This window comes from Anas acuta, chromosome 3, assembly GCF_963932015.1.
Source record: "Anas acuta chromosome 3, bAnaAcu1.1, whole genome shotgun sequence".
NCBI lineage: Eukaryota > Metazoa > Chordata > Aves > Anseriformes > Anatidae > Anas > Anas acuta.
Window position 1 is genome coordinate 54,671,460 of NC_088981.1, and position 120,401 is coordinate 54,791,860.

The 120,401-nt window shown below is 38.1% G+C and overlaps 1 protein-coding gene and 1 long non-coding RNA gene across 6 annotated transcripts; both read left to right on the top strand.

The window, feature by feature from the left end:
• Nucleotides 1–612: 612 nt before the first annotated feature.
• LOC137854129 (uncharacterized) lies at nucleotides 613–6,581 on the top strand. The gene is made up of 3 exons (XR_011094972.1): nucleotides 613–1,085; nucleotides 2,720–2,849; nucleotides 3,996–6,581. It is a non-coding gene; the product is annotated as an uncharacterized lncRNA (long non-coding RNA).
• Nucleotides 6,582–7,924: 1,343 nt separating this feature from the next.
• On the top strand, nucleotides 7,925–115,260 carry ZDHHC14 (zinc finger DHHC-type palmitoyltransferase 14). Of its 5 annotated transcripts, XR_011094973.1 has the most exons (10): nucleotides 7,925–9,042; nucleotides 64,847–65,019; nucleotides 78,737–78,895; nucleotides 91,394–91,531; nucleotides 95,089–95,137; nucleotides 99,614–99,716; nucleotides 101,381–101,490; nucleotides 104,825–104,927; nucleotides 110,775–110,871; nucleotides 114,046–114,183. XR_011094973.1 is itself a non-coding variant. In XM_068677182.1 (9 exons), exons 1-9 carry the CDS (start codon nucleotides 8,792–8,794, stop codon nucleotides 114,400–114,402), a joined length of 1,488 nt encoding a protein of 495 aa, XP_068533283.1. In that variant the 5' UTR covers nucleotides 7,928–8,791; the 3' UTR covers nucleotides 114,403–115,260. The 5 variants fall into 5 exon arrangements, 4 of the variants coding, with proteins under 4 accessions (XP_068533283.1, XP_068533285.1, XP_068533284.1 ...); XM_068677182.1 differs by lacking the exon at nucleotides 110,775–110,871 and having other exon boundaries at nucleotides 7,928–9,042; nucleotides 114,001–115,260; XM_068677184.1 differs by lacking the exon at nucleotides 110,775–110,871 and having other exon boundaries at nucleotides 7,931–9,042; nucleotides 114,046–115,260.
• The last annotated feature ends 5,141 nt before the right edge of the window (nucleotides 115,261–120,401 follow it).

The following is a 120,401-nucleotide window of genomic DNA, read 5'->3' on the forward strand; positions in this document are numbered from 1 at the left end:
AAGCTGTGGTAGGTAGAGAAAAAGCTGGTCTGTACCAGTTGGCCTGGATGAGAATCACAAAAAACAGGGGCTAAAGCAGGTTCTCATGAACACCTTGAGCTACCTCTTCATGCCACTGGTAATTTGTTCCTTGACAGCATTCATGTGGACAACTCCTTCTGGTGCAGTTACTTCTGAAAGTGGAGAAATGCAGTTTTTTTACAGATGATACACCTCCAAGATTTTCTTCTATGTAATTTATTCCTAACAATCCACCTGCAACTTATCCCACGGGCTCCAGGTGCTTAATATTTCCTGTCTTGATATCATCGGCCCCTACTCCTCAGCTCTGAGCAGCCACCTGAAGCTTCAGCCATTGGCTTTACCACCTCAGAGGCACACAGGGCTGACATTGTTTGCCTGAAGGACTCGGGCTTCTCATTACGTGTGTTTGGAAACTTCCTTCTTCTATGCATGCACACAGTTTATAAATTTCTACATGTAAATATCTATTGAAGTTATCTCAAAGTTAAAAGGGGAGCCTATTTACTAGTAAATGAAGCTCTCCAAACTCAGACATTCACACAAGCAACCCCCTCCTGCAGTGTCATCCGTCCGTTCCCCCCCTCCCCCTCCCCCCGATATTGATGGTCACTTGAGGTTCTGTGGCTGAGAGACAACTGACGTAGGGTCAGTTGTCTCTCAGCCACAGTTCCACCCAGTTCCACCCCCCTGCCATGGGCAGGGACACCTCCCACCAGACCAGGTTGCCCAAAGCCCCTATCCAGACTGGCCTTGAGCACCTTCAGGGATGGGGCATCCACAGCTTCTCTGAGCAGCCTCTGCTAATGCTCTCATCATGAAGAATTTGTTCCCTATATCTAATCTAAATCTACCTTCTTTTAGATTAAAACCATTACTCTTGGCCTATCACTACACTTTATCATAGAGTACCCCCTCATCTTTCTTGTTAGCTGCCTTTAATTAATAGAAGGCTTTTATAAGTTCTTCACAGAAAGTATAAAGATTTCTCCAGTTTCTGCTTACAAACACTTGTGCTACAAATGAATATGTGGATTTCACAGAGGGAGGGACTCTGGTTACTGGTAAGCAATTTCATTGCCTTTACATCAAATCTGAGTTTAAATTGTTCTCCCAACTTTATTTTTTTCTGAAGCTAATGTTTCTGTTTTCATTTTGTTTTGTTTTGTTTTGTTTCTGTTTTATTCCTGTTAGTATTATAAAGCTTTCAAGTGTAATCTTTGCATATTATTTATTGCATGAATAATTTTCTTTAGAATTCTGAACGGATTTCTTGGATTTGATGCTTACAGTTTTATTGGTTTAAGATGTGATTATGTTACAGGCTGCCATTTGCTCATCAGAATTAATTTATATGAATGCTACTAGATTAGTATAAACTAATTATACAAAAAAAAATAATTATAAACTCATTCTCCTATTTTGGTGTGAAAAGCAGATGTTCTAAAGCCTTTACAAGTCATTCTCAAAATCTTGGTCAAAACTTTGTGTTAACCATATATGTAATCCCATGCCTCTTCCGTTCCACTAAGTTCGAAAAAAGAATTAATGGATAATAGTCTTACAGGAAAAAATAGAAATATGTCTTATGAGGCCAACTTGGGCATATCTGAAGAATGCAAGCTTCTGAGAACACTTAAAAGTGAGCCACTGTACTCATTGTGGTATGAAATAAACGTCTATGAATTGAAAAGGACATTTCCATCTGAAAAAGTTGCATTCAGTACTAGTATAAGTAATTGCTAAATTTCTGATGTCACAAGCTTCTGAGAAGAGCAAAGCCCATCCATTTATGTGTTCGCAGAAATACGTGAATGAACAATGTAGTAAATAAATGAACAAAGACACAGGGAAAATGTGTTTGTTTTATGTCTCTGACCACACTTGTATATCATCTGTGTCACATTTCTGTTAATTGTCAGACTTCCTTTCTCTACTGCAGTGTTGTCAGCCGTATGATTCATGAGTCATGTCTAGCCCTTTGTTGACAGAGCTCATTGAATATTCATATTTGAGAGTATAAAGTATAAGTTTCTTATTCCTTTGGGGGTGGGGGAAAGGAGGTAGGCCTTCCAAATTCAACATTAATTTGGTCCTTACTGCACCCCTGTGTCTGTCATGGCTTATTGTCCTGAAAACAATAGCTTTCTGAGGTGTAAAATGACCTGTTCTCCCTTTTTATTTTTGCTCATTGTTTTATGGCAGAAGGTGGGGAAGAGAGATGGGTACAAAACCCAAGACTTTGCTGTTTGCTGGAGGAAAGTATATGTGGTGGGGGAAGGCAGGTGTAGAAGAGACATAAAGCCAAGTTGAAGGCAGGGAAAGGAATACGGGAAAGAAAAGAAGGGACTGAGAGAAAAGCAATGATACAATGCTGAATCTTCCCAGTTAATGACGTTGAATTGTGACAATGAGGCATTAAAGAGATTTTCAAAAGCAGTTAGCTCCATTTTCAGATGGCCTAGTTAAGCATTCAATGATGCAGATAGCCCCCCTCTGGGATTTTCAGAAGTCTCTAATGGCCTAATTCCTCCAAGGAAAACTGTTATGCACTCTGTGTTACTCTGCATCAACGCATTACGGATGTGTTCCACTGACAGCCATGGCTGCTTGAAGCGTGGAGTTCAAAACAGCGAAGCAGCCCACGACTGTAATTACAACGGAGGCTTTTCTCTAAATGAGCGGCATGCTCCTGCAGGAGCTGGGTGACAGCGCTTTCCTGCTCTCCACTGCAGAACACGAGCTGCCTTTCCACAGCACTGCAAGAGGCTCTTCGCTGGGGCAGCAGAGAAGAGAAAGGAAGCAGCAGCCAGGAAGCATGCACAGAGGTGGGGAGAAAAGGTCATAGATGAGATAAACTTGAGTATCTTTGTGGTTATGCTTTGATCTGCTAAGAGTCTCGTCCCTTCTATAACCCACGGTAAGAAACAGGAGTTTAAAAAAAAAACAAAACAAAACACCTGTAAAAGGGATATTATTTTAAGCAAGAGATATTATTTAAAGAACTCCAACCCAAAACATTTTTACTATTTTTACTGTTTTGGTTACTTAAAACATTTGAAGTGGACAGCACCACATTAATTACAGGAGCATTTGCAGGTGTGTACTGGTGGTGGTGGTGGTGGCTTTTGTTGGTTTCCTTTCTCAATGGACTCACACAACGGTTTAAAGCATTGGTGAGACTTCCTTGCTCTCTCTAAAGACACTGTAACTTGCTCAAGTAAATAGGAAAAAGGGTAGAAGTTTCAGGTATAATTAAATTTTTAAAAGTTTCCTAAAAATCGATGAGAGAGAGAGAAAGACAAATTAATGCCAATGCTGTGGGGAGAACTTGGTCACTATATATTGCAGCAAGTCTTAATGATAAGCCTGAGCTTATCTAACAGTTCACCACCACCCAGCAGGGGAAGGTCGTGCTCTCCCTTCCTTTCCTGCTTTTAAGCTGTGTGTTGTCTCCTCTCACTTTTTGCCAGGACCTAGGGGATGCCTCTATGAGCAGGTCTGGCTAAGCCTGAAGTCCAGGGGCAGCCTAGCCCTATCCAACTGCTGGCTGCAGTCCTGCTCCCTGCCCCTTTGTTCTCCTCTTTCCTCTTTCACTTCCCTTTTGCAGGGCAATGTGTTCCTCCTGCCCCTCCCTTGTGACAGTCCTGGATGCTTTGTCATGTCCTCCGATGAGTAGTTCCAACATGATAAGGTGGCAGAAAATTAAGGGGAATTGAAAAAGAGAAAAAAAAAAAAAGGGTATTTTTTCTGCTGATACCTCTGTGCCAAGACAGTTCAGCAAAAAAACTGATAAGCAGTGGAGAGACTGCAAGCGAGAGGGTGGAAATACACGAGTGGGTGGAAGGGTCAGAGGAGAGGACAGGACAACTGCCACTCTTCACCATCAGTTTCGGAGAGTGTTATTCTCCTCATCACAAGGTTATTGTGATGGGAAAGGAAATCTAGCTTCCTTGCATCCGTTCCTCCCACAGGCACTTGTTTCAATATTGAATGTGCTGCACAGGAGAAGTGAGGCCTATCTCCAATACAAGGAATTTCCAGTCCGTGGAGGAGTCACCGAGAAAACAGAAAGCATATGTGCTGTGAGGAGTATACAGATGGGCATGACCCATGATCAAATGCTGACTTCTCTGAAAACTAAGCTCATTTCCTGTACGTATTGTGAAAAAGAAAAAAAAAAGTGTGGTTTTAAAGAGGAAGTTTACAGTACAAACGGTAACGGTTTGGTGACCTGGGATTAGGATAGAGCTGTACAAACCCTGTTATTCGAGAATCAGTAAAATATCCTTATTACAGACCTTTGGGGGAGTGTATAGAAATTTCTGTATAGCACCGACCGATAAAACAGAGCTGCTCTGCTTCAAGCAATGAGGAATGCAAGGCTCTTCACATGGCAGCAAAACTACAAACAAAATATAATTCACTCCACTACACTAATGCAGGACTTAAGATTTAAGGATTTAAGTAGGAAAATTATTTTCCTGGCTCATCATTTTATGTGCTCCAACACTGATAACGGTGGAAATAGATTTTCCTCATGTAACTTCACTCTCTTGCTCCTTTCTTTTTCTTTACTTGCATGTTATGTGAACTTCCCAGAATGAACAAATTTTTTGTCTTTCTTTTGCTCAAATTAGTGCAAGAAGGACTCTTAAATAGGGTTAAAATACCACAGCAATGACCTCACACAACACTTGTGTTTGTTTTTTCAGTTGGAATTGTAAGATTTTGAGGCTGTATCTCCTGAACTTTGGAAGCAGTTATTGATTGTGGAAGCATGCCCAATTCTGAAAACTTTTGGATTTTAATTGCATTTTAAAGGAGAATTTTGATCATCTTCTGCTGGAATAAATGAAAATATCCATAGATTCTGAATTCTATCCAAAGCAGTGAAGCCATATGCTAAGAAGCCAAAGTTGTAAGTTGAAAAACTGTAGAAATATTCCAGATTCTCTATGATTAAGCCGTTTCAGACATTCAAGTTATAAATAAGTATTTTTCCAGTGCTTCAAAAGAGAAATTGACACATTGCTCTTTCAATAGCAAGACTTAAGAGACACTTGTAAGCTTTTTGAACCTGTTGAAGCTGATCTTGTCATAGAAATAACAACCTCTGTTTACTTTTTTGATTCCTTAGATAGTGATTCTGATGTTCAGTGTCTCACTCTCACTTCTTTTTTTTTTTTTTTTTAATGTTCATCGTGCCGAATATCTAGTCTCTTAAGACTTACTGCACTGACAATTTTAAATTCAATGGTCATGAGTTGGACAGTTTTCTCTGGGGATGTGGCCTATCTGAAAAACAAATCTGTCATTTCAAAGAAAGTTAGTGCTGTTGGTACTGAAGTTGTGTACGTAATTTCATTTTCAGTTTTCTTGACCAAAAAACACAAAAAGTTATTTTATACTTTGCAAAATATTTAGCTTACATTGTTTAGAGAAATATAATGATTTTAACAAAATTAAGCATTTTATTTTTTTAAAAAATAGATAATATTAAAAGTAGAAAACTGATCTATTTAGCTTCTCAGAGGAGTAATGGGAAAACAAAAACAAAATAACTTTTCCTCCAAAGCTGTTTGGCAACTTTTATGAAATTTAGTAATATTTCCAGTCTTACCCCAAACATTTTTAAGGAAAAGAAGTACTTTCACAAAAGGAATGGTTGGTATTGGTAAGAAGCTAAAATGATGGCTTGTTGGCCAAGCAGTGGTAGAGAGTTACTTTTGAAAAACATCAGTGAAAAATGAGAAAAAATGTTTGTTGAGGGAAAAAGAAGAAAACTCTTAGTATTTCCAAAAACTAATTGTGAAAGATTTGAAAAATGTCCCTAGAAACCATGGCTGTGGCAGTGCCTTGATGTCTTTCCACCTGTGAGAATATTGGATCTTTCAGTTCAATACCTGCTATTTCCTCCTCTTTTTTCATTAGAAGTATTGGTTTGGCAATGTAGGATGTATGGAGTACAGGCATCTTATGTTCAAAATTCTAAAATTTTTAATTTTGTGATTATTTAATCATTTAAATACCTGTTCTGATTATGTTTACACCATTGTCAAGCTAATTCTGTCATGAAGCATGGCAACATTCTATACACATAAGGATGATTTTTCTCAGCAAATTAGCTGATGTTTTAAGACTTGCCCTTGTGACACCTCCACACAGAAGACAGGGTAAGAGAGAGGAAGTTTCAGTGGTAACAACTCTTTCATTGTCATTTTCTCAACAAAAAGATGTTTTTTTTTTTTCTCTTCACTAAGTATCTGTTGCTGCACCATATTCTTCCATTGCATGAGATCAACCTCGGTCACAGATAAGAAATCAGAAAAGTACATACCAGAACACGTGAGCCTACAAAGTTTTATGAATAGAGAACCTATCCGTTTTACCTACTGTGTTTATGATTTAATCCGTTTGGTGCCTCAAAACAAGTTTCATTAATATTGTAAATGAACTATAATAAATGCTTTGAAAAATACCATCAAATGGTAACTATTAGTTGTATAAAAGACCTTTGTACAGGAGTTTTCAAGTGATATTAAAAGCAATTTTAAAAAGGTGTTGATACTGTCTTCACGTTATTTGCAAAAGGATCATACTCTGAATTCCTAGGCAGGACTGGTACTGATTAGGGACTGGTACGGGCTTTCTGTGTAAAAAGTACCATGGGTAGTACTAATAGAGTCAAAATACATTGCCTATTGAAAGTTGTAGAAGTTGGACTTCCACTCTTGAGTTTTACTTTTCAAATTATCTGTTTGGGCACTCCTCAGATTCTTTTACATATTTCTCTCAATTAACATGACTGAAATTCACTTCACAACCACAGTGTCTTAAACAAAACCCAAGTGAAATGCCATGGAGTAGATAGCAGCTTGAATGAGGTGCTGGTATTGTTTGCAAATGTTTTGTTTCTGAAGAGTGTTTCTGAAATTAGCCGCGTGCTACCAGTGAAGATAAGCCAACAATGACATTTTTACATAAACTGTTTGCTCTGTTTTCTGAATGCCTGAAATATTTCATAACCTCAGGAGAGAACAGAGCCGTTTCACATCATACAATCATTAATGTTGTCAGAGTACAGATCTCCAGCAATGCGCTAATAAAAACCCGATGAAGACTGAAACACTTGTCAGTGAATCACGTTTCTATCAGCAGCCTTCTGCTGGCATGTATTGGTGCTGTATTCATGAAGACAAGAAGAAAGCTCACCAGTTATTCATAAAGAACATGTCAAAGAACGAAAATTGTCTGTATATGTAAGTTAGGAGGTAGCAGGCAAACTGCTGGCAGTAAGCGCTGGGGGGAGGAGGAGGGTATGGAAAGGAGTAGTGCAGCAGCACCTACTAGAAACAAATAAAATAAATAAAAAAGAAGGGGATGTCATCAGTCATTCTTTACGGATAAATAATCAGTTTATTGAATTAAAGGGATAAATATCTGCGAAATTAGACGTGGAATTAGGAAACCGTTGCCCCCACACACCGCTGGCTTTTCGGTGTCTCCCCTGGGGCCAGCCCTCAGCCACGTGGGGCTGCAACAGAGCCCAATTTATTTGGAAATGTGACGGGCACGCCTTGTGCCTGCTGGGGCTGCCGCGGCCGTGCCCAGGGCAGGGCAAGGCAGGGCTGCCCCGACCCGACCCGGGGGGATTTGGGGTCGGGCGGAGCCGCCTCAGCGCCCCCACCGCTCCGCCCCGCCCCCCGCAGGGCTCGCGGGGCACGCCGGGAGTTGTAGTCCCCGCCGCCGCCCTCCCCTCCTTGGGGGCCGCCGGGCGGAGGGGGGCAGCCGAACTACAACTCCCAGCGGGCGGGGGGAGGGTGGTCCCGCTCGGCCGGGCCGCGCCGGCGGGGCCTCTCCGCGCCCAGCGCTCCCCCCCGCACACCTCGCCCTGCCGCGGCCGGGGCCGAGGGGAGGCTCCGCGTGCCCGTGCGCGCGCGCGCGGGGGCGGCCGGTTGCGAGGGGGGCGGCCAGGGCGGCGCAGTCGGGCGGGCGGTCGGGCAGCAGGACGGGGGGGGCTCCGCCCGCCGCTCCGCTTCCCCTCCGCGGTCGGGATGAAGAGGCGGCTGGCGGCGGGGGATGAGCCCGGGTAGAGGGCGGGGAGGATGGTAAGGGGCCGGCGGGGTCCCGGCGCAGCTCTCCTGGCAGCGGCGGCGGCGGCGCCCTCCGCCCCTCTGCCCGCTCCGCCCTCGCTGCGAGGAGCCGCGCCGCGGGGGGAGGCGGGGGCTCGGGCAGCCGGCGCCGCCCGGGGCGCGGGGCGTGAGGCGGGGACGCGGCGGGGCGGGGGGATGAGGAGCCGGCGGGCAGCCGCCGCCTGCCGGGCCCCGGCCCGGCCCCAGCCCCAGCTCCAGCCCCGGCCCCGGCCCTGAGGCTCGGCGGGGCTCCCCGGGGAGCGGTGCCCGCGGAGGCTGTGCTGGCGGAGCAGCGTGCGGGCAGGAAGGAGCAGCCCTGCGGCTCCGCGATCAGCCCGGACAGCCCCTCACCGCTTCATAAACCTCCTTTTTTCGTTATTATTATTATTATTATTTTTTATTTTTTTTTCCTCTCGCCCTTCCGAGCCTGGCGGCGGGCGGGGGAGGGCCGGCTGCCTCCTGCCCGGCGCTGCCAGCATGCCGGCTGCGGGCTGCGAGGAGCCCGGCGGGCTCTGCCCGGCGCTGCCCCTGCCCGCCTGCTAGCGGGGCTGCCGCGGCCCGCAGCGGCTCTGCCCGCCCTGCAGACACCGCAGCTCCTCTCCGGTGGGGCTCGCCCCACGGTTGACTTTCTCTTGATGACTCCTGGAGGTGGCAGCGGGCCCATGAAAGACTGCGAGTACAGCCAGATCAGCACGCACAGCTCCTCGTCTCCCATGGAGTCTCCCCACAAGAAAAAGAAAACAGCTCCCAGGAGGAAATGGGAGGTTTTCCCTGGAAGGAACAAGTTCTTCTGCAATGGGAGGATCATGATGGCTCGGCAGACCGGAGTCTTCTACCTGACTCTTGTGCTCATCCTGGTCACCAGTGGACTCTTCTTTGCGTTTGAGTAAGTGACGCTCGCGCCTGTCGTGTCCCCGCTCTCTTCCTGTAGCTATTTACTTGCTGACCGAAAGCAACATAAACACACTTAGCCAGATGTCACAGGGGGTGCTGGCTGACATCGGCCGCCGTCGGTTTATGTAACTGGGAGCGTGCTCTGGTGAGGTGCTGAGGGGCACGCGGTCCTGCTTTCCTCACTCAGCTCCGCGGAAAACTCAGCTCGGAGGATGGAGGTGGTACGGCTTTTATATTGCAGGTTTCCAGCCCTTGCTGCAAGAGGAGCGTAAAACAACAGGTTTGGGACGGTCAGGAAATGAGGTAGCTGCTTGTCCGTCGGTAACTGATCAGAATCAAAACTGGCAGGTGCAAAAATACTGACCTTTTGCCACAGAACCGCACGGAGTGCGAGGAAAGCAATGCCTTTTGTTAGTTCATAAATCAGGCTTTTTTTTTTTCCCCCCCATCTTTTCCTCCTTGAAGTCATTTAATAGCTTGTGGACAAGATTTCCAGGTTAGTTAAATAAAGAAAAGGCAGAGCTATACAATTTTGTATGTACCTAGCTTTTCACCACTAGGTAACAGCATTACTTTGTTTGTGATGGTAACTTGTTGTATGTCAGGTTGGTCTTATTGTAAGCAATGTTTGCCTTACAGTTTTGGATTCATTTTTTAAGGAGGTTTCTGGCATCCTCCTAGGGCCTTTTTCTCTGTTGCTGTGAGTCTTCAGGAATCTTTTTCATCTCCATCAAGTGAAGACACAGTGCCAGCAAATCTAAAGTACTGATTTTTCGCAATTATACTGGAGCAGCTAAATTAAGTATGCATGCTAATAAAGAATTAGGTACTTGATATGTAAAATGCAATTCACCTTTTATTTAGTTATTTAAAGCACTGAGTTACAACGGTGCTCAGACTGCAAAATACTTGCTATTATAAGAACTACTGAGTTCTTTTTAAAGATATCATCCTGCTTCACCTGTTTTAAAACTATCCTAGCTTGATTTGTGGTTTGTGGCAGGAAAATAAAGATACAGTTGAACATAGATTACTGCTTGATGCCTTTAAAGAGAGAGAGAGCAACGTTAGCAAACTCTGACTTGTGCCAGTTGGATGTAGAAGACAATTGTTACATACTGGTAGCATTTAAGGAGGTAGAAATGCTCGGCAGGTGATCAGAGTCTAAAGCTGTGTGACTGGAAAAGGTGTCTGTGAATTCCTCAGGTGAACTGTCTTCAATGGGCTCCTGGTGATGGTAGAGGAGTGATTCATTGTACATCTTCTGCAGGCATTATGAAACTTCTTGAGCATCCTTTGAGTAATTGCAATGGCACAGCGGATGATGGTATCCATTTACTGCACGTGCACTTTCCTGTTTTTAAATGGGTTTCAAAGGTGTCTGCTGGTAGTATTGCATCAGGACTGGCTGCTACTCTGTTCTGGTTGGCATGATTAGGCCTAATTTTGGAAAGGTTTTCCATGTGGGCTGACACTCGTATCTGTGTGTGGTCTCATCACCTTCACTAGAGCCTCCAAAGGCAAGTGCTGGACTTCCCATAAGCACCAGAATGTAAATGTAGGATCGGAAGTGTAATGTTTTATAGTCACGGTTGTAAAACCTATTTGCCAAACCACCGTGTACGGCTTATTTATGTGTTTTAACAATTCGATCCTTCAGAGAGAAATATTCTCTGCAGTTGCGTGATTCAGAACTGCTAGGGCAGGGTGAGCCGCTCGCTCTCTGTCACCTGATTTCATTACCTCTGTGAGTTATGTGCTCTGTGAGACTCGAATGCTCCAACTGGTGCTGTGGCTTTGAGCTTATCTGCAGTGTAACTGTATGTGATGGACCATGTTTGGAGTCAAGGTACAGCATTTTGATACCAAACTGGTGCTTTTTCTAACCAGAAGTCTGAAGCAAGGAGAAATCTCAGGCTTTATGTAACTATGAGCAAAAGCATGTGTACTGTTCTTGAGTCATTCTTGTATCACTCGCACTCTTCTTTCAAGGAAATTAAAAATAGAGGGCAGCAATGGTATTTAATTTGTACAACAATGATAAGGTAGGTGTGGTGTTTAAAAAGCACTTATGCTGGAATTACTGTGCATCCTCTGAAGGCAAAATAAAACAAAAAAAAAAACCAACACCAAATCCCTCAAACTCTGAGACTGGGAATGGTGCTCAGCATGTTTGCAGTGTTTGAACTACAAAAGCTTGGTAAGGTTATAAAGGAAAAAGGGGATGTTCCTTGCTTAAAAAGTGTTATTCCGAAGCAGTTTCTCATTGTATCTCTTGTTAGTGGTCTGAAGTTGGTACTTACTGATCAGCTGAGAAGGTCTCCAGTTGTTCGAATGTCACTTCTGTTATTTAACTGATTGGTTAGGAAGCTGCTCCTCAACCAGCCACTTCCAGAATGTGAGAGCAAAGTGCTTCAGTCCTTTCTGTACACGTGGGCCCAAGTGATTTTTAAATGGGTGTTTGCCTTGTGTGTCTGAACTGTAAGGTGAAGCTCTCAGTGAAGAGGAAGATACCATGTGTGTTCTTCAAATTGTTCTTGCTACCGTTGGAAGGAAAAACTTTGTGCACATGGCTTTTGGAAGCTGGAAAATGGGTACTGACATCCCAAGTCATTCCCCAGTTGCAGGCAGTGAAGAGGGGGACTGGGAAAGAGATGAACCTGGCAGCTGATCTCTGAGGGAGTTGTGCTAACAAACACTTGTTCTGTATCCTTTTGGCTTCTTTTGTTCCTCTAACGTCATCTCTTCCTGTACCTCATATTTTGCTCTGACACCCATTCATCCAGAGCTATTTCATGTGCTTTCGACTCATCTCCAGGGTAGAAATGCATTTTACTGAATCAACAAATTGTAGCTCTCCAAAAGCAAACACATCTTGACCTGCATAGCTTTTGACTTTGAATCATGCCTTTGTAATCTTCATGTTTTTTCATATTTATGCTTCTGTGCTTTTTCCTGCCTACTTTTTTTTCCACTTCCTGCTTTCTGCTGTTTTTATTCCTTTCTCTCTGTTGGTGTTTTTCTCCCCAATATTCCAGGTGCATCACCACTTCTTTTTGTCATTTCACTATTATTTTTCATTTGCAAAGAGGTAAAAGAAATTTTGCTTTAAAAACCAACCACCGCCACCACCAACAAAAAAAAAAAAAAAAAAAACACAAAACAACTCCTTAAGCTTCCAAGCAGTTGCAATCTAATTGCTGCATCTTCCCTTGCTTCTGAAGGAAGGAAATGCAAATAAGCAGTTTTATTTCTGTAACCTGTCTATTAAATATAACGTGATGTATTGCAAGTACTTTGGGGACCCAACAGAGATGTTGTGCTTGAGGTACTCTTAAAAATTCCATCTATTTCAAAATGCTCAGGATTAAGCACCACAATTTACTTCAGTCTGTCTTTAAAATTTGGGGATGTTACTTTGTCTTGGAAATGCAGTTCCTGACTAACCTTATAATGATTTTCTTTTTTTTCTTGCAAATTTGGCTCAATGATGGACTTTGCTTTGCCTTGCCCCCTTACGCAGAGACACAGTTTTTTTTTTTTAAAAATAATTATTCAGTGCTCATGTTTAAGTATCTACATGACAAGTTTGGAAAACAAATTCCTTTCCCCAGAGCAAAGATGGCATCAGTAGCTGAAGGGCAGGTATTGCTGCTGTGCCTAGTCCATTCAACCACTGTATTTGCATGTATGTAAAGCCCTTTATTGGTGCAATAAAGACAGGAAAAATTAAGGCACTTCATACTTACTGCTTTTATTCAGCTAGGTATGCATCCTTGAAAGAGAGGCGAACCCTTCATGCTTAGGGTCATTTGGGCTACTGTAGGTTACAGAAAAGCAATGAGGAGGCTGGATGGCATATTTAACACAGGAGGATGTGTAAAACAGGCATCTTGTTAAATGGCAAGTCTCATATGGATGCAGAAGCCTCGCTAGTTCGGAGCTGTGATGGATGGGCTATGAGCTCTGCTGTGAGTTGCCCCTGGCTGCCGGCACAGCTCCTCCTTGGAGCAGGCACAGAGGGAACATGTCTGCACTGGACCTGTTTCGGTTCAGGCTTCTGATGAAAGGTGGATGTGAGCGGGGATGCCGATGGAACAGAACCGGCTCGGGCACAGTCAGGTTTTCTTCTGTCAGCTCTGTTGCAGGGTCAGTAACTCGGAGAAGGTTGGAGCAGATGGCTGGGTGCCGGCAGGGCTGAAGCAGTGCAGCTCTTTTCTCTGTAACTGAGTCACAGCACTATCACTCCTAATATAATTTGACGCTTGCACTGATTCAACCAACTAGAGAGTTTTTTCTGAGCTAGTTAAAATGTGATTTTGGTGGGCATTTGTCTAATTGCACCCTTTTCCCAAAGGTGGATGTTGGAAAATCGTTTAAACTGAGATTGTGCATGCGCATGTGTGTGTACAAATCACTGCTTCCTATCTGCTCTTATGGCTGCTGGCAACCTCTTCCAGCCCTCCTGCTTTGAAAACCAGTGTGACTGGAGGACATTCGTGAGTCACCCTTTCTGATGCGGTGTAGGTGGTTCAATATTGAGCTCCTCCAGCACACGCGGCGGTGAAGTGGTGCTGCTCGCTGTGACGAGCCTCCGTGTGTAAACACCCATGTCAGCAAGCTGAGTGTTTTCTCCGTGGCATCAACAGGCGTCTTCGTCTCATGGCTCGTGCTTCCTGCTCTTACGAGATGCGGATTCTCAGTGTGAGGCTGAATTCCAAGTAGGTGGCACGTGCTCCATCTATCAACCTCCTTCTTCTTTCTTCGGCTGCTTTTATGATGTGTAGGTGAAGGACGTGGTCATTGCAGGATGTAAGTACACGGCACGTTGCTTAGAAGGAAGCACTACCAGTTCTGACTTCAGCTGTTGGAGGCTACTGTAAGCTTGCACTTCCTGCAGAAGATGTCAAGATGGCCTTTAAAGTGAAAATTACGACCTAGAAACTAGAGTGATTGCTCAACGGAGAACTGCATCCCTTCCTATATGGAAGGCTGCTCAGTAGTGCTTAACGGCGTAGGCAAAAGCAATGATGAATAGGCATTTTTTCCCCCCAGTGTTTGTTGTTCAAAAAAATGTAATTAAAATGAAAACAGAGCAATATTTCCATTTCTCGTTTTGCCACGTTAGTGAAAAAGACATGGAATGCAATAAGCCTAATCCTTCGGGTTTACTTTTTGTACGTAGTTTATATAGATCTACCAAGTGATATGGCAAATTGCTAATGCATTCTGACCAGGTGTTGTTTATTCTTTGCATTTAATTTACCCTGAAAATATTAACTGTCAGAATCAAATATCTTTCAGGGGCAAAGTCTATTTAATGCTGTTTTCCTTGACAGGTGATTTTTCCTTTCCTTAATCGCAAAAAGCTTGCTTGCTTCATATATTCTTAGTTTTTCAGGGTTCTGTGGGAGTATTTCACCTGTAGTTTCTCTCTGGCCAAAAGAGAGCAGTTTTGGTTTAGCCTGTTTCAATGTAGCACTTCACTGAGCAGGTAAGCTTGTTTAAGCTTTTAAACCTGCTTTGAATGAATTATATGATACAAAATGAAATCCTTTTAACCTGGAAATATACCAGGAGCATGTGATACTAGGCCATGCACTTCTGTGTTTCAAGGCTAGGTCTTTTTATCTGGAAATGGATAATTATTAAATTCTTCATTTTTTTTCCCAGAGTAAAATTCTATGAGGATAACAGAAGGATAACCTCTCCTATTTTTGGAAGTCATGCATTCTCTAGTTCCTCTGAAACTGCAGAGGCATTTTATGGTTTTGTAACATTTTAACTCCTTTTTCAAAAGACGGTGAAATGTTGAGCAGCTTTTTATTATTATGTGTTTTTTTGATGGCCTTATATTACTCCATAGAGAAATCATCTTTTAAACATGATTTTTGATCTTTTAATTTACTCCTTTCTCACTTAGTGTTCTACTTACATTTCAGCTTCAGCTTCTCCACTTTTTTTTTCCCCCTTTTCTTTGTGGGGGTGGAGGGACATGAAAATAGAGAATATAGCTGTGTGTGGGAAGTAATGTTGGCTCCTCAGATACCGTGTCCTCTCAGGACCTCGAGGAACTTACTGTATGGCTTTTGATCGTTGATGCATGCGCATCTGTGGAGCGAAATGTGAAGGTCTGTGGTCCTCTTTGCTTGATGTCCCTTTCTCCTAAAGGAAGAGTGAAAATGCCACAGCAGTCTGACGGGGGACAGTTTGCTGCTTTTGTTGTCGCTCAGCGTGGTTGCCGTAGGTAGGTGTAAATTCTCAGCTTCATATCCTGATATCCATTTCAGAGTGAGAAACAGGTCATTTTGGAAGTTTGGTTGCTCTTCTTACCCTTATATCTTCAAGTATCCATTGCTCGTGCATAATACTTCTGTACATCTTCAGCCTCCAAACTGTGAGATTAGACTTGTAATTTTATGGAAGTTTGATTAAAAATCTATTTCAATTCATCACTCAGAAGCTGGAGGTTTATATCCACGTAATCTGTATAGTGTGTCTGTTTTGGTTTGGATTTCTCTGAGTAGGTACTGCTGCTCCTTTATGTTAACAAGTGGGTAGTGAGCGTGTCTTCTAGAGACTAGTATGGGGACAATCACGTTAGATTTACGTTACTGGAAAAACTAAGTTCTGTTACTGTTTCTTAGAAGGCTAGCATTCCCGTGTGACGTGATCTGGGACTCCTAAAGTCCACCCCTCAGTAATTTTCATACTTTGTTTGAAGGAAATTTGTTGTTTATTTTTTTTCCATTTTTTTTTAAGTCAGTTTCTCAGGGACCATATTACATTTTTAGCTTCCTGGAAAGTGTTCCTTTTACTCATTTTAAAATTCGGGTTCATAGTGGAAAAAATACCTGTGTTGTTACATGATTTATTTTTTGTAATAGCTGTGTTGCATTACTGTTTTGTAAATGGAATTTCATACAAAATATAAAGTATACAGATGATGAGCTGGCCTTTGGATGGCTGAGAAGTTGTCGTCCTTTTAGAGTGAAAAGATAAATTATTAGTCTGTGTAAGACTTGAACAAAAGTAGTCTTTTCACTCCTTTTTTGGGCAGGAAAAATAGTTAAAAATGTTTAGACTCATTTATAGATTCAGTAGGAACTGATACGCTGAAATTTGAGCTGGACATTTCAAAACTTAAATTCCTTTTTAACAGATAAGTTATACCTCTTAGGTACTTAAAACAACATCAAAACAAAGCCTTTTATACTGTCTTTCTGCTGGAAAGGGGCTCTGTGCTAGTGCAGATTTAAACTGCTAGTCTGAACATTAAAATGTGAACGAAGTAATGAGAAATTGAAGATGACTGCAGAAGAAGAGAAAGCTGTGAGAATATTTTTAACTTTCTAAGCTGCGTGGTTGTTTCAAAATAGCCTGGTTTAAAAGAAAAATTGTCTTGAAATACTGGGACATTAATGGTAATAATGATAATTTTAAAATGCTTAAACTGTTATATCAACACTATCTAGGAAATTTTTGTTAGCCTGACTGGTGATTCTCATAGTGAAGTGAAGCTGATGATCACTAAAGTTCCAGGCTCCCGACAAAGGTTTGTGGATGACGCCTCTGCTCATCTTTCTTTTGGTGAAAACAGGGAAAAATTCGCTGAAGTCAGCTGGGAATAGCAAAATTTATTAAACTCTGTATAATTATAGTATGTTTTTTTAGAACTTAATACAAAAATATGTACAGCGGTTAAAACTGTTTACAAACCAAAAAAACAGACCAAAATCAAGATAAAGTCAATGTGTAATAGCCAAAAATAAATTTTTCTTTGTTTTTCTCATGTTGTGGACATACTAAATGCTACTCATATTGAAAACTTACTTAAGGACCTCTTAGGCCAAATTATCAGAAGGAAAGCTGAAGCATTTTGGAGTTTCAGCTTTGTTTTAGACCCCCTCTTGCTTACTCAGTTGTACGTCCTCGTCCTGGAAGAGGCTTTGATGCACCCAGAGCTCCTGTTTGTGCTGCTGGCATGAGGAGAGGGATGCTCTGTGCCTGAGAAGCCTGACCGTGGGATTTCAGCTGTGTGCCTCGCTGAGCATCGTGCCCAATTTCATTCCAGCACTTGAACTGCTTGGTTGACAGTGGGCTGCAGCGCTATATGATTATTTGGCTTTTGGTCCGTGATTGCTTCCTTTTCATTAGTGTCTGCAGGGTTTATGCACATTATTGTGGGATGGTGGCTAATGAGGTCTTACCTAATGAGCTTGGCTAATGAGATCACAGCTGTTTTTGTTTTGTTTTTCCACTCCTGCCCTCCCCTGAAGGTGGTTACTGCAGTGAATACTGGCAGAATGCATTTATTGTGGTGAACGTGCGGTAGCTCTGCTCTTTTAATGAAAACACTTGCAGGAGATTCAGTATAACGTGGAGAATTAAACTGAAAACTGAGACTCTGAACTTGGAGGTTAACACGTGCAAAATCTGCAGTTTGGGAATTTCACGTTAGAGTTTAAATGCAAGATAACTGTTACATTGTTTGTATTGAGTGAATGTATGAAATCACTGTATTTTTATTATATGCTTGTTATACGTATCAATACATCTTGGTTCCTAAGAAACTAAGAGTATGGAACAGATATGCTAGAATTTATTATTGTGGTATGATCACTCAGTACATTACTAGGAGTTATGGATGTAGGTTAAACGTCATTGGCAAGGGGCTGAAGTTTTTGTTTTTGTTTTCCCATCGAAAAAGGAATAGAAATGAGACCCTATACAAAACTTTTGTTCCTGATAGCAATACATTTTGTGTACCCTCCCCATTGTCTGGATGTCAGGGAACAGCAGTCCTGCTTGTGAATGTCCAGTACACTTGTCACATACCCCACTGGTTATGGATGCCAGGTTTGAGGGGAAAAAACAAGTGTAAGAGCAGCCCATACTTAAATTTCACTGGTGTGCTTGTTTGCATTCATGGTGTGGGTTTTCATGGCATAGCTATCTATGCAGATGTTCCACTGTCTTATTTGGTAAAAAGGGCTTCCTAGTGTTGTAATGGAATGTGGAGGAATTATATATTTTTTTTTCCTCAGGTGGAGCTATGCAAAACAGCTAAAAGCAAGTAGAAGAAGAGTAAAAGCTGGTATTGATTTCTCCTGCATCAGTATTGTTATTCTGCAATAAACTTTCTTCATGTGTACATGGTTTATTCAGGGCTGCTACTCTTAATGCTTCTATATGGTGACAAGATACCACTTTTAAGATACTTTTAGCATCAAACAAGATTTGAACTCTCTCCGGGGCTAGGCAGGCACTGGGTGGGGAAACAAAGTAAACTTGGATCATTGCTCTGAGTAGACTGGTGCATAAAACGTGTTGTATGGTATGCTATAAAGATTGGAGTATGCTGTGTAAAAAGCATATTCACTTCTGGTTTGCCTTGCTGGATAACCCTGGGGAAGAGAAGACTTGGAGGGATATTATTAAAGTGTGTGTAAGTATCTGACTGCAGGATGGGAAGTTAAAATAACAAAAACAAAACAAAATGTAACACCACTCAGTGGTGACCAATGACAAGACGAGAGGCAATGAACACAAAATGAAGTAACATTTAAACATGAGAAACAGGTGTTTTGTTGTTTGTTTGTTTTTGTTTGCCCAGAGAGCACAGGTTGCCTAGAGAGGCTGTGGAGATGCTGAAATGTGACCAGCTACAGAGCTGAGCAGTCTCATCTAGCTGCTCCTGCTTTGAGTGGAGGGGTTGGAGTAAATGATAGCCAGAGGTCCCTTCCTGCCTCAGCCATTCTGTATTATCCCTGGTAATTCTGAGAGCTTCTCCCTGTAAGACAGAAAAAGGTAGGGAGATAATTTTAATCTTGTTTTAGTTCCTAAGAACTAAGAACCCGATTACTACATGCATATTTCATGAGAACTTAGTTCAGCATCATCTAGTCATAGGATTTGAATTTTAGCCTCAGTCCAATAAAACTTAAAACTTTAGAAGTGAAATGTCATAGTTCTTCTTTCTACCCCCTTTTTTTTAAAAAAAAAAAAAAAAAAAAAGCTTTCTCAGTTCAAAGCACATTTTCCAAGAATTCTGGTGTGTGTTTTTTCCTGCTTTCTTTGACTTACCTACCATTCCCCATCAAGTTTTGTCTTCTGCTATCCATCTGGTTTATGCTGAATTGTATTGGTGTTTTACCAAGTAAACAGCAGCAGCAATTTTAAATAAAATCAATTTCACTCTTGAAGAGCGTCCCTGAATGCAATTGTTGCAATGGCATGTTGTGTTCATCAGTTTGTCTGTATCTCACTTAAACTTTGTGAACTTTTCTTTCCTACCATCTAAATTCCCTAGCCACTTGTTTGCTTTTAATAGCCCAATAGTGCTGTTGTTGTGGAAGAGGGAGGGAGGGAGTAAAGGTGAAGGCAAAAGACTTTTTTTTTTTTTTTCCCTTTGTCATGTGGAAGGGATGAACACATGCTTTTTCCCATGAGTATTTGTGATTTATGTTGCATTTGCCTCTATCATTGTGCAGCTGTGTAAAATCAGGGCGTCTTTCTCCCAGTGCTTGAGCCAGTGCAAACAGTTGTTCACATTCTGCAGGTTCAGCATCCTCCTCCAGCCTGCTCTTGGACATCTCCAGCTTCAGACTGAGTCCTGCACTGTAATCGATCGCACATTCAGCTTCTGGGCTCTCAGACGTAAATGATGAAATGGTTTGTCTGAAAAGCTGCTAGGGCTGAATTTGTTATCTTTGGGACAGGGTACCACATGGGATGTCAGATTAATCCAAACTCCTTTAGAACATTGATTTGCTTAAAAAAAAAAAAAAAGTAAATAATTCTACTAAGACAGGTGTCCAGTTCTGTATTAAAAACTATTACAAATAAAATTAAAAGCAGAGAAAGTATAAGGGAAGCAGAATGTATTTTATTTGTGTGAAATACACTGAACTTCTACATGCTGTGACAGCACTGTTAAGTTTCTCTGGGGCTGGTGCAAGCCAAAGGCACATCTCTCTGTACCACATACTTAAAGCACTGTTTTTCAGGGTGATCTTCATACCTGTAGACCCTCTGCCCTTTCTTTTTTTTTTTCTATTTTCTAATGGGGACAGGGACCCCATTCTTACTGTTCATGAATTAAAGCAAAATTTTGGAGCAGTTCATAGAAACATCCTCTCTGTTTGGCAGATTCAGTTGCAGCGAGACCAATCTAATGGCCGTGGGCTGCTGAGAAGGATGGAGCCACCTCTTCCACTTTTCCACGCCTTAAATGTTACTTCCCTTGCCTGGCTCTGCTCTTACCCCACCCAAGGGTGAACCAGTTCAGGAAGCTCCCTTCCTACAGAAAGCCAATCCACCCCTTCTGTCCACACAGATTAAAATTGTCTGCTTGTTTTTGTTTGACTGAAGTTTGACTACTTCACTGTAGTCCATTCCTGAAGGAAAATGAATTGTAGCATCTTTTAAATAACACATTAAGTGCTTTTTAGTTGTTTGTGTCTTGCTCTTTGCATTTTATTATTTTTTTTGTTGTTTGTTAAAAACACTATACCCAATTCTGTAACACAACACAGAGGCAATAGCTGATGCAATTCTTCCAGCATCCCTGCCCATGTAGTCTTTCAGTTCCCCACAGCCAGACTGTGGAGCCAATGTATTGCATGGCTTCAATAAGAAAGCCCATGGAAAAGGCTGCACGAGCACTTCTTCACCTGCTTTTGTGTGAAAACAGCTGAGTTAGCTCAAAATATATGCTAAGCTGAACCAGGAAAGGAGTATTCTCATAATCCTTGCCGTTTTTGCCACGCTTCAGATAAGACAGCAAATGACCTGGGGAAATTGCCCGTTTCATTCAGCTGTGTGGTTGGGTGTTTTTTGTTTTCTTGGTTTGATTGGTATTGTTAATGTTGAAAGTTTAACCTTAGGAGGATGGAGGAAGAATCGTAAAGCAGTTAATGGAGAATTGAACGGTCTGCATGCGAGAGACAGTTGGAGTGGATGTCTCTATTCACAGTGCAATAAAAGAATTGGCCTTTAAAATGATTTTGTTAAATAAGACACCTAAAACTAATCAGAGCAGAAGGAATCGTCTATAGAGCAGGAGACGGGCAAAAAGCTGTGGACTGAAATCTGACAGAGATGAATTTAATTCAATATAAGACCTTGAGAGGATAATCACTCTTCTTTTACGAGGCACGAGGCTTAGAAGGCTCTTTTCTTTAGCCTGGGCTGGGGAGGCTAAGAAGAGTTTCAACCACTGCTGTGAGTGTTTGCCTTTAAAGTAAAAGATGTTTTTGCTCTGATGTAAGGAACCCCGGACCCTTTTAAGAACAGGCTGCCCTGTGTGCTGGTTTCTAATGCCAGTTGCTGGAAGCTCTCTTCCAATACTTGAGTGCATCAGACTGTGTGTCCTGGGAGTGGAAAGGCATTTCAGAGGAAAGTGTATACAAATGGGGCGGGATAAAATATTTGGCGTTTTTTTCTCAGCTCGCACTTGAGGAGTCTGGGAAACAGGCATTTGGCTGTGAACGAGGAAAACCAAAGCAGCCTGATACGAGGAAGGCAGCTGACATGCTTGGATCCCAGTAAGTGAGGCTGTAGTGCGCCAACATCCAGCTTGATGGGAAGATAAACATGCCCCTCCCCACGCGCATACCTTTCTGTTATTGCAGCCTAGAAAACTTTAACCAACAGCTCAGGTTGCTAAATGATAGTCTGGAGGTGCGGTATTACCTAATACTGGATTGTTCTTGGCAAAAGGATGTTTATTTTCTCTTCTGAAACATTTTTTAAGCAATTGTTGGTGCTAGACATTGTTACAGCAAAGAAATGTCGTCTGTGGAGGGAGAACATAGGGTTCGTAACTTCTCAGCTCTATACAAAGAGATTGATTGAGGCAACATCTGTTGCAAAGGTAACTCACTGTTGAAATAAGCTTTTAATTTCAGCTTTATTGCAAGTAATTTTTGACTGCAAAATAAAGGTCAAAGACTTAAGGAGCATGGAAACTTGCCACTGAAGTCGATCTTGCCAGATAAGAGCTGTGCTGTGTTTCCAGAATGAGTGCGTCTCTAAGCCAGCTCCTCTTGCCTTCATATTCCGAAAGATGAAAAGGGTGACGCTGACAATTTCAGAAGACTTTTCAATGCCAGTAGAATGGTTTGAAGGAAAAAAATAAGTAGTGGGGTGGAGCTGACACATCTGCTCTAGTATTTGGTTTTGAAAAATAATTTCACTTACTTCAGGGACAGTTGCATGTCCACATTTGGTTAGTACCTATAAATAAGCTAGCCATAACTTCTGATACTCTTAGTGGATTTTTAAGTTATTGGTTATGTGTCCAGCACGTTGTGTTTTAAACTACACAGCAAGATACTTAAGCTACGTTGCACCTGAAATGCTAATGTATGTGTATTCTGTCCTACCAACGTATCTCTTGGTAGAGGCTAAAAATGAAAAATAAACACGGCGATAATAGACTTGTGAATAGAAGGGAAGGTGTTACCATGAGATATAACTGAGGCATAAATCAAAATCTAGTGTATTAATGGGAAAGACATTGTATGGGAAAACAGAATGCTTCTAAAAGAAAGCCTGAATATGACTTCCCCAGTAAATTCTTGTTGGACAGTATTAAAATTCAGCCGTAAAGGAGTACAGGCTGACAGTTCATCAGATTAAGTGAAAGATTTTTCCTTGCAGTCCAGGTACAGTCCCAAAGTGTTCTTACTGATATTTCTTAATGAGCAAAATGCAAATACTTCCCAGTTGTAAAAATTGCGTTAAAGTAAACCATGTAATACATGCTGTATACAGAAGATACATTACATATTAAAGTAAATGGTGCAATAACTATTTGAGGGAAAATCCCAGCCAAATAAAAGGATGTAATAAATGTGAATAATAAACTTGTCCTGTTATCAGATCCCTGAATTGTGAAAAGGGGGACATTCTCAAGGCATGAGGTTACGGAAAGGGAAAGAGAGAATTATTTCAAGGCAGAAATGCCAGATTGTACTTGGCCTCCAAACGTGTGCTCTATGTGCAGAAAGCAGTTTTCGTGTGTAAGGCTTCTTTGCAGTCCAAGCCCTGTAGGATTGTTTTAGCACATGGAAGTTGAGAGTGAGGCTGAAGTGTTTTCATTGTTCCTAAGCTGAAACATGAGGAGTTGATTAAAATAGACACAGCCTAAAAATTGAGAACTTGTATGATTATTTTCCAGTACTGCCAACCATCTGGATGGGGAGATGAACATGTTTGATGGGGATCCTGCCAAGAAAAGGTTAAACAGGTGCTTCTAAGCCATGTTTGCTGTGGGTTATGTGTATTAGATATGAGTGCTGAAATGGCTTATGGAGATGCACTGGCAGTCCTGGTTCATCAGCACAGAATTGAAAAGTCTGGGAATGACAGTATGATATGTATATCTTCAATGTTTTTCTGTTTTGGAGTTTGGTTATTTATGTATATGTGTGCATATATATATATATATATATTGTATATATATACACACACACACATATATATATATATATCAAGAGTAGGTCAGAAAAGGCAGCTGTTAAGGACAGTAATACCAGTGGTGCTGAAGAGTTTCAAAATCTTTTGTGAGTGTTTTTCAGTCCTGAAATACTTTTCTTACCACTCCTCATTTCTCTTGTGCTAATCTCTTCTGACAGTGAAGCTCTGTGGCTCTGGCCAAAGATGTCCTCGCGAGGGACAGACCTAGAGGGCAGGCTTGTAGGTTGCGTTACAGATGAGACAGTGGATTATTCTGTGTCTTTGTTATACGTAGGCAGGAGTCTGCAAAACTTTGTCTTTCGCTGTTAATTCAGAATGCTTTTTCTGACCTTGTGCTCCCCAAGGCAGAGCAGTGCGTGTGCCTTCTGCGCACCTTGCCAGCTGGAATGCGACTGTGCTCCTTCTCGAGGTAGTATAAAAGCAAAATAAATGTGTTTTGTGTAATTCGGCTGACTTCTCGCAGTTTGCACAGTGCACAGCAAACACGGTACAGTTATTTGTTCGGAACAATAGGCAAGTTTGATTTCAAGCTACCTGGCATTTTCTGTTGGAAAAGCCACTATTAGGTTAGTAAAGTTATTAAAGGTGTGGCTGAAACCAAGGTGCAAAGCCATGACACAGAGGATGAAAAAATCAGCCTAAACGCTTGTCATTTTTATGAATGAAATAATGAACTCTAGTGTGTTTATTGGCAGATGACAGAGGGGTCTGTCTTGTGTTTTATGCTGATGCACACTTTTGAAGGCACCTTGCTGCTGCCATACGTAATGGTCCTAAATTTGTTTTCAGTTTGTAAGACGACTCCACCTTCTGATAGCGCTGTTGGCTGAAATGGAGCAAAGTTCATTTGCCAGCCTAGGAAGCGGAGGAGGTCAGCCTGGTTCTCCAGTGACAGCACTGGCCTAGCATGTGTGAGATTTTCCTCAGCTGTGTTAACCAAAAGGTACAACAACTAGTTTATACTAAGCAGCTGGCAGGAGTGAGTAGCAAAGCGACTTTTGCTTTGCTGTTTGTTGTTATTATTACATTATTGCACTATGGTTTGGTGTTATGTTTTGTTTTTGCAATAGGATTGGCACTGGCTGCTTCCTTAGCCTAGTTATCAAGGCTCCCTGCCATCTGGGGTTTATTTTTCTTGCACAAAGCCTGGGAAAAACGATGAACCTTGCTCTGAAGGTCACGATGTCCAGGCTTCTTTCTGACCAGGGGGAGTGAATGTGTTTCAGAACTACCGACCTTTCGTGTCCAATATTGTGCCACTGCCTGCCCTCACTTAAAGCAAGGACCCTCAGGACACTGAGGAGGTTTCAGCAGCTGTAAAAAAATGAAAGAGGAGCATACCCTAAGGAAGCTGAATGCAGCCTTCGCTTGTGCTGGCAGGTTCCACTGGAATTTTTCTTTAAGCAAAAATATTACCCAGAAGCAAACTTTTTTCTCTATTTGAAAACAGAATTTTAAAGGGACTGTCTTGTTCTTAGGGTGCAATATCAATGAGATTTAAGCACTGTTTGTGACTTAATTTGAAATGGAAGCTAGCTTCTGGGAAAGCTTGCATCCAATCACCTTCATATCTTTAGATGTCATGTTATGTTTGTGACTAGAACTATGCCACCACGTTAATAAAGGTGCACCTGTAGACTGGAGTTTGACACAAGGTTGAATCTTCCCAAAGAAGAAAAGGACCACTGGAAATGCAGCCCCAGTTATATATCTATATATATCTATTCCTTTTGGCTGGGGAAGAACATAGTGCATCCTTTCCTGAGAAGTGTCTGAAATGCAGCGTTCTGGAAATGTGGTTTTGTAGCACAATTCATGCTACAAATTGAAGGCCAACTTCAAGGTCTTGTTTATTGCAGCCAAAAATATCTTTTGGAATGCACTGTGTTTGAAGATGCTATCTTCCCAATTTTTTGTTTCTTCAGGCTCTTTTCACATGCTCAAGCTTTAAATTGTTCTTCAGAAACTCTGTTTTCAGTTTGTACTCTGCTAGCTGGGCCAGCCTAGTCAAATGAAACTCCCCGAAATAGTAAATTTCTCCTTGCAGCATTGCTTGGTTAGATTCAGGATAGCAGTTCAACGAATTATCTGTGCTCTGCTTTGTCCAAAACAATAAAAAAGAAGTGGTCTAAAGAGAAATCTGTTGGAGACAAGTGGCCATCTCTTTCAGGGTTGCTGAACTATGACTGGAACCCATGCAGAGACCAGCTTATGTCGAGTTATCCTTTTCAGACTGGAGTGCAGTTCTCTTAAAACTACTGAACTGAAATCTCAACATATTTTAAACAATTCACAGGCAATGCTTACAATGTGTACGAAAAGAGTTAAATGTTGTTAGCGTCAGTGCAAACTGTTACTGTAGATTAGAACTGGCATGTACTTAATTACATGAACACGTGCTTGTTCCTGTTGCTTTTACAGGAGAATTGTCTCATCCCTTGTAGTCCTTGTGCTTGGGGTGATGTACAGCCGCCAGGTAATGAAGGTAAGGTAATGAAGGGAACCAAGGGAAGGTAATAAAGCCTTCCCTTGGGTACTGCTTCTCTTCAATAGATGATAAATCAGTTTGTTAAGCTGAGAAATGCCTTGAATTTTTTAATTGCAATTTTCTGAACCTCTTCCCTTCTGTTTTTCTTAGAATTAGAGAACCTACCAGGTTCTCTAAAGAAACAAACTGGCAGCTTCTTTGTCATGAGAATTTCTTCTTTCTCGTCCCCTTCACTCCTCCTACACCCCATGTACCTCAAAAAGTCATGGCTTTTGAGGATTTCTTTTAGACAGGACTGTGCTGAGAGAGTTATGGGGATTGCCTTTGGATATGCAGAAGGATGATGATAAAAACTTCAGCACATTGCTCGGGATGTGGCAGGGAGCTCTGACTTGGAGTTGAAGCAGGAAATATTCAGGTTAGAGAGTAGCAGACATTAGGGGAAAAAAACCCTTTCCAAGCATAAGGATGGATAAGGACTGAAATAAATTTCCTAGGCAGATTGTGGAGTTGTCACCATTAGAAGTTTAACAAAGCAGGCTAGGTGAAGCTTTATATGAGGTTGTTCCCATACAGCTGATCTTTCCTTGGAGAAGGGTAGCTTCCAAAGGTCACTGCGTTGCTATTACTCAGGAATATATCCATAAAACATCAGAAGGATATTAGCTGAAGCTGTTCTTTTTCATGACTTTATTAATAATGCACCAGTTTTAGGGGTGGGGAGAGGAAAACATCTGTACTGTGTATTGAGTAGAATGTAATTTGTCAATTCACGGGTTCATGCTTCATATGTTGTAACCGTCACCATGTACAGGCAACCTTAAAAAGAACTTGTTAACTTCTCCAGGAAGGGGGAGGACTATTGGTGACTCATAAAATACTTATAAAACGAACCTAAAACCTAGAGTTTGGAGTTGTCATCAACTATTAGTGTGGGAATAAATCAATCTATAAATATTCACTGGTGTCTTAGGAAAGGTAATTAGTGGAGAATGACATGAAAAATTTATTAGGTTACCAAACTGACCAGATGGTGTTTTCCAGTCCTGCTGCATACAATAGAAAAAATCTGACTTTATTATAAAGCACGTACTCTTCTGTTTTCATATTAATCAACCAGTTAAATATTTCTTTATTAGTTGGAAAAATCATGCTCCACTAGGGGTAGATTGGACCAAGTAATCAGAGTAGTGTTTAGTTCCTGCCTACCTGATTTCTCAGATAGCTCAGGCATAGTTTCTAGTAAACCCTGGAGTTGCTGTCTGTCTGCTTACCAGCTTTCTTGACACACAGCAGGGAAAAGGCTGTTACTGCAGCCATTTTAAAATCATAGAATCATTAAGGTTGGAAAACACCTCCAAAATCATCTGGTCCAACCATCCCCTACCACCAATGTCACCCACTAAACCATGTCCTTAAGCACCAGGTCCAACCTTTCCCTGAACATCTCCAGGGATGGTGACTTCACCACCTCCCTGGGCAACCAGTTCCAGTGCCTGACTGCTCTTTCTGAGAAGAAATGACTCCTCATTTCCAACCTGAACCTCTTCCCTTCTATTGCAACATGAGGCCGCTCCATCTTGTCCTAATGGCCTGAAAAGGGATTCTTCTGCCACAGTCGCCTTATTAGAAATGGTGTGATCTGGCATCTTAAATATATTGAACTGAAATCAAAGATGGGACATGAAACCTGAAAAACTTGCAAAGTAGTTATGTGGCTCATGTGGTACACTGAGCTTTAAATATGTGATTTTTTAAAGTAAAATATGTATTATCCAGTGAATTTCAGTAGCGCTTGTGAGAGGGAGTTTAAAAATGAAGAGTGTGAAACCATGAATTCTTGTTTTGACCTACATAAAGTAGTCATGGAATCCATCCTGATTACTGTTCACAGTACTGAGCATATGAATTGCAGTGAACGATTACTTAGTTTTTTGTTTGTTTTTTTTAACATGTCTAAGCAGGCTTACCTGTCTAATGTTAACAATGGAATGAGAACGAATAATGGAAACCTCAATTGAATAAGGCAACTTTGAGTTAGAGGAAGATGAACGATGAAAGCACTGGCAACCAAAAGCCAGAACAGTCCCAAATTGACTGGGAGGACAGTAGAGTGATCCACAATGGCAAGCATAAGGGAGCTTGCTTCTCTCTTAAACTCTTGAAGTATTTTGGGGACAACTTGTCAGGGTTTTTACGGGAAATAACCTCTTAAATTGCTGTTGGGGCAATTTAGGAGCAAGAAGACACTTTTGGATTGAGTGGTATGGCTGTAATTCTTATACATAATTTTTGTATTCTAATAATTAATTTGGACATTTAAGCAGCCACCTCTGGATCTCTTGTTTTGTACATCTTTAGGATCTCATTTTTTTCCTGTGTAGTTAAGTGTTTGCATTCAGTATTTCAAATTTACAATTAAAAAAAAACACTGACTGTCAGGATATTTAGATTTCAAAAAATTTAAGTGTTTGTGAATATTAAGTGTACTTAAAAAGACCTCTGAAGTGGATTTAAATATATTATCATAAATAGTTCATTTTCATTGAAATAAAATTATGTAGTAATCTTTAATGTATGGAAATATTCTGATGTATATAACTTCAGATGAGCTGATGGTTGGCTAGATGATCTTAGTGTCTTTTCCAACCTTTACGATTCTATGAAAACTGTATACATTAAAAATATCTTGATCTCTCAGCGCCTTTAAACCAGTATAAACCAGTAGGCAGTGGTTTATAAAAACCTATTTCATTATATATTCTGGTTTTTATTGATGCAAGATTTAAATAACCATAATGAATCTGACTGGCATGTGATTTAGAGCAGTTATTATGGTACACTTCAAGTCTGCTCTATTAGCTGTGTTTTCACACTGCCTTATTTTAACTCTAGTCCATGTTCTAGGAATGTATAATGTGCTTAGTAAAATTCTTTGGAAAATCGTCTGTGTCATTTCATAGTGACAGAATTATGTCTTCATTATTTTAGATCAGAAATGTAGTCACCAGAGTGGTTATTTTATCTTCCTCGTTTGACAGCCCTTGGGTTTTATGTGTGAGATTTACCAACCGTGCGTAGTTTGATTCTGGAGGGTGAGTAGCTCTAGGCTATTTTGGAAACCAGCACAGTTAGTTTCCAAATCTCCTTTGATTGTCATTAAGTGTTTTCTAAAACAGTAAAAAATAGTAATAAAAACTAAGTCTGTGTCATTGCTGTATGCTTGTAAAAGAGAAAGTATAGCATCTCTTGAATATTTGCCAGTTTCATTCTCATTGACAGATGCAAAATACTTGCTCAAATATTGTAGATTTTTGCAAAAAAAAGAGAGAGATTAACTCCTTTGGTCTAGGACAGAATGTTATGAAACCAACAATGTGGTGGTTATTTTTTTTTTTATAAACTAATATTTAAATCTCAAGTTGTTGGTTAGGTTTACAATTGCTGTCATGTTCAAGGCAGTTGCATGGACCTTTTGATGAGGAAGTTCACGCTGTCTGTTCTTGCCTTCTTTTGAAATCCTGCAAGGATCCTTTCTAACTTTAATGGCTTTGCACTATACAGCTTTTTGTATGTTGCCAAGGATTTTTCTTTTGATGTAAAAGACTTTTCTGATATTCATTTGTGATATAGTCCTCTCTGAATATTTGTATCTGAGGGAGCTGGGGTTGTTTAGCCTGGAGAAAAGGAGGCTCAGGGGAGATGTTATGCTCTACAATTACCTTAAAGGAGGCTGTAGCGAGGTGGGGATTGGGCTCTTCCCCCTAGCACTAAGTGATAAGACAAGAGGAAATGGCCTCAAATTGCACCAGGGGAGATTTAGGATGGATTTTAGGAAAAACTTCTTCACTGAAAAGTCTGTGAAGCAATGGAGCAGGCTGCCCAGGGAAGTGGTTGGGTCACCATCCCTGGAGGTCTTCGTAGTGCTTAGAGACATGGTGTAATCATGGACATGGCAGTGCTAGGTTAAAGGTTGGACCAGGTGATCTTAGATCCACCTAAATGATTCTATCATTACTTTGTGGTTGGTGTTTGAGGAGGTCTCATACTTTGCATCTTGGCTGGCTGAGCGAAGACGTTGTTTATATAGATCTGGGTCTTCCTTTATAGCGGATAATGAGGAGCATACCAAATAAGCTCCAAAATCTCTTTTGCACGTGTCCTAGTGTCTTACATCCTCACCAGTGGAGGAATAGGTTGGCTTCTCATGATTAATTTTATTTATTTTTGGATGACAACTATTTGGGATATAAGTAGCATGCATGGAATTATTCTTCTGTTTCTAGCATGTCTCTTGTACAAGACTTACAAGAAGAGGCCACTGAAACAAAAGAACAATTTTCACAGCTGCATTGTTTGCCTTGTCCTGTCAGCAGCTTTTGAAGTCACAATCCATGCTGTTTTCAATTTTTATTTGTGGATGAGATAACCCAAAGATAAAATACAGAGGGGGGGGAAAAAAAACAGTACACGAACAATTCCCTTCAAAACCTTGACAGAACAGCCAAGGTATGTTACAGTCAGAACTAGACGTAAATGGTCGTGGAAGGCAGAATAACAAAGCCCACTGCTGTCCTTGTGGTGACAATAATTCAGATACATCTGCCTGTGCAGATGGCTGGTTAGACACTTCTGGCGCCTAACCTGATGTCTCAGCCTCGTTCTCTGAGATTTTCTTCTGGATATCCAACCGTCAACTCAGGCGTTGCATGACTCAGAGAAAGCACCATTTATCTCTTTTCCCCACTTCCCCTTTGATCACTAGGAGCAGTAAACCTACTTCCTACAGATTTCTGGTTTGTTGGCATTGAGCGATGGTCACTGTAAATCGGATGCCACAAATGCAGCTCTCCAATTTGCATTTCCTCATGTGTGATGGCAGTAACAGCAGGAGGGTTTGGTCGTGCGTATAGGCAGAGAGGAGCACACTGCTTGAGCACTTTGTTCACGTAGCCCCTAGCTGCCCTGCTATTTGCACAGCAGTCTGCTTTTGGTGGCCTGCCAGAAGCCTGCTGGGACTTAGTCATCTATAGATGAAGAAGGGTGTGTAAAATGCCTGCTGCTAACTCATGGGAAGGTGTACAGGACATATCTTCACAGAACACATGCTATACATTTGTAGAAATGTTTATAGGTGATAGTGCTTCTTTGAGTTTGACAGTATGGATATAAAGTCTACATTTGGATGTGAAAGAAAACTCATTTTTTGGCTATTTTATTTGACTGCCATCTGCAGAACCCGACCTCTGGTTGCGGATTCTTGAGCAGTCCCGTCCGCAGTTAATCTGTACTGTGTGGTCATGTCTGAAGGACATGACAGCAAGACTAATTAAATATCATGAAGTGGATAAAGCAATCTTGTGGAGCAGTTGTATTTATTTATTTATTTATTTTTATAAGCGGTGCTTTTCAGCACTGCTGTTCAGAGAGCCTAAGTGTGAAGAGTCCTGACCCGTGGGTTCTTCTGAGTACTGTAATTATCAAAATCTGCTCTTGGATGGTTGCTTATGTGAAAAAGCAAACACTTTGCTTTGTTATAGTCAGGAGAGATGTGAATAACTCCTGCCAAAGGAGAAATTACTCCAATTTATTTTGGGGGATGTGTCAGTCATTTCTAGAGAGTAAGAGACAAGTGGCCTGCTTTGGCACAGTCTTTTATTTCAGAAATCTAGCCTTGTCAACAAAATTGGTTCCTCACTTCTTGCAGTGCAAGATGTTACCTTAAATTAAACTTCATAGAAAGACAGCCAAATATATAATCCTATTTCCAAAGTTTCACAATAATCAGAATCATGTTAGGTTTTTATATGTTTAAGCAACTTTTTTATTACCTATTAATAGGACTTTCATTACTCTTAAAACATATGCTCCAATAAATACTCATTCTAGTAAGTTTTGTTTCTTAGGCGATAACTTTTATCTTTGGCCTATTGGAAGGAATAATGTTAATTATGTAACATATATACACTAAGTGGAGTATTAACAGCAATATAAATGGAGTTATTTGTAGAAGAGATTAGATAAAGTCTTACTAGGGAATGGTCTACATGGATTATAATAGCTTCCAGAGTTCATTTAATACAAATACTGGAAACGTTTTACCATACAAACAGATGTTTGCTTACATGGGAGTTTCCTTTTTCATAAATATCATGTCTAGAGTGGTAATACTAAAAGAAATGCAATGGTGCCCTTTCATTTTTTGTAAATGTGCAACTTAAATGGGAAGTAAGATGTAGTTTAATCTCAGACTTAAATATTCGTACCACTTTGGGATAAGATTTTGTGTCTTGTCGTTTTTATTGACAGCTGACTGGAGATACAATTTAACAGCATTTCTGTGAAAGCAGTGTTGATTGCTCAGATAGCAAGCTATTCTCTAAGTTACGTTTTTCTTTCAGTTTTGTTAACAAGAAAGGGGCATGGCAGGGTAAACCAAACAGTACTTGAAAGTCTTGCAGTAGCCAGAGAAAAATCATAGATGTAGTTTGATGATATTGCTAGAGATTTAAAGATTAAAGGATTTTTTTATAGCAATTGACATTATTTCCTACTTTCTCCCTTTTGAGATTAAAACAAAACATCTAGACAAACCAGGACCTGTTTTTTTTATTTTTTCATAGTCTGTACCCTTTGTCTAATAGGTATGTCTACGTTTAGTGACATAGACGTGTCTGTGATTGTATTATACTTTATACAGTCTGTGATTGTATAATACTTTACTGTGACCTACACCAACAAACCTAACTTGCTTTTGTAATTAGTATTTGTGCCTTTTAGCTTAAGTGTGAAAGCAGTGTTTTCAGTGTGATGGCAGTGCCATAACCAGGCATGTGTTTCCCCCAAGGAAATTTCCTAAGGAATGATACAGATACCAGAACTGAAACCAGAAATGAATAATCCTCTAATAAGATCTTCTGCTTTTTAGTATTAAAGTGTATGGATGGAGACGTGATTATTATTGAAAATTACAGTACAGTTGTGACTTTGGCTGTGTTTTCCTCCATGCTTATAGAAAACAGCATTGCAAAATTCGGATTGACTATTGAAGACCTAAACATGTTGTTTGAACAGGTTACATTTCTAACCCTTCAGTGCTCTTGTGTTGTAGGGGAAAGAAAATTTTTGAAAACCAGCATTTGCTTATGGGAAACAGTTATTCTGCCAAGACGACAGTGCAGCAAATTGGACTTAACTTTGCTACAGTTCCTGAGTTAGTTTCTGGCTGCAAGAGAAAACATTTCTTGGAGCATTTTGAGTCATTTTTCTAGGGCAAGTGGATTTTCATGTGGGGGAAATAGTGAAGGGTTGGTGCTTTTTTTTTTTTTTTTTTTTTTTTTCCCCTTCATCATCTACAAATCCTTTCAGAACAGCTTACCCTTCTCTCCATGAAAATGCCATGCCCTTGTTTCTCTAGAGAACCCTCAGATATGATACCTTCCACAAGTGGCCTTGTATCCTTGTTCCCACAGTATCTCCTGTACAAAAGATAACCAGGCAGCAGCTGTTGTTTTGGTGGACTGCTAATTTGTTTGTCTTCTCTACCTTTTATTTTTGATTAGAGCAAACAAGCTTTTAGATATCCTTTATACATTGTCAAAATCAGATGGCAGGTTTGCCCTGGTCTTGTGGAAGTTATAGAAAGAAGCTGGAAGAGAAAGAACCATGGACACCATGGTCCTTAGAAAAGCTGAGATGAAAATAGTTTAATTTTGTTTCAGTTCTTCCTCGCCTTCCTTATGTGGTGGAAACAGCCACCAGAGGATTTTGAATTAATTTTGTATAGATGCACATATTGTACCAGATGTTTCCAGGTGAGGTGAAAATACACAAGTAAAATTTACTGCAAAACTAATGTGCTGTTGCATATTTTCCTTTTAAATGGAGGCAGATAATTAGCTGGAAGCTTTAAAAAGGATTTTTGAAAAACAGAAAGCCCAAATATCATACTCCTACATTTATGACTGTTGTGCCAGCCTGAGTGGAAAGAGGATGTGTGCTAAGTAGCAGATCCACACACCATAAACAAAGAAATATAATGTGAAAGATTGATACTGGTTTCAATAGTGTTTTTTTTTTCTTTGTGAAAATGATACACTAAATACAATGGTTTGGGGTTCTTCTTTGTGTCTTTGTTCCCTAAATCATGTATTTTGTTTCAGTAGCAAAATAATTACTGAAATGCTTTGAGGTGGCAGATTAAAATCTCAGCTTTAGGCCACATGTAATAGTCTGCCTCCTCAGAAAAATGTATGTATGCTTTTGGATGTTGCTTTGTATACCATCTAAATTAATCTAAAATGTATGCATGAGAACTCGGTAATTGCACATCCTGCCCAGCCAAGGAATTCTGTGACTGGATTGGTGACCTGAGACACAAACTACTGCAGATGACTGACACAGGGTGTTTTTTTTTGTTTGTTTGTTTGTTTGTTTTTTTAATCTAGTTACCTGCTTTTTTCTTTTCTTTTTTTATAGGAGTTGTGCAGAGACAGGCGTCCCTTTGCAGTTTATGCTTTGATGTGTGTTTGACTGAAGCATTTAATCTCCCAACTGCCACATTTTTGGTTTAACACTTCAAGAGTGCTCTGAACTTACCAGTTAAATAAAATTTTAACATGAACCTGAGTAGTGACATACAAATTTTCATCACTTTTTCTCCAGCGCTTGGATTTAATGGTATTGAGTTCTGTAGAGGACAGAGGAATTGGCAAGTTTGTTTTCAGCAAGTGTGTATCATCCTCTTGGCCTGAACAGGGATCTTACACCCTTTGTTTTAGCATCATTCCCTGTGCTTCTGGTAACTTTAGATTTCGAAGCTGCTGTTTGTGACATATTAATGAGATTTCTATTTGAAGTAAAGAATCTCTTATATCATGCTACTGTTGTTTATTTCTACAGAACGACAAAATAAACTTATGTCTTTGTCATAATGAAGCTGATTTATATAGGATTAAAGTACAGGTAGACTCTGATCCATAGAGATATGTAGGCACCTGGCATTCTTCTGGAATCAGGGATGCCTTAAACACCCTTCTGATGCTGGTCACAAGTACTTTAAATACTTTTTAGGCCTAACGATCACTTTGCATTAGAAGTGTGATCGCTTGAGATTCTTCAGCAAGAGACATGGATACAATATTATGTTTCACAGAGAATACCACGAAGAATAAATGTATTTCAAAATGATTATCTAGCTTTGAATGCAGTTTCTTTGCTTGCTAACAGCACAGGTGCTGCTCTGTTCTCTGAGGGTAACCTGACTTTGCGTTAGGAGCTGAGAGAGACAGATACTGTTTTGATGAGAAGACATGGTTTGCGTATTGCAGTAGATTCAGAATCATTTAGGTTTGAAAAGACCCCTAAAATCATCAGTTACAGCCATCAGCCAAACACTACCAAGTCTACCAATAAACCACGTTCCTAAGTGCCGTGTCCACAAGTAAGGCTGCTGCTGCCTGTTGACAGAAAACAGTCTAATTGGGAAAGTAATGAAAAGAACAAAACAAACACTGCTTACTTATCATTAACACTTTTGTTTTTTAAAGAGCAGTGTGTGTAAGCAAGATACAGAGAAGGGGTAAGTTCAAGTATGCAGCAGATTGCATTGAAGATGAGGAATAAAGGAGGAAGATACAGGCCATTCATCTGGCTATTCTGCCTTGTGATAACACCTCTAGAGAGGAGCAATGAGGACAGTGAGGAACACTTAGATTAATGAATGTGAGCATGGTTTAATTGATCGTAATGATGTGTTTATTGTATGGTTTCCTTCGGGACAGTTCTTGATACTGTTTTATGTGCAGAAGAGAATATTAAATCATCCGATCTGACCATCTTTACATACTACATGTCTTTTTTTCATCCAGTTGTCCTAATGAGCCTTTTGACTTAACTGACCAAAATGCAGTTTGTCCTTAGCTAAAGATGTTCATCCTCCATTTAAAGACATCAAGGGATGAAGGTGACACTAATTTTGTGCTAGTTTTATTCTGATAATTACTTGAGCTCCTTTAAAAACAAGCAAGCAAAAGATTTAAATGTATTTCTTTATTATAACAGTGATTTAAAATTGATCTTCTTGGGCTAATAACAGTTTTTACAGCTCTGTCTTTATTATAAAAATGTGTATGACTAAAAACAGCTGCATGTTCTTAGTTTTAATTCCATGTAATGTGTTTTGGTTCTCGGGAGTTCTGTTATTCCCTTTGGCATTTACATGGGATGTGTAGATATAGTACAAAAGTCACAAACTGACTGAAGTTAAAAGGTTTTGTTGTAGTTCCATCTACTACAAGCTTTTTATAAAATTATGGAGATTAATGAAATAATAACAACATGATTCGTTCAGAGCTTCCTCTTGAATGCCCTTCTCTTTGAAACTAGTCCCAGCATAGAGCTTCTGTTACCCAGTCCTGCTACTGCTTAACACAAACCTTAGCTATCAGGTGTTAATAGTTTTCAAATGGTATTGTTATTTTAACATGTGCTGTCCCAAGAGCATCTAGAACCTCTCTAGCTTAAGTTTTTCACAATGTTCTCCAAAAGTTTTGTTTTGTTTTGCGGTTTTTTTTAAATCTGCATTAGGTTGTTGCATGTCAGCTGTGTGTGACCGTAGTGCTTGGCATTTCCCACACTGGACGTGTACTCAAAAAAGCGTTGCGTTGGCTGGCATGCCTCTCTGCTTTGTTATGAGAGTGCTCCTGTCAGGCCATTTTTGAGTTGGTGAAATGTGCCTTGCATGGTAGTAATATGGTATCAAATACGGAGGATTTTTCTGTTTGGCATATGATTGCACTGAGGTGCAGGTTGCTTTCAGGGTGTAGGTTTTGGTACTCTAAACCAAAACTAACTCTAGTTTTCTGTGTGTTGGTTCCCGCCCCACCCATTACAAAATTTCAGCCTTTCTTATGTGATCCTCTTATTTTTAGTGTGGTGACCTACATTTTTTTTTTTGTCCAAGTATGTATTTGAGGAGCCTGGGACTACCAGCCATATCATCGACTTTAGAATTGAATTACAGAGCACAGCTCAGTGCAGTGCTGAAAGCTGGACTCATTCCTACCTTCTCCAGTGTTCTTATGAGGAATCGCTTAAAATCAGAATTTCTGTAGGTGGTCACTACTTACATTTTTCTTTTGGTTTAGCTGAAGAACTTGGAACATAAATTGGCATGCTGTGTGGTCTCAGCTGCAATTGAATTAATGGTGATTTTGTGCTGACTAAACATAAAGTACAACTTTTATAATGGGTTGGACTAGCTTATCTTTAAGGTTCCTTCCAACCCAAACCTTTCTATGCTTCTATAGTGAAAATACTACGCAAGGCTTCCTGGTCTGGAAAATATGCCTTGCTTTTTTTTTGTGCTTGCATTGTCCCATCTCAAATCATGGGGTAATGCTCTGTAGATTTCATAGACGTATTTCGAGGACAGTGTTTTACAAGATGTTGAGTTGCTATAACAATGAGTGTTGTGGAATATCACACTAGGAAGCTGAGGATTTCACCTTCATAGAAATACCTGAATAGCGCTCAGTGTGTAAGGTCTTGGGCTACGTTTTGAATGCCAGAAGAAAATAAAATATTGAGTAGTTGCTTGGTAAATATATTGAGGATTTTTGTTGTTTTTTGGTGCTTCTTGTTTGTGTTTTTATTTATTTTTCAACTGAATCAGGGAGCAGTCTTGTAGGGGAGATAGGATGTGATCGTATAATTAAAAACTTAAATTGTAATGTATACACACAGGGCAAATTAAGGATCCCAAGCATTTTGCGTGTTGTTTCTGGCAATGCCTTTGTTATTTGTTGACTTTGGAGAGCTTGGTTTTGCAACTTAATGTTTTTCGTTCGCAATTGTATAACTCCAGGAATAGCCTACAGAACCTATGACATTAGTGAGATATGGTACAGAGCAGGATTTCAGAGTTTATTTTGACAAGGTCTAATGTTGGGTTGGAAAGAAAAGGGTCATGCCAGAAAAAAAGGGCCAGGCATTTTTGAATTGAGAACAAATGGCTGATACGCCACTGTGTTTGTACATTGTGGTAAATCATTGCTGCGGACAATCCATAACTTATCTGCCAGTAAGGAAAAGGAACATGAAATTTCCTTCTCAGAATGAGCACTCCAGTGTGGGAGCTATTCATCGGAGTTTGAATGTCAGGAAGGTCATGGGAAGAGATTTGTAAAAATTTTCATAATTCCAGAAATAACTCCGTCGGCATCCAGAAAGTAGCTTGAATGTTTAGGAAAGAACCCGTCGTCCATCTGATACCATCCTGCGGCCGGGTGGGCCAGCTGTGAGCGGTGGAGGTTGCACCCAGCCGAGCCGTGAGGTCACATTCCCTCCCTTCCACCCAGCAGTGCACCCATATTTTGTGTGTGCCGAGCAGCATTCGTGCCCTCTGCTGCTTATATCCTCCTTGTTTTGATGATTCTACTCTCTATGCAAACCGCCAGTGTACTTCAGAGGCTCTATATTAAACTTGCTGTTAATTAAGTTGAGAAATTTTTCCCAGCAGGAGCATTTTTAGTTGAGAAGATGGAAAATGGAGCTCTCGCGTAGAGCATCCTACTGTAACCTGCTGTGCTCTCTGTCGAGGCTCTCCATGTCTAAAACATCAGAAAATATAGATATTCAGTAGACTTTTTATTAATATTTTTCCCTTTCAATAGGCAGATACGTTATAAAAGAATTCGCATTTGTTGCTCCAAATATTTCCTTCCTCTGTTCAGTTTTCTCATGGCTCCTAATTGTCCTCACTTCTGAACACATGGTCTGTGTCAAAGTTGTTTTCCTGCTATCTTTTATCATGTTTCTTCTCTTAAACTATTACTATTCTATGATCAAAGATAGGAAAATTGAGTAGATTCCGGAGATTTTTTCACAGAATCACAGAATGGTTGAGGTTGGAAGGGACCTCTGGAGATCATCTGGTCCAACCCCACTGCCGAGCAGGATCACCTAGAGCACATTGCACAGGATGGCTTCCAGGTGGGTCTTGAATATCTTCAGAGAAGGAGATTTCACAGCCTCTCTGGGCAAACAGTTTTCCCTGGATTAAGTATATCAAGATGCAAACTACTCATAAATTTATTTGTAAACTTCACTTGAAAAATCCAACTTTCAAAGAGATTAGAACAAGGAATCAATATTAGTTCTGTTTTTTTTTCAGTCTTTTCTTCACTTCCCCAACAGCTGAATTAATCTTTGTGATCAGTGTTAATGCCGGTGATAGCAAAAAATAAAAATATTATTTCTAAAATAATAGTAACAGAAATAATTTAGTTTCTTTTCTTTAAAAACAAAATATGTGGCCTTTTAGTATAGGAAAAGATACAGCATAATTGGAGCAAACTGATTTCAAGCTGAAGTCTGCATACAGGATTTAATGTACAGAAAAGAAGCTGCTTTCAATTTCCCTATATTTTTCCCCCGCTTCCTTTTTTATGGCTGTTTTATACAAGTCCGTAGGGTAATGTGTCTGCAGTGTTAAGATAAAGGAACCTTTGCTACATAATTTGTAGGTCAATATACGTCTTTTGGGGAAGGATTTAACTCCAATAGGCAGCACTGCTGTAAATAAATCCTCTTAACAAGTTCCAGATCAGCATTGTATAGGTCTCCTCCTGCCAGGTTTTTTAATTAGCTTTTTTGGGTAAGACCTCATTGATGGCTGATGTAACAAGGTGGGCAGAGAGCAGAGTTAATTCAGGAACATCTTAAGGTCTTTCCTTACAGTTTTCACTGGAGGAAGACCAGCATATAACAAGGGTATAAAAATATTGTCTTGTCCACAATTGGAAGCTGTTATATAGTGTGTGCAAAAAACATGAAGCTTTATGAAAAGGAAGTGGTTTTAAGAGTTAAAATTTTAGTTTAAAATTTAAAACCTGTAAGAGGACATTCCACCAAAATATCCCAAGGGCTTTCAGTGAAGCAAGTGGAAAATGAAGATAACAGTAAAGAAAAATTCCATCTTTCTGTATGGGTTAAAATGTGGAGGGTTTGTTTGTTTCTAATAGCACACAGTATTACATTAGTGTTTTATATTATGCCTGCTTTGGCAACGTTTTCTGTATCCAATTTCGTCATCTATGTGGTGCTCTGTGCCATTTTTCCCCTTGTTTTCATAATACAGACTGCAGCCTGGCAATTTTGTTCTTCCTGTGCAGTGCATTATTTCTGATATTGGATACTTTGTAGTAAAACATAGGCACAAATTTAGCACAACCTTATCTGGAGGATTGCTTTGTACAGGAGTTGTAAATTTACAGCCATATGTTAATGCTGGATAAGTTCACAGAGATTGCAGCTTTAATTGATGCTTTGAAATGCCTGCACTTTACAGAAAGTGGCTCTAGAAAGGATGAAAATGGCAATTCTTTGGCTGAATTAGTAGAGCCCAGGAAGTGCTGTGTAATGGCTTGATGATTCACAGTACATTTATTTTTAGCCACACACACACACACACACACACAAAAATCACAACCTGGTGGTATTTTGGAAAGCTGTGATAGTGAAAGAAATGAAAATATTTGTTCTGGAATATATCACTCGTATTCCAAAGTAAAAAGGCATGTACGTTCACTAATCAGATTTATTATTTTTTTTTTACATTTTACCTTTTTGATAATCCAATTATATTTTCTTATTTTGAAGATAGACTTTAAGATACAACTTTTTTTAATGGACTTTCTATAGCCAAAGAAGAAGAATATGACTTATGTACTTGTGGGGTCATGCTATATCAATTTTACTTCCTTTAACTTGTATCAATGCCATTGTGCAGCAAACTTACTGTTTTTAAACCGATTGTACTTTGGAATTGTTAGTTCTGGTGAACCAACAGTTTCAGAAATGTTTCTAGTGACTATTCTCAATCAGATGGCCTGGAAGAGATGAGAATTCCAGCTCTGCTATGCTCAGGACAAATATATTTTTCTTACTCAATGTCCTTTCTGAGTATTATTAGTAGCACCATAGTATGAATTTAGGAATGCATAGCCCTCAATCAATCAGTAAGGACTCCCTCTGATGCTCAGACACACAGCTTAATAAAGGTCAGAAGCTGCAAGTTTTTTGATAACCACTTCTCAAATATTATTTTTAGTACATTTTTGTCAACTTCCCTCTTGTAGGGGGTTAGGTCAGCTTTATATTGTTGGTAAAAATAAATAAATAAATAAATAAAATATGCTTGACAATGGAACTGCCAGTGCCAAATCTCTACTTTGATTCCTTGTCTTCCTCCAGTTTCTCTAGTTCTTCTGGAGTAGCAAATGCTGGTGTAATCTGTCTTCACTAGTTTTCAGGCATAAAACTTTGAATTAACTTTCAGTTTATTCCATAGTTAGATGTAGTTGCCATGGAAATAGTTTTTAACTTTCCTGAGGCTGTGAGAATATATGTGCATACGTGTGTACATTTGCATGTACAGAAGCATATATACATATAAGTAATTCTGTACAGAATGTACAACTCGTGTAAATCTGTGTATGTATATTTGATCCTGAAAAGCGTGTTTTCTATGAGACTCATGAGTGCATGAAGAAGTTTAGTGAACTCCTTGGTGTCGAGATCTACACATAAAACCATTGCAGAAGAATTCAGAGGTGATTTTAATTCGTGCTTTGCACAACAGAATAGTTCCTGGTGCAAAAGGCGCGTTTTCACTCCCCATTTTGCCAAGGCATCCAGCCTGTTATGGAGATCAGTGAAGATGCTTGGCAGGAGCTGAAACTTCTGTAACCTTGGCCATCACGTCTGGAAGCTTTAGTAAAAGACCAGTCTTCTGTAGCTGAGAAGTTCCTCGAGATTGGATATTTAGTTTAGCGTATTATGTTGTGCCATATTTGGTGTACACTGATTGTATCTGGTGTGTGGTTGTCAGCTTTTCTGATTGTTTTGGTTTTAGTGTGATGTAACATGTTGAGAGTGAAAGTGTTATTTATAAGTAAGGTGTTCTTCTAAGCTCTTAGCTGTGTCCAGCAATATCAGGAGTAAAAATAACAGTTTGAAGTGGTTTTGAGGAAGCAAAATAAAATATCGAGGAGAAATGCTTACTTAATGGCTTATTGCTTTAAAATGGTGGCTGCTCTTACAGCTAGATTTCTTCATTTAGGAGTGAGATAGCATCAAGCAAATGCAGTACTTGAAAAAGGACTTAAAATGCATTATTTGTTGTGTGTTGGTTGTCTGCTAGGGATGAATCTCATGCTCAGCGAGAGAATATCACAGAAAGGTTTGGGCTGGGAGGGACCTTAAAGATCGCCTAGTTCCAGGGCCTTGAGAGACACGGGAAGTTTCACTGCCAGTGAAGACAGAGAACCCCTACACATGCAGACAGTATGTATCCCTGTACTTTTCCAGGCCACGTGTCCCTGCTTCCACTGTCCACGCGTTTTCTTCTCACAGCTCAGTTTGCCCAGCAGGTCCTTGCTCAGCCATGTGGCTTCCTCCTTCCCTGCTTGATTTCTTACACCTGGAGATGGAGAGCTCTTGCACTCTAAGAAAAGTGTCCTTAAAGAGCTGCCAGCTCTGATCTGTTCCCTGTCTGTAAGGACACTGTCCCAAGGGATCTCATCACTAATTCTTAAAGCAGCTGGAAGCTCACTTTTCAGAAGTTCAGGGCCCTGTCTTTGGACTTTGCCAGGCCCATGTTCCTCGAGGTCATGAACTCAACCAGGGCATGGTTGCTGCAGCCCAGGCAGCCTCCAATCTCAGCCTCTTTCAGGAGTTCATCTGTATTCGTGAGCACCGAGTCCAGTGACACTTCTCCTCTGGTTGGTTTGTCAATTTGTCAATTGTCAGGAAGCTATCCTCAACACACTCAGTCCACAAGTCTCTTGGATTGCTTGCAGCCTGCTGAGCGGCTTTCCCAGCAAGAAATATATAAATTCTTATATCAGAATAAAACCTCTCCCAGTGCAGCTTGTACCTCTTGCTCCTTGTGAAGAGAGAGCCTCTCTCCTTTTTGTAGCCATCCTTTAAGTACTGGAATACTGTGCTGAGGTCCCTCCTGAGCCTTTTATTCTCCAGGGTGAAAAGACCAAACTTCTTCAGCCTTTCCCCACAGGGCAGGTTCTGCAGTCCTTTGGTCATCTTTGTGGGCCACCTTTGAGAATAGATCCTTCGGTTATGCAAAAGGTATGTACACGTGCAGCTTTACCATTATCCCTGAATGTTTCTTAGAGGCAACGTTTTACTATTTTTATACAACTTAATCATTATTTAAAATACTGCTATTTAATAGTAGTTTTTTTGCGGGTTTTCAAACAGTTGCCAATAACATACTTTTATCTCATCACAAAATGCTAATCTAAATAATAGTAATCAACTCGTACCTTTCCCTAACTCACTTTATTTACTATAAGTCAGAAATACTGACTTTTTAATTGCCAGTCTTTGGGGTACTTTACAGAATACATAATTTTCTGTAGGCAATGGCTTGTTTTATATTATGTATATGCATCACTTGCATATTATTGTGTATATGTAATCACTTAGTAATCTGAGAAAATATTTTTATCTTCCTGTATTTTTTCTTCTGCATAAAATTGGATGTAAACAGCTGTTTCTGGTGATGCTGATTTCTGTGTCTATTTAAATCAACTTTTCTTCATAACAGTCCTTTTAATAAATTAGGGTTCTTTAGTGTAGCAGTAATCTAGGATCAGTAATCTGCTTTAAAAATTGTACTAATTTGACACAAAGTCATTGAAGCAGGCTGTCTGATACACACTCAGTACTTCACACTGATGTTTTGATGACTTATGCATGGAAAATTGAAATTGCAAAACCAACTATAGTTAAAATGTGGTTGTGTAAGTAAAAATAATGGATGATGCCCTTCAGAAATTTCTCACTCTCCTAGATTCCTCCAATAGGTAAGCTCCTGACAGTATCTTAATTTTAAGGAATCATTCTCCTGATGTGAGCGTCGCTTATGATTTAGGTGAGATAGAGATTTTTGGCAAGTCTGAGCAGCATGAAGTTTTGGGATACTGTGTAGGTCCTTGCAAAATGGGGTACGATTTGGATTTAGACAGTGTGAACGTAGATCTGGATAGGACAAGGAGTAGGAGTATCTTCGGTAGTTTTAATAGTGAAGATATCCAAGTTAATGTGTGTCACTGGAGTATAACTGATTTTACACATTGACTTAATTATTATTTGTTCACCTCAGCTGAGGAGTAAATGCAGGAAGAACAGTGGTGTGAGATGGGACTTTGGTTGTCCCATTTCTATTTTGGGCGTGTTACACAGTGGTTAGTGCCATTTTGAGTATCTGGCAGTCTTTATTTCAGCTCTGTTTAAGTCCTTGTTCTGTATCCACCAGCAAGCATCTGAATATTTGAAGTCTTGTGGATAGAAATAAAACAAGAGCCTCTTGGTTTGTAGCCTTGCATTTTCGATTTCTAGAGTTTTGGGTTTATAGGCCTGTCTTTGTGTTCTGTGTAGGAGTATTAAAACTGAGTTACTTCAGTGGTTTGGTTGGTGTCTGTTTATCCTAAATGCTGTAAAGCTCTTAAATGAGAGGTTCTCTCAAAGATGAGTAGTTCCTTTTGTTAGGAGTGGCCTGAATGGCCTGCCTGTATCTCAGCGAAGAAGGAAGGAAAGCCCTGTGTTTGCTGTTCGAGTTATTTGAAATAAGGGATGTATTCCTCCTTCCTGTGTCCTCAAATACACCGTCTGCACTTTTATATCTCTGTATCTGTGGTTGCACTTGATGAACTCTCAGCGATGTAAAATATGCGAATAGCAAGTCTCTTTTCTTTCAAGCAGTGAATGACAATACCAGCACTCTTTCCAGAGCAGCATATGACCGTGGTGTTATGCCAGCCTGGGTGCTCAGGAATGTAAGCAGTTACACGGGCAAACACACACCTGGAAACAAACACAGACAGGACACACCGAAATACAGTAGTCCAGTGTCACCACTGCTGTGCATAACTTTTTGTGTCATTTCCCTGCTCTTGTCTGTCATCACGTTTGGTGCCTTAATGGCCACATCCTCGTCCGTGGCCCAGAGGCTCCCTGTTCCCTCTATCACTCTTCCTGTCATGTCTAGGACATGAGTCACCACAGCACGGCAGAAATGTCTTCTGTTGCTCTCTGTGAGAATTGCCCCAGCCTTTGTGCTATAGTGATTAATTTCCCTGTGTTTAATATCCAGTCCTCTGGAGTGTTCTGTGCACTAAGAACATTTTGCACGCATGCTCCAATTTTATTGTGTCAGTAAAACTGCTGCTGACACTTGAAGAGCTCTGTGAGTACCCTTATTCAATCCTGGTAATTCACCTTATGGTATCACCATCATCATTCTCTCTCTACCAAGTCTCGTACCTGCTTACCACTGTTGTACAGTCATCATTCTCCTTCAGGTGGGATTATATCATACTCTTTTTTACGTAAATTTAGATAGAGTAGGTGGGATTGCATCTGCTTCGTCAAGGTATTTTTTTAATCTCATCAAAGGCAGATACTGAGCCACCTTGTAGTATATCTCTGTGTACTTTCTGTTTCTGCAGTTCTTTCTTTCAAAACACATTCCAAAGCTTTTTAGTGGTATGTAGGGCAAATTTAGAGTTATAGGTTTGCCTGAATTGTTTTCATAAATCCATTTTTTTGCTACTTGCTAGTCATAGGATAACGTAACTAATTTCATCGTTTTGTTATGAAATCTTCCTATGCAGTTTCTGCTTTAATACACTGCTTTTTCAGTTTTCTGGATTATCAGCCCCACAGTAGAGCACAGCACAATCTCAAATCAGATGGTTTTATCTGTTCATTTAATTTCAGTGGTTAAAAAATGAGTCACTTTAATACCAATTTATTTTCTATGACCTGTTCCTCTGTAAAGTCCTTCCTGCAATCTAAAACCATATTGTAATTAACATTGCTTCTTAGTTAGAGCAGTGCGTTTTCATTGAAGAAGCCTTTGTCTATCAGGAACACTACTGTTGATACTGGTTGTTTTTTGGTCTATTTGTGAAAATGAGATTTTTTTTCTTTTAACCTCTATTCATCTCCCAGCCCAATTGCTGTGACCCATTAGCAGTACTGAAAGTAACCTTTTTAAACAATCATTTCCCTAAGTGATTCTGACCAAAGCTAATTGTGCTTTATGCAAGGACCCCTTTTTTCTAGTTGGAAACACATTGCTAGTTGCTTCAGTGTCTGACTTTCCTGAATACCATACACCCTTCAGCTTTCACATTGACATCCTAGTATCTTTTTCTGTAGTTTCTTTAGGGTGTGAATTTGATATCCTGAACCAGTACTTCTAACTTTTTGCATTGTGTCTTCCTGGGTTCTTACATTCAAGTGCAAATGTCCATCATTGCTCTCTAACCTCTCCTGAAAGAGCAGGTTCAGGTTCAGTTTCTTCACGAACTGCAGCTATGACTACAGCTCCCACTGATACAAGGACCTCTTCCTGTGCTCTCCTTGTAGCTGGAGAATTCCTCAGCCCTCAGTTGTCTTCCTGACTTGCCTTAGGTGTGAAAACAAAAAAACCCTTTGGGGCTCATATAATCCCCAAACCTGCCATGATGCTAACTTTACATGAAAAGTTCATTTAAGTTTCAGCTTGTACATGCAGGGGGGGAGTTTCCATACCTTCTACATAATGGCTGTTGTAGACATTCTTGCTTTGGTCTACTGAATTGCACATAAATTAGCTTGAAGTGGATTGGTGATTTGCCTATAGGGTATAAAGCTGCTTCAACTTGCTTTAAATCCTGCCTTTAATTAAGATGATGCAACTGAGGAGTGCAGATGAGACCTGGTTAAAGCCCAAAGTGCAATTGATAGTTTCCATTCTCCATTGTCAGACCAAACAAAAAACAGGTGCCAGAAAAATTGTAATAGAAGTTGAAAGAATTTACAAAGCTCACCTGATAACATATAAGCATATAACTGCATAACATATAAAATTCATAATCTGAATTGGTCTTTTTATGAAGCATATTTTTGTACACTTTATAACAGGACAGTGCTTGCCGGTCATATTCAATTGTGCTGACCTAATTAACTTAATATCATGTCACTTAATAAAACAGCAGTGGTGGTATGCATGTAGTTGCCAGAGATGCTCAAAGAAAAGCGAATTTTGGTAACAAAGGATTGTCTGTCTCTTGAATGTTTGCATTTGTTCAGGGATCTTACTTGCCTTGTTTTGAAGCTCGAGGCTATACAAGGACATATATTTTTGTATGGCATTCATCATTCACTGCAATGTCGTTTTTTCTCTTTCTCTTTCCCATTTAAGACTTTGTCATTGATTGCACAGTCACGGAGTGAGCTGCAGGGCAGAGAGGGAAATGTACTTTTCTGTCGCTCAAAATTTGCTTTTGTTGGAGAAACAGTGCTGAAAGGAACAAAAATGAAGCTTTCAGTGCTGCATTGAAAATGCCTTCAAAAAAAAAAAAAAAGATTTTTCTCTCTTCATTATAGGTCTATAACACTTGGATATTGTTCTTTCCTGCCAGATTGGGATCATTAAAATTGTGGAGTTATGACATCCTCACGTCTAAAGAGCCTCTGAGGTGTAGTCAGCTCTGTAGTTGTTTCCCTGCTGAGCAGAGGGAATGGTCCCCTGGTTGAAGACTGCACAGCTGGAGCACCGAAGTATTTGTCAGGTGCCGAGGTAGGCTTGCAGGCTAACTATGAAAAGAAGTTTCATTTTTATTTGTGAGAACTGATCATCAGGATGCTTCCCCAGGCAGCTGTATTGTTGTTACCTTCTGAAGGATCCATTTCAACATGAACAAGGCACTCTTTCTAAAGGCTGATGTGCACAGGGGAGGGTTGAAGGACAACGCTTGGGACTGTTGAACCCTAGCAGTGGGGTTGGTCTCTTCACTCCACAGACAGTGAAGTCCAGTTTTTGGAAAAGACTGGGATGTAAGGATGTGAGTTGTTTCTTTAATCATCTAAATTATGGCACGCAGCAAGTACTTCTTGGTAAATAATTGAGTAGGCTTTATTAATATCTGCCACTTCCCTTTAAAGATTTTTGTTAGATTATTCGATTCTTGCAGGTGCAGTGTGTATGTAGAATACTTCAGGGATTACGGCTGTACCTTGTAATGTTACTGCACAGTACTTAGTACACTGTCAGGCTGTACTCAGTCCTATGGCATGTTTCAATCAAATGGAGAGATCTGATTTTGCCAATGAGCATTTTGCTGTTTTTCTTTGCTATGGGTATATTTACAATTTGCCTGAAGGTGATTTCAGATCTTTGAAGGCTGTTGATGAACTATTTATTAACAATCTGAAATTTGAGAGACAAAACTAAAACGATGAGAACCAAAAAGTTTTCACCATCCATGTAACCTGTTGCCCTAGCACACTTCCTGCTCTTCCTTTTTTCCTGGGGAGGGTGTCAGTCGGGACCATTTCCTATTCACCGTGTAGCTGCAAAAACATTTGTGTCAGCACAAGGCAGGGGTGGAAATGGCTGGGCTGGGCGAGAGGAAAAGGAGCTTAAGCTGGCACTGTCAGCAGAGTTAGTCTCTGTCAGCATGCCGGGGGAGGAAATCACTGTGGTCTGTAGAGACTACTGCTACTCTTCGCAGTGGTAAATACTTAATATTTGATTATTTCGTGGCCCAGGTATTGTAATCTAGAACGTTTAGGGCTTTTTTATGAAGATACATTCTTGGAACATGTATGTTTCTCAAGATCACTCATTACACATTAAAAAAAAAAAATAAATAAAAATAAAATAAAATAAAATAAAATAAAAGTATCTCAAGAAACTTCCCTCCCCCCTCCCCCCAGAATTTTAAAGTAATTTCCACAGAACTATTGTCTAAAATATTTGACGGACATGCACTGGCTATATTTGGAAAGAAACTATTGCTAACATATCTGTCAACATCAGGTTCCTATTAAGTGAATGTTTTTGCAAACCAGTTAAGTTCTAAGCCTGAGTCTGATTCAGTATCTTTTTAAAAAATATGGTTTAAACTTATCAAGAGACAGGTTTACACCCTGTCTCTTTATGAGAGGCTGAAATGCTTCTGGTTCCATGTATTTTCTTATTTTTTGTAACCACAGTAGGTTTTTCCTGAGACAACTAATAATCAGCACAGTAACATATGGAGTTTCTATTTTAAGTCCTCCTCCCTTTTTGTTCCTATTGTATTGTATAAGCCAAGCTGTGTATCCTGTTAACAATTATTTGTAATTCAGTATTGCCTAGAGATTCCAGCTGATCTGCTTGTTGCTTGGACAGTGTTTTTGTACAGTAGAGTCCAAGACCATGATCAGGATTCATTGGCAGCAAATACAAAAACAAAACAAAAAAAAAAAAAAAGAAGAAACAAAAACACTGAAAATAAATAACTGGTGTGTGTGTGTATTTTTATAGTCATACGGAATTTGGCACATACTTAATCCTGTCTTGCTTGTGTCCTGGATAGGTGTATGTTCCAAAAAAACGAAGGGATATTAGGTGAGTTGGCTTTGCTCAAGGTCACACAACAGATTCCTGGCTGATCCAGGAAGAGGACTTGATTCCTGGTCCTGTCCTATCCACCAAACTGCTGCTGACCTTTCTTGAATGGCCTTTCTTAGGTTAATCCATCACCCTTTTGCGAGAAAACAAAACATCATTTCATCAACCAAAAACAAAGTCCAAAGCCTACATTCTCCGCCCTTCAAGAAAGACAAAAGAAGCAAAGATGGATATTGCATTTAGGAGCGGTTAGAGGCCGCGGCATTGTTTGCGCAATGCTCCTGGGGTCTCCGGGGATTCTTTCCTAAGCACAGAACGGCTGAGGAAGTGGACTCACTGGCATGGTGTCGAGGCAGCTGTAGAGGGTTGGCTAAGCTACAAGCATCTGAGCACAGAATAGATCAAAAAATAAGGAATGCTGCTTTGTTTTTTGAAAGAATATATAGTCTTAGCTAATTTTAGCATGAGTAGTATAATGTCATATACAAAATAGAGCTGATTGCAATGCAGGATATTCACAGGAATGCACTAACAACTGGTGTTTAAGCCATATATTTTCAATACTTTTCAAAGTTTGCTTCCCTAATCTAGGCTTTTTCTTATACCAGTTTGACTGCAGCACATCACCTTTGGCCAGCCATGTTTCCAGGGCCTTGGTCTACACTTCACTTACGCTTGTTGGATTTGCTTAGCATGGAGATTTTTATTTTTATTTTTTACTTTAGTCTTAAGTGAAATAGAAATAATCCTTCAGAATTACGAATTTTATTTTATTACAGTTTTAAGGTTTAACTTCTTTTATCTTCAGCGATAGGTGGGAAGAGTTTAACAAGAGCAATGTCCCCAGCTTTTCAAGAACGGTACAGAAAAATGAAGGAAAGAGCACAAGTCCTTTGCTTTAGAGAGTGTGTTTTGGTGAAGAAGTAGCATTTAAACCAATAAAAGAATCTATATAAAAGTATTTGCTTTTATTCATCTTTCTTAAAAAATAAATAAATAATTGTTCGGGTAATTTTTGTCTCTTCTATTTTAAAGGTTGTTTCATTTATGGTTTTATTGCAGTTTTTAATGTAGCTGTAATTACTGTGAAAATTTTGTGATGATTATTCTTTATGCGCAACAGAAATGCAGGTCGTTCAGTTTATGGACCTCAGTCTCAGAGGACGTTCCATTTCATTCCATTTTGTTGGTCTTAATATCTAGCTAGGTGCTAAGTTTGGGAACATCAAGCTGCGGACACAATTTTATTCCAATTAGTATGATGATGTGTGTATGTATATTGCCAGAAAAGGAAGAGAAGGGGTTCACAGAGGATGGATTAGATCAGATTCACAGATTAGATTTATGTTGGCATCTAGGTCCAATTGCTGTCTGTAGTAATCATGTACCTAGATGCTGCTTTTTGAAACTGGGACCTTATCCTGGTTTTGAACAGGCTTGCAGAGTAAGTGTTTACATTTTCTAGGTTACTGATCCAAATAAAGATGTTGTGAATAATCATTACTGCTGTGGAGAAACAACATAGTGTGTTGAGTGCAAAGGGTGAGATTTGTGCTGACCTGGGGACATTCACAGGGAGCTCATTGTACCCTTCCGTGCAGTACATGAGCCCGAAACACAAGCCTGGAACTCAAGCTTAGCAGATACAGAGTATTTATTTCATTTTAATGGCTATTCACTGTTCTAACAGATGGAATAAAAATGCACAGAGGTCTTATCTTGGTGCTTGTCTGGACCTGGACACCAATAATGGGCCTCATATGAATTAATGGCTATGACCCCAAACCGTTCTGTGATTCTGTTTAATTTCAGTTCCGAGATGGTTACATTAATTTTTTTGTTGGGCATGGATGCAGTTATACCAACAGCTTGGCCTTTGGCACTCTTGAGATTTCTAGCTTTTCTGAATAGAAAACTGCACTCTGCTCTTGCATATTTACTTCAATCCCCCCTCCATCTCCTGTTTTCTGCATGTTTTAAACAAGTTAATAGATGGTTAGTATGTATTTGGGACAGAGATGATAGCGATGTTGTTTTGCAATCCAGGGCAAAATGCAATGTTTAGAATTTTAATTAGTATACATTTGAAATGTGAATTTCTCTCTAGATTATAGTGTGTAGTTTAGGATCATGTCTGCTGTCTGTAAGCTGTGTAGTCTTCAGTCCTTTTTTCATCCTTTCAGCAAAATCTTGTTAGAAGCTTTTGTCTGCTAGTAAGAAGCTTTCTTTCTACAGAGAGAAAGGAAAGGTATCTGACAGTGTCAAGCAGGAGAAAAGCATGGAAGTGGTCCAGCAGTGAGAATAATTTGGTTTATTACTTTAAGAAGAGCTTTAAAAATAAACAAGCACAAATTCAGTACTCAGTTCATCAAATAAGTAGTACAGTTGCCTCGTGTGGCTTCTGGGTTTTGATTTGTGAATGTGTCCACGGTGATATGATGGATTATTTGATGTGTGCTTCATACCTGTGAATCCTTTGAGGGTTTGATACTTTTCAGGATAATGAGACACTAGGTAACATTATTGTTTAATCGATGTGAAAAGGGAAGTTTTGTTTTCAAGTATAAGAGGGCAGAATAATTGCTCTTGGAGGAATAAGTGCACATAATATTATTTAAGCTTGTAATGTCAAGTTCAATAGACCTAAAATTAGATTTACAGCTGTGTTTTGATTTAAGGTTGCTTGCATGACAGTCCATTCGTCCTTGTTCTTCTATTTCTGTTCTTTTTTTCTTCTGCAGACAAAGCAAAGTCTTGGAATAAAGAATGCTTTACTTCATTTGCAAAGCAGAATACTTACCTGTGCTTTGGGTGGAAAAGGGTTTTTCTATACTTGAGAAGAAATAGAATGTTGTGCTCCTGGTCTTTTCATTTGTAAACAGAAATTACTTCTGCTGCTGCTGCCCTGTTGTATGTGTCTTTCACACATCTTTCATACAATTTGCGTTATCACATGCTCATTGTGTGCATTTGCATAATGCTTATACACACTAAAATACTATCATTTTTTGTACTTTACCTACGCCGTGTTTTTACAACACTTCTATTTTTCCATTGGTGACCTCAATTAAAATGTTTCTCTGGGTTTTTCTTTCAAATTATAACCTTGAAAACTACTTTGCAGGTTCCTATAAATGAAAACAATCAAAAGTTTCCTAAGTCGTAGTAAGTAATATTTGGAAGTAAGTATGAAATTGTCCTAGGATTTAAATATTTTTTTGGAGTTCCAAATGTTCCTTAAAAACAAACAAAAAAAAAACACCCTTTCATAGTGTTGGACATATACATTCCAAGTATCTTGTCAGGTGTGAAATCTCATCTGTTCTTCTTTGAAGAGTGTGTACATGCTGTCAGCTTGTGTTTGTGTGAAGCTTTCCTTCTTACACTGAGACTCCCTATAACCAGGAGCATGATGCACCAAGGTCTCTCCTTTCTGAACACGCAGACAGAATATGCTGTAAATCCCCATTACATTGTACGTTAACCCAGGAAAGCTACTGAAAAATGAAGGGCAGCTCCAGACCTCACCTGAAGTTTGACTCACGTTTGGATGGGCACAGGGAGGAAGGAGGAAGAACATGCAGGGCGTTACCATTTCGTTTAGGCCAACTATCTCAAGTTGCAGTAAACAAATTGACAAAATAATAAATTTGGTATCAATTATGTGTTTAAGTCATTATTAATCATTAGTTGTTAATGATTATGGATAATTTTTATTGAAATAACCAGCACATTTCTTATTCTTAGAGATAGGTAATCTCTTCGAATGCAGCATTTTGTTTTGCAGACCCCAAAGGCAAACAATTCTGTGGAGAACAGACTTAATCAGAGGAGAGGCTAGAAGAAAACAACTGCAGAAAATTACCAAACTGTGGAACTTCCTCCTGTTTAGGGTCTGTTGCTGTGAGCTTGGGAGAGGCTGGAGAAAGGAAGGCAAACCTGGCTGAAGACAAACCACTGGCAGAAGATGGGGCTCGTGAAGCCAGCACTTGGAAGACTCAGTTTTATGTAGTCAAAAGATCTCCATTTCTATCAAACTGCTTTCCTGTCTTCAGGAATATGCCAAAGTGCAGCCCAAGAGCTGCAGAGGTGTTTGCCTGGTTTGCCAGCATCATCTGAGTGAGGCTGGGTGGACAACGGAGCACACTGGACAGTGGCGAGCCAGAGAGCAAGTCTTGTGTTGCAACTCCCTAGGGATTATTCTGGGAACAATAAAGTAACTGAGCTTTGCTCTGTTTTTTCGTGGCTGGCTAGCCTTAGGGGTAGCGATCACATTATTCCACTTGCAAAATCATCTACTAAAATTTCAGTATAAATAGTGGCAGAAGCAGCGGTCTTTCTGTGGGCCTCGGGATTGTGTTGTATAGGCAGTAACAGGTTATGTAATTAACGTGCTGAAAGAAAAAGGTAGAAATTTACAGTTACAATGGGTATAATAAAGACCTTCATTTCTTGCTTCACCTTCTTGTGACACATTTTTTGGCAGTCTGACAAAAATAAGCAGACATTAAATTGAAGAAGTAAATTACACCTCTGAGGAAGGGTGGCAGTTTGTTATTCTCTGCTACCTGTGACGCTGTGGTTCAATTTACATTAAAATTTGGGTTTGGTGGTAATTACTGAACAAAATTGCAATAACAACTCAATTAGGAAAGTTTTAATGAAATACTAGAAAGCAAAAAATCCATAGGACATAATTTAAATACTTATCTGAGGGGGAATTTTAAGTGTAATGTTTTTGAGAAACAGTGTAAAATCTGGGCATTTCTTTATTGTCCATCTTCCATTCAGGTCTTTTTATATGCATTAGCAGTCAAAATATTTAGTTAATGTGCAGCACCTAGCTGTAAAGTAACTGTGGTTCATCAGTGACTGACATTTCTATGAAAGTCATTCTCTTAAATGTGGATTTATTTTTTTTTGCTGTTGAGCTTGTTACAGAATCTTCTGTGATACTCTCAACTTTTAACCATTAATTTGAATGATTTTCATTCTGTTTATAACTTTAAAAATAACACCTGTTATAACTTTAAGTCTATTTTTCCATTTTATTTATTTCTTGATTTAGTTGGCTTAAGAGAAAGTATGCTGGAAAATATTTCCCTTATTTAAATGGGTTATATAAATCAGATTTGGTTTGTGGTAGAAGTAACGTTTGGTGAATTATACTATAGGGAATGAAAAATTTCAGTCAGTGGTCTTTGTCAAGAAGAAAGGACCTGTTCTTAGTGTATTTTTGGAACTTCAGAGAAAACCATGATGTGCTAAAGCTACTGATTTTAAATGTGAACATGCTTATTTAGGTTTGGTAACTGAATATTTAACATAAAAGTCTCTACAGAGCATTTTATCTCATCCTTTAAAAAAAAATGAAAAAAAATCAGATACAAATATTTCTGCACTCGGAGCAATATTCCTTTTCTCCTCACATCCCCGGAGATAATGAAATGCTATGACATTGCTAACTCTGATTTAGAAGCAATCTTGCAGGGTATAGTATTTCTTAAAGTTTTAATGCCTGGACTCATGTGACTTGCATACAAACCTCAGTTGTAATGCAAAATAATAAAAGGCTATTACTAGTTGTTTAAATTACATCTTGCTAACCAAAATATTTGTAGTGGTAGAGCTTTATGTGTTGGTGAAGCTTTGGGTGCATTATTTTTTCCATGAAAGAACAGATTTACCTCAAACCAGTCTTGCAATTTATTTATATTTAAACTGACTCATTTTAGATATGGATTTAGATATAAAGAGCTGGCATTGCTTTGGCATGATGCGTGCCAATTAGGTTTGGGGTTTTGTTTTTTTAAATCTGAAGTAGCCTGTAGGATGCCAGTCTGCTTGTCCAGCGAGTGCTTAGGCTGGGAGAAGAGAGTTCTGGTGATGCTGTGAGGAGGCAGTGCAGGAAAAGAGGGTGCCATTTCAGGTGCAACTCTGTCAGCACTTAGCAAAACCCAAGCCTGTGAGGTTAGTGTAAACGTGCCTCTTAAGACTGTTGGAAGGATGACCAGTTCACTGAATTGTTGCTACTTAACCTTGCTTCTTTTGGGAAAGATAAGGTTTAAACTCTTTTTGTTGTTGTTGTGCTTCTCCTTGTCTTATGCTCCTAGTTGCTTTATTTATAACAATGTGTTGTACACTTCTGATATGTAGTGTGGGCAGGATCTTCAGTCCTCTCTCTTTCTTTTATTTTTTCATAAGTAAAGGAGCCTCAGGAAGTGCTGTGTCTGTGAAGCTTAGCTCTGTTTTTCAACAAAACGCAAAGGCTTCTGGTTTAGTGCATTCCACTGAGTAGTTATCTTTAATCTAAAATACAGGGGAAAAGTATTAAAACTTTATTTTGTGTGTTCTATGCAAAAGACTGGCAATTATACAGAAACACAGGGGGGAAAACGAGAGTAGGAAAATAAAATCCTTCTAGGACACTGGGTATGGTATCCTTAGGCCCTTATGACTATATCTAGGATTTCATTTTATAGCTAAGCTCACTCGCATAGTGCTTGAGTGCCTCTGAAAATGGCAATTCAACTCATACATCCTTACTGGATGACTGGCACTCATTTCATCGTGCTGTGACATTGAAAAATAGCAGGAAACAAATGTGTGGGTTTTTCTTTTTTTTTTTTTTTTTTTTTGCATTTTAGCAAGAGTTAGGCTTTACATTTGGTCATTTAGCAGGGCAAACACAAAATGTTTCTTGTTGGAAGCTCAGTGCCTGCTGTCTGGGAGCAGTTTACTTGCATAGGTTTCGATATCCAGAGAATCCAGTGGAAAATCACCTGAAAGTTTGTTCTTCAGGAACTTATGGTTATCACACAAGACATTTCCCTTTGTTTTGGCCCAGTTTTCATTTGTGTTCATAAGTACTTAGGATTAAACTGATGGTTTAATTAGAAAATCACATAACAGGAAATAATAAGAAATAATAAGGAAGTAATATGAAGCATAACAGGAAAAACAAGTGTTCTACATGAGCTGTTTAAAACAAATTGAGATCTTGTACCCCTAATAGAATTTATTAATTGGTAGTTTTTTACTATGGAAACCAGACCTTTAGCAGCATGTAAAAAAAAGAATTAAAGTACAGCTTCTCAAGTAATTAGTCTGTGAGCAGAAATTGAAAAAAAGAAAGCCTCTTTGCTGCGTGGTTGGAAGACTTGCTTTTTCTAAGTTTATCTTTCAAGGATATGTCATATATGCATTGGCTTTCCATAAAGAAGCTGGTAAGACTCAGGCTCTTGATGTAGGTAGTTAGATATTTCCCATTTTCTTACTACTTTGCTTTGAAATTTCTGTCCAACAGCTGATGCAATCAGTATCTTAAAATTGTTTAGTACAAACAAAGCTCCTTCTCTAAATAACAAAATAAAATTTAATTGCCCTTGTAGGAGCTTCAATAACCACATCTGTTTTGTAGAAGCCTCTTTTTGCATTATGCATTTTCTGTCCCAGCTTTGAAGTTTGACAGTGGTTCATTAGAGTTGATTCATGTAGCAATGAAAATTGGGAGATCACACAAGGGTATTACTTTGATTCTTGTATATCTGCTACAATAGATTGCTAAGACCTTTACTTGTAGAGGGAGCTTGTGGTTTATCTTACACAATGTCATAATCTACAGTGCTTGCTTAGCTTCATCTAAACCTCTCCATCAAAATTCAGCCAGTGTAGATCTGTTTCCAATGGTAATGCACTAAATGGAATGAGTGGGGCTAACAGTTCCATTGAACACTTGCTGGTATGAGCAAGGGAGAGGGAGGTTTCTGTAGGTCTTTTACCTTAGGAAATTGCTCAGGTGTTTTGACATCAGTATTAAAGACCAAACTGTGTCAGGTTTTCACATGAACTTTCAAGACTGGTTGTTGAGTTTTTGCAGTTCAGGATAGCATTAAGCTAACTTTATTTTTCACTGGTTTTGAGAGAACTTCTAAAGTATCTAATTTATTAGGCTTAAAGATCGTGCTGTTCTGTAATCTGCACAATTTCGTCATATTGATCTTTTTTTTAAGTAATAACTTCTAAGTGCTGGTAAAGTCTGGGATGCCTGTATGCACCATATAATTATGGATACTCTGTATGTATGCCCACTTAAAAAATGATTGTTAATTATAATTAAAATTAAGTGGAGTTGCCCCCAAGCGTTATAACAAATACAGAAAAACTAAGGTCTGTCCGTTATCTTAAAGTATAGAATAAGTGGTAAAGCATTCAAGCAAGGCTAAATGCTTTTGTCTGAAACTATTCAATAAAACATACAATTTTATGATTATGGTATAATATTTTTTGGATTTTACAGGAAATAAAATTCTCTCTATTCCTTCCTTTCCTGCTGTCATTCAGTCTTTTGTTAGCTATTGTTTTTTTCCATAGTCCTTACATGTTTGGAATGTTGATACCAAATTTCCTGGCTTTGGAATGATGCAAGTATTAGAGGAGTGATATTTGTTGTGTTATTTTATCAAACAAGTTTTTGAATTTTATTAACCATTCTGAAATGGAGAAGGGTATGATAGATTGCCCAGAGAATTTGTAGAGTCACCCTCCTTGGAGATCTTCGAAAGCTGCTTGGACGTGATCCTGGGCAACCTGCTCTAGGTGGCCCTGCCTGAGCAGGGGGCTGGACCAGATGGCCTACAGAGGTCCCTCCCAACCTCAACCAATCTGTGATTCTGTAATATTCTAAATAGTTCAAAACACAAAGAAGAATGAAATAAATTTCTAAGCACATTTCAAATCCCATTGAATATAGTCTGTGTCTTCCTTAATCTTTCAAAAATTCAGATAGGAATTTTAAAGGCTGTATAAAGGTATCAGGCAGATGGAGGAAACTAATGCAGAACTTCTCTAGCTAATCTTGTTAGGCACTTCATGTAACATTAGTTAGACTAATCTGTACTCAAATTGCATCACATTTTCTGTGTGCCAAGAGCATACTTATGAGGAATCAACCATAAGCTGGTTAATGCACAGCATGTTGTTTCTAACTGTATTTTTTTTTCTTGTCAGATGTTTCTGAAGAGTTTCTTCACCTTAACTTTAAAATAAAGTCCTTTCAAAGAGGTAGTTGTAGGATGCTGGAATTTCTGGGTTAGGGGTGAAAACATGAGCATCCCAAAAAACACTGACTGAGGAGCTGCTACCATGAAATGTTTTGATGAATCTTAAATTTACAAAAATGTTCATGTTTTTCCTCACTTTTAGAAGTTACAGTGCAGAGATACAATAAAATTAACTCTGCTTTAGATGCAGCAGTTTTATGTCTTTAAGATTGTTTTGGTATTTTCTGTAGTAAATTAATTTGGCAATCTTCTTATGTCTGCGTTTGATATTACTTCTTACCATCTTGACCACGAACAACACTGTCCATACAAACATGAATTTTCATATAGAAATGTGCTGTTCTCATTGCATAGAGTAAACTGAGAGGAAAGATGGGCTTCCCAACACCTATTAGCTAGTTTGTCAGTACGAATGCAGCCTTCATAGCACAGGTATGTAACATCATCCAGCCATCTCACAGGGACTGTCTCTCTACAGCTGGGTTCATGGGTTCTGTCAGGGCCCTGAGTGCACCAACAGGCCCTAATGGTCCTGACCAGCATCACCTGGGGTCTCTCCTCCACCCCCATGGGCTCAGGAGGTCTACTGAAGTTCAGCCTTAGGGCCTTAAGGCCCTGTTGAGCTGTTGCAGAGTCTGGCTCAACCACAGCCATGCTTTGCCTGGCCGTGGAGCCGCCTGATCCAGACCTCAGCCCACAAACTGGCTGGCTTCATTTCGGCCCAGCTTCATCACTGTGGTCCTGTCTGAAAACCGCTGGGCCTGATCCAAACTCTGGTGGAAAACAATTAAAAATACAGAAGCCTACAACCCTAGAACAGTGAAATTATTTCACTCTGATAATTCCCTCTGTCCCATTTGTCATCCTTTGTCGGGGGTAGCCTTCAAGGTTCTTGCTGTACCCTCATGTTTCACCCATCCTCACATCTTCCCCTGTCTCCCTGTGCTGTGGTCTACATGCACGTCTTTGGCTGCTGTCTTTGAACTGGTAACTTGTCATTAGAAAACTAGATTATAAGGCATTTCTGCTGTTCTAGTCCAGAGTCTGGATTTGTCTTTGATCTATCTATATAGGCACTCTGTTTCCATCTGTAAATTGAAAGAGATGAATGTTTCAAAAAAGGCAGCAGTCAGAATGAAAAGCTTACTGACTGCTGCTGAAATTAAGGTCTTCTTTCTCAATCCAAGCTTCTGTCTCCTAGTTTTGGTATGTACTTCTGTTTCTCCTGCCTTATGCTAACATTGGTGCTCTGGAGACTTTTCCAAGAGCATATGTGATTTGTCAGACAGACATCAACAAAATGGAACAGTTTTCTTACATTTTAGTAAACTGACTTGGCTCACAAAAGAACATGACAAAGATTTATGTTGACATCAGGTCAGAAGCACTGGACTGAGTGACTTGGAGCAGTGATGCATTGGAGGTGAAAGGAAGGGGAAGTTGAGAGAAGCCATGAATAAGAGTGGGAGGGCAAGCAAACCCCTTGGGTTAATTTAAGGAAAGCAACAGGGTCTCATTTAAAAGTTAGCTTTTAACACGTGGAACTGAACTTAGTGCAAGTTTTTTTTCTTGGCATTGGACAGCACCCACACATCAATATTTATTAGTACAGTAAGTAGGCAATACCTGTCAAAACAGAAATTCAATTGCTGATGGAGGAAAATGAGCAGTTGGTAATTTTTTGCTTGATGGTACATGGTCCTACTATACTTACTATATTATGCTGTTCCTGGGGAGCACATATTTTTTAATGTCTGCTGCAAAGAGTTTTATGTCTATGAAAAGCTTGACATAGAGTACCCTATTATTGGTCTCACCAAACAAGCTCATAGATCTCTCTCTATTTTAGTATAATTGTGATGGTACATCTTTGCATAAAATCTATATTTTCATTGTTTTTTGTCTGCCAACTTGGCAAATAATAAATAAGATCTCAGGTCAGCAAGTTTCTCAGGGGTATAGAGCCTTGTCTCTTTCTATTCTGTAGTAGTGGCTATATTTTTATTTTTATTTTTTATTTTTTGTAACTATGGAGTTTCTCTCCAAGTTAGACAGTCTAAATATCCATTATTTGTACTGGATAGAGTTGTCATTTATTATATTTCCCCATCAGTGAATAACAATGACTGTCAGTGAACTGTTCAGAAAAGCCTTTATCTTTCCAGGACAGGCCTGAAGCAGGTTTCTTTTGTTTTTCCATTTTCTAGTGAAAGAGCTCAAAAATTGTAGGATTCCCAGTGTGCGCACACTTCAATACAGTTACTACATGTATTTTTCTGCTCATCTTGGTAGCCACAGGGAACATGCTTATGCAGTTAAGAGGATTGCTGGGTGATAAGAATTACTTTTGTTGTTCTTCTGCATCCTTCATTCGCGGGCACGATACTTGATAATTATCTCTTAAATGCCAGCGTGTTTTTATTTTTATCTAGCTGTGACAGACTAGTCTTCCAGCAGATTTTATTTCCCTCCTACACTCATGCAAACTTTCACATGATGCTTCAAAAAAGGAGCTGAGAAGCCAGGCAAAACCCAGGGATGATCTGTACAAAGCCTTAATTAATTAAAAACCTTATTAAATAAATTGAAACTTTAGGATGTATTACTTGTTGCTATGTGCAAACCAAGCATGGTTCTCTGAGGAAGACATTTCTACAATAGCATTTGTACTGGGATCTCTGGCCACAAAATACATCCTAAAAATGTATTTTCTGGGATGGCCCCTATCTGTACTTCTTCTGTGCTATCACTACAAATACTGATTAAGGCTAATTGTTTTCCTGAGTCTAAGATATAAAGTGAGGATGTTAGTTCATGTCTAGTGGTTACTAAGAGATGAGGTTAAAAGATTTGTCTGTACTTGCTGTGCTGATGTGGAGGACAGGGATTTGTTTTCATGCTGCTTTGTCACTGATGGTGCTGCCAGCAGGGGACCGACGGTGTTTGGAAGTTCTGAAATTTGCTGTCAGGAAATATCTGCTAATATTTACTTGGAAAAAAATATCTGAAAACACCGTCCAGAAAGAAATTTTCAATAATATATGAGGAAAGCTCTAATCCCTAATGGGATGCAAACTCAACTGAAGCAAATTAATTAAGGAATTTGAGCAAATACTCGAAATGATGCTTTTTTTTTGTGTATAGTGTTTGGCCATTCTGAAAGTGGAATAATAGATAATTTAAATAGCTTAAATAAATTGCTTAAAATAACATTGAACTTAATGTACCAGTACAAATGCATTTGTTATATGAATATGCAAATACAAGTTCTATAAATGCAAGTGCATTTCTACAGATGTATTGATAGTTTTTGAGCTAAAATCCAAATTTTTAGTTTGAAGCTGTTTTAATGGATTTATTTTTTAATAGCCCAGGAAAAAAAAAAAAAAAGGAAAAAATGGTTAATCAAAGGGAACATGCTTAGCTATACTTTTCTCACCCTCCAAAGTCTGGGGCAGAAAGTCCATATGAACTTCTCTTTCCAGAGATGTCTGTGATCTCCTATTATCTGTCTTCATATTCATTCACAGAAAAAAGGGCTACACAGGGTGCTGTCAAATGCAGAAAGCAGATGATGTATACACTTTCTGTTTCTTTGAATTTACCTGAATTGGGAAAATTAATTGGGCCTTTCTAAAAGGTATATGTCATTGTCTGCAGGTCCATGTAATATTATAGGGCCTGTTGCTATTTAGGTCAGACTAGACTGAATGGTCCTGTCTGGGCTTCCTCTCCGAACAGGCTGTTTTTTCAGTTTGAATTAATTTCTGAACTCATGGAGCATTGTTTGGTTATTACTGCCAAAGACCACATCTTCAATCCTTTTTAGCAGGCATAAAGTACAGAAGCAATTCCAAGCTTAAGTTAATAAATTTCAAGGTTTTATACCCTGGAAACACCTTTAGGAGAAGCAGATTACCTTACAGTTGCATATGGTGAAGAGTGTGCAGGGCTTTGTGAGTGTTTTCTCTTTGAAGATGGACTGTGATTCAGCAAGGCACAGACATTTTCACGTATTTCTTTCCTGTAGTGAAAGCATCATTTTCCAGCAATGCAGGGCTTTCACAGTATTTCAGTATAGGAATCGGTTCTTTCTACCAATTCCATATGAAGTTACTGTTGAAACAAAACACCTTACTATTCAGATGGCCCTTCAGTTTCTGCTCTGTGCGTATCGCTGAGAAGTTGAGATGTAAGCTGTGTAGGTTGACAATGCTGCTATTTTTGCACTGGTGTCTAAACCGTATTGCACCTACCATGCTACCCTAAGATTACCTCCCGGGTGCCTTTCACACACATACAGCTCTTGTTTGGTCAACAAACTTCAGCACAGTTGCAGTTTCTTTGGTATGTGTAATGAATAATGCAGTAGAAGAATAAGAGCACTGTGCTATATTTAGCGTTCATTAATGTACATGCTCCCCCTAATCCTTTTAAAAATACGTTCTTGCAGCATATTTGTACTCTTGTCTGAGCGTATTACAGTAGTTTTGATTTCAATGATCCTTTGTGGCAAGAAACGAAATGAGCAGTAGGGTGTTTGTGTGCTGTGAAAGCTTCCTTTTGGTTGTTCGTTCTGCCTGGCTTCTCTGAGGGTAAGGGAACAAGGCCTACATCTAGCAGCTGTCTTGCTGCTGCTTCCCTTAGCACTGGTTTCGTGGATCTGGCTCTTGGAAACAGATTTCTGAGAAGTGTGCATTTTCAAGTGTGTTCCCAAGTATCTAAACAATCTATCCTGTCTATGAATTCCCCCTGTCCCCCTTCTTAATTTTAATGCCCAGTTGTCTGTTTAATATTTTGTTGCCAGTAATATTACATTCATGTAGGGTGAAAGGGTGGTCCACCACAGGGTGGACCACAGGATGTGCCATGTAATGTATTTGGGCTTGTATCCATTAAACCCAATGTACTATGAAGCATCCAAGCGCATTTAATGGGATGGTGCAGGAAGATAAATGCTTGGTATGTGGTAGCTGATGGGAAGGGGAGGGAAAGGAAGCGCTTTTCCTATCAGCTGAAGTGATGGGCAGTGAAGTTGACATTGTCATCACTTGCTCAGAGTTAACATCCCACTGAGGATAACATGCAGTGCAGAAGCTGGCACATCTGAATCATCGTTTAAGGCGGCAAACAGAAAGAGGGAAGACGATGATAATTAAACTTGATTGATACCTGGAAACTGGAGACAAAGCCCTCAGGCCCAGAGCTTGTTGGTGTTAGGCTTGTGTCATTTTTAGGCTTATGTTATGACTCCTCATGCAGACATCAGAAATACATGAAGCAATCTGTGTGTTGTGTCCCTTCTGCTTAATAGAGGTGCTAAGAAGAGAGTGTTCATTCTGCATTTTCTGAGATGATCCTACAGTGCTTATTGTATGACCCAGTGTAACCAGTGGTGTACTGTGTAATATCTAAGTTTTCATATGCCCACATTCTTTTTGCAAAACCATAAAGAGATGTTTGTATTTATACATTGCATAGATTCTGATGTTGCTGTCTGCTCTGTTTTTACTACATGTGAAATACAGAGGAAAATTGATAAAACTGTTATATAATTCTAAAGCCTGTAATTATATTGCAAATCTGGTAACTATAGAGCCTGTGCTGGTAAAGGGCTGTGGATGCTGCCCTAGACCAGCTGGATTATTTGTTCCCAGGTGTGTTGCAGTGCACTCTCATTACATTTACCTTACTTTGCAAATGAGTAAACAAGCTTATTAAGCTGCAAGAAATGGATTAAGAGAATTAGCAGGCTTTGGGACACCACCCTGGTGTTATAATATTGATATATAACAAGACTGTTATAGGAATGTGCCACAGGTGTTAAGATCTTGAACACCTTCTTTTTGATGAACTAGATTTAATTACATTTTTAGTTTGTATTATTTCATCATGTTATCTGCTTTACTCTTCATGGCTGAATATATTCAGTCTACTTCCTGTCCCTTCTTCCCCTCCCTCTCTTTGCATATTGACTTCATGCAAGTTGGCAGTAAATATATTAGCTCATAATATCCTGTAATAAAAACATTTTCTTATGTAAATGCATGTATTGCATATTAGGAAGATTATTGCTATGCTGTTTCAACCTGTGTTATACTGAACAGATTATGAGAAATTTCAGAAGTGTCAAGAACAGAAACAGAAATGTCAGCTTTCTTAAATGTTCCAAAGAAAGCAATGTATCTGTGTGAGAAAGTGAATTCTTGATATGCGTTTATGATGGTAAACAGTTGTTGAGAACAAGTTGCATTATTTGTTATTGATTGTTTAATCTTTTTTCTTTTTCCAGTTGTCCGTATTTATCAGAGAAGATTACACCTGCTATACCTGCAATTGGTGGGATTCTTTTCTTTTTCGTGATGGGGACCCTGCTGCGTACTAGTTTCAGTGATCCTGGTGTCCTCCCACGCGCAACACCAGATGAAGCAGCAGATCTAGAGAGACAAATAGGTAACAATGAAGGTCTGTTGTCTCTTCGCTTTCCTCCCGAGGGTGTATGTGCTGTGTGAAGGTAGCGTGCTGCTCTCCTCCTGGGAAGAGTTACTCCTATCTTGCCACAGTAATCATCCTGGAGTTGCTATGTCTGATGACACTGCAGTGATTCCTGTGGAAAGATGGTTGATCAGCTCTTAACTAAGAAAGGCAGTAAACAAGATACTGAAACTGGAGAGTGATAGTTCTTACTGTAAATACTTTTCAGCAGGTATGGTGGAAGTTTCCCTGTAATGCACAAGTGAATACTTTTTAAAGTGTTTTTGGCAAGCCAGCTGATACTGCAAAGGTTGTGAAGTTGTGCATCTTTTAAAGTAATGTACCCTCAGAGCTTAACAGAATTTAATTACGTTGTTATTTATATTGTGAAAGGGTCAGATAAGTCTCTGTATTAATATACAGTGTTATAGTTGATATAATCTTGGGAAGGTTGTACTTCAGTATCTGTGTAAAGCCTGCACAATTAAAGGACAGTGAACTAGATTTTGATAAGCCTCATTTATCAAGAGAATTGACAACTAAATTCTAGTTGTGGAATTCCTACAGGTACACTTAATAGCATGAATATGCTACCTAGATAAGAAAACACAGGCTAAGTTTGCAGAGCTGCTTCACAGAACAGTTTGCTTATTTTTGTAGTAGACTACTGAAGGTTACTAATGGCTACTATATCTCCTTTGAAATGGTAGCCATTGGAAATCATGCGATCTGAAGTCATTTCAGAGGAACTCTTACTCATAATTAAAATGACAGGTAACCGGGGTATGCAAGCACAGGACTACCACCTGTGGGGTCCCTGATACAGTATTTAGTGCTATCTTAGACTTCGTATACCATGGCAAATAACTGAAGGCAGTAAAAGCAAAAGAGTGGACTAAGTCTGTTGCAGACAATCCTACATCTATAGTGTGTATGAATTTGAGAGGTTTGCTTTCAGACAAGGTTTTGTCTCATTCTCTAGACTAATTGTCCTCCACAACACACTGGTGAAAATGTGTGAGGGGCAAAGTCATTGGTTTGGACGTGTATCATGATTTGGCATAGAGCTCATCTGGTGTATATGTGTAGCAGAAGTTCTGGTTTTGTTTTCTCAGAAATCAAACATGGTTTGTACACACCAAAATCACACTGAACCATGCTGGTAAGTGAGGAATGACAAGGGAACTCATGTCAACACAGCAAATGTTCACATCAGCATGGCATTAGTTTCCTTAGACTCAGCTGATAAGAGTGCGGGCATGATATAGGCATCCTGAAGCTATGCATTCCACTTAAGAATGTTACCTTTGTTATGGATTATTTTAAAAAGTAGAATTTCAAAATAAAGTGATGAATTTATTGGTGGTTGCTACAGTGAGATCATTTACTTTCACCAGATTTGGAAGGTCCTGAACTCAGCTGTTACAGTCCACTAATCCATAGGATAGAAAGGGGTTTGTATAATAAACAGCATTTTGTGTACTTCAATGAAGTGAAACCAATGCTTTTGCAACATACTAGGTACAGCAGCTATTTTTTACTTGCTCCTTGTATTCTATGTGTAGGTTTGAGGCTTTTGGGGGGTTGAACTTCGTGAGAAGAAATGTTTCCCCTATGGGTTTGCGAAGTCTGATGTGCAGTTCACCAATTTTTTTAGATCCATATAGCTTTTTAAAACAGAGTGTTCTGTTGGCATTCATATTTCAGTAAGACAACCTGTATTGTTTTTATTCATTGCTTGGAGTAATTGTGCAGAACCCAGAGCCAGCTGACATTGCCATGACAGGAAGAAAGTGATATCTAGCCAGATGGAGAAGAATTTGTGCCTACTCTAATGTGAGGTCATTGTAAGGAAAAGTCGGAGCGTAGCTGTGTGTGAAGAATTTGGTATTTGGTGAGGAAAGTTATCTTAACTCTGGTTAAAGTAAGAATAACCCTTCTGTTGCTTACCCTTCTGAGAAGCGTGTGCTGTGTAAAATAAAATGGTCCAGAGTTTAGAAGAGAAAGGCAGGTTTGGTGCTTTGAATTGAGCCACCTACACTGATGACTGAGAGTTCAGCTATAGAAAATCATAGCTGTAATTCTTTAAACTGTTTCAAAACTAATGAAATAAAATTCTCCCAGTCAACAGGTTTTTACACCTTCATTTGAGAGGAATAGAGAGGAGAGTAAGAAAAGCTGGAAAGAACAGTGGTATCCATTTAGGCACTGTCACTTCCTAAGGTGCTTTTCCTTTTCTGTGTCTTTCTTTGAATTTCTTGAAACGGTTAAGGAAGATGAAATTAAAATCCATTAATGAAGGTGCTACTGAAATTTACTCTCTGATTATCTACCTGCAATAATAATGATGGTGCAGATGAGGAAAAAAAAATGTTCTGAACAAAAACTTGTATAGCCTGTTCATTTTATGTAAAGCAGCCAGGCTTTCTCATGGAAATGCACCTTTTCTGTAATTACATATAAAGGTAATAATGATAGTGGTCTGTTAAAAGAGATTGCAAGCAAGCTGTTGAAGTGTAGCTATTAGCATTTAGCTATCTTGCTGTGACAGGTATTTTTCACTACTATATCCAGCTACTTGGTGAAATGCAGGGGCATTCTGGAGCTCATGTTTTAAATATGCTTTTATTAAGGGATTGCCCCAATTTAAGCACAGCAAATGAATTCTTCAGGTTTTATATCCAGTATTCATATATGTAATACTTAATTGAATCTATGGCTTTGAAACAGCTGTGGTGTAATAGTCACTTTAGGGTTTTTATGATGTGCAATTTAATTCTCTGTTTTTGTAGAGCAGCAGGAATATAAACAGGCTTATGAATACCGACTGGGTGTGTTCTTGTCCCCGTTTGAAGGATCAGGTATTTTGAATGCTTGCTAGTTGGCACAGAAAGTGTCTTAGATGCATTGTTTTCTTAATCCACTGGTTATAAAGATGCAAAAAAGAATCCAAAAGGAGGAGATACATGTTCTTTGAATAGTAAAACCCTGGAGAGATAAGGCAGAAGGCAGCACTGTAACAATGTGCTTCTTGTTATGAGGGCCTTGACACAGAAACAAGTTACCACAGGTTGTTCCAAGAAGTGCTTTGGCTGGCTGGGAGAGTTGGTTGGTGTCCCTGTGCTCCAGATGAAGGAAAGCGGTGACCGCACCCAGGATTTTTTATTCAGATACTGTGCAAACAAAACCCTAGCTTTTCTATCACACAGGCAAATAGAGCAGCTAGTTGCTACTGCTCCGGGCGTTATTCAAACTCGGAAGATTCCTGGAGATCTCCATTGCTTCAGGGTTTGATTTAAATTTGGTTCCTTACAACAGCGTTCCTAGCTATTGATAGCTTTTGTTTCCTTTGGGCTTTATTCACATACTTTCACTGGTCTCTGTTTACGGAGTTCCCCCAGACACAGGGCTGGGATTGTTTCCCAGATAATTATAAAAGTTTAATTTATGACTTTCTTTTATTCTGGAGGGCAGTGAGGGAAGGAGCTTCTTAGCATTCCTCTAGTTTAGAGGGCTGGCACCTTCCCATCCTAAATTGTTTCCTGTGCTGCTGACAACTTTAACGGTTTCAGAAATTCGCTATAAAAATGTTGATTCCTGTTACTCATTGAAAAAGCTTCTGTGTGAACTTAATATGGGTGCAACACTACAGTAAGGCACAGTAGCTGCCTCCAGTCACAACAGTGCATTTAACATGTAAAAGTTTAAAACTTTTAAAGACTGTTTTAACTTACTTGAACCTAAAAAAAAACCATCATACACATACGTGTATTTCGTGGTTGTTCAGAAAAGGTCTGTAGTATGTCTGTGAGGGCCTTTTACTTCCAGACCTTTGCTCCTGGCATCCACCATCAGGTGTCAGCTGCTGGGTGGGGGGAGCTGTGCTCATTCCCAGTGTTGGCAGAGAACACCTGCACAGACTGGCAGGGACTATGGGGCTGAACTGGGGAAGCTTGCGACCTGCAGCAACTTGCTCGTCTGTCTCAGCACGGTGTTTTTGTGGGTTTTATGTATGTGCTTGTCAAAATGAAAAGCGAAGAGTGAATTTTTCCGGGCTGGATTGGACATGTATGTTGGAGAGCAGCGGTGGCTGGTTCTAACAGGCTTTAGTAAAAATAGAGATCCAAAACAATGTCATGGAATTAATTATTATATTTACAAAAGATATTCTTGATGGGTTCAAATTCAGGTTGGACAGATGATCTCTAGCCCACTTACCTTAATATCATTTGGGGAGTACTTGACTTATAAGCAATGTTTATTAATAATTTTTATTTCTTTCTGTAATTTCCTTCAGTCTGCAGGGCTATTAAAATAACTGATAAGCGATTCCTTCATGGCACGATCTATGCCTTGACAGTAGGGTAGGCTGAGGGCGTGCTTTACCAGTGGGTTTTGGTTCCTGTTTGTGGAGCATCCCATGCTTTCTGGTGCTGAGCCCTTTTCGTAGCTCTCTTCTGCCTCTTATTCCTGCTGCATCTGTTAGGCACATACAACCTGAGATCTGCTCTCTTTCTTCTATTTCTGCTCAGCCCTGCTTCCATGACTCGCCTCCTCTTTCGTGTTGAGGTAGTGAGAAGCAGAGCCAGGTTCCTTGCCCCAGGTGCTCACTGGCAGCAGTCTCCAGTGAACCCACTTCTCACCGAATGTGGCATCCTTGGCTTCTCTGGAGTGGTGGAGTACTTCTGTGCTCTACAGTAAAGAAATATGAAAGTTAACTCTGTAGCTTGTAACAAGCTGCTGCTGCAGATATATGAATTACGACCCTCCTTGTGCCCCGTCTGCCAAGATTTGTACAGAAAAAGTTGTGTGCCAAGCTCAAAGGCTTCAGCCTGTGCCATGTTTCAGCTCCTTTCTTAAAAGTCTCTATGACAGCGGTATTAACGTGTTTGCTGTTCATCTGAGTTTCTGAAGTTGTTGAATCATCTAACTCAAGCATCTGCAAACTTCACAATAAAAAACATACCTTAGAGTACAAAAACTTACCAAGTCTTTTGTTGTTGATGTTAAATGTTTAAAAATACAGAAAAATATAATGAAGTATTCATTTGATAGCTTTTCCTAATCAGTGTTGCTGTCTAGTTTCATTTAAGCTCTCTCATGGAATCTTTTTCCTAGAATAAGGTCCCAGCTTTAATCCAAAATACAGGAAGCAGTTCCTGTTCAGATAATTGTTTATTTCCCCTGTGTTCAAAGACACATTCGTCTATGTCAGGAAACAGATCATTTCAAATAAGCAGCTGACAATAATAATTTCTGCCTCACAGAAAGTGACTGTCAGATACAGAGATTTAGATAGCAAAATGAAAAGTATAAATTTGGTGAATTTTTTTTCTAGCATCCAGGATAATATTAAAAAGTTGATTAGGGGACTCAAAATGTTTCCGTGTAAGGGTGTTTCAGAACTTGCTTTTAAATTTGCTTTAAAAAAATATGGTAGCACAAAACTTGCTTCACAGGCACAGACCACTGAGCTGATCAAAAACATGGTCTTTTCTTTAGCAGTAAAACTGGTGGTCTTCCAAAAAGGGCCAACAGAGTCTTGAAATGAGGAGCTATACTGACAGCAAGTGTGGAGTCTGGGGCTCAAGTTCCAAACATGAGGGCTTATGGCAAATCTTATGGAGAAGAATGAGTTTGATAATTTTAATGAATCCTTCTGTGAAAGGAATTGCATAAAATTAAGAATATCCCCAAAGTGAAAAAGAGCTCTGTTATTGAAAAATATTTTCATAACTATTATATTGATATATTATTTTAAATGCAAACCAGCAAGCTATGCTCATATAGAGAGACGGGTTGGGAAGAGTAGCCAGAGGCCATTCTGGCTGTACTACTGTTATCTTCTACAATATTTGTATTTATTTGCATTGGATGAGTGATGCAGATAAAGAGATGGCCAAAATAGTACAAAAAGTACTTATATCAGAAATGGAGACAATTTCAAAGATGAGTCAAAAGAGGTGGCACGAGCCTGTAGTAAAAGTGTCAGAAAGTCAAAAGTAGGGAAAGAAATGTTTGTTAAAACTAGCTAGGAACATTAGAAGATGACAGGATGGGCTCTGTTAGAGGAAGAAAGAAGCTGAATGCATGCTAAATAATTTGGAAATGAGAGATTACCAGAGGGGAATCTGAAGTATTCAACACTGCTTTGATCTCAGGAGAGAAACTGCACAGCCTGCTGATAGGAAATGCAGGTCAGTGAGGAAAATAGTAGTTAAGAGGGTTTAAAAAAAAAAAAAGGCAAAACAAACTATCTACTATGCTGTATGTATATCTGCCTATTAGATATTCTACTATATGGGTATCTGTTATACTTCTGGAAACTATTTAATCTCTGGAAAGACAGGGTAAACTGAAATGATAAAGCTCTAAGAATTGGGGCTGCAGTGGGGTTGTGGCCATTTAAGGCTTGAAATGAGCAGCATAGTATTTCAGGAAAAGTCAATTGTAACTGAAACAATGCCCTTCGTTGAGGGAGTAACTGTCTTAGTGGAAAAGAAGAAGCAGATAAGCTAAATTTTGACTGTAACAGAGCTCTTGATATGGTCCTGCATAGGATTTTTTCCATGCAGATTTTGGAAATAAGGTCTAGATGAAGTTACAACAAAGTCAGTGAGCACCTTTCCAAAAATATACTCTCAGTGGCAAACAGTAAGTGATAAAGTATGATCTTGCAGAGACTGATTATGGGCTCAAGAAAAAGGGAATATGCTTGACTCTGAAGATGATGCTGGGCTGGGGGGATTTGCAAGTGATTGATTGATTTATTTTTTATACTCTAAATAGTCTTAGCAAATGTAACAAACAAGTAAAAAATGTATGATTAGAAATGCAAATGAAATACAAAAAGGATTCTAGCTAGTGAATGGTAGAGTAAAAGGAGACTTGAGTTTTATCCACAAACAGATTGTGATTCCATGATAAAAAGGGAAAGTTGTTTGGTGATGCATAAGAAGAATAATCATATATAAACCAGGAGAGGTACCATTCTGCACTACTTAGTCATAATGAAGGCTCAGTTCATTGTCCATTTTTTTTACGCGATGTGTAGATGCTCAAGAGGAAGACAGCAAGAAAGAGAAACAAAGAAAACATGACCTATAAGGAAATATTTAAGAATTTTGTATTTGTTTGGCCTAGGAGTGGAAAGAAGCATAGGTCTTAAAACAGTGTATATTTTTCTCATAATATAGAACAAAAGCAACTAGGTCCATGAGATTTGTATAATGCAAAATCAGTGGAGATGATGTAGTTATTTACTATCAAAGTGCCATAATCTTAGTCAAATGCAGCAGGACCTATTATTTTTTTTTTTTCCAAATGAGAAACTAAACTTGTTTACGTAGTATTTTTACTTAATTATAATTTTCATGAAAAAAACTTTCTTGGTGTTGCCTTGGAAAAGAAAACAATTGTGTTTTTTTCATGGTGTATATAAGCATGGGTTCTGTGATCCCATAACATACTGTATTGAGAAGGGCTGTTGTATCTATGGGAACATGAAACCAGGAGCAGCCCTACATGACCAGATCAGTAGTCCATCTAGCCTGATGTCTGATTTGTGATAGTGACAAGTGACATGAACTGAATGAATTGAGGAGCCCTGCTGTACCCTCTTTGCTCCCCATAACCTACAGCTTAGGGACTTCTAAAGTTAAGGGTTGTATATATTTTTTTATTTTATTTTTTAATAGGGTTTTGTTCTTTATTAATTTGTCTTTTTTTTTTTTTCTGAAGTTGATGAAACTTGGAATGCTATTTAGATTTTGAGTTTGCAAGTTAGACAAGAAGTACTGCTGCTTCTTTTTAAGTGCTGCCTGATTATTTCATTTGACACCAAGTAATTCTTTTCCTGACGTTGAACAGTTGCTCCTGTGCTTTTTCTTTTTCTATTTTACATCTTCAATCAGTCATCTCTTCTCAAGCCTGAGAGTGCATTATTTGTGTAATCTTCTCTGGTACGAAAACTGTTCCACACATTTGATCTTCTTTTCCAATTTTGCTGTTTTAGTTCAATTGCTTCTATATCACTTAAGCTGCAGGGAGCAGGATTCTGTAAGTCTTCGGTATAAAGAACCATTGTGCATTAGTATAACACCAGCCCATCGTATTTTCTACCTTTCATTGCTTTTTAACCATACTTGAGCATTGAGCAGCTTTTCTGTTGTAATGGCCACAGTAGTTCCAAGATACATTTTTATAGCGTAATAAATAGATTTGTTTAGTCCTGTGTGCATTACATTGCATTATCAACACTGAATTTCACAAATCTTTATCACTTGGAATTTCATAACCTCTTTGCAGTCATAATTTTTGTCATTTGTGATTCATTTAGTGTGGAGTAGTCTTCAAAAATTGAAAAAAAAAAATGTTTCTAAGATAATATACTTCTAAATATGAAGGTGTGAAAGAATAACCAAACCCGTCAGAATGGGTTTTACGGATGGGAAATCATTTGTACACTTGATGCATGTAAGATTTAACAATTCTTCTACTATATTTGTATTTATTTGCATCAGATGAGTGACGCAGATAAATAAAAAGATTGCCACTTTGATTTTTCCTTCCTTTCTTTCCTTAAAAAAGCCCATATATAATAAGAAATACTTGGGAATTTTCTTCAGGGTAACTGTCTTTAACTTATGTGTATCCTCACAATTTATTCTGTAGAAGCAGTTTGGTTTCTGCTCGCTTTCTTTCTTGTCCTTCCAAAAGTCCCGAACTCAGTATGTTAGCTACATCAGCATGCCATCTCTGAGGGTTCCTTTTGTTTTGTCTCTCTCATTTTCATTGATGCTTAAGACTGCATTTGAGACTTCTCCGCAGTTCCCCCTCCTGTCTTTCATTTGTTTTGAAATGCACAGTCTGATTTCCTTAGAGCCTTGTAAAATTAAATCTGTGTGGCCACCACAACATAGGCATTTCAGAGAATTGCACAATAGCCTAAAGAAATACTGCTTATGAGTGCAACTTGCTTATGTTTTCCCCTTTCTCCCAAGATGGGATACCAGCTTAACTGTCATGCCTGATATTGCATGCTTTAAACAACATTCATAAAATAAATCTAATAAAACTACACTGTACATTAAGCAAGGCTTTCAGAACGCTCTTGGACTCAATGCTTCTTTCCCTCAGCAAATCACTGAAGATCACGTTTACTTCTGGGAGTGAGAATACATTTCACATAATTTTAGACCTAAAGAAGATGATGCAGTGCAGCTCTTCAGAAAACAACGTGTAGCGTTTTCCAAAGTCAAGGCAGTAAGTCTTTTATCTAAAGTCGGGAGCAGTACTTGGTCAGTATTTCTTGTTGCCTATCAGATGAAGAATTATGTGAAGAATGCAGTTAGCAGCTGCTAGTGGCTGTCTAAGCCAGGTTCCCAGTATTGTTTGTCCCTGAGATTACTGTCTGGAAACAGACAAATGTTATTTCAGTTCTTTTCACTTTATAAAATGACTCTTCCTCTTGAACCTCCAATTGTTGAGTATGTAGCTTAAATTCAACAGAGAATGTTCAACATGGTTCAACACAAAGACATTTCTTAGAGGAATTTTATATTTTTGCAGATTTTTGATTTGTTGTTGTTCTTCAGATGTTGTAGGTCATACACAAAGTTTTCTCATTGCCTTCTGTTTTCCTCAGTAGGAAACATAACAAATATTCATAGATACTCATTTTTCTAATGATTAAAGATTGAAATTGTCACTTTACAGTTGACAGTAAACCTTGCATTGGTACGTTTGTATCAAGAAAATGTGGAGAGACCTTTTAAAGCATGAGTGTATGTTCCTAAGATCTTAGGAAAATTGACCAAAATAGCAAATGTTTGAGTGGAAGGATCCTGTATGTATACAAAATTCCAGCTTCTGTCTCTCATCTAAACAGCACCTCACATTAGTAATTAGTATTATAAATTGAGAGAAGTACGTGGAGTATGTTATATATTAGAAGGTTTTGGGACTGCTGTCTCCATTAAATACATGAAGCAAGTTTCTTGCAGCAGTTCTGGTACCTTGGTCTTACAAAGATATGGATCGTGTCCTTTGTGTGTGTGTGTTGTGTTTTTTTTTCCCTAAAATAAAAATGATGGAGCCCCATTTAGTGCATCAACGTTTAATGCTGCTAGATAAGTTTTATAAATTTTTTCACAGCAAAGTACCATGGAGGATGGAAGGCAATTCCATTAGTGGGAGAATTTTACCCTTCTTGTAAAATAGCTTGCCTAACTGCATCAGTAGTGGATTGGAAGAGAAAAATGTAAAAAGCAGTGGTCAAATGGAGGTTTATTTGGGGAAGGTGATTCTGTGAAGGTTAATCTCATTATACATTAAAGGGACCACATATATTAAAAGATTTGCCTGTGTTAGAACACAAGTATGAGCAGTCCAACTGAAGATTAATTGCAGTCTGAAAATCATTGTGAGACGAGGACAGGGCATGTTTTGCACACGCAGGGTAGATAAATCTGATTAAATCCAAACACATTTGACTTTGCCTGGTTGTTGTTTCCAGAAAAAAAAAAAAAAAAAAAAAAGTTAATAAACAGAATGACTGAGTCTTTCAGGTTTGATTGTGCAATTTAGGATCATGGGGAAAATTCTGACTCCATGGAAAATCAGCAAGACTGTTTTCATTAATTTAATTTGCATCAGCTTTTGCACTTGGATTTTCAGATTAATTTGCCTCAGTTAGAGAGCTGGGATTGGCTGTCTCTGTGAACTTGAACTTCATGGCACAGGTTAGGAAGGAAATCCTCTTAGAAAACCAGCATTGTAAGTGTAACAGGCTGGCCAGTAGTCTCCCTTTTTGCACCAGAGGAAAGGAAAGTTGCCTTTGAGATTCTGCCAGAGCACATTTTAAAATAAAGTAAATACAGGGGACTTTCTGAACTTCTGAAAGTTGTGTGTTTTTTTTTTGTTTGTTTGTTTTGGTTTGGTTTGGTTTTTTTCAGTTGCTGTGGATTTTTTATGAATAAATGATTCATGAGGGGGAAAAAGCGAATTCACCTAGACTGTGATTTGAAAGTCATTTCCAAGTAACATTCTCTGAGAGAAAAAAAAAGAAAGTTAGTGTTATTTCACAAAATTCAGTGCATTAGGATTTCTAAACAGTATTGAAAGCTGCAATTGTATACCTCAGTTTGACTCTAAGTATCAAATGGAAAACATTGCTTTATCAATGAACTAGTAGTCATGAACATGTTTGGATGAAAACTAAACTAGGGCTAATGACCTACATTTGTGTTCACATCTTAGTAGTCTGTCTTGACCCTTATTGTCAGAAATGAACATAACCCTGTGTTTTATAAGGTCCATGGATTTATATAAAGACTAAGGGTATTACAAGCCTCCGTACGATGATATCACTGAAGGTATGGCACATGGAAGCATATTTATCTTTTACAGTGATAGCAACTAAAATCAGCAATAGAGGATTTTCATAACCATGACTTTTGACAGTTTTCTCCCCTAAAAAGCATGATATTGTCTCATGTGGACTACTACTCCTCCTACAAGTTATTTCCCCATTTCACAAAGCATATAACTTGTTCTACAGAGAAAAAATGTTCTCTGTAAGTATGTAAGATTTTCTTTAAACATAACTCCACAATTATAAGAAATTCTTCCCTGTTTTCCCTGCGTCTCTGCAAAGCTTTATACAGTATAAGTGCACTTATGCTACACCCTCAGAAGAATGACTTTTCAGCTTAGTTTTGAATAAGAAAACAAAAACAAAAACAAAAAGTTACTTGACTCAAACCAATGTGTAATAAGGGCAACAATATGCACGCAAAAAATGGTTCTCGGTGTAACCTGAAGAAATTAAATTACTCCTACTGACCTAATCAAATTCACGCATCTGCGTAGAGTGCTTTAAAATCAGTCATTTAACTACATTTCTTTTAAGCAGCAGAAGCATGAAAAAACTAGGAAACTTAAGATAATGTCCATATTGCACATCAAACAGCTTTTATTGTAGAAATACGCTTTGACATACAGCCACACTAGTAGCTTACAGTACAATACTTATTAAATCATAAATACTATGGCAAGTAGTTCTGGCCTCGAGGTCAAAATCAGTATTATCGATTGCTGGGGCAGCCACACAGCAACCTCTGCTTCCACGTGCAGATCATAGGGCCTGGCTCAGCATCCCAGCAACAGAGCAGGGACTGGGTCAGATCCAACAGGCTCCGCACACCTCAGCAGGGTCTCAGCAGCTGTTTCTTCAGTACCCACCACTTCTTTCCCCTCAGGAATGCTTCATATCCTGGTTCCCATATGTGCAGCTATTGCTTCCTTCCATCCACCTTCTCCAAGAAAGTTTTCTGAAGTGCAGTTCTTTCAGTGGTCAAATTCACAGTGGCATCCCACAGATGCTCCTACTGATGCATGCTTGGTGAGTGGGTGAGCAGGCTGGGACACGTTAAAGCAACTGTGCAGGTGACCCTGACTTTGCAATGCAGTTTCAGTCACGTACTGGAAAATAATTATCTTTGTTTTCCTATTGGTTTTACTGATCTTCCTGTCAGAAAGGAAAAATTGTTTTGTTGCTTCTGTGGTCTATTGATTGTGATTGTACGAGAACGGGTGTGTGAAAAGTACTGTTTGTACATGTTCACCTGTCACAGTACATAGCTCAGCTTGGGAGCATTTAAAGGACAGAACTAAACTTTGATGTAGCCTAATCAGTCCTTTAGTTACTGGAAAAACGAATGCTGAAGCTCTAAAATCAAAAAGAAAGCCCAAACCCCACCACTTTTACCCCATGAGCTGGTTGGAAATTATTTTGGGGGAGGAGGGGAGGGAGAAAAAAAAAATTCAAATTTTATAAAAGTAAAATTGAGGGGTAGATTTTAAATGTCAGAAAAGCAGGATCTGTAAATGTGCTCCATTGTATCAGTGTTTGAGATGTTAAAATGATTATTGGTTGGTCTTACTTATACCATATGCCTAGATCTGGTGACAGTGCTGCTGATGCTTAAGTAAATGCGTAGATGCTGTACCAGGTTGGGCCTACAACCTCTGTTATTTCCCCTTTCAGGATTAAAAAGTTAGGTTTTTTTTATTATTATTTAAAGTAATTCCTGTTTAAAAGGTAACTTTTCTTATTTTGAAGAACAGCACCTGTCAAGAAAAGACTAATTACCAAGTTCCCACCAAAATTAAGGAATTTAATGAGAGAACTTGTCCAGAGGATGTTCTTGAAATTGCCATCTGAAATGTTTTCCTTTCTTGCTGGTCAGTCCACTCTCATTTTCAGAGATGAGTATCTTCCTTGGAGCAAATTTATCTTTCAAGGTCAAGCTAAATAAAGTATTTTGGAAAAACATCTGTTTTCAACCATCCTGTACCAATAGCCATAGTTGTCTGTAATGTATTCTTCATGAACTACTAGGGGATATGACAGCACAGAAATTTGGTGATCTAGGTAGCTTTCAGCTTTTGAGACTTGGATTTGAGTATTTCTTTTTTTCTCTTTAATTCAAATTAGTTGGTTATGGATGCTGTTTGTGATCATCTCTTTGCTATCTGTACAAGTTCTTATTTTAGGAGAATGAGAAGGAAAAAAAAATGTAGTTTAAGTCTATTAATATGGAGTTCATATAAATTTGAGACTTGCTACAGATTGCCATCAAGGCTGATTATGTGTATACAGCATAGTTTGTGTGCAAAACTTAATGTGTTGCATTTCCATGTTTAGATATTGCAAATGGCTCCAGTTCAGGAGGATACCGCCCCCCTCCCAGAACAAAAGAAGTGATCATCAATGGACAGACAGTGAAACTAAAATACTGTTTTACTTGCAAGATTTTCCGCCCACCTCGTGCCTCACATTGCAGCCTTTGTGATAACTGCGTAGGTGAGTAAAAAAAAAAAAAAAAAAAAAAAAGCTATGGCATATGTTCGATTTAGTTGCTTATATGTTTTTGAATACTTTTGATATTAGAGAGAAAAGAAGCGATCTGAGTTAGTGACAAAATTACTCATGAGGTCACTTGCTGTGTTCAGCCTTTTTCCTACAAACTCTGCTAAACGTTAAGAGCTTGAGAGGAGGCAGAGGAGGAGGAGAACTTTCCAGTGTAGGGGGATTTGAGTTTTGCATGAGTCTCAGGATTGTTTCCTTCCCTAAACTAAATTGCAGACAAGGAGCTGCTTCTCCCTTTAATTTACGACCAATTCTGCAAGGCATAGTTCAAATGGCTAGGGTTGCACTCTGACCAGAACACACACCATAGGTAATTCCTACCTTTGAACAGTTTTAAAACTAGGAATTTTGAAGTCAGAATCCGTATGAAATTACTGGATGAGCATGCTATTTAGAAGCTAAATAGATGATGGCAGGACCTAAGGATATTTTGTAATGATAGGGGCTTTTTCTCCTTCTGAACATCTCGTCTTTTTCATGACTGTTGCTTTGGAGGGCATGCAAGGTGATTAAGATATGCTTGTATTTAAAAGCAAACTTTAAAAAAAAAAAAAAAAAAAAAAAAAAAAGAACCACCAATCAAATCTGAGTAGTTTTCTAGTTAATTAGATCCCATTTAGAGTTTAGTGCAGCTGATTAGCACGCCGTTGAGCCTGGATCTTATGCATTCAAGAAAATAATGTAGCAAGATGTCTCCAGCTGAGAGATGTAATTGCAGCATTCAGCAGTGATATTTTTAGATATAAAGCAGTCACTGGAAGAATCACAGTTTCGTATGTAGATGATATTCATGGAGTGAGTACGCTTACATGAGAGCGAGATGTGTAGCCTTTTGGCCTTGTGCCATCAGTTGGTATCTGTAGATGGTTCCCTCGGTAAATAAGTGTTGCTGCTGTTAGAGTTTTCTAAGTGTTGTAAAAGCTGTTGGACGTGGCAAGGAGGAATGTTTATGAATTGCAGTTGACAACTCTTCAGGAAAGTATCGTATCAGATTTGTAACCTGGATATTATAGTGGGGTGGTATTGCTCAAAAAAACCTGACAACATGAAAATGCAGCTGTTGGCCAGTGCAGTAAATAAATACTATTGTCCTCATCAAGAGAATCCATCATAAATAAGAGCAACCCTCCCATGCATACCTATTTTAAGATAACGTTTTGGCTATCTTAATAAACAAACAACGACTTTCTCTACAGGTTATGTGCAATCTGATTGTGTCCTTTTGATATTAAATTTTGTAGTCTAAGAAATAATTGGTGATGGAGGAGGGGAAAACCAACTTAAAACAGTTTCTGTCTTCTGATTTTATCTGTATCGAAGCAACAGCTGTGAATTTGTATGAATATATATATCAGAAAAGAGGCTGAGCCAAGTGACTCATATAAGTGATAACTGTATCCAACAGGATTAGATTTTTCTACTCGTAAAATAGGTGAGATGATTGCAATTTGTTCTTACACAAGATTTAAAGCTTTTTTGATTTAAAAAACATTTGATTTAAAGCTTTTTTTTTTTTTTAATAATTCATTTATTTGAATGAATTTCCTGTGTTTTTTCTCATCAGCTTTTATAATGGGAATTATGATAAACTGTGACTTTTCAGGGTATATTACATAGTACTCATTTCCTGTCTAGGTGAAGGCATTTGTCATACAAGTGTTCATGTGCATTTAATGCAATAAGTGAAATCTATAAGTATTTGTAACCAATTTTCTATGAAAAATGGATGTCAACAGAATTGGATTACTCACATACTTTGAAAGACTTAACTATGCAAGAGTGTACAGTTACTCAGAATATGTGTTATGAGGTTTGCTTCCATTCTTAAGAGTCAGCGTTGTCTATATGATAATGCTTTTATTTAATTTTAGTTTAACCAATAGGTTTGAGTGTTCTTGTGTCACTATAATTTGCTCGTTCCTTAATTAAACTAGTGCAAAAATACTCCTGCTTCACACATCTACGGATACTTGAGTAACTTATGTTTGCAACCCACTACCAATATGCTTACGCATTCATTTTTACCTTCTTGTTAGTTCCTGACGCTTTTTGCTGCATAATAATTAACTACAGAGAGTATGTGATAAAGGAATGGAGTCTTTCTTCAAACCAGCACTGATTACACTATAAAAAACAACTTACTACCTTTCCCTAAAGGTGTTTTATGATACTGGACAATTTAATGCAGTGTGACAGAAAGGTTCTTTCATTCGGTGTTTTCTGTTGATGGTTTTTCCTGTAAGGAATCCTTAGAAGTGTTTTTAACATGTCAGTACCTGCAGAAACTAATTCATGTTTTCCCCCCATTATTAGCAGTACTACCTTTCCAGTAAGCCTATCCGTTACTTCTTGGCACTGTTTCTGATTTTCATTTTATCACTCATTTTTATATGTAACCATGTAGTTTGTTTACACAAAAATAATGGATTTGAAAAAACTACCTAATTAGAATTGCACTTACAGTAGCAATTTCAAACTCCTTTAGCTTTACCATGTTTTCATAGTAGTATCCAGAAAAATACAGATTTTCATACAAATGCAGTTTGTTGCGTTTGTATGTGATGCCTTCAAAATATTGGTCAGTTTCCCTCACACAAACATCATGGATGTATTCCTGACTAATTTTTTTTTAACTTCCTTTATGAGTGGCAGCTGGAAGTTAGCCCCTCAAGGGCTTTCTGTGTACAATACATTGCTTAAAAATTATACACAAATTTAAAATAATGTACATATAAGCACAAGAGCTAAAGGAGAAAAAAAAAGGAATAATCTCAACTTCTCAGTTTGGGCTAGTTATTGCTGAGTTTTGACAGCTGAATGTTGATGCTTTATCCGATGCTATTAAAAAGCCAGTTGTTAGGTTTGCTTCTGAAATTACTTTTTCTTTATATTTATGGTCATTTCAACGTCAACTTTCTTTTTTGATAAATAATTTTAGATTTCTAAGATTTTATTTTTATAATAAAAGCTGAACAAGAGGCAGTTGATTGTTTCCAAACTATTTCCCCAAGTATAGTATGGAATGACTAAGCAAAACCAGTGACTGATGATTAGCCAAGCAGTAAATCAACTTAGTCCAAAAACTAGATGTCTAAAACTTTCTTTGTATTCATGTGCCACAGTTTTGCCTATCGAGCAAAGTAACTGGCTTAGACCAAGGCAAAAATCCAGTATGTTAGAAGACAAGAACCACCATTTATATTCCTAAAAGAGAATTTGTCCTTATTTATTTATTCCTTAAAAAAAAAAAATAATAATAATAAATGTATGTCATATATTTGTGTGTGATTCATGGATAAAGATAGCTTCTCTTGTCAGGTTCCACTGTGTTTCTTTCAGCGCAAGTGACTTTTTCCGGAAATGATTGAAAGCTCAAATTTTTGAAGATGGCTTCTCTTTGAAATGTTTTCCTTAGGATTACTAAGAAATCAGTTTGATTTTTCAGAGATCCATTATGAGCATGAGAATGGCATGCTAAGCTAGACCAAAGGTTTCAGTTGGTGCAGCAGCCTGTTTCCTGCCATGGCCAGAGTGGATCCCCAGGGAAGAAGAGAAGAGGGCAAGCATGCAGTGATACTTCCTGCAGAATATTCTCACGCTTTCGGAAATTTTCAAAATAGGCTTTCCTGAGCATTTGAGGGTTAACACTTTGTTTTCCGTAGCTCTTGATGGATTTGAGGTAGCCCTCTTCAAAAATCCTATCAATGGTTCTGTTTTCTATAGGAAATAGGATTCTTCTTACTTGTAAGTTTGGTTGCTTTTCTAAAGATCCTAAACATGAAAACAAGTGTCAAGATTTTATTAGGCTGGCAGGGATCTGGGTTGTTTTTTCCAGTTTTTATGTTCTTACAGTTGAAGAAATTGGGTGTTATGTAAAGACTTAAAGGTGAGTCTAGAAAATCTAAGTCTTTGAGCTTAGTTTCTTTTCTCCTTTGATTCCTTTAACCATATATTATACAGTTAGCAAAAAGTATTAATTATTTTATATCCAACTGTAAAATTATGTATGCTACTTTCTGGGGGTGTTGATGAAAAGGAAATATTGTTTTATTAGCTTGGGTTTCTCTTAGAAGCTAGATATTACAGTGGGGAGCATGCCAGGGAAAAAAAGAAGCTAGATCCTTGGGAGAAGGGAGAAACAAAGTCAAACTTTTTTTACTTGAGGTCAAAATATAATAAAACTGCTGGTCCTTTGATAATCAAAACCATATTTGAATATATGAGGATATACGTCAATGGTAAATTATCCTTTTTAACCCAATCTTGGAAAGCTAAAAGTGAGTTGTATTACTAAGGTCCTTAAACATACAAAGGAGTATTTGATTAAAAACTAGTAAAATATAGTACAAGTTGGTCTAGGACATTGAGGATATTTTAGTGGTTTTGTTGATCAGAATCAATGAGCTGTTGAGGAAGACAAAGCATTGGATTACATAAGCAAGAGCAAATGGTTTCTGTGTAAAAAACAAAACCAGAAAACATGCTATATTAGAAGCAGATAGACACCCCCTTTCTGGTTAAATCATCACTTCCCTAAAGCATTTTGACTAGGCAGTTGTAGCCATAATCTTGTTTCTGATCCTGGCTGGATTACATAGATGTATTGTTTTGAAAATACTGTGTGTCATGTACAGAGCAGTATGCCAAACAGCAGATTCTGGATAAAAATCACTGTTCTAAAAAATAGCTTCCATAGTCAAGCATCAGTGTTGTAATTTTTTTTCTTAAGATGGGGAATTATTGATTAAAATGTACATAACATCTAACATGTGATGCAAGACATAGTCAGAATTACCAGGGGGGTCTGGGAGCAGCTCTTCCCAGACATCGTTCCAGACACCACCATGCCTGGAAAACACTAGTTTCTTCAAAAGCAGGCTGAGGGGTGGCATTGGAAGGTTTTGGTTTTTTATAACACTGACGCTGTGTCTGTGAGTAATTTGCCCAAGCTTTCCTGGTCCTTTATAACCAATGTACGTTCACTTGATGTCAGGGCTTCATTTTGCTTGGGTTTAATTCCATTCTGTAGCACTCTTCCTTCATTCCCTTATTATCTCTTCTTTTGCTGTCAAAGCCTTTTCATGACCTTTGCCTATTTCTTTTCTTACATTTCCTGGGTTTAGATAAAGCTATGAAGTACTGATATGAAAAAGTGTAATTTTCACTTCATTATGGGGCCTGATTTTTTGAACCCGTTAAGCCTTAGTTCCAGGTCTTGAAAAGTGACTCTTTAGCTCAACTGTTAAAACTACAAGGTTAGCTGCTATGTCCTTTTTTCCTTTTTCTCCCCCTCTTTAGTTTTCTCTCCAGTTTTCACAGGTGAGAATTCACTTTGTCTCCTTTTGTTGAAGGTGTGCTACCGTTTTGGGCACCAAAGAGGCTGCCAGATGGAGCACACAGCAGTATTTCCAGACATTGTATATTATTTGTTTATGAGTGTGCCATCTATATACCAGATGTAATTTCGAGTTCAGGGAGCATGGTATGTGTGTCAAAGAGATTGCTTTATTTATTTTAAGTTTAGGCCAAAGCACTGGGCAGAAAGTCTCTTTAAAACCAGGGGATAGTGTCTAAGGTTACTTTAGAGAAATATATTATAGCTAAGGTGTTAGTCTGCATATGGACAAAAGAGCAGAGATTATCAAAATCCCTGAGTATGTGAATGATGCTGTAAATCTCAGAAGTCAGAGTAGAGACTTCTAAGAGGGGAAAAAAAAAAAAAAAGAGAGAAAGAGAGATATCTAGGAGAAAATACAAAAGAATATTATTAAAACTGAAATAAATAACCAATATTTACATTGGTGCAATAACATTTTAAAAGATGGTTAAGGAATTAGAAGGCAATGGTAGAAATGTGTAATTAAAAAAAAATGTTTTACAGTAGAATAAAAGAGGAATAAAGCCATGAACTTTTAGAGGTTGATGCATGGATACCGCACTTACCTTAGGAATGAGTTGGGGTTTTTTTGAACTCTCCTCCTTCATGATTTGTGTGTGTCTGGCAATTTTATGGCTCCTGATTTGTTATATTTATGTGTAATTTACCATATTTACAAAAGCATGTATACAAGGAGAAGATGGTTAAGCAGTGAGGTCCTTTGCTGTGCACTCTTATTCTGAACTGCTGCTGCTGACTTTGAAAATGTCACCATCAGTGTGCTTGCAGTCAACAGGATTTATTGTTAATTAGTCAACATTGATTATTGGAGGTAACAGTGAAGTGAGCTATGTGACAGTATAGTTTAATTACTATGAGCATGCTAAGGCAATGTTTGGATGTTTTCCTAATAAATCATTATTTTTTATTAACAAAATTAAGCATGTTTATTTTCTTTTTGTGAGTAACATTAGTCTGCCACTATTGAAGTTGATTAGAGTGGAAAAACTTGGCATTGCAAATGATTTTCTTAAATGTCCACCCAAATAGCTTAGATTTCTGGGGTAGTGCTTACACAGTTGTAAAATGTGCTGAGTATCCCTTGCGTTTGCATTTCTGAATGACTTTTTGGTATAAATATCCATGCACATTATTAATTTATTTCATTAATTAAGGAGGCCTATTTTCCACAATGTTACATTGCTGTTTCACTTTGTAGAGACCAGTCTACTGTCTAGAAAGTAATCTGGAGTAAACCTTTGGTGTGTATCTCCTTAGTGTAAACTTGAGGCCTGGAGGTTCCCTCTGTTCCATTTTGCTTTCTTGGGGTGTTTTGGTTGGGGATCAGAATACAAAAGTACTAAAGCTTGGTGGTTTAAGGGACCTATTGTGCATTGTCCCTAACAGATGTTCTAAAATAACATCAGCATGCATATGAATGTAACTTGCAATCAGTCTTCTGTTATTCACTTCAGTTGAAATTGGATTAGAAATTTATGTTGAAATAACAGCAAAGGCATTGTTAGGAGAATGGCAGTCTCACAGGTGAATGTTGTACATATTAAGTGATGCAAAATGCTTTTTCCAGTTGATGGCAGGTCCCATCAGTCTTTTTAATATGAATAATTTTCTTATGAGTAAGGACTTCTAAGTCAATGGAACGAAACAGCTGATCTAAGGATAGTTTTTATGAATATATGTATCTTGTATCCATTCTATAAAGAATGGATACAAGACTTTTTATTAGCTATGTTAAACTGACTGTAAAGGCTTTAATGCCATGGTTGTATTTGTTTTTGTGCATGTGTACATAATTCAGGTTGCTGGGATTGGATTACTGTATCTTAGAAGGAAAAACACTTTTTGTAATTTAAAAAAAAAAAAAACAAAAACAAAAACAAAAAAATAATTTGTGTTCCTTAGCATTTCAAGAGCAACCAAATTCTGAAAATAGCCTTTGTCATACAAAATACAAAGTCAAGAAGCATAAATAGATGTGGTCATATTATGACATCACAGTTCTACAAAGAGCTGTAATTGTCATTATAATAAATATGTGCAGATGTGTTGGTAGCTCTGTATAATTGCTCAGTGTGCATCCAGAACAAAGGATCTTGTGGTCCTATCTTGTCCTGCTACTATCAAAAGTAATTTCAATTAGAGCTCTCTCGGTTACTTGAGTTGGAATGTGAGTTTGACTGTCACAAAATTTGAATAGCAGGCTGTTGACCCTTCCCCATCCTAGTGTGCATGTTTTCATGTGCTAAACAAAGCACAGTAAACATTCAGTGAGTGCCTAAGGTTTGTGTCTTTCCTGTGCAATGCTTTAATTTAATGAGACGGGGGAATTGCCAAGTGAATTCTGACCTGTGCTCACTGGAATCTGCAATTTAATGTGACCTGGGTGGTTTTGTACCTGTAGACCTTTTGTCTTCCTTAGACCTGCCTTCACATTAAGCTTTAGAAAACATATGTTGGTGTGCAGGGATCCAGTCGAGCAAAGGCAAAAGGAAGCAGTTCATAAATAATAATAAATGTTTCTGAAATCACAATGCATCCAGACAACAAAAGCTGCAAGCTGAAGGACTAGGCTGGCCTGTAAAATTTCTGCGTAAAAACACTTTTTTTGTTCTTGGTAAGTTAGAAAGCTTTTATTGAGTGCTTTGAAAGAAGGAAGAAAGCTTTAGAGTCATTTTGTACATGGTTTCCTGGAGCTCAGGGATTGAAAAGTGGAAGCTGAGCATTTAAGGACTTAAGGAGTCTCCATGCTGTGCTTTGGAAAAGCAGAGGCTTGGCTCTTTGCTTCTGAGCATCAATGAACAAGCTTCCATGTGGCTTCTAAAGGAAATGCACTGTGTCAATAAGGCCCAAGTGCTCCACTGTTTATTAAAATGGGAGATGTTTTCATTTTTGGTTTTATCTGTGATATTCAGCAGTTAATGTTTCTTAAGCAAGTTATCAGATCTAAATGTTTCAGGAAAGTTAAAAAGCGAGAGAAATGTCTAAAGCAGGATGTAACTTGTGTGTTCTTCTATGTGGTCCCGATCCCATATAGCACTGGGTGAGTTTTAATGAGACCACTGGGTCGTGCCGGCAGCTCACCACTTCTAGGGCAACATCATCCAAACTTCCTCCTTTTTTCCCCTTCTCATGTGATTCTGGCCTTTGTGCCCATTCATACAGGCCTTAGTAACACAGCCGCTGGTAAGCCAGCTTTACTCACTGAGCAACCAACAAAATAATTTCCTTTTTTTCTTTCCTGCCAGTTGGGTAAACTGAGCTGACTCAGCAGCAGCTTAGACAATGAACGAAGGAAGTGGGATGAGGTGACGGGAAGGGCAGCACGGGACCACCTCTTTCACTGCTACTGAGCTTTTAGGTTGGCTCGGTGATCCTGTGAGGCCTCACACTTGCGCTTTAGTTACGAAGGTGCTGGTTTGCCTACGTAGTTACCCAAATTCCGAGTTAGATCACTTGGGACAAACTGGTAAAATAAAGTCACTGTTGGAGGTTTGCTGACATCTCGTGAGGTTTCTTACGTCTTTCATTTTCTGTGGTCTTTACACCAGCACTTCTAGTCTCCATTTACCTGTCTCCCTTTTTCACCTTATAAACTGTTCACACATTTTTTCAGTCTCTTTTCTTTACATCTGATTTTGTTCTCAGACGCTGAAAAATTCATTAAAACTGAATTTCTCCTGCAATCCTGGCAAGTGTTAACCGGTGGAAAGGTTGATGTTAGAGCTGAGCTGAATTAACACTGAGCTGCTTCAAAAAGGGTCACCCCTTCCCTGGCAGTGCCTTCGTTCTTCTTCACTTGTGTCAGCTTCGGTGTTTGATACTGTGTGATGAGCTGGTTTGGGGAGCAAAGTGACAGAAAATTAACGCTAGTTTTAATATAGTCTGACGCTGTGAACCGGCCCCCAATAGAGTAAACATACACCAGCCTTGGTCTGTGGAAGGAGAACCACGAACACACAGACAAGAGGTAGTTCACAGGATTTCCGAAAGAGGAGAAGCAGGACTGTCTTTTTCAGTAGTTCTCTATTAGGTTATTATGGCTGTAACACCATACCACATCCTGAAGCAGATACCTGGCTTATTCACTTAAAATTGAGTGCATGACGATGGTCTGTCAAAGCTGCTTTGTTCCTGAGATGCTTCGATAAACAGACTCCAGACCTTATAGCTTCCTTCTTTCGTCATTAATAGTTCTGATATACTTTCTATTAACAAGAGCTTGTATTAGCAGTATTTTGATGTTTTTTTCATTTGTAAATGAAAAAAATTGTAATTTTTTTTTCATTTGCTGCAAACATTTTTACATTGTTTGGCATAAGTGTATAAATACAGCAACTATGCCAGGATACCCAATAAAATCAAGCCAAAACCACAACCATCACCTCCAAACAGTCCATGATTCTTCGTAACATGAATCAGTTGCATTTCTATTTGCCCTGCATTTTTGGTTCACAAGGGCCAGAATTCACAGGTTCTCTCAGTATTGTTGTTTTTCTCATTTCTCAGTAAAGGTGAATTTTAATTTTTGTTACCAGAATTGTCCAGACTAAAGGCAAAAGCTTCCTTTTCCAAATTGTTGTTTGTTCATTTTGCAGGCTTCTGGAAGGGGACGTGATGATACTTTATTTCTTCATTGATACTTATTAAGTTAGTTCTTTGTGCAAGGAAGAAGAAAGAGCTCTAGTCTTAAGAGAGTTTGTATTTCTCAACAGTGGTAGGAGTTTCTGCTTAGTATGTGTCTGCTCGTTTTGCCAGGATTGGCTGTTTTCTAATCCCTTGCTATTTAAGATACTATTTTGTGGCATTATACCATAAATGTCACATCCCTTTGTGTTTTATGACTGTCTGGGAAAAATGAGGCCTGGTTTATTCAGAACTCACATAAATCCTCTAGTACCTCTCTTGCTTTGTTAGACTTGTTTCACATTTAGCACTGTAGTGATGTTTTTTTCAACTAGCCTTTTCTGTCCACTTCTGCTTTATAAATATACTAGGTAGTTACTTGGCTCCACAATTTGAACAAGGTATTTACTGAGCAATCAGAGCTTTCAGCCTACCAAAAACGTCTGAAGACAGAAACAGAGAGGAGAGGCGAGTAAGTTAAAATACAGTCTCTATTAAGAAGTATATGTTTATGTGTATGCACCTGCATATGAGTGTGTGTATTTGCATATGTGTGTGTTTGTATGTGTGCATTTATCTGCATCTATCAAATACATACATATATTTAAATATTATTTCACAGCTAGAAACTGAGCTTTCTGTCAGTAGAATTTGTTGATTCCTACTGTGTGAGCATAGAAGAGAATTAATGTGTATGTATGGAATTCATTTTCCAAAGACATGTCATGATTTATTATTTTTTTTTTATTTTTCCTGAAGCATTAGGGTGCAAAAGTACCCTGGGATTATACTTTATAGAAGGCTCTGTAACTGTATTTTTCTTTATGGTATTATTTGCTCATGTTTTATGGTAGGTACCCATTAAATGAAGTAAAGTGTTTATCAGACAATAAGGACTCATTCAGAAGCAAAATGTAAAAATCAGCACTATTGAAATATAGTGGCTACTTATTTTGGAAATACCAGTGTATTCCACTGAATAAATTGCCAACTCATTTAGATATTGGAGGTATTTAGTTCTTGGTATTCTTAGCAATCTCTCTAAATCAAAGTGTTTCTGAAGCCTTATACTAAGTAAGTTCAGCAACTTCACCTTAAATAGCCCCACTGGAATTTGAAACAGATTTATGGCAGAAACATGTGGTCCAAACATCTGTTACACAAAACCATTAAAAAACCCGAAAGTCTGGTGAACTCAGAAAACTGTTGTGCCTGTTGCTTTCATTTCTTTTTTTTTTCTAAATGGAGATAATCCTAAATACATCCTTCAAGGAAAACCTCCCATGTAGGTCTTTAACATAAAGCCATAGTTAAAATAAACTGGTGTGTTTGAACAGATGTGCCTTTTTAACATAGAGCTTAAGGACTTCAAATTTATAGCTTGCCTTTCCTGTGCAATTACAAATAGTTTGATATTGTACGTCAATGGAAGCATAAAAGTCATAGAAAACAAAACAGGGCTTGGATGAGGATCAGAGGGTGAGAGTCAGTCGGCATGAGAGCATCTGTCATGTGTTATGATCTTGGATTTGATTAGAAATTTAAAATTCTGACATTATGGCAGTGTAATCTCTCCAGTTACGAAAGGCCCTTTTGTTTCCTGACAATCGCTCCATTTTCATTACCCAGAGTTTTGGGACGAGGAGGTTCCCGGCTGCCCGGAGCTGCAGGGCTCACTGGTCCCGCTGCTGTTTTCCAGCACTGGTGTTTGGGACGCTCGATGCTGAACTCCTGTCCTCATTAACCTCTCAGGGAAATAAAGGGAAAGGGTTCGGCTTAGTAAAGAAAAGTATAAGCAAATTTTAGAAGGCTGCCTAAATCTTAATGCTTGAAAAATGGTTTGTGTGAACGGTTTTACTGTTCTGAACTGCTATAAGGCAGCGTCAACTCTGAGTTGAAAAATAAGTGGTCTGGAATGGAAAATACTTGGAGTAAAGCGGTAAAAATAAAAGTGGGAGGGTGTGAATATTTCATGCGCCATAATTAATGGATGGGGGATGGTAGTGGGCACTAAAGTCAGGTGTCATTGTGACAGATGTAAATACGAAAACTAATTTTGAGTAGGAGAGTCAATGGAAGAAAATATCCTTGCTTTGAAAAAAATGCAATTGAGTTGGTACTGTTCCGTGTAACAGTGGATAAATATAAGCTTTTTGGTCTGACTGAACAATTTATCATAATAATGCTGCAAGTTCAATGGGAGCTCACCTCATACTTTAATTTATTTAAGAGCTTTAAGGTTTCATTACAATATTCCTTTTTCTTTTCCCTTCTAAATAAGAATTTCTCTGGGGCTAGCTGCAAATGCCAATTAAATCGTGAGTTTTAATAAAGTATTCAGAGAGCTTTTTTCCAAGTAAACAGCATTTTATTAATTGTTTTCCATTTTTTTCTTCTGCCTCTCATTTCAGAACGGTTTGATCACCACTGTCCCTGGGTAGGCAACTGTGTGGGGAAAAGAAACTACAGATTTTTTTATATGTTTATTTTATCTCTGTCCTTTCTGACAGTCTTTATATTTGCATTCGTTATCACCCACGTCATCCTTCGTAAGTATGCTGGTGAAATCAGATTACGTATGTAGCCATTTACTTGAGTTTTTTACTTTTAAGTTAATCTTTTGATCATTCAGGGTTTGTTTATTTATTTATTTATTTGCCTTTTCTCTGAAGCTTCACAACCCCCAGTGACTCCCGCTCTGGTCTGTAGCAGACCCTGGTCATGGTAGTCATTGATCTAGCACTGACTTTACCTTAATAGAGTGTTAATTTTCTGATCTTTTTTGTCCTTTTAGAGACAGTTTATTGGAAAAGCAGCACATATACTGCATGTCTAAGTATACAGTTAGCATCATTTTCCCAAGGAACCTTTTTTTTTAAGATTAAGTATAGATCAGTTGTCATCCAAACAAAAAGATAAACTATTAGAAACTAGTTTTGACCTATTTTATACTTTTTTGTTCACTGTTCAGTTTTACATCTTTCTCTACCCTATTTTTAACATGTTACTTTCATTTGCATGACATTCTGAGAATGACCAATTTATAATGGAGTGAATCAGATAAACTATAGGTAGATTAATATTCATGAGTTTGAGATTTATTTTTATTTGTATTCTGAATTTGGTTTAAAGAAGATATTTCCCAGACTTTTGGGTGTTAAATTTTGTTATTTTGGTTTTTGTTGTTGTTTTAACACGTAACAAATTGTGTTAGCTCCTGTATGATGACGATCTGATTTGTGGTAATAGGTTATGAATGGTCATAAAAAGAAGTCCTTTTGTATATAGTAGGGGGTTTTAATCCATTTTTATTAGGACACATCAAAATATTTCACTAATTATATGGGATACTGCCTTGAACAGTATTTCTTCAGTCATTTTGGAAATGTGATCTTTTCATTTCTTTCTATTCTTTGTTACAATGGAAACCTGATACATATAATAATTCTAGTTTATAACACATTTATAGAGCTAACTTGATAATGGCAATACTTAGAGAATGCTGAATATTTAGAGAATACTGAAAAATATGCCAGATTATGTGTAATGTCCTAAATAACTGATACTGTGAAGGGATGAAAGTTTATATTTGAAAAACACAACTACTACTCTCGTTCATGCCTCACAAAAGAAGGGCAAAAGTACACAAAAAGTGGCTGTCACACAGTTCAGAAATGTAGCACTAGAGCTAGGGGCAGTGATTTGGGGAGTCTGGATCAGCAAGTTGTTCTCGCTGCCAGATAAGGCCTTTCTAATGTTAGTTTAAAGAGAAGACAAAAAACTACCCTGTTGTTTAAAAGGGAAAAGTAATTATTGGAAAGAGAACACTTTCCGTTAATACTCAAAATATATTTGGGCATACATGTGTTTGCATACCTTTTACAGTTGAGGCATCAGCATATTTTTTATCACCTTACTTTGCTAAAATTCGGCAGTTGAAAACAATTGGTCTGACGATATAAAGCTACTTTTGAAGCTAACCTACCTTTATTTCACAAAACTACAATATTGTTTTTGCAGTTTTCAGCATAAGAATTAGCAATATTATGCCAATATCTCATATTTTGTATGTCATGTTGATTTATCTAGTAGATTTTTACTTCACAGCATCCATATCTAATTTTAAGTGTGAATTGGACAAAGATCAGAGAGATTAATTTTGCCTCTGTGGCTGAGAAGAACTTTAGCTTTGTATAGGTGTTAGAGGTAACTTACAGTAAATGTTAAATGCAAACATGTCTATCAGCTGTAAAACATCAGTACTATGGAGGTTTATCTACCTTGGATGAGACAGCAAAAATGTCCCTAATTCTAAAGACTGTATGGTCCTCAAAGGCAATGGGAGCAGGTATAAACTGTGAGTAGTTTCTTGATGTTTACTACAGCTGAGCTTCAAGGTCAGCATTCAAATTTATCTAATATATTCCTGACTGTGTCAAAAAAGTATTCAGCATGTATTGGGCAGAATGCCTTTGGAGAATATCCTTTTGAGAAGGGACTGAGAGATGTTTGCGAGCAACTTGAAGGCATTTGTGTGTGTGTTTTTTTTTTAATCTTTCATAGTTCATCCTAGTAGAGAAGTTCCTTCTCTGACCTTGTTGATTACATAGGAAACCTATTTTATTTTAAATATCTCTTGATATAGACAAGTTGTTGAAATCTGTTTAATTTTTTATAAGTCTTCCATGCTGCCACTTTAATAATTTTTTTTGGTAAACCCATGTGGTAATGAGATATGAGATGTAGCAAACTTGTTGTTTTCTGTGGCCTTATTTTCAAGACATCGCTTGGATATTTGCCCTTTCCAGGATTAACAATCTTTGCACATAGTGTTATTAAAGATAATAAATAGACTTTGTAAGTCAGCTAATTGAAAGGTATTTTCTTGCAAGAGATTTTCTCATCTCCCCAAGCTTAAAACATTTTCAATGCTAGTATGTCTTCAGTTTTTCATCTTTGTTTGAGGTATCAGTACTTCAGCTGTATGTTGGGGTGAGGAAACTTCCCCTTCTGATACACTGGGAACTGCTTGTAAGAGTGTGACCAGCAGTAGGGAATAGAGATCACAATTACCTGCTGCCATTGCCATTAAGGATCCTAAAAATAGTAAGAAGGTAGGGAAAAGTTCCACTAATCTTTTGCCATGAGGCTAAGACCAAGTTATGAGAGTCTGAAAAGACTCTAAATACAAGGTAAGTAACGTTCCCTTTTTAATGACAAATAGTAAAATTGACTGCATAGGTCAGATATCAGGATATACACACTTTTCTCTTTTGTTTGAAAGACATCTTGATTAATCAGGATTCTTCTCTCCCCAGACAAACCTTCAGATGGATTTAGCTAAGGGGAAATACTTTCAACTTGATGCATTTATATAATTTTAATTGCATAGTAAAATGCAACAAGTATGTGTCTTATGTGACACTGAGTCAATTTCTACAAATTCACTTGCTGCGTATATATATATCAGCCAGCAGTCAAATTGCCCTTTTTGATAAATATCTCATGGTTGTGAAACTGAACTCGACATCTCCAGATCATTGGAGCATGCTGTTCTGGAGCTCTTTTCAGCTGGTAGATACCTTTTATTTTCTGGAGGCAATGAGCACCTACTAAAGGGGGTGAAGGAATAAAAGAAACTTCTACACAGGTGCAGTAGGAGCAGAATTACAGTCTGGAGAACTTGTGCTGTTCCCAGAATAAAGGAGCGAAAACTGAGAATCTGGGTTTTTGGTGCAAATTTTCCAAGTCAAGAGGCTGCTTTTGAAAACTGGTATTCCAAAATAAAAGAAATAGCTTACATTTTTTTGTTTCCATATTAAGTCTAAAAAGATCAAGGATAATCAGAAGTCTTGTTCAAAGGAAAGTATGTGTGCATCAAATTGGTACTACTGAGAAAATATTCTGCAGGTGTTAGACCTGATAACATGCGCAATTTTTTTTTTTCTGATTTGTTGCTGCTGAATAACATAATCTCAGATTCACATTAGTAAACTCTATACTACGATTATTCAGTTGCTCTTCAAATACTGTGTATGCACTATGGTGAAAACAGCCTGTAGTCCAATTTCTTACTGAGTTGGTAATTTGGGTTCTGTTCCTACAGGTTCTCAACAAACAGGGTTCCTCAATGCCCTCAAGGACAGTCCTGCAAGATATCCTTTCATTGAAACACCTTTTAGATCTTATTGTAATGTAATATCTGAGATGTGTTTTTGTTTTGTTGTTGCTGTTGGATATGTACATTTGGGATTTTATCAATTAATGATTTCATCACTTCTTGCACAACAGGATTTCTCAGCACATGTTAGAAGTAGGAAAGCGACTAGTCTGGGTTTTTCTTATTCATCGTCTTTTGTAAGCAGTACCCATAACAAAGGTCTGTAGTTTTCATGTGTGAGGGAAATACGTTCCAGTATTTGTGATGGAATTCATTAATGTATTTCACATTATGTCCATTCTATGGTTTCATTTGAATTATTAAAAGATTCTTCTGCTCTTACAGTAAAAAATATCTGAGATGGCTGATTCTTATCAGAATAGAAAATGTAGATTGTGAAATAACTGTGTCTGAAGAGTTCAGTTACTAGAAGTATTTTTACATTGATTTACTGTTTTTAGGGAAGTCACTTTCAAGTGTTAACTTCTGTTAAGTTACGTAGAAGTAAGCACAAGCGTACTGGGGCACTACTATTCTCTAAATGCCCAGTGTTCTATTTATCATTTCACGGGAGCTTTTTGTATATTTTCCACTGAGTGAGAATGGAAAAGGATCTTCCTGACTACCCTACCTGAAAGCAGCTAACATAACAGAAAAATGGGAAGCTGACAAATTCACCTTAATTTCTTCCTTACATTTCTGTACGGACTGTAACCTTCGCACTTACGGATATGTTTTGAATGGTTTATGTCAGAATAAGCAGTTTGCACCTCTCACAAAGCTATTATAAAAGTAATTCTTTTCTGTACTTCTGCCAAGAAAACATCTTCTGGACGCTGTGCATGATAAACTTTTCTCTTTTTGACAGTAGATGGAAAGAAACTCCCTTCCTGTTTGTTCAGTCATTTGTAGCTGTATATAAACGTGAACCACTCTTTCCAGGTAGATTTTCCAAGTGTCAAATTGCACAAATTCTATAGATATGATTTTCTTTAACGTGTGTTTGTTAGGTAGAGCCAATGAGCTGCAAACTCCCTTTTAAGCTAAACCAGTGTTTAAATTTTCTTAGTGTGCAAATAATTTTACAAACCACAAACAAACCATTCTAAGTAGCACAACAGTAGCTTCCAAATAAAACTATTACAATTACTTCTTACAAAAGATTATTCTTTCAGATGTTGTTCAAACAAGAATAGCTTTCAATTGTCCTTAAATCAAAAGGTAATTGACTACGCATTTGAGGACCCTTGTACAGGAACAATAGGCTGCTTGTTCATAATTTGCATTGGGATGTGCCAATTTGACAGGCTCTATAGTGAATCTTGTTGAAATGGCCTGGTTTGATAGTGACACGTTGGACAATTTAATAGCTTGGTTACAATTCAGAGCAGTATAAAATTAAATTGTCTGAATGGTATTGGGAATGTTGCATCAATTCATTCAGACATGGAGAACATTGCATGTCTGTATTGCTAAAAAGCCTGTGCAAGATACCATATTATGCTAAAAAGCTATGCTTTATATTGAGAATATTTTTTTTTGTATTGCATTTTTATTTAACAGACTTAGTCATGCTAAGCTAACATAAAACCACCTGCTCTAGAGATCATAGAATCATAAAATATCCCAAGTTGGAAGGGACCCATAAGGATCACCAAGTCCAACTCCTGGCACTGCACGGGTCTGCCCAAAAGTTTAGACAATGTGACTAAGTGCACCTTCCAGTTCCTCAAACTGAGATCCAAAAAGAAGTCTGAGTAATTCCCTTCTCTGTCAGTAGGAGACTAACTTTTGTATTTTGACCCTCTGGAGTGTAATCCCGGCAAGAAATATCTTGTTACTGGTGTGCTCATTCTTCTGATGAGGCTGCAGAGAGCATCTCTCCCTCTCAGGTTCCTCTTCTGACCAAGTGATTCATCCTCTTGGTCTTGGTGTGTAGATTCTACTGAGCAGTCCTTACAATTTCTACCCTCTCAAAGCCCAATTAGTTGGACTTGTACTGTGTCCAGTTTTGGGGGGCTTTTTTACACTTTCTGAACTGCCTGCTAACAGCAATCTGCTTCCTTAGCCTTTCTCAGCTATTCTCCTTGCTTTAAGCTATGGCAGTTGCACAGCCAACTGAGAGTAATTTGCTAGCTTGTGTTGGTTTGACTCTCCACATGGTTTGAGGAGGAGATGACAGAGTAGTCAGAACATGCTGCTCAGCAGTGCACTTTGGTCATTTGGCTGCTGTTGAAACAGATTGGGTCATAAAGCAAACAGCTCTTTTCTGTTTTTTAAACCACTTTAAAATTATACAGGCAATTCATGTATTTCCCAATTCATTAGGTCAGAGCAGACATTCAGTACAAGACTCTTCACTGTTAACTAGTATTAGGATATTTTATTGCAATTATGTCCATCCATGTATTTTCCAGCCTGTGTCTCTGTATAATGGTGAGGATCTGTCATATTTCTCTTCTGTTGGTAGGTTCAGTGGTAAGAATGTTATTTGTATCTTTTAAGGCTGTGTCCTTGTTCTGGAATATTTTGAATTACTGTTGTCTTGGAAACTGGCTTCTTTAAAGGTTAGCATACAGTTAGTGTACAGATTATTTTTATCTTATTCTTTTCCAATTGTCTTGTTCTAACTGATTTATTCTATCAATTTTTCTAGCAACCAAAACCTTTTCTGCTTTTGATTCATGCTCCCTAAAAAAATTCACTATTTAAGGGTTGCAGAAAATAGCATTCTAGAAGCAAATGTATTCTGTGTTCATGTCTGTTGTAGGTAAATGAAACTAAATAAAAATAAAAAATAATAATGATGAAAAAAAAAAGAAAAAAAAAAAGGCAAGAAGGAAACAGTCTATAAAACCTTCCATAGAAATTTGCTCTTTTTACCTGAGTATATGAAGTTTAGAAGCTACTTTGTTATCTTACTGTTAAGATGATGACTCCTTTAGAGTTAAAGGAATTATATAAACTGTAGTAAGTATGCAACACTGGGTGCTGGCTGACTTTCTTAGTATAACAATCTATTAAAATGTAGTTACTTCTTTGTGGCATTCAGGTTATGCAGTTTATAAGGAGTGAAAACAGAAGCAGTTTGAAAGCAAATAAAAGGAGTAACAGATGCAAGATGAAAAACAGACAATCTAATAGCATAGCTTGTTTTTTCTTTTTAACTTTTATGCTAAATTTAGGAAGGTAATTCTGTGCTTTTCATTTGCATTGTTCCCATTGGGAGAAATTAGGAAAGGTAAAGGTTACTCTTGCATTGAAAAAACGTTCAGTTTATGGAGTTTAAACCAAACCAGGGTTGAAGCAGCTTAGTGATTCACTGATGCCATATAATTAGCCAGTGATCAATAGTCGGGTTCCCAGTCTATCAGTTCTGGACAAATACTGTATACAGTTCTGAGTATTCAAGCCTACCCCAAGTATTTAAGCCTAACCTAAATAAGGCTGAGAGAGTTGGAGTTGTTCATCCTAAAGAAGGAAGGGCTCTGAGAGACCTTATTCCAGCCTTTCAAAAGTTAAATTGGGGCCTACAAGAACGACAGACTTTTTACTAGGGCCTGTAGTAATAGGACAGGGGGTAGATATTTTAGACTGAAGGGGAGGGTTGGTTGAGAGTAGATACAAGGAAGAAATTCTGTACCATGAGGGTGGTGAGGCCCTGGCACAGGCTGCCCAGAGAAGCTGTGGATGCCCCATCCCTGGAGGTGTTCAGGGCCAGGCTGGATGGGGCTTTGGGTCAACCTGGGCTGGTGGGAGGTGTCCCTGCCCATGGCAGGGGGTTATAATTAAATGGTCTTTAAGGTCCCTTCCAACCCAAACCATTCTGTGATTTTGTTTATGCTCACAAGCTTAACAGTTGTCCTGGCTATTTGCCAAGGCTGGGCCATTTGGACACCCCCACGGTTATAGAGTAGACTGTATTCAGTTGTTACACATCCAGGGGGGGTTGAGAGAGCAAGTGAATTTTGTATTTTAGTTGGACTAATGCACTTCGATGCTAGTGTTAGCATCATGTTTTGCATCTTCATCACAGTAACAGAAGAAAGACAGGACAGTTAGATAAATATAACTGGGATGCAGTTTTCTGACTTCGTATTTTATGAGAACATACATAACCATATGTACCTACCTTAAAAGAAGTGTGATGACATTTACAGAATGAACGTGTAAGTTTGGATTTCAGACGTTGAGATCAGAGTCACTCAGCAGTTTGTCCTTTTTCAGTGTGCAGATCCTTAAACATTTGCTGCTGTCAGTGGTGCACAGCGATCTGTGCACCAAAGCACTGACAATAGGTTTGCTTTTCTGAGTCTGGCTTTTGCTGACCCCTTTGAAGTGCCCTAAAGATCTCGAAACAGCTGGGGGCTAGAAGTTGAGTACCCTGAACTTTGTGATTGTAACTGCTTGTTATTGGATATAATATCTTTTTTTTTTTTTATTTGCATATTTTTCCTTGACTTTCAATTACTGTGTTGGAAGCGGTGGTGTGTTTTTTCTCTGTATGGTCCATTGTAGGCCTCTCAGGTTTTCACACGTATTTGATCAGCTCCAATCAAACAACAAATGAAGATGTAAGTTCATAGTATATTTCTACATACATGTTTCTATATTGTAGTGATGAGAAGATCTCTAATTTTTATCATATGCAGTTTTTCTCTGTAATTCTCAGAGCACTCCACTCATAGGTGCATAGTTTTGAGAATGCCTGACTAGTAAAGAAGGAAGTAACCCGGTCATGCTTGATTCAAAATATGAGAAGAGCTCTTATGTTCTGTAGTTGTGGCTTGAAGACGTAGTGGTTACACAGTGTGTCCATTACGATGTACACCCCCAGGACCTGTATCTTGAAATAGGAAATGTAGTACAGAAGAGAAGACAAAGAAATGAGTATATTTCATATGCTTCAGTTCGGTAGAAAACTACTAAATTTTCAGTATTTTTCCTTACCTGGAGTCCTAAATACCATTTGACTCAAAAGTCACTTACTTTAATTTTGAGAATTTTCAACATTATCTAAAATTTCATCTTTTATCATATTTTTCCTTTGAAATTCTTTGTCACTCTAAGATCTAAAACCTCTAGTAAGGAGTATGTAACTAGTTCAAAGGTCAGCTTTCTCATTTCTACAGTTGTCCTGTTTTGCACATAGGTTTCTGTTGTTTTAGTGTGAAATTATATTTAACTGTGTGTGGAGGGTTGATATGTCTTTCCTTTACTAACAGGTGAGATAGGAAATGGATGAAAGAAAGAAAGAAAGCTAGTTAGCTAATGTTAGAAAGCATGTTGGAACTGAGCAAATAATCTAACAAATTACTGCAAATTTAAAATTAGTGTAATTTGTTGTACTTTTCTCATTGGTATTTTTTGAATGTAGAAGTAGCATCTTTGGGACTGTCAAATCTGTGTTTTGTTATTATTTTAAGTTCACAGTTACAATTATAAACTTGAAAAAAATACCAGTCAACCAGGAAAAACTTAGCAAGCAGGCAAGGAATGAATTGTACCTCTGTATCAGGTGTCCAACCAAGGAGCTCTCAAATTTCTTATGGACTGTTGAAAGTCAGAGAGCAGGGAACTGTAGCAGTGTAAAGCAGTGTAACATGTCTGAGTTTCAAGTAAACTCCTCTGTAACTTCATTTAAGGCACACATTTCCAGCTGAATACAGTAAGGTATATTACCCAGGCTCTCAAGCACCTCACAAACAGAAAAGTAAGATTGTCTAAAAGAAGGCATAGTATGGACTAAAAGGCAGTAATGACTGCAATTACTTCATAATATTTTAGAACCATTTGTGGGCTGTAGGAGCAAATGATGTTGTGTGGTATTGGACAGCTTGAGAAGTTACCCAAGGGTATGGGAAACAAGTGCTCTATTGCTGGCTATAATGGTATGTTGCAGTCAAACCTCTTCTGTAGAACAGGCTGTAATATTTGTAAAATTAAGCTTAGACCATTATGCAAAACATGTTCAGATGCTGAAATTCCTGCTGTGAGTATATTGGTCCTTTGAGATTTTGGGCTGTCTAAATCTATTGAGGTAAAGCCTGTGCTTGCTTGTAAGATTTTAGGTTCCAGCTTTCATAACAGTCCAAAGCTGTTAGGAAAGTGTAATCATGGGTTTTCTCTGGTCTGCCTCTGATGTAAGCAGCATGCTGCTGCTTTGGTAACCCTTAAATTGCCTCTGTCATTTTCCATATTGTATTACATGTGATGCGTCTTGTTCATATCTCTTCAGATTAAAGGATCATGGTCAAATAAAAGAGGTAAAGAAAACTATAATCCATACAGTTATGGCAACATCTTTACTAATTGCTGTGCTGCACTCTGTGGGCCCCTCTCTCCAAGGTAAGAGTATCAAAAATATTGTTAGTGTAAACGAAGACATGGTGATCGATAGAAAAATATTCTTTCAGACTTCTTGACTTTACTCAACTAAAATAATGTTTTGTTTTACTCTTTTAGAAGTGTAAAGTAAATCTGTTCTTCAGTATTAAAGAGACAGTAAACTGTGGTTAGACTAAGTTAGTGGTCAGATCCTGTAAAATATGTGGATTTAAGGTTGATGTCTGAAATTAAAATAAACTTTTTCTTTGAACCTTTGCCACTGCAGTTAATAACTGCTGGCAAAAAAAAAAAAATGTAATAATTAGATGTTGCATGATGGGCTATTGAAAGTTAATTAGACTTGTATATATCTAACAAATGTGACATGGATCTAACAGAGCGATACATTGGAACCTTGATTCTACAACTAGTTTGATAATTGTTCTTATTGCCTTTTCACTCAGAACTCCTTTATTTAAATGTACAATATTTTTTATTAGTGCTACTCTTAACATTTATACACCAAGATGATTTTGGTTCTCTTAAACCAAAGTAATTCCACAGAAAGCTTACCGGATTAATTTCTGCTGCATATATTTTTCACTTTACAGATCCAAAACATTTGTACAGTCAAGGTTGCATATGTTTTTATGTTTTTTTCATCTTGAATTAAATATAAGACAGTTAACACTAGAGGAAAAAAACACTGGCATCAGGAAAGACACAACTTTTTCTTCTTACTTCAGTGCCCAGTGATTAGATAGCTCATCTAATAAGTGTACAGCAGAGGCCTAGTTCCTCTGTAGAAAATGGCTTTCATTTTATAGATTATTTTTGTGATAGTACTCGTCTGTTGAAGCTGGTTTGCTTTGTCTGGAATAATGTAGGTATGAATCTGTACTATTGAGAAAGAAAGAGGAAATGGCAGAGGCAAAGGTGCTTCACTGGAAGTGGGATTTCTGTCTTTGCTCTTGTGAATACCAGAGATTCTTCCACAGAGCAGCAGGAGGTCAGCAGGAGAAGCTGGCATCTTTTCCTAAGGAGATAGATACCTGAGATATGATTTCCTCGTACTGTGTTAACGCAGTAATCCCTATAAAGAGTAACCCTGCCTCTGCTTCCTGCCTCTGGGGATGGTGTCAGAAGCCAACCCTTTATTCCTGCTCTTTTGCTTTTCATAGAATTATGTGACATAAAAACTCAAGGCCTTGCTTCAAATCCTTTTAACTTCACATGGAGATAGTTATTAAAAGTATATAATGTTTCTTACTATTTGAAATAACTGCTTTGACTGATACAATTACCACACACAATAAACCAGAGTGGCACTGGCTCCTGTGTTTTTACAGAGGTTGCACATTTTTTTCCTAAATTTCATATACTATATAATTTCTTTTAGATGATAAAGTAAACATAGAGTTTCTGCAGGGAGATATTTTGTGACTATAAATTTTTTTTGACTTCAAAACAAAAGTTATAGCCTTACTTTTTTCTTGGTTCTTGCTCCTTCCTGATTTGAAATCTAGCAAAGAATCTAATCTTCCACTTGTGAACAAGATCACTCTGAAATATTTAATCTCAGGTGCATGCCAAATCACTAGATATTCAAGTTGTTGTTTTTTTTTTTCTTAAATAACTGTAAAATAGCTTATTAGTGATTGCAGCTTAAAATGCAAAAGGTTCAAGTGCCTTCGAAAATGGATTGCAAATTGAGATAATGATTTAAAATTCCCTCACTTCCTTTAAATATCATGTTTCTCATTTGAAACGCATGCTAGCAAATTCAGAGTGCATTTTACAAGTTCTCAACAGTAACTTTGAAATCTTAATTTGATTCATAGCTGTCAACATAGGTCTAACTAGTGATCTAATATAATAACACACTTTTTTCAAGCATCTGATTTTGGAAGGAGTGCTTTCCACAAGACGGATTTTAATTTCAGATGGATTTCTAAGTGTTTTGAGTGTACATTAAAAACGTGTTCTGCAGAGCTTCATGACAAGAGCTTAAATTGTTTTTTGAGTGGTGGATACATCATTGGCTTTGGAGAGGAGAAACGCCTTAGATTTTTCTGTACGTCCTGTTCTTATCTTTTAAAATTGAGGCTATCTTGACCTAGAGGGGATTTAGAGGTTCCATAAATCAGCAAATAAAACCAATTCTATGCTGACTTTAGCTGTTACAACAGGAATGTCTTAAAATACCTTATGTTTTAGTAACAGGAAGGATTAAACCTCCAGTTAAAATTTGTTATCCTGGGTTAAAAAGGGATATTCCTTTTTTCTTTTTCTTGGTGTGTGTGTGTGTGTTAAAATTTTACAGCATTCTTGATTTCTGAAGCTTGCAGTTTTCCAGATGGAAAGCAACACTGTTCATGACACAGGAAAATAACATTGCCATTTATGAGTTAAAAATGTATGGAACTATAATTGAAATTATATTTAATTAAAACATCTTTGAATTGAAGCATAAACAAAAAAAAAGTTTTGAAAAGTTTTTGTTTTGAGTAGAAGTCATATGAGCTAATCCACACGTAGAACACAGTATTAGTGTCTGTACATTCAGCTTTTTATATGATTATTTAATGTCAAAACCATAGTAACTCTTACAGTTTTCAAAGTGAGGGAAAAATTGTATGTGGAATTTTAGCTACATCAGGTGATTCCATTCATTTTTTTTTTATTTTTTTTTTATAATCTTATGTAGATTCTTACTTATTTCTTTTAATTTCTCCACAAGCCCTCTTCTTTTTTTTCAAATTTCTTATGAGTACATCACTTTGATAAGAATAGTGGAGCACTCTGAGCAGTGTTAGATAGCTGTCATGAAGCACCTGGCAAGTAAGTTGTCTGAACAAAAGTTCCTCTTTCTTTCTTTCTAAATGTTGTGGTTAATTAGCTGTTAAGAAATCAGTATTTTTGGACTTGAGCTTTAATTTTGAGGTTTAGGAACAGAATAATAATTAAAAAAAAAAAAACAAAAACTTTAAAATAGATTCTGAATCAAAATGCAGTAATGAGATTTGTAATTTGTAATTTGTTTACACACCTGTGGTTTAAAATACATGTTTTCATAGTACCTGCTGGTCAGCTTTTAAATTTTTTATCCCTGATAAACCTCCAGAGGAGTAGCAGCACATTATAACTATATGGAGAGTAATATTGCAGGGAAGTACTTACCTTGATGATGAGTAGAAATGAAGTCTTACACTTCTTCAGTTGATTAAAAGGGACATTGGAAGTTATTGGTAGTGCGTTAAGGTTTGTTGTGTGCTATTATTTTTTTCTTTAATTGCAGAGCTATTGATCTGAAATATTTCTAATTCTTCTTTTCTTTATTTTGTTTATTCCATAGTTTAATTGACAGAAGAGGATTTATACAACCAGATACACCCCAATTAGCAGGACCATCAAATGGCATCACTATGTATGGGGCTACACAATCTCAGAGCAACATGGTAGGAATCATCCCATAGTGTTCGTCAAGATCCCTGTGAATGTTTTCCTTCTCCACTTTCATGTGAACTAATCAAGTAATAACTAACTGGATACAGCTGACACTGGGTAGAATGACTTGTTTATTAACAGTAAAGAAAGAAAAACAAGGCTTTTTTAAATGTGTTTCACAAAGTGTAATAGTTAATGCTCATGGATTCTTAAAAAAAGTTTTTCTACACTGCTGATTTATTGAATATACCGGCATTTTTACTTGTGCTGTTGACATGTGCTGTGTTTTGAACTGGAATATTCAAGTATTATAGACTTGCTCTGGTTCATCACTTTCCAACTGATTGTTATTTGATGTAGCACTTTTCTCGTACTGTGTTTCCTCCTTCGCTTGTACACTGCAGGTGTGTGTAGACTAACGTGCTCTAAAAAGCAAAGATGAACAAAGAGGAAGAGAAGTGTATTGAATAAAGAGCAGGAGAACACTGAACTTCCAATGAACAAAACATGGCAACTGTGTTGTAACAACAAAACTTTTAAACATTTTTGAAACCGTGCCAATAGTTTTTACTGCTGGTTTTTGGATTTGTTTTGCTGGTAGCAATGGCTATTATAATGGAGGCTAGGATTTCCAGTGCCAAGGAGAATAACTGAAAGAGATCGTTTTCCAAAGGCAAGAATCTTACGGATGTGCCTACTTCTGAATTGTTTTCCACATATCTTTACGTTATCATGGGTTCTAAGATTTTGTGATTTTGTCCAAGAAGCTATGAGTTATGTACCCCCTTCCTCTGCCACAAGGAGGAGGCCACAAAGCCTTCTAACATCTTCCCAGACAGATAGTTTTAGTGTTGCTGATAAACTGGTATAAAAATTTTACTCTAGTTGCTAACCTCTTTCTGCTTATTATTTTGAGAATTAAATGGAAGATTAGTTAGTCTCCTTAATGAGAAAATGTATTAGGGACACGTTAAGTCTGAATCTTCAGTGAGATGCATTTGTGTAGAACAAGGTAATGCTTTGTGCAAATTTTTCTCAAAAAAATAACCCTGAAAAGAGAAGGGGAAGTTAAAAGAAGGAAAAGAAAGCAAAACTTAAAAATAGCCTGAGGTCTTCCAGGGTTTACCCAAACTTCCTGACTTTGTCAAGACTAATTATTTATGATCATAAGCCCTCAGTAAGTTCTTAGCATTAAATTATCTTAACATTATAGCAATTAAACTCACATTGTAAGAAGATACTATGATTATGAGATGTTAATGAGCAAATCTTTTTTTCAGTTAGATAGAAGATTGTCTAAATTTGTCTCTAGAAACTGAGAAATCTTTTATGGTATTACTTTGTCAAACAGGCAGCTGTTATGATTTTCGAGGGTAGTACCTGTAAATACGCAAATGCATTTCTTCAGGGATTTGAACTTCTTATATCCTTATATTGGTACTTAAGCCAAGAAAGGTTTAGGTTCTTTAACAGATATTAGAGATGCTTTGAAATGTGCAGCTTTCATTCCTGAAAATGATCTCACAAAAGGAGTTTTAGAAATGTAACAGGCCATGTCTTGTATGGAGGAACTCTTTGAGACAGTGATACCATTTCACCCCAGGGTGTTATTCCTGGTCTCTATGGAAGACCAGTCAGATTCTAGTAGCAGCTGCATATTAGTGTTAAAATTTCTCTTTTATTGTGTTGCAAACTGTTAAAGACTTGCTTAATATCTCTAGCACTGTTTTCTCTTCCCTATTTAAAATCTTACATTCTTTCCTGAATTGTTTGAAGCATAAGAAATTATAAATGTGTTTCCTGCTGGCAGCAGTGCAGTGGAACATAACTTTGCCTTTTATTTGTTCTTGTTTCACATTTCCCTTTTTCTTTTTTTCTAAGGTGGATGTTTTTGCTCTTCTCAGTGGACCTTGTACCTATCTTTGTTCTTCTCTTTCCTGTCTCATAAAGCAGCAAACAACAAAACTGATTTCCCTAATCCGCAGTTAAGATCTCGATCTCAACCACATAATGGGACTTTTTTGTGTGTGTAAACAAAATTAATTCACCTTACTGCTAGCTTAGCTTTCATCCATTCTGCTTGGTTACCAGATTTCCTGTTCCAATTTAAATTTAGACAGAATTAATCAAGTAAAACTTCGTCATTCTGTTTAAAACTTTTTCCTACAAAGTGACCTCTATTGCTTTTCCAAGCTTTATGTTACCAGTCTCTCTCATCTTTCTTCCCAGTACACCATCTTAGACTCTTCTTCAGGAGTTTGGGAGCAGCAGTACTAGGAACACCAGCCATTCACTTGCTCTGCTCCGAAAAAAAAAAAAAAAAAAAAAAAAGACAGACTGCTGGAGTTTCTTGAATGAAAGACAGTGGAGTACACTTTAAGGCCCGGAAAAAAAAAGGCACACAACATCCCATTTATTTTAGAGAAAGAACCTCTGCAAGCTTCTTTTTGCTGGGAGTTCAGAAGTGAACATCAAAATTTCCTTTGGTGATTGAAAGTTTAAAGCATTGACTGGCTCAAGCCCAAGACTGTAGCGGATGGAGAATGGTAGAGGCAAAGTCTTTGTGGAAGAAGAGTTTTCCTTTTTACCAGCTGTCCTCACTGACAAAGGTTATGCAATACACGGAATAAGATTCCATCTTCCCTTCTGGAAGGTTGCATACCTCTTGGAAATAAAGACAGAAGCCTAAACTGAAAAATGTGTTCTTGGAGCTGAGACAGGTAGGCCCCAAAGAACTGGCTGGTTGAAGGAGCTGAGTCTGAAACTGCAGCTCGTATTAGTGTGGGTTCAGAAAATGACAAAGAAAGTTAAATTCCTTAAATTAAGATCATATGTAGGTCAGAGTCTTAGTCCATAAATACTGTTTAAATGGGCAGAGGTTTAGCCATTTATACATCACCAGAGATGATAATGTTATTTTAGCAATTTACTTCTGAGTCCAGGAAGTCATTTATCAGAAATCTGAAGTGTGTTCCAGTACACCTTTATGGCATGTCTCCTAGGATTTTATTCCAGAATGCATTACATCTTAACGTCTATATTGACTCTTAATTTCTAGCCGTTATACTAAATCCATATAGTGCACTAAAATGGCTCTTGCTCTTTGATATTAAAGGTTTTAATGAGCATTTGCTCTCTCACTTACGTTCTGTTGTTCCTTTCCTTCCCTCTTTCCATCGCTTCCCTCATGTCTTTTACCCACTGAATGGTATCTTTCTAACTAGAATTCTTGTGCCTCATCCAACCAGCCTCTGGTCATTTCTTAAGTCTCTGGAGGTTACTTAGTATTATATTCTGTTCTCGTTTATTTTAATATATCTCCTAGCAGATCATCATTTTTGCATTTCATTTCAAAATAAATATCAGTCTACGTTTAAAGTTGCCAGACACTTGTTTTCAGTGCAGTAAATTCTCTTATTCAGCATACCATCTGTGAGGCATTATTATTATATTTAAAAGCTTTTATGATAATTTTGCCTTTAAAACTTCAAATATTTCATATAGACACTACTCTATTCTTGCTATTAACTCTGCCACAATCTCAAAAGTCAGGGATTTTCTTATCATCAGGGCTTCACAGACCCATTTTGTAATTTTTTTTAGATCTCATTTAAAAAAAAAAAAAAAAGAGCTTTTTCTCCTGGTATCTTCTTAGTATCTACCTTATTCTACTAAGAGATGAAGCTCTATTTACTTTTTTGAAGGCTGGTACCACATATAATTTTTTTTTCTCGGTATATTTCCAGTGTTTTTGATCTTTTTCCCAACATAATTTTAAATTAATCCAGTAAATTAATTAGCTACCTTCTTAATATCCTTATCCAAGTGACAAACGTGGTCACTTAGAGCTAATAATCTGTAGATCTGATGTTTCCAAAGTATTTCCCTATAGCATTTTTATTGCAAGCTCTTCATTAGATTAATTGCCTGAGCATCTCTCCTCTTGTTCTAAAGAGTTGTTTGCTGGGTTTCTGTTTTGTTTTGTTTTGTTTTTGCATGACAGGCAGTATCTCAACCATTATCATAGTTTTCTAATTATGTTGAATTCTTTCTTTCCTTTTTCATTTTAAGGTTTAATTTTCTTTGTATTATGGAAAGGTTTTTATTTCAGCATAAACTCATCAGCTACTGTTACCTGAATCTGACTTCTCTAGTACTTAGCTTTATCTTAAAAGCCTGAGTAGATTCTTGGGTTTTAATACACAGGGTCTTTTCTTTAGTAATGCTATGAAGAAACACAGAATCCATCTCATTCTGAGTAGTTTTTTGTTTGTTTGTTTGCTTTAAAGAGGAACTGGTTTGGTTTATTTTTACTATGATGTCTCTAGAAGTTCTCTAACGCCTTAAGTGCTAGATTTTACTTCCATCTGCCTTTTTATCAGGACAGGTTCGTTTCTTTGTTTCAAAGAAATTTTCTTGTATTCCTGTGTTCTAGTTAACTTCTTAGTGCTTAGGTAGCTGCTTGTGTGCCAAATTCCCTTATATCCACTTCTCCCTTTCCCGTATGCAAGTCTTTAGTTAGAGAGTTTGTTTTCTTTCTTACGCATACCACTGTGAATCATAGGAGCCATTATAGTACATGTGCAGCTGTTTCTTACCAGTAAGACATGCAGCAAGTCCTCTCCCAAATGTTCATATCAGTATTTCTAGAAGTGATCTGGAAAAAAGAATCCAGCTGATGCAGGGAACGTTAGCTGACAATCCCAGTGTGCTACTATGATAATACAGAGATCAGCAAGGATTGGAGCCCCACTTTGCTGAGAGTTTTACAGGTGTTTCCTTCAATATTTACTGTTGTACTTGATAAATATGCTTTTTCACTGCCCCAGACAGAATTTAGGGACTTTACCTAGTCAGCATCACTATAGCCAAGGTTGATAGAGGTTTTTCATTAAAGCATTTTATTTCATAGTTAAAACTGGTTAAGGGTACATGCAGTTAATTGTCTTTAATATTTTCCTTTGAATTGCAAAGAAGCAATTCTTTTGATCGTGCATATTAGCTGCATTTTTGTTCCCAACACAGAGCAAGGGCAGAGCACATGGACTAGGCTGCTTGCAGAAGATGTGCTCCTGGAATGCCCCCAGAGTGTTCTAACCATGCATGGGCTCTCAGTCCATAAAAGCAACCTGTAGCTAGTCTGAAGTAAAATCCCTGAAAGAGGAGTGATTTCATCTTTGCATCAGAGCTGTTTCTCTTCATAGTTCCACTCTTATTGCACTGTACTTCTTGCTAGTGAAGCCACTGGCCTGCTGGGCTTGTGGCTTGGTTTTTGCACAGTACCTGATTCTGGGTGTGGAATCCTACAGCCCTTGTGAACAGTTATGCAGCTCCATTCCTCCACTCTTTACCCATCTATAGTATCCAACTAGTATGTTATTTCAGCATCCTTTCTGTTACTGCTCAGCGCTGTCAGTCAGTGCTGTGAGATCTCCTCTGATCTTTTTGGTGTTTGTACTTTATTCAGAGATGCTGAGATAATTCAACTTTTTTTTTTCTCCATCTTTGAGAACTGTGAAAATTCTTTAATGTTACCAGTGTTAGAAAAATTTTAACAAAGTTAATTTTAAATTCAAATAAACAACCTCTGGTTTAGCATTAGAAATGTGAAAAAAAAATATTGCCATGTTCAAGAGCTTTGTTAATGTGTATGTTTTTTGTAGCTTAGGAAAAAAGCTGACTTGAGAAAAACAAAATTACAAGTATTGTTTCAGGCAGAATCGTTTGTATTTATTTGTGAAATAAACTCAAAATTTTAGGCTCTGTCTAATTTGCTTTGGTTTGTGCCTTTTAATGCAAAATAGAGATGGCTGAAATTTTCTATGCGTATATATATAATTGAATTTCTGTACTTGTAGAATTTATTAAACTTGTCTTACCTTTGGAATCTGCTGTTCCTCTGAAACAGTGAAAATTGCAAGTGGAAAATAAAATCAGTAGATCTGAAATAAGAAGGTACTGGTGGAATAATTTTTACAGTAGATTTTTAACTATTTAGTTTTCAGAGCTTGGCTTCCTTTTTCTTGTTAACAAGATCATCTTGTTGACAAATTTCTGCTCGTAGATTTCATTTAGTTCAAAACCAAATATGGAATCCAGGAAAAACCACCATGCCAGCCCTATAAACAAATCTGGTTTCTTTCTTTAGTTTTCTGTTAGCTGTTTAGGCTGCAGAATAGTCTGCTTGTAGTGTATGTGCTCTTTTTATTGTATGTTTTTGAGAGCTTCATTTAACACGTCTACCTTTTCTAGTATAAGCCCCATCTCTAATCACCTTTGAAAGCTGATTACAGCCTTTTCTGTTTATATAAGATATTTCATGATGATCACTGTTCATTAGATAAAAAATAGGAAGAAAAAAGAAAAATTGAAATTGTGTATCTGAATAAGAGCAGAGGCTTTAGGGAAGTCACAAAATGAAGAGAGATAGTACCTGAAAAAGTTTTGTAACATTCTGTTTAGAGGAGCTTTATAAGGCTGCTTTATCTTTTCGATGTTGATTCAGTTGAAATGCAGTAGAGTTCAGTAATAATAAAATTAATTCAGACTATACAAAGAATTCACGTAAATTACCTCCAGCTATTTTAAAGTTATGTATTTGTATGCCTGAACACATTAAGTAATGATTTGCTTTTGAAGATCAGTGCCGAAGGTTCACTAAAGCACTAAGTGTCAGCTGCTAAAATTGGTGTGTTTTTTTTCAATGTACCCCAGTGTTTGTGGGCAGTCCTTTGTTATTTAACATGCACTTTAGCTACTGCTTTTTAGAGCAGATGGATTTTGTCTTTTTGAAGTTTGAAAAGTCAGCTAACAAATTTTTAAAATCTGCACAGTAAGGTTAGTTCAAGGGGTATGGTTTAATTTAAATGAGCAGGGATGAATAACAGTATTATTAATCAAGAGTGAGTTATTCACGGTGAATTACTAATTGAAAGCATGACTTTAAAGACTCCTGAACATTTTTCTTCCTTAGAAAGGTGCTTATGCAAGGTTTTGGCTTTAAGCCTCTGAGTAATCCCTCTGAAATTTACCCCATCCCTGGAAGTGTTCAAGGCCAGGTTGGATGGAGCTCTGCACAAGCTGATCTAGTGGGTGGCATCTTTGCCCGTGGCAGGGGGATTGGATCTAGATGGTCTTTAAGGTCCCTTCCAATCCAAGCCATTCTGTGATTCTGTGTAGTTATATGGACTATTTAAATTGTTTGGCTGAGGCTGTTCATAATTTTGTGGGGGCAAAAAATTCCCTGAAACTTGTATAAACTTAATATATGTAACAGAGTGCATTTGTCTTGCTGAAAGCATAAGTGTTGGAAAATATATAACTGAGTGAGGATCAGACTTCTACCTGTCAGAAAATAGTTGGTCACAGGGTCCTAAACCACTCAGATGTGTTTAAAATCCTACCTGTCTACTGTAACTAAGCAGTCAGCTTGCACTCTGTCTGAATATGTTGTGTGTGCATCCACCATTAACCTATGGAATTAACTTGTAGAATCAGAGGACCTGAAAATACCAGGGGAACCTTTCATAGTGATGGTTTTCATCATATACAAGAGGAAGCAGAAGTCTTCTATGAGTTTGCATAGTGTATATCACAGTGGCTTATTAAATAATGGGCACTATAGGGAATTGCTGCAATGTCAGTAGCAGTGGTTACTGATGATTGGTAGTATCTCGAATAGATGTTGGATTTGTAAAGTCTTTTAGGAATACGATATAGATTGAAGAAATCAGTTGTAGAGTAGAGTATCTTTAATGGAATCTTTGAAATAATAGTAAATAGGCATGTCCTACCTCAGGGTATGCTTATTTTTACTGCTTGCTTCCAAATTTTCTTTGCTGCATTGGATTTATAGTTGTATTTAATCACTGTAGTGTTTCTCTTGCACAGCAGAACAGTAGTGTGGCAAATGAATCAAACAGCAGTTTAAAAATCTGCAGATGTTACAACTGATCAGGCTGTGAATTAAATATATATTAAATATAAATATATTAAATATATATTGTCTGGAAGCTCTCAAAAACCATGCCAATTAGAAAGAAGAACTTAAACTGAATTAGGCAATAGTAAAGCCTAATAGCCACCTAGCCAGCTGAAACACCCGCCTGTCTTGTCATCTCAAGGAATGAATGACAACTTTGTATTAGTGCTTAGGAATGATGCAGAGCCAAAAGCATTCCTGGTAGTACTCATTGAGCTTAATTGGATTTATATAATGCTGAATTTGGCTTGCTACTGTGAAAGTGCTTGCCAGAAAACTTTTGTTAAGTAGCTTGACTCTTTATATTGTCAAGATTAAATTAATAAAGAAACAGCCTAAAAATTATGAAAGCTGTTTTCCTATCAAACTAATAAATATGCAGTACTGTCTTATTTCTACACATCTTCCAGAATAAGAATATAATGTATTAGATTGGAAAATAAAAATTGTGATCACAGAGGCTGTGTTGACACCTATATCTGTATAAAACCATCTGCATCAAAGGAATTCTTGTTCTGGAAAACATCTGTAGCACCTTAATTCCTGCATGTGAAAACCAGTAAAACAAGACACATGCCTCGTATTTTTGACCCTGGAGTGATGCTTGAATTTTGCCTTTGGGCCTCTTTGAACTGCCAGCTACTCGAGGATAAAAATGAGTAGAGCAGAAGTGATTCACCTGCCTGCTTCCCTCAGCTAGAGCCAGGGAGGTTTCGAGGTGCCCCACGCAGTTAGTTACACGCTGACTGTTCAGCTAGGCTTTCCAGATTGCTTTGAACAAGACTAAGCAAAATATTCGAATTACAGTACTTATAAAAGTAAGGATTTTGGAGGTAACCAAAATCTCTTATGTGAACACTGTAAATATTTATTATAATTTATTTTTTATAACAATCCAAAGCACCAGCTTAGTTATGCATGGTTTTTTTTCCTGGGTAGCATGCAATGAGATTTTTGGGTGGCTAACCATGGAATGATACTAATGGCTCTCTCTTTTTCTCTTCACATCCCATTCTTTTCCATGTCTTTTATCCATTCTCCTACTTTTTTTTTTTTACCCTGTTTTCTTTGCCTTATAATTTTGACACCCTTCCATTCTACAGTGTGACCAAGACCAGTGCATTCAGAGCACTAAATTCGTTTTGCAGGCTGCTGCCACCCCTCTTCTACAGAGTGAGCCCAGCATAACTAGTGAAGAGCTACCTTTACCTGGAAAGACTTCTCTCAGTGGGCCTTGTGCAACTCTAACTCTAGGGCAACCAACACCACCATCTTCCATGCCAAATCTCACATCAGATACAGGTTTGACAGACATGATACCTTTAAAAGAGGAACATGAAGGCCATCAGTTTCTTACTCCTGAAGAAGCTCCATCACCCCCTGGGATGCTGCCAAGTGGAAGTCCTATTACACACAGCCATACAATGCACGTCCTGAGTCTAGCCAGCCAGGATTCATTGCATGAAGACTCAGTACGTGGTCTCGTGAAGCTTAGCTCAGTTTGAACAGCTTTTATGAACATCGCACCACTTCTTGGTGTCTACACAAACCTTTAACAGGAATGACGCTGCAGTACCACTGTAAGACTTCATAACATGGCTATAGTGGAAACTTTATCACATAATGGAGCCTACTAAAAAGACAAGTTATTTTTTCCATTGGAGCTATGGCATTTTTTTGACCTGGTTGTTAATAGCTATGCTTTGATGGTGACTGTATCTTATTTTTAAGCAGAACCAGAAATGGTCAATTATCTTGTTTCCTGCAATTTGGGTACAGCAAGTTGGAATTCAGCCTGTAGCAAAGCCCATGTACAGTACAAAAGAGAGATTCTTGGGTGTAAGTGTCATGCTCTGTGTTCTATGCTCTTGTAATACACACTTGTTAAGGCTTACCACACTTGTGGCCAGAATGATCTGCACTTACATGTTATGCTACTAATATTTGAGGTAGAAAATTACCATTCCATTTGTTAATACAAAATTAAAAAAAAAAAAAAAAAAGACTGCAGATATGGATTTGCATGCCACGCTACAGTATGTGTTACGGTGGTGTTGGTATTAAGAGAAAGTGCTGCTTTTTTATTTGTGACTTTCAAAGTGCTGTTTCATTTAAAGACAGTGCAACAAACAAATTAATGGACTATATTATTTTTTCAATTTATTAAAGTTTATTTTAAATTTATCAGTGGTGCCTAGAAGATGGAGAGTTACTGATTTGATCATGTTGCATATCATTTAACCTTCTGTTTAAGTGTTTAGAGTGAGGTATTGTGTTGTGCCATACCATAAAATTCTTCCACTCCCTAATGTGATACAATTACCTGTGGACCTCCAATAAAATGACATCCTCTATTTCTTGGACATGTGTACAGTTATCCTTCCAGTTTTTCTGGGGAAAGAGGGGGAGATCGTGATTATTGTTGACATAGCTTGTAAAGGGTTTTACTGGGATATGTTTGCTTAATGAAACCAAACTTCGGAGGAAAAGCTGGTTATGATGAGTTTTGCTTCGCAATCTCTTATGTCTTTGTTTGAGATGTGTATTTGTACCCATGACAAGTCTGTATTGGGAAACAGTAGAGTAAGAATTAAAGTCCAAGCAGACACTGTTCCTTATGTGGTTGAAGGTGAGGAGCTTGTGATTCAAGACAAAGGCAGTGTCATGAAGTACACTTAAATGGTTAACAATATGGCATAGCTGCCTTCTGGTCGTCATGCTTCACTTGTATTTGTCCTCTTGTATTTCAAATGCAAATGTTGATTTCAGATCATTCTCCTGTAGTTTGTTGATGTTGTTTGTTTGTTTCTTTGTTTGTTTTAAGTAATGCACAATGAAAAGGTTAAGGAGATTATTTGTTTTGATGATAAACGAAGAGAAGCTTAGTTAAGCTGGGAGAGCTTAATAGCTTTAATACTGTACTTGCTATGCTTTTCAGGATGTGGGACCTGCATTCTTCTTTCCTCAGGACAAGCCTATTGCAGAATGAACTTTATCTGATGCTTCTGTAGTGTAAAAGTGTTGTCCAGTTCAGAAATGTGACAGTTCTTTGTTGTTCAGTGATGGCCATTCACTGACACCAACCTAAATATCTGGTTTTATTTCCATCATTGACAATGAGGACAATCAGCCTGCAGAGTCAGCCATGCATGCTATTGAAGTATCAGACAAGATATTGTGAAAACCCCTATTCCTCTAAGATTTCACAGGCAATCTGTTTCTATAATTGATAATGCCAGCTTTCACCTTATTCAGTGTGGAATGTAGCAATGCTTTCTGATTGCATTTGCAGTAATGGGTCCGCCAAAGAAGCCATGGCAGAGAAATCAGTCACAGCTATTTTAGCCACGCTCTGTGCACATTTCTGAAGCTGGGACAGTCTCAAGTTCTTTCCACCTGCCCCTTACCTGTAGTAACTGACATGTCCCTGCTGACTGGTCTCCCAATAAGCCTCAAGTATAATTTTTTATTTCTGTATATGCTATTGTAGATGAGTCATTGATGCTCATCACCTTGATTTCATCTTTCCCGGATTTTTTTTCATTTATGATGCCATGAACGTCTGCATTAAAGCAGGTAATGGATTGAATGTTGGAGATACTGGTCTGATAGGCCTGGCTAAAGAATACCTGCTTTGAGTTTGTTGACCAGTACTTGACTGAGTCATCTCAGTGCCTATGGCTGCTTACCTATGGATGCATTGCCCACAATGTAGAAGGACAAGTCAAATATTTTTAATGTGCTATTCTAACTTCCCACTCATAATAGTAATGCTAAGGATCACTGTTTCTAGCAGAATTGTTCCTTTTTTAAGTCTCCCTTAAAATACCTGAGGGATTTTATGCTTCCAAGAATACGAGCTTTGTGACAACGCTTGTGTGTCATTGCCACCAGGGAGTAGTGCAGAAAGCTGCACATCAGCTCTGAGTACATGATAAAATTAGTGTCTGTTTTAACATGAAACAGGAGGGAGAAAGACGGGATTAGTGTCCTTATACTGCTTTTTATGTGCAACTTGTGATCATGCTTTTTACCATCATTTTTTCAGTCTTCTGTTTTGTTTATAATTGAGATATAAGAACTACCTAACAAAACTGAAACAGATGTGCTACTGAAAACAGATGTGCTAGTTATGTATTTGTTCACGTGATGTTTTAGCTTTTAAGATGATAGCCTTATGCTTTTTAACATGCTGCCTTTTTTTTTTTTTTAAGTTTGGCACTTCAGAATCAATTAAATACTTTTGTCTGTCTACATATGTGTATTGCCATTACTGTAAGTCTATTTACCTTCTCATCTCAGTGTTTTTTAAATGGTGACATCTCTAACCTCCCTGCCACGACTGCCTTGTGAGGACATCTGCTGGAAGATTTTGGAATTAAGTCTATTAACAACATGGTGTCGTACTTGCAGTCTTGGACTGACAGCACGCAGTGATTTAGCAGCAGGTTAACTGAAGAGTTGCCTCCAAAAGGATCTTTGGGCCATTCCCCTCACCTCCAGCTCAGCAGGCATCAGTTGTGGGAGCTCCTATGCTTGGACCTTGTGCATACATCTGGAATGAGTCAGCAGAGTAACTCTTCATCACCTACTCGACAGATTTTATTTTAAAATGTTTTATTTTTTGAGCTATGATTACAAAACATTAACAATATGGATTCAAAATGATAATCCCTGTCAACACTGCTCAGGCGTTTTTCTGCTGTTTTATTTTTCTTTGTCAATTAGTGCCCTAATATTAAATAGTTGTAATAGCTGAATTACAAAAGTAGACTGAATTGGAAGTGTATACTTACAGTTAAAGTTGATTATTTATTTTTTTTAAGTATTTTTCTGAAAAATCTAAAATCTTTCAGTGTGTAGGAACCGGTTAATTTTTCTGGCAAAAATTGTTTATTCTGATTTGTTGTTTTTTAAATAAGTTTTTCCTTCTAGGTGTTTATATAATATATGTAGAATGAAACAGTTTCATGAAATGTTTTTAAAGTTTCTTTAGTTGTGTGATTTCTCAAAGACATTTCTATTTTAAGATTGAGTTTTATGTTCATATCAGTTCACCAGTAATGTAATGTATGTCAAACTATTATTGTATTTTTGTATATCAGTGCATCCATTATCAGTTTCTCATCTGTTCATGTTAAATGATGATAGAGGTGGATGTGTTTCTACATAAAGTGGTTACTGGATTCGCTGAAAGTAGTTTTCTAAATGGAAGATTAGCTGTTTTGCAGTTTTAACGAACGATCCTACAAGAAGCAAATGGATCTCATAAACCAAAGACCTACGTGCAGCATATGTTACAAGGAAGATGACCAACGTGGTACTGAAGAGACTTACTTGTTTAAATCTACAGAGCGGGTATGTTAGTTCTTGGTAAGTAAATTACTGTCTAATATTCAAAATAACGAATGAAAGAGCATCTCCGCAGAACTTACAAATCTGAGCTTCTGTTTGTCTTTTAGTTCCCCAAATCAATACAGCTTGAAGAACTCAGCAAAGAATGGAGGGATCTAATCCTTATTCTAGTTCTCTTCTGATGTAAATTATAGGTGGGAACCATCATCATGATTTTATTGTTCCCCACCTCCTGTTTTTATCAGTGGTACTCTGAACACAAGCGTGGTGTGTGCAGGCTCAGGCCACTCTGTCTCTGTTTTAAATGTCAATAGCTGCCCAAATTATTCTTTTTTTTTCTTTTTAGGGACAAACTGAAATAAGGTAGTATACTTCAACAAGCTTTCAAATATTTTGAAGCCCCAAATATGAATGGACTGTGATTTAGTTGCATATAGATTTAGTTCATTTATACTGGAACTGTCCTATTTTCCAGGATCCATCTGGGTCAGTGCTCCCTGGCTGTGATTGCTTGTTTGTCCGCAAAGACTTTGCAGTTTGACATCTGGCTGAGCACACTGCCTGGACTTCCAAAAGACTGATGGGATTAAGTGAGCTGTTTAAACCTGTGCAAAGCTCATTTAATTCCAAGATGATGCAGCAATTCAGTTCTGTCCCCAGCAGGCAGCTATCAGGAAACATTCAGCTATGTGACTTGAGTGCTCACCACCAGCAATGCAAGGTGGAGAGCAGAACAACTTTTCGGGTGCTACAAAGAGAGAAAATAAGTGTGTTTCTAAGGTAGGTCAGCGGGGACAGGAACAAGAAAATGAAAGGAAGACAACCGAGTGAAAGCAGACCAGAGAAGATTAGCCGGTGACATGGAGTAAGAGGGGAATTACCTGTAAGCTGTAGGAGAAGGACAGGGAATAAAACAGCCACACGGGTAAAAATAAGTACAGCTGTCAATGTTAACTGAACAAAATTATAAAAAGAAATCAAGAGAATTGCTCGCTGGCATTCAATTTATTATTTTGGTTTTGTTGTTGAGAAATTTAAAAGTCATTCTGGAAAGAAAAATATAAGAGAAATAAGGTCAGACTTCTGAGAGAACTGTAAGAAGATGGTGAGAAAAATTTGAGTGAGTGATCTGCCCGCAAGCTCCTCTCCCCTACTGTAATTTCCTACTTCTGTTTTGAAAATACATTTGTAAACATAAAGAAGCATGGTTCCTTTGACGGGATGCTTACAACATTGATTGTGCTTAAAAATAGGAATCTCATTAGTGTTTTCCTCACTAGGAATTGTTTTGGCATTCTGTATTTGCATACTAGAAGTGTTATCACAAAATTAATAGTGTGGTGTGGTTTTGTGTTTCTTGGTGATCCCTTTGTTAAATTTGCTCACTTTTGAGTGAAAGTGCTTTCCTTTGTAGTAGTGTAGTCAGTTGGACCTAACACCTGCAATTCAGTCAGAATTTCTGTGACTAGTGTGAAAATATGAATTAAGACTGCTAGATAAACTTTATGGTTTACAAACCAAATAGCTCTGTCCCGCAGGTATGTTTGTTTTGCAGTCCGTACTGAAGTCAGTTTCACTAGCTAAAAATACAAATGTCAGTACAGTCTCAGTGCATCTTAGGCCTTGCCCGAGCTGAGAAGCATTGCTTCTTCTGAAAACTAGGGAAAATAGAACTAAGTTTAACCTAAAATAGAACTAAGTTTAACCTCACTTTAGTTTAAATCTCCCCAAAGCTGAAGCTGGTAACAGCTGCTGAGAGTTAATTGTGAAGTTAGGTGTCAGAAATACATAAGGGCATGAAGGAACCAGTCAGCAGCAACTTGCTGTGAGTGGTCTGTGATGTGAGAAGTCTTGGAGCCTTGCTTGGGCTCATCTCAAAAGCACTAAATACTTTATCAAACCAGATACAATTGAGAAAAGGACATGAATTTAACATGCTCAGAACTATCTCACTTTGCTATTATGCTCCATAGGCTGTCCATAGTAACATACAGGAATCTTACTGCTGTTGGGAGGCGGAAAATGAGGTGAAATATTTAGGTTTCATACTGGCAAGGGAATGAGCTTCAAAGAATGGTGTCCAGCCCAGTGGAGGTGTAGTTAGAGGAGTGTTTGTGTGAAGGATATAAGGGAGTAATTCCTGTTTTGT

Excerpts from the sequence above, each read along its gene's own strand:
- ZDHHC14 (XM_068677182.1), top strand. The coding sequence starts at position 8,792 with ATGACTCCTGGAGGTGGCAGCGGGCCCATGAAAGACTGCGAGTACAGC. Across the intron at positions 9,043-64,846 it reads GGACTCTTCTTTGCGTTTGA|TTGTCCGTATTTATCAGAGA; the intron begins GTAAGTGACGCT and ends TTCTTTTTCCAG. Across the intron at positions 99,717-101,380 it reads ATCAAACAACAAATGAAGAT|ATTAAAGGATCATGGTCAAA; the intron begins GTAAGTTCATAG and ends ATATCTCTTCAG.